Raw genomic sequence first — 122,215 nt, 5'->3', positions numbered from 1 at the left:
TGTTATAATATTCAGTTCTATTTTTATACATTAATTCAACCACTGACCAATATGCACATGTACATTGATCATTATTCTGCATATTGGGGGGTGGGGTGGGGGGTATTTATTTATCTGTTTGTTTGTTTGTTTGTTTGTTTGTTTGTTTGTTTGTTTGTTTGTGTGTGTGTGTGTGTGTGTGTGTGTGTGTGTGTGTGTGTGTGTGTGTGTGTGTGTGTGTGTGAACACACAAAACATCATACCCATGATTATAAAAAGCTAAATGGTCTAAAAAAAAGAGATTTTTTTTAGGGAGTACAATCTACTAGTTTGCCACAATGAAGGAGTCTTTGATAATGTCTTAATATATATCCAAGTAGAAAACTTAATTAAAGTAAGTAATTATGTCTGAAAATACTCTCATGAGCAAATGAAGATACACAGTCCAATTTATATACAGGGCTAACCTCTTGAGACCCTGTGTCCTCAAATGAGGACATTATATTTTAGTGAATTTCTGAGACTATACATGCCACCGTTTTTGCAGAGCACATTCAGGGCTTTTCAGAGATACCAAATGATCGGATGTTTCACCATGACCACTCCCTCTCCTCGGTCTTCAAAAATGTCTGAAATTAATTTAATGCTCTAACTTATGGAAATATGATAATATTTTGTAATTATCATTTAAATCTAACTAATTTTTAATAAATCAAAATATGACTTTCTGTAATGAAACAGGACATTGATTTCATACATGTCTTCATATGAGTATACCGGGACTAAAAACATGTTTATTACACATTTTAGGAGACACAACAAATGAATAGGAAAGAAATTATATTTCAATGTTCCTATGAAATATTATATATTATTATGAAAATCTTGTCAATTATTACTACATTATTACACTTCTTTTTTCATTACATGTTGCCCCAAAAACATGTTGCCCCATATAACAGTTTATAGATACATTGTATATAATGAGAAATCCGTTTATGGCCATTTTACACACATTTTGCATAAAGAAAAATGGTATATCAATTCATTCTGTTATAACATAGTTGACAATGATCTTCATACAAAGTTTGGTAAATAAAAAATAAATAAAAAAATCCTGAAAACTAAAAATGTATTGGTGATTAAAAAAAAAAAAATCAATTGTTTTTGCCTATGCATGTTCATTCATGTCTTTTTATTTATTTAATTTTTAAAAAGAGTCCCGATGACATGACATAACTTATGAATGAAATATCTTTTTATTTTATTTAATTTTTTTTTTTCATTTTTTTAATGCTCTAAACAATGTAATGACATGAAAAAATAATAATTTTTTCCTAAAAAAAATGTCAGGGTCTCAGGAGGCTATACCTGTTCTAGTGGTTATACCATGGTATTGTATATGATTTTCTTAATTTCTCACATCAGATGACACCAATATGCCTTCCAATGCATTAGGAGCATTTAGCTCTGTTTTTAAATTAAACACTGTATTGATTAAAATAATAAATATTTGTTATAATATTTGTATTATTTTGTATCGAAATACAAGATGCATTATTTAGAGGTGAATATTGTATAGTACAATGAAATCCCCTCAAAATACAAAAAAGAATAAATATTACCGAAACACAATAAATTAAGCCTAAATTCACAAAATCTCATATATAATTTTGAAATGCAGATGCACAAAATATAACATTTACTTTGTTAATGCTGCTGTCGAAGATATAACATGTTATTACTTGATTCCACTCTTAAAATTGCAAAGTTTTAACTGAAATTATGAGCCATTTTACTTCATACACGTTTCTAAACCTCAATGCACACATGCGTATTGCGTAAACTCCTCGAACTACAAAAAACTACAAAGCCCACAATGATAAAGAGGAAACGCTCCGTAATAGGATTGGCCGAAGGAGTTGCCACGCCCCACTGCGTTGCGCTGATTGGCCTTTGCCAGGAGTTCATGGCCACTCACGGAATTTCATTGGTCAATGTGAGAGAAGAGGGGCGTGATCACTACGGACAGCGGAGAGCCGTGCTACGGGAGGAGCGAGCAGCGTGTTTCCGGTAAGAGCGACACAACAGTACCATTAGAAACGTTCTGTAAGAAAATTAAAGCAGACTTTAAAAGTCAGTTTTTTTAATGTGATTCGACATCGACTTTATTACTAATTGTATTGTCAGGGGGTCATCTATCGAGTGACGCGGAGCACACGCGGCAATGGAAACCGAGTTTCGGGAAATCGATGAGCTCGGGAACTGGAACGCCGTTTACCAGGTAACGTTAAAGGACTGAATCTGCTCCATACTTGACTATGTTCTAAATATTCATAACGATCCAAAGGAAGTTGTTATTTATTTAATTTATTTTTTTGAGATTTGATGTTTATTTTTTGACAACTCGGATTGCGCTGCTTCTTCTCTAACTCACAGAATAAATGATATAACAAGTTACATAGTGATGACCTGAATTTGTCATTTGAAAACAGTGACCAATATACAGATGAGGGGGATGATTTTTTCTTTTATGAGAGGGAGTCTATTAGTAGTTGGTTTGACACTTTTATCTACTAATCTGGCTCACTTGCAGTTTTTAATGACAGTGATGGCTGAATGGCATCATTAACTGGATGCTGGTGTTCCCCATAACTGTGTGCCATATATTTTCCCCCAGCAAACCATTTGTCTCACATTTGTTTCACTTACAGTAAGAAGCATTTTCATCTCATAGACTTCTGTTTTACTTTAGGAGATTAAGCAGCAGTCCAGTGACCTACCATGCAAGCTCGCCAAACTTCCAGAAAACAGAAGTCGTAATCGCTACAGAGACGTCAGTCCGTGTAAGTGCGCCGCTTCCCCTGTTTGACACAGTCAGTGACACCTACGGAAGGGGCCTGTTATCAGCAAGCTCTTAAAGTCATTTCACACTGAAGATGTCATGTCTTTTTTTCTCTCCCTTTTTTAACTCTTCCGTCACAAAGACTTTAAAGAGCAACGCTGTTGTGGTTTCCTCTCTCTCTGAGTCTTTTTCTTTTTCCACAACAACCTGAAAAGGTCCTCAGCTCACAAAACACCACATTAAATGAATTACGCTGTGTTTTATCTGTTACAATTGAGCGTTTTCATCAGGGAAATGTTTTTCTCTCTTGTGGGGAACTGAGAACAGGACCTGAAAAAAAGTCGTTCCACCACTGAACTTGCAAAGCATCACGGGTGATATGCCTCACAGCTTAATCGCGCTCTCTTTTCACAGTTGACCACAGCCGTATTCGTCTACAGATCGGCGGTAATGACTACATCAATGCCAGCCTGATCTCAGTGGATGAAGCTCAGAGAAACTACATACTAACTCAGGTGACACACTGACACTTAAACCCCACATCTGCATCTTCTGAATTTGATGTTTTATCTGCACCTGCACATCTTCTGACACATCTGAGGATGATACGGACAGAATAAAGGAACTGAAGAGTTCATTGGCATACTAGCAGGAGCATATATCCTGGGAAAAATCTCTTGTTAAGTTTTCATGCAATATTAAAGCCTCTTCACATCAACAAAATGTTTGGTGCGATTTTCACATGTATTCTGTCTGTTCAGATCAAGGCTTAGAAATGGCTGACAAGCTGAATGAAAATGTGAAATCGCTCTCTGACAGTAGGTGGTGCTTTTAGAAAAGAGCTAATCTTGATGGTTGGTTAGTTTTCTTTGCATTGCAGTAGATAAGAGAGATAAGAACTCTTTTCTGTGAGAAAAAAAAAAAAGTCTCTCTCACAAATGGCATGCAAATGTTTGTGTCTGTCTGAACGGATGCATTAACAGATGTCCATTCAAATTAAAATGCATATCATGCTGAATTTTCACAACAAATTTGTCTTATCTAGCCATTTATTTTCATCCGACGTGTCTTAGAACAAAGATTTCAAACCAGGTAAACCTGGACATGGGTAGACTTCTTTATTCACTTCCTTGGGGCCATCACTAAAATTCACAGGGCTTACAACAAAAGTTTTAATTGCTTGGCCACTATTAAATTTTGAAATGTAAAACTTTTCATTTTTTTTTTTATGTCACATCAGCTCTGTTAGCCAATCAAAGTATATCAACAGCAATCAATAACAGATTTTTAAAAAGTGCTTTACAGTTTAAAAGTGGACCATTGCAAAATAAGCCATTTTAATTCTATTAGTGCTAAATTATCCAGTATAATATGAGTTATGAGTTAATATTCCTGGTTTGTTTCTGGCGGGACTTCGGGTATACATAAGACAAAAAGGTTAGCTACACTAAAACAATGCCATGTTAAGCAAGTAATGGGTAAACTTTCCCCATCCTGGTTTTAACATTTGTGTTGACGTTTGTATTACGCATCTATTAGGTTGCCAACACCCCAGCTGACGTCACACACTGTGGTGACGTTCCATTTGCCAAGAGATTTTCCCTCTCCTGTGTCTGGAGAGATCACTGGGAAATGTTGTGAAATCTCAAGTTGCGTCAGCATGACATGTTTCTTTATTGTACAGATGAATTAGCGCACTGATGCTCAGAGACAGAAGCAGACTTGTCTCAACCTGCCGGCCTCGTTCAGTCAGAGCACTGGCAGCTATAGCCACAAACACACAAAACACACACACATTCTCACCCGCACTGTCATGTACCTCACGCCTGCTCAAATGTGTGATTTACTACATGGACTAATGAAAAAGGTCAATAGAGTGCAGGAGTTTCCACTCTTGATTTAATATTCAAAATACCAAATTCATTTAATAGAATTAAAAAAAATATTTTAATAATTTCCTATTGTTTACTATATTTATTTGTTTGGCCAGTGTCGTTGTGGGTTTTTGGTTCTTTTGCTGTTTTAGGCTGTAAGGACCTTTGAAATAACTCAAATCATTTGGCGAAGTGATATGGACATGTAATGCGGTCAAGAGCTGTCTGGAACTACGTTCGCCGTGCGTTTCCCTGATAATAATTGCACACCTTACAACGTTCATCAGCCAATCAGATTCAAACATTAAACGGCCCCGTAGTATAATTGTATATGATTTAATACTTTAAAATTAATGCTTTAATCAGCAAGGATGCATGAAATTGATCAAAATGACAGTAAAGGCTATTACAGTGTTACAAACCTTTTCTATTTCAAATAAATGTTGTTCTTTTGAACGGTCTATTCAAACAATCCTGAAAAAAGTATCATGGTTTCCACAAAAATAAAGCAGCACAACTGTCTATTTATTATTTGATAATAATAAATGTTTCTTGACACTGAAGAATGGAGTAATGGCTGCTGAAAATTCAGCTTTGCCATCAGAAGAATAAATTACATTTTTAAATATACTGAAATAGAAGGCACAATATTTAGTTTTTAACAGTATTTTTGATTAAATAAACGAAAAACAATAAAAAAAAATTACCACAGTATTGAATGGCAGTTAATGGTGCTGCTTACTCTTATAAATCCTGTTGCATGACAGATTCATTTTATGCATGTGTTTAAAAGGTATTATTAATACAATATACTGCATGTGCTTGTTTTAATGGTTGTGTGTTTGTTTAGGGTCCGTTACCAAACACATGTGGTCATTTCTGGGAGATGGTGTGGGAGCAGCGCTGCCGAGGGGTCGTGATGCTGAATCGTGTCATAGAGAAAGGCTCGGTGAGAGAAACACACACAGTACCTGTATCTGCCACATGGATACAGACTCACTTTGAATGTGTGTACATGGGTTGTTTGTGTTGTGTAGTTATAATGAAAAAGTGTGTGTATGTACAGATAAAGTGTGCTCAGTATTGGCCTCAGCGAGAGGAGAGGGAGGCTGTTTTTGAAGACACAAATTTCAGACTTACTCTGATCTCAGAGGATGTGAAATCGTACTACACTGTACGACAGCTGGAGCTGGAAAATCTGTTGGTGAGACACTTGATCTTTCTTTCATCTCATCCAGTCGTGCTTTGAGGTTTTATATAGTCCTCCTTTAGTCACTTTCTTCTATTTAGCTAAAATTCTTGTTTTTCAGCAAAATAGGTTGCATGTTCTTAGTGTTTTGTTTAGAGCTTCTATAGCTGGACAGGTTGTTGACTTCACTCAACAGTTTCAGGATATTGCAGATGCCAGAGGTTTATTTCTGACAAACACATGCTCATGGTGGTTTAATGCTGTTGTCACGTGTGTTTAAAGACACAGGAAACACGGGAGATTCTTCATTTCCACTACACCACATGGCCAGATTTTGGCGTGCCAGAGTCGCCTGCATCTTTTCTCAACTTCCTGTTCAAAGTGCGTGAGTCGGGCTGTCTGAGCCTAGAGCACGGTCCTGTCGTGGTCCACTGCAGCGCTGGTATTGGCCGCTCTGGAACGTTCTGCCTTGTAGACACCTGCCTTCTACTGGTGAGAGGACTGACCGCTTGTATGTAATGCCAGATCTGCTGGACGAAAGTGCTGGTTAATATTTAATCTTTTTAAATAATAGAGCTTGTACAATAGCATATTGGTTTGTATGATTAAATTTCAAGAATCATTGACATTAATGCATTTGGCAGATAAAATTTCATGATTATTGGTACCACAGCACTCCTTTATTTCAAAATGTAAAATATACTCTATTGTTCAAAAGGTTGGGGTCAGTAAGATGGTTTTCTTTAAAATATAAATTAATTATTTTATTCATGAAATATGTGTTCATTTGTTCAAAAGTGATAGATATTTTATGATGTTACAAAAATATGAAAAGCATCACAATTTACACTAAAAAATTAAGAAGCACTAGTGTTTCTAACATTTAATGATATCTAGAATGTGAATTGAGCAGCAAATCAGCATATTAGAATGGTTTCTGAAAGATCATGTGACACTGAAGACTGGAGTAAAGGCTGCTAAAAATTCAGCTTTGGGTCACAGGAATAAACTACATTTTAAAATATATTAAAATAGAAAACAGTTGTAATAATATTTGACAAATAAATGCAGCCTTACCAACCCCAAACGTTTAAATGGTAGTGTAAATGATTTCTAAATATTATAAAAGTATTAATACATTGAGATTCAAATCAATCGAATCAAAGCATCACTGGATGTCTGGATTTCTCATGTGTATTTCACTTGACAGTCACTCTGACCAGCACCGGCAGATTTGGTCTTGCTTTTATTTAGAACTCAGTAAAAAGATTCCAACACCCCCCACATCCTCTAAACAACTGCTATGTGTGTTCTCAGATGTCTCAGAGGAAAGATCCAACATCAGTACGCATCCAGGAAGTCTTGCTGGAAATGCGGCGATACCGCATGGGTTTGATCCAGACAGCTGACCAGCTGCGTTTCTCTTACCTCGCTGTCATAGAGGGTGCCAAGTACATAATGGGAGACACGTCTGTACAGGTAATGAAAGTCATGTTAAAGAACAAATTTTTGGATGTTTTGCTGAGGTATTATAGGATGTAGAGCTGAGCAGAATGTCGGTGTGTATATACCATTAAAACATTTGGGTTGGTGAGATTTTCTTAATATTAAATGTTTCTTAAAAACGCTCACCAGTGCTGCATTTATTTGATCAAATATACTGTAAAACAGTAATATTATGAAATATTTACAATTTAAAATAATTTTCATATTTTTATACATTTTAAAATGTAATTTGTTGCTGTGATGGCAAAGCAACAGCCATTACTCCAGTTTTCAGTGTCACATGATCCTTCAGAAATAATTCTAATATGTTGATCTGGTGCTCAAGAAACATTTATCAATATTAAAAATGGTTGTGCTGAATAAAAAATGTATAGAAACCATGATACTTTTTTCAGAATTCTTTGATGAATAGAACATTTAAAAGAACATTTATTTGAAATATAAATATTTTGTAATCTTTCCTGCCACTTTAAGTACTTTTTAAAATTGAATGCATCCTTTCTGAATAAAAGTATTAATTTCTTTCAGAAAATATATTTTGACCCCAAACATTTGAAGGGTAGTGTATTATGCATGGGTAGCAATATCAACTGGTAGTCATTGCTATATCATTTGAGCATTTTATTTTGTTAAATTTTTTATTTTATTTGAATCAATGTGTTAAAATAATCATACATTTTGGCCATAAAATGCCCCAAAAAACCCTGTCATTTTTAATGCATTTAAATGATTTTATAATTGGAAAAATACTACTACCTCTAAATTGTAATTTAATTTATAAAACATTTAGGTATTGAATGTCCAGCAAAAATATCTTCTCATAATATTCCTTACTGTCATATAAAAAATTGCTGTGATGAATAACATTTTTTGTTCATTCCACCCACCTTTAGTTGGCTGTATCGATCAGTGAAATGTTTGTGTTCATGTGTGAGTAGGAGTCATGGAAGGAGTTATCAAATGAGGAGGATCTCCCCCCTCAATTAACTCCTCCTCCTCCAAGACCACGGCCCCGAATAGACCCACCTAACGGCAAAGGCGACCTGGTGAACTCTGACACCACCACCTTCTTCAGTGAGATAATAAAAAACAGCGCAGAAATCTGTGCAAACAGGTCAGACTCTCAATATCTCTCTCTCTCTGTCTAGTAGGGGTGGGCGATATGAGTTAAAATTCATATCACGATATTTTCCACTGTCCAGACGATATCGATATTATATCGCGATATGAGAAAAAAAATTGGAATCACATTTTAGTAGACCTTAGTTAAATTACAGGTAAAATATACTTTAACCTTACATAACTAGAAAAAAAAGGCAAAAATAGAATGGTCTGACTTTTGATGTGTGAAATTATGCTACATAAGACACCTGTGCAAAAGAAAAACAGAAAATGGACTGAAAGAACATGCAAATTCACTCTCTGACAGCAGATGGCGCTTATGGCCTCAGTTTAGCGTTCCTTTGGAGAGAAAGAAAATGCCTTCTAAAGTTTTCTGAAGAGAGTTCCCTTCAGATACTCTTTCATATTAACCCCCTGCCCCCAATTCATTATTTATATTTTTCTTCCTATATTTCGAGGATTGTGAACAGTGATCTTGCGCTGCCTGCTACAGTATTTTCTCTCTTTGTGTCCGTGTTCTGCGTCTCTGTCCTGTATTAACGGCCGTTTACAGACTTAGTAATATTACCACACAAATTACATTTTGGGAAATTATTGTAATCCAGTTTGTGTGCAGTTCCAAAAAGCTGATCTTGTGTTTGGAGCAAAAACTATCCGGTTCTGATTTATGTCCTATCAAGCGAGGCATCTCCCTCTCTCTGATGACGCAGTAACGACCAGGGTTGCCAGGTTTTCGCAACAAAACCCACCCAATTGCTACTCAAAACTAACCCGATCGCGTTTCGAGGGGGCTTCCTTGATAAAAATCCATATCATGGTACAACTTAATACCGATATAGCGCCCACCCCTACTTTCTAGTAGTACCCATCCAGCAGCCACATACAAACATTTTGTCGTTGTGTATTTACAGTGCGCCCCAGACATTCACAGATGGGTCAGAGCTTCGCAAACGGGCAGTCGGTGAGGTCGGAGCGACGTCGTTGTTAAGCGAACCCGAAGAACCAGTTGTTCCAAGAGAAGCCCCTCCCAAACCTGCACGGTCTCCGCCCAAGACTCCCACGGAGGAGGCGACTCCTGTTGCTGCCAATGAAGCGTGGAGCCCCTTGCTGACCAGTGTGTTTATGTGCACAGTACTGGCTGTAGGTGCTTATGCCTGTTACCGCACCTATTTCCACTGATGCCCTCTTATTCCCATCCGTCTCTTTCTCTATCCCTCCATGTTCTGGCTGTTGGCGGGAAAAGAAAAAGAGAGACACACACAGACACTCACACTTTCTCAGCTGGACCTGTCTCTCTCAGCTGGGCCCGTCTCACTCTCTCCGAATGTCTTTGGGAAAGAGTTTCAGAGACTTTTCTTAGCCAAACTGCTGTCGCCTCCCTCTACACACACATACTCATACACACAATCTAATAAATGTGTGTCCGTTTAAAACCTCAGGGCCTCACAATTCAGGTGTTGCTACCCAAACGTTAAACACAGGTAAGAGAAAATCCAAAAGACTCTGTTGTTGCTGCAGTAAGGGAACTTTTCGTCTGTGTGTATGCATCTCTATCATTTTTTTTTAAGTCTCAGAAGGAGCTACACAGGAGGTGAGCTTCTCTTATACATGCTGAAAACACAAATCTGCTGTACATGATTGAAAATCTGTTTGTATTTGTGCGTTTTGGAGAAAAGGGAGATCATGAGTAGTCTGGGATGTCTAATACCATCAAGTGCTCTGTTAGGCTACTGTCACAGCGGAAAACATCCCAAAAGCTTTTTCTTTTCATTCTTTTTTTTTTTTTTTTTCAGCCTCAGCTTTAGTTCATACTCCAAAGGTGACACTTGTCTGTATGAGGAAAAAAGATCAAGTGACTGATGCACCGGCCTCTCGTTCATTCATTCTTTCCCTTTGTCAAATCAGAACAGTTAAAATGCTGGTGCTGGATGCCACTTTCAGAACAAACCTCAGTTAGATCAGCTGGTTCTCCAGAGGCCCTGCTACAGCCATTTAGTTTATCCAGAACTCGCATTTCATTTTTCATTGAACTGAAATACTAAAATCACTTCAAATCAGGCAAGCATTCTTACTAGGATTTTCATGTCAAAATTTCACTTAATGCCAGCTCTGGAAATCAAGGTAAAGCAAGTTAACCTGACTGATTGATTGTAACAACAAAAATGTGGCAGCAGGTGGCAGTATTAAGTATGAGATTTTTCACTTGTATTCTCCTTTAGAGAATAGTGACTCATGGGACAGGGTTTGAATTTTATATTTACCTTTTTTCCTGCTGCAATACAGATACAGTCATGCTTCTGGCCTAAATGGTGTGCGTTGAGTGCAGGAGGTCAGAATTACCAAAAAACGTAAAAAACAACACCAGCACTGAATGAATGCAAAGAGAGGAACCGACCAGTGACAGTGAGCTGTCTTTGTGTTTTACTGTTTTATTATATTATTGTCATAGTAATTATTATAGAGCGAGATTAAACATTTCCTTCGAATCAAACCATGCTGCAGAACTGTTACTTTTGAACAATGTGTGAACAAGTCTAATGCAGTAACCTCGAAACAAATGAAGCCTCTTCTGTATTGAGGCCTGAAACGCTTTTAATTGTGACATTGTGTGGTGACTCTTTGACTGCTGCTTGACCAGTCCAGAATGGCAATTTTTGGGTTGCTAGGTGGTTTTTCCTGCTTGTAGAAGTTCAATGTTTCACACACTGAAGCTGTTGATGTTTGGTTTGAAGGTTCTGTTGTAACAGAGTACCACCATTCATTGTAGTGACTCTCAGAATCCAGTCCCATTGCTGGACCACAGAATGTAAAGTCTCTCTTCTTGCCGGCTTTATTTACACACATATATAGAGAAATTTATTTGTCTGTGTCATTGTTTGTCTTCTTTCAGTTATCTTTGGGCTGGTAGACATCAGACTTCCTTGGCCTTTGTATAGGAGGCTTAAGAATTTCTTTCTCCCCTCCCAGCATCATGTTGTGTCCTTTTTAATGTTGATTTATCCGTTTTTTTTTTTGTTTTTTTTGTGTGTTGTTGTAAGAAAGGCATATGCTTTGTTGCAGTTGGATGTATTGACATTTGAAATTTTTATTTTTTGGACGGAATACAAAGCAGACGCTGTGGTAATAAACATATAAATCTCTGATTCTACTGTTTTTGAGTTTGTTCTTTCTTCGTTCTTATTCCATCATGTGATGATGAGAGAAGTTTTTCTGAAGTTTTTCTTTTATAAAATCTCATATTGAGAACTTTAATGAAAGCTCTCTGTGAGAGTTATAATTGTAAAGTTAATCTAAATCATAGATTACAGACTAAAAAATCTATGTGATGTACGTGTAGTTTGAGCTTGTTTCATCATACTCTTACTATTTAGTTCAAGCTCTCATTTGATACCACACTTAAATTCTAATAAAATATATGCAGGTCTGGATTATAGACTGGGCCCCAGACAGCCAGGGACCTCGGGTCAGACCTTCCTGAGACCGAAAAAAAAAAAGGTGAACATAGTGTTCTTAGTGTTATAGTGCAAAATTACACTGAGCCCCCAGCTACTATTTTCAGTTGTCTAATGTTAGCCTACCTCTGCAAAAAAACAACAAAAAAAAACTTATGAAATATAATAGCCCTATATATTTATATTTTATATGCAAGGAAGCAGAGATGAACATTAAAAATAATTAGTAAAATCTATAAACATTAAATTGTATTAAAAAAATCATATTAAATATTTATACTTTATTTTTATACGTTTTAACAAAAATATGTTTTTGTCTTTTGTATTCTTTTCACAGTTTTACAAAAACTCCATATAGCACCCCTTTGCTGGCAGTATGTTGGAAATGAAGTTTTTGGTACGTGCCCTTTGACTTGCTCTATGTATTTCACGCAAAAGAATTTAACATGACCAGTAGAGGGCGCTTCAGGATCAGTAACTCACTTCTTGGCTTTAATTTCAACTGGGTTTTTCCCCAATAAGCAAACAAAAAATTTTTTTTTTTTTATATATAACTTGTCTGAACTCGTGTGATTGGAATCTAATATTCAAATAACAGTGATTGTTCAAATACTTGTGCTCTTTTAAAGCAAGCGTGTTCACAGTGCAAAAATGCAGATATAAATCCTTATGCTTTTTGAAAACACACCGGTATCAGTAAGATGCTCTAGTCATGGTCGGAGTTCTGAGCTGTAATGTTTTCTTGTGTACGTGCTTGAGTATGTGTCAGCACATTTCAGCTGGTACCCAGGCATTTCCTGTAGCATTACATTACCAAAATAACAAAACTTCACAGCTTCAAATAAATCATTTGGAGCACATTTCCAGTCTTATGATCTCACACAGACTTTTTCTGTGATAAGAGATTTCTTAAATGTTTTTACAACTCGGATGCCATAAATATGCTTCCATCTGTACTTACTGTATATACAGTATTCGAGACACTGTGCCAGTTTTGATCAGGTTTCAGTTGTACTAATGACGCTTTCTCTGACGCTGCTGGTCTGAGGCGACACATCTGTGGTTGTTTTAACCTGTTTTTACTATACTGGTTTGTGTCGGATTTTACTGGTCTGAGAAGGTCCATAGTCACTTTGTCTCTTCATGTGCCGACACAGACTCTTGGAATGTATCAATTAGAGGTGATTTATGTCACATCTGCCAAGCAGTTCATCCCATTTCTTATGACATAACCTATATGTAACATTATAATATGTCCTTCCCTCCTTCAACTGTTCACTTGTTTTTAGTCTCACTCATTTTTCCCTCTCTGTCTTTCAGGTGATTCAGCACGTTTCGGGGAGCAGTTTATTAACCGTTTTTATTTCCTTGTTGAAAAGAAATACAGATTTGCTCGATTTAAGACTGTGAATGTATTTCGGAAAAACATATTTCATCACACATTTCTAAAAACAGTGCCATTCTTCAACACCCACGCGTAAAAAGTGCTGAAATGAAATGTCATTATAAATCCTGTGATAAGACTGATTCATCTGATGCTGACACACACATGCTTACATTTCCTATGATCAAAATAATGCTGCAAATAAAGTATACACTGACTAGGACTGTATTTAAATAATGAGCTTGGGTGTAAACCAACAGGAAGTTTTATCATTTAGCATAAAGGATTGGACTAGATGAGAAGTGTCATCACAGGAATGATTGGTATTGTTCCAGAAAGTTCAGCAGATGCTAGAGACTGAGGTGTTTGTAAACTTGTCTGACAGTCGAACTGTGTCCGTATGTGTGCAATCACATTCTATTGTCGGTTAAACTTACAGCAGAGGTGAGTGTGTACTCAAGAATGCGTTTGTGTGCACGCATGTAGTTCACACTGTTCAGGAATGAGTGTGTGTATATGTGTGTGAGAGTGAGTCAGGGCACTCCCTAACACTCGTGGTACTTTGACGTAAAACAGACAAGACAGGACAGGCTGATCCAACTACTTGGGAAAAACACTGAGGTGGGCAGGGCTTAGTACAGGAAGTCCACTTAAAAAGACAGCGAACACGAAACTCCTGCTGGGGCTCGGGGTCAGTTATGGGTTCAGGTATTGAGCAGCTGCTTCTTATTACTTCTGGCATTTAAGAGTGCTGACAACAAACATAACATCTATGAAACTCTACTGGGTCTGTATATACACAGTGAATTGATTACTTGGATTGGACAGGGGGAGTTTTGGCAAGTGCATAGCGTGTGTGTTACAACATAAGTGAGGAATGGTATTGGTTTGCTCCTTAACTTGTCTCTCTTTCCTGTATGTACCTCCTTTTGTCCTCTCTCCTCCCATTTCCGTTGCTTTGGGAATATTTCCTGGGAGCAATAGACTTAGGAAACTCCAGAAAGAAAAAAAAAGAGTGACTCATGTTCTGACTCAGTCCTGATCAATGTCAAAGCACAGATGTTTAAGCAAATTCTTAATCAGTAAACTGATTCTTTAAGAATAAGAATAATAATAACCAAAAAATTGGTTATTTTATTAGTATTTTAATGAAATTACAGAGGCTTTGTTCTCAGGCCTAATGAGCATTAATAAAAGTATCAATAAAACTTTTGTGCACTTAAAAACTGACCATTTTCCCTATTATTTGTGTGTGCTATGTATGTTTGTCTTTATTAGAATAGCAATATGTTAGCTTAGCATCAATCATGTTAGAATCAAACTCGATCACAGTGTGCAATGTATTTTTATGCCTAATAGAGCATCAGGCCATTAGCCTTGTAACATACTAATATCTTCTGATACATTATTGTGTCACTGTCTATGTAGAGACTAACATGATGTTTAGGATGCTGCCTTAGGGGCTATTCACACAAACACATTTTTTGGTAAAAACCTGAAATGCAGGCCAGCCCAGCAGAATGGAAAAAACAAAAAAAAAAACATTTTCTAAAATGTTCAATTGTGTGTGTTTATGTGCAAGCGCAACATTCAAACACATCCATCTAACTCTTGTTATTTAGAGAAAAACAACTAAAAAGCAGCACAAGGGAACACAAAAACACGAGACCTGGAGCAGTGGAACTGAAAAAAGAGATTAATTCATTCAAAGTTTAACTAATTTGAACTTGAATGTCACATTTTTAGAATCTTGTGTCATGAGTGAGACGCAGCAAAAGATGTACATGCAACAGACACCTGTGTAGTGTTGTTTACATTAAAAATATAATTACACAAAAACGCATTCCGTGTGAACCGCCCCTTAGGGGCCATTCACAAAATGTGCTTTTGCATTTAAAACTGTAAGACGCAAAGTCTAAAGACGCTTTATGATGACTTTTGATTTGAGCGCTGAATATTTAGAATGACATGTAATGCAGCAAAATACACATGAATGTAATAGTTAAAAATGTCCATATAAAGCATATTTATGCAAAAAAAAAAAAAAAAAAGCATTGTAGTGGAATTCAAAAATGTGTTGTAGATAAAAGCAGTATGTAGTAACCCAGTACTGGTTTGGAACAGAGAACATGAGTTTAAAATATTTCAAATAAGTATTTTTAAAATATTTTCTTTTAAAATAAAAATAAGTATTTTTTTGCTTATTAGAGTATTTTGCAACATACATCTTAGCAGCATCTTAAACTCAACTGAAATCAATTGCAAGTTTAGTTCCTGTAACACTATTTGTGTGTTTGTCTGTGACACTAGTTGACGTCTATGTAGAGCATTTTATGACATTTAGGATGCCGCAGTCGATATTGGCAGTAGACAACAGAAACCACTGAAACTCAGCATGAACTGTGTGACCCTCAGGTTATCCTCAGCATATACGAAACAATCATCAGGTTTTTGCCATTATGACTGGAGTAAACCAGCTTAGCCATCTCTCAGGTTCCATGATTGCACTTGTTTACGCTTAAGTAAATGGAAAAAAAATTCTGCTGGCCATTGTTTGTCTAGGCTCTTGCTGGTCTAAGGGCACCCCTCAACTGCATCTTGTTTTTTTGAGGTTGGTTTCCTCAGCAACGAGCGCGTGCGCTGTAATTTCCTGTTGCTATGTTCACAGTGCGCATGCACTTCATTAGACCTTAAGCAGATCTGCAGAGTTTACGTAAACAGCCAAGCTCGGTGCTTCCCCTTCTTTACGACTAGCGCTTCCTTCCTCCTGCAAGTGCACACGCGCGCACACACACGAGCTCACTGACGTGCACAAAAAGCTCTCGATGTAAACGCTGTACGATGACCTGTTTAAAGAATTTCCACAACAAGTGTCCTATCGTTCACCACCTTTACATCACAGTTGTCATAGCGACACTTCATGTGATTGACTGGGGGGGGGGATGTTTTCATACACAGGACATGAAGCAAAAAAACAGCATGTTCCTAAGCATAGTACTCTGTGTTTTTCACACTACTTAAAACAAAGGCCTGCTGACATCTTGCAGAATTGTGTATGTATTTGCATATGCTTGATTCCAGCTAAACTTGTCTCCCAAATTTGGTGCAATTTAATGTCTTAAGGGTTGCATGAGAGCCCAGGGCCCTCGAACTGCCAGGGAGCTTTTGTACAGATAAATATGGTCAAAGAAACCTAAATACCACAGTACTTAGCACAAATAGTGCAAACTCACCACTAAGACCCCTGGGGCCCTCAGCACATTTAGAAAAAGCTGACAATTGTGGCCCCTGACTTGTATTATTAGTTTTCTAATGTTAGCTTAACCAAAACATGCATTTCCTAGTTTGTTAAGCCAAACTGTCCCTGTCATTTTAACATACACACAAAAAATTGCACAACAGCTTGTCACTGAGGCAGTACCTTTGAAGGGACCCTAAACATGTCTTATATGTACATATTAGTTCTCTAACTGTAAGGTAAAATTTTTGCACATTTTTCTTGACATTGTCAAGTAAGGCACCTGGCAAACAAAACCAACACCAAAGAACTAGTGACAACAAAAGCCGATGTGTTATCACCTGGGCCAAAAAGTTGTACTTGAACACATTGCATTGACTACAGTCAACGGCCAATTAGCATGTGTGCCTGTTTGAGAGGAATAATGCCGATACCAGCAGGTGGCAGTAGTCTGTATGAAGTCGGTATGAAACACACCGCAAAAACTGAGCTGACAGACATTCATCGACGATTTATTTGGTGTGTCACAACCTTAAAGGGGACATCGGATGCCCGTTTTCCATAAGTTGGTATGATTATTTAGGGTCTTCATTAAATGTCTGCAACATACTTTGGTTAAAATTCCTCAATGGTTGTGTTTTACTTTGTCAAAAACAGCTCTGTTCACAGTGACCCATTTCAGTGCATGTCTCTTTAAATGATAATGAGCTACTGCTCACCCCACCCCTCTCTTCCATTTTTTTGTGTATTTGGTGGCGCGTTTCCATCAAAAACAAAACGAATCCACTGTGTCCTCTCACTAATGAAGACTCTTAAGTTCACTTTTACATCCAACTACAAAACAGCTGTATTGTTTATGAGACATTGTTGTCGTTACAGCTGCTCGAGTGCAGAGAAAATGACGGACAGCATACAACTGGCTGTGGAAATATGTTAATTAATACGGGACAGTCCGTCAGCGCTTGTGGGCGGGGCAAACCGGCTTGATAATTGAGACTGTTTAGGTTTTTTGAGGATAAAAAAGTAGTAAATGGATATTTATCATTGTAGGGTGACTGTGTCCACACACTGCTAAAACACATTTATATGCAAACTCCATGTAAAAGTGAGTTTGTCATCCAACGTCCCCTTTAAGGGTCTGCCACTGTGCAAATAACAAAGATATGACTAAGGGCCTTACGGCACCATGATCTGGTGTACCGCATCAGCAACCTGGTCTTTACTGTTATAGCCAAAAAGGTTCTTGGGTCACTTCTCTCTGGGTTTTTTTAGACCACATCTTGTGCGATCACTGTTTTGTGTGTGTGTGTGTGTGTGTGTGTGTGTAACAGTCTGTTAGCTTTCAGTTGACACTGTTACAGTTTCCATTTTGTTTTTTAGCATGACTGTATGACTGAACTTCTTCGAGAAGATGTGACTCAGCAGATATTCACTCAGGTACAGCACAGACCATGACAAGGTCCAACATAAAATCATCTTGTGTTCTGTGGTTTCCTCCTCCTATGTAATTCATTGAGGGATCTTTCCCAGATTGCATCAGGGTCATCTGTGAGCCACATTAAGAGTTCAAATGGAAATAAGCTGATTGTAATTAACTTTTCTGTTTGTCTCCTTAGCTAGTGTTTACTTGAGTTTGGAGCTTCGATATCTGCTAGCATGCTTAATAACAGTTAGTAAACACGAAGGTAAGGTACAGATCAAGCATCCGGAAATAAAAATAAAGATCATTCCAGGATCTTTAATCTTTGTTTTTCATACCGGCCCATGATAAGTTACTCTACTTTAAATGACTACACAAAAATGCTGTAATATTAGCACAGTGTATTGCTCTGTTTGCATAGCAAAGCGGTTTATGTGCAATAGAGTCCTGTCATCTTTGAAGAATATTCTTCTTGCTAATTTCTGAGTCATGTGTCTAGCTGTAAAGGGTGTGTCTGGAGTTTCAGGAGTGTTCAGTAGGGCAGAGACCAGTGTATTTGTGGGATCTTTCATGAAAATGCCTTGATTGAGCTTTGTTGTATTAGTCTTTCCTCCTTACAGACAAAGGGAGATTAAACGTAAGTAATCACAGGGGTTTTGTGCTCACATTTTTAAATGTTACATTTCCTCACAACGCACTACATCATAATACACAATACTGCTAAGCACTGCAGGAAGTTTTAGAGTCTACCCGGGGTCAGAGACAGAGATAACCCAATGTCAAGGCCTGACACTACGTGTGTAATCATTCTTTGGGTTTTAAAAGTTCAAATGCATACATGGGATTGTAAAGAGGGAGGGCTCTTCATTATTCAAGAGCTTAACAAGTCAATATGTCACCAATTGTGTCTTCAGTGGTCTTTATCCAAAGTCCAATCAAATATTTGTGAAGACTCTCATTACTGACCAACATATCAACAACTCTGAGCAGGACTGAGTCCCAGGCCTAAATTAAGATTATTGTATTTGAATTGCATATAAAATTTCCAATCATTTGGATTACACAGTTTTAACCAGCTAAGCTAATGCGACGCATACTTGTTAGTCATACATAAATGTGACCCTGGACCACAAAACCAGTCTTAAGTCGCTGGGGTATATTTGTAGCAATAGCCCAAAATACACTGTATGGGTCAAAATTATAGATTTTTCTTTTATGCCAAAAATCATTAGTATATCAAGTAAAGATCATATTCCATGAAGATATTTTGTAAATTTACTACTGTAAATATATCAAAATGTCGTTTTTGATTAGTAAAATGCTTTGCTAAGAATTCATTTGGACAACTTTAAAGGCAATTTTCTCAATATTTTGATTTTTTTGCACCCTCAGATTCCAGATTTTCAAATAGTTGTTTCTCGGCCAAATATTGTCTTATCCTAACAAACCATACATCAATGGAAAGCTTAGTTATTCAGCTTTCAGATGTTGTATACATCTCAATTTCGAAAAATTGACACTTATGACTGGTTTTGTGGTCCAGGGTCACAAATGATAAAACAGGTGAAATTTCTGTAATAGACAATGTGTTTTAAAAACACAATAACCAGGTTTATATATTCATCATCAATCAAACCAATTTGTTTGAATGTCATATATTTAAATAACTGAATATCACTTGTGTTAAAACTGTACAGATGGACCTTTTATATGAAACTCAAATACATAAATCTTAAATTTAGGTCAAAATATATATTTTTTGATTGTATTTGTTGAAATAAAGAAGTTTAAAAAACATTTACAGTAGCCTATATATATATATATATATTATTTATTTATTTATTTATTTATTTTTTTTGGTGTGGTTTTTGCATCCATAAAACTTCTTGCAGTGTTGCTATGTAGTTGCTAAGCCCACTTCCAAGTCTCTATTCTGGTTGTAAAATATGGATCAGGTCTCTCCTTCATTTTCCCAGCTATTTTATCGTCTGCAGATGAAAACTAAAGTCCCCTTCGAAAAGTTATAGCACTCCTTACTTCAACAAGCTGCACGGTTTTATGTTGTGTGGAACTGAGTTGTACCACAGTGGATTAGTTAGACTTATTGCCCTAAAAATGCGCAAAAATAATAGTGAACATTTTTAATATTGGTGCATTGGTCAATAAATGCACACAGCAACCTTCCCCATGTTATCAAAAGCTTTCGTCAGTTAAATTCTGACTTGCATGTTTTTTTTTTTTTTTCCTGCGCTCTTCCTCTCTGCGTTTTTGTGTTGTCTTGTTCACATTATCTCTGCAGGAAGTAAGAGATCCAATGTAGTGATGTGGGTTGAGTGCCACGGTGTGTTTGTGAGACAGTTAAGATTCCATCACGTGAGTTTAAGAGGGGTTATTCATACGTATGTGCACAGGCGCGACCAATATCAGTACCCTCTGAACCTGACTGTGGCCTATTTTGAGCCGCCTGCACTGATTGCCTATCTCAAGCTTAGAGGTGAGGAGAGCAGATGCAACCTTCACGCTGGAGCCCCTCGCATGCTCTGCGATAGAGAGATGGCAGATGGAAATAAGCGTTTGTGAAGAAGATACAGTGACATCATTAGTGCAAGGAACTGATCTCTTCAAAAACAATGTGTCGTTTTGGGCCACTGGGACAACAGAAAGTCTGAGGCCTCAAGCAAAAAATAGATCAAAGGCATGATGGTCATACGAATGCTTTATGTAATTTAGTCTCAAACTATTTCAAATCATGTGCACAAGTGATTGGATACGATTAAAAAAACATCTCTTGTTAAGGCAAATGTCTCTATAATTGCTCATATTTAGTAGGCTATTAGTCCTGTACCGATTGTGCTATGAACATGAATTCTATCTCAAATCACGTTGCTTACTAGTAGAGGAATGCTATTACTTTTTTAAGAGATCAGATTTACGGACAATGAATTTATTTAATCAAAATTACAGCAATAATGTGAAATATTATTACAATTTAAAACAACTGTTTTGTATTTTAATATTACTGTGATGACAAAGCTGAATTTTCAGCATCATTATTCCAGTCTTCAGTGTCACATGATCCTTCAGAAATCCTTCTAATATGCTGATTTGGTGCTCAAGAAACATTTCTTATTATTATCAGTTAAAAACAGTTGTGCGGCTTGATATTTTTGTTAAAACTATGCATTTTTCAGGAGTCTTTGATGAATAGAAAGTTTGAAAGAACATAATTTATCTAATAGAAATCTTTTCTAACAACGTACTTACTGACCCCAAACTTTTGATCAGTATTGTTCATTGAAGACAACACCCAAGGGACGAGAGTATCACACGGATTTATAGGTGGGCTGTTTCAACTATGCAAACACCTAGCAACCACATAACAATGTACTAAAAACCACCTACAGCACACTGTAATCTTGGTGGTGGGTTTTAAGCTGGCAAGCATCACATCACTCACATTTTTTCAGAATTTTTTTTCTTTCTGAAAATCTAGTTTCATTTGCTGTTGATTTCTATGTATTTTGCCATGTGATTCTCTGAATAAAGAAACCAAAACTATAACTAATCATTTGTGCATTCAAGCTTATATTTCACACTCTGTCACGCTGTCACATTTGCACAAGTGACAGTGGGATGATTTTAATTTCCAAGATTATCTTTGAACAACCAAACATGTAACAAAAGAGTACTGTGCATGATAAATGTAATGATTTAAAAAAAAAAAATGTTATGGTGCTAGTTGCCCTGTCTGGACATTTTACTTAACAGGACAGATGCTTAATGGTATAGTTTACCCAAAAATTAAAAATTCTGTTATCATTTACCCAGATGTCATCATATACTCATGTAGTTTTAAACAAAAGATATTTTGCATATGTTTTGTTGTCCAAAAACTGTAATTAAATAGGGAACAATGTGTTTTGGACCCCATTGACTGCTACCGTATGGACAAAAAACAGTTAAAATATTGTGTTCTAGAGAAGAAAGTAAGTCATATAGGTTTCGATGACATGAGAAAGAGCAGAATTTTTGGATGAACCATCCCTTTAAACGTAAAACAAAAAGCGCCCCAGTTAGTGATAGCATGGTTATGAAAACTTTATAAAGTCTAATTCCACTATTAGTGTACAGGACTAGTTTTATGGCATGTTAAAGATGATTAAAGAGGTTCATTATAACGCCTCAAAATAGCTATAGTGATGTCCAGAGTGGCCTGATCACTGTTCTGTTCTATTCTGTTGTTTTGCAACAACAGGAAGGCTGTCAATTACTCAACCCTGTCCTGCATGATGCGAGCGGTACGACCCAACGTCGTGGTGGCCGTCGTGAGCCACTGCGCAAGCGTCAGAACGCAGAATAGCAGAAGTGCAACAATGTCGAAATCTGGGCCAGTGTCCTGCTGGGTCATGGCTCCACCTCTTACGGCCATTGTGGACGCCTGAGTTCCCGGCAGCCGTGCCGCAAGGACCCCCGGATGTTCACCACCAGCGTCATACACTCGAGCCCAGGAGAAACAGAAGAATGGTGACAAAAAAAGTAAAGAAACAGGGAAGTGGTGGATGAATGAAAGGTTTTGCCATTGGTACATCACAGCACTTTCAAACTGTTGACCTCATCCCCACCCGCAAACCTACTTTGCTACTCCAAGTAGAAGACCACAACAATTCTATATAGTCACCTTGTATTTTTTCTTTTCATAAACACTTTGGTGTAAATGGTACAGTTACTCTTAATAAGCCTCATGCGAATGCAGGTTCCAGTAGGCCACATCTCAGTCCTGTTTCCACTGTCTTCCTATAGCTGTTGCTTCTGCACTATAGTGTGCAGATAAAATAAATTAATAAAAGATTTATATTCCTCTCATCAACAGTGCATTCATATAACATTCTAGATTATATTGCTGTTGACCTGATGTCTTTTGACCATTTTTCAATCTTTTCTAGTTTCACTCATGACAGGCTATGCAACACCATCTTAAAAGCTGACGTTAACCACTTGGGAAGGTGTCAGAAACTCATGGACTATTAATGTGTCTGCCAGGGATTGTTCACCTTTGATATGTTGGCCTTGTTTGTTCCAACAATGGTGTTGTTAATATTTAACCATAGCATTTTTATATCGGGACCGTATCAGCTGGCTTTTTGAGAGGGTGGAGAGCTTTTTAAGGGCCTGAGAAGTTTGTTTTACAGTGAGGACCAACTGAGAGAAATTCTTTTCTTTTAAAATGTGTTTTCAAGGAAAAAGGTCATTTAAGGGAAGTGAGAGGACAACCATATGCTAAAAATATGCAGAGGAAGCTTGAGTGTGTTTTTGATTTAATTGAAAACATTTGATTAGGGTTTCACGGCGGAAGTGTACAGTGATCCTAAAGAAGCAGAAAATAACCAAGACAATAGCTGAAGGCCATATGAGCAGTCTTTAATTGTTTCTAGGTAAAATGCGCGAGCGTGTGGGATGAGGGTTTGACAATCCAGTGTAGGCTGGATCGTATTAGTATCAGCAGGTCCGCGGGCAGCATGACGCAGCGATTCGCTTACGGACAGACGTAACACTATTGACGGTAAAATCCTGCCTTGAAGCAGGCGGGGCATTGCTCTCTAGTAAAAGGGGAAAAGAAACTTGTAATCCTGACGTTGGAAACCCCTGTGTTTGCAATCAACGGTCCTCAGGAGACTAGGACACAAACTAAATAAACAAAGCGAACTGGAACCGAAGCTACACGTCTCTGACCCAGTTTAGAGTTGCCAGATCTAGCAGGAGAAACAAGCGTAAAATACTCGCAAAGTAAGCGAAAACAAGCAAAAAACTTTTTTTTCTGGACAGAATAAGTCAAATAAGCGCAAAATTAGTGACTTGCGTCACCAAAGTTAGCGAAGCCATACAACCCCTTTGTCCTGGACAGAATAAGCAAAGTACAAGTAAAATAACCAAACTTACCTCAGGACAAGGTCACTGAAAATAAGCAAGCCCCTTTTATTTAAATTTTTCTGCACTTAAGGAAAAAAGGACCATGCTCATGGGTCATTTCTGTATGATGACATATAGGCTATGATGTGTACATGAATCACTGTCATAGACACTGTATGATGAAACTGTACTTCACATATGTAGCTAGATTGGAAGTAGTTTTTTTCCTTAAAATTTTACAGCCATTTGCTATGACAGCAGGGCCACTAGGTAATTTCATGTCAAATCTGTGCTTTATTTGTATGAATATTGTTGGGAATAGTATTTAAACAGACCTACAAGTGTTGCTGCTTAAATTTACAGGGCTAGGAAAATGTAGGCTATACTATTCTTATACATTAAAATGTTGATGGCCCTGTCTGTGTGATTTTTGTCTTTTACAGTAGGACTCATTCACATTTATGACATATTTTAAATAGTTTGAAATGCATAATGTAATTCTCAGGCATTAAGTATTATTATTTATTTGCTAACCTTCTGCTTAGTCTGGCATTAAGAAAACTTCTCAAGAAAAGTAAATAAGGCACAAAGAAATCTCATTCAATAGATTCATATAGTCTTTTGTTAGCTCTTGGTTCTTAAAAGTATTCACATGTAGACAGAGTCTGTGTTGGACTAAATCAGTTGTATTAAAGAGAGTATCTAAGGCAGCTGTACGTTACACACACAAGCATGTGCACTTGCAAGCACAGATGGAGAAGGAAGTTGGAAGTGTTGAGCAACTAAGATCCTCCTGCACTAGGACGACGTTGTGAAATACACTGTTCTAAACAACACCCTTTTCCTCCTTTACTGATCAGCTTCTCACTGTTCTACAGGTTCCCTTTCAAACATCAAACTAAATGTCAAACTAAACTTCTTTAGAAAACTGTGAGTGTGGTGCAATCATCATGCAGGCATTTAATTATGAAAGCCAAGTTAAATCACACATAGTAAAAACTGTGTGCAGTCTTTCTCACACAGAAGAGGAGGATTTATTCTATAAGTTTAGATGCTGTTAATTGAATTACCCAGCGATACATTATTTTAAGCCCTCTCTCTCTCACTCTCCCACCTTCTATTGTCATGGAGATGAACTGTTCCTTGTCTACCTGTTACTTACTCTCCTCCCTGACTGACAGGTCCTTCAACCTGTCCGTCAGGTTTCATTTCCTCCCATAGGACTCAAGCAGGAATGGTCACACCTCAACAGTTCAGAGTTTCCGTGTTACCAATGACGAAATCCAACAATAAATATCTCAAAAAAATTGATTTAGCGGGTACTCCGGTGTGGAAAAGTGTAAAATCCAGATTTGTGATGAGTTGACTGATGCAGATATTGTTTAATTGAATCAAAGGCCACCTTGGCTACTTTTAAACTATATTTTTCTCACACACTCTCACTCCCTCTCTCTCTCTCTCTCTCTCATACACACACACACACACACACACACACATTTGTTTCTGTGAATTGTGGGGACTTTTTATAGACTTCTATTACTTTTATACTGACCAAACTATATTTTTTATCCCCTAACCCAACTCTAACCCTAAACCTACCCCTTACAGAAAACCTGTTTGCATTGTTGCACTTTCAGATAAACATCATTTACTATTTATTTTTCCCCCTCGTGGGGACCGTAGGCCCCACAGTGTAGCATAAACAAGTACACACACACACACGCACTTTTATTAATAGAAAAAGTTTTGTGTGATGTAGTGTGTAGTGTATTATTTTATCCCAGATATATTTACATAACTTCATCTGTGGTTTGGACACACCTAAAGACAATATTTTTAATTTATTCTCTTTAATTTATTTAATTTATTCGATTAAAAAGCATTTGTGTCTTTCCTTTAGGCCTTTAGAACAAATGAGTGTGTATTGATTAAACGGACCTCATGCTGATCATTCATCATTTCCCTTATCTAAATCCTCATTTTCACTCAAATCTAACCATATGGGTGTTTGCACGTCCCGTCCGTATTTCATGTCCATGTTTAATATTTGGTTTAATCTCACCGTGACATGCGTTCTGTTGAGTAAACTAAGTGTTTGTGTGTTCTGAGAGGACTAGAAAGTTCAGTGCTTATCTAGCCTTGAACCAGAGTCTTTAACGGACCGCTGAACTCTTTGGATTGTGGACCCTGGCTGTGTATTTTAGATAACTGTACCTCTGTACCGTGGTGACTCATGAACACAGATTTCAAAAGATCTCCAAAATTCCAGTCACGAAACAGGAGATTTCTATCAAGTAACTGTGAATGATTAATATGTCTAGATGTGTATAGAGCTTGACATGTATATGCACTGATGTTTAAAAGAAGCCAGCTAAAGTGAAACCAGGAGTTTTCACTGCATAATGGAAACCTGAATCTCAGGCAGCTGTGGGTAAATGGGTGGGTGTGTGCTAATTTGTTTTTGACAGCAGAAATAAAATGTGGTCAGACACACAGGATTTCAGTACAGTAAAAATCATTTAATTCAATAAAATAGTATATAGCAGTAGACCAGTTGTACCTTTATCATTTTTATAAGACTACTTCACTGCGTTTCCAATACTGTTACAATGAGTTGCATCATTCCTCTGCAGTACAACTCTTCCCATGACAACCACTGCCCCAGATATGGCGAAGGAATTTAAATAACAGAATATTAAACAGTAGATATCTCACTTTAAAACCCGTACAAAAATACTTTACAGACGAAATACATGACAGGGTTTCCAGATTACCAGAGTTATGCCGAGCACACGGTGGGATATTGCGCAATCCAGGCGCACAGTCCACTTTCATGTTTTTTTCTCGGTTGTAAACGCATCGAGCGAGCGATCGCCCGTTTTTAAACGAATCACAGAAAACTTTTGTTGTAAATTCTGCACTCTTGAAAGTCACTGACAGTCACTAAGCACCGCAGGAGTCCCGTCAGCACTGGCCGGTGGCGGAGAGAAGGTTGCGCAGCGTCGCCAGCTCGCGCGACAGCTGCTCCACGCGCTTCTGTAACCGGTCGTTCTCGGCCGCGAGCTCGAGCACTTTGTGCTGCGTCTCCATGTTGCGAATTTTGGCTTTGTCTCTGCTTTTGCGGACGGCGAGATTGTTCCTCTCGCGCCGTTGTCTGTACTCATCGCTGTCCTTGTCCAGCCTCTTCTTCCCTTTGCCGCCAGAGGCCATCTTGCCGCCAGACTGAGGAGATCTTCCCTTACCTGGCGGCGCAGGTGTACCTGGCGGGCTCGAGCAGGAGGAGGACGCGGTGGAAATGTTACCCAGGCTGCCGCTTGGAGCGTTCTGGTACTGCAGATACGAGCGCATGTCAAAGCCCCCGGAACCATCCATTGGCGGCTCTTCGTGTCGCCAGTTAGTTTTGGCAAAGCTGCCCAGAAAGTCCGGGCTGAACACGGCGTCTATGCGCGTCTCTTGGAGCTCCGGATACGCCAGCTGGTTCGAGTCCCGCTCTGTCAGCGAGATGTAGTTCTTGTAGCTCTGTAACGCCGCTCTCTTGCTCTTGTTTTCCTCGGAGAGAAAGTCGCTGTAGATCCCCAGTGCGCGGTGCCGGGCTTCGTCTTGGCTGGCCAGATGCTGGTACTGGGGCGAGTCCAAATAGATGCTGAAGTCTATGGCTTTCTCGTGCTCAGAAATGTCATGAAGCTTCGTCATGGAGCCGTTCGTAGGCTGCTTGCAAATGCCGTCGCTGACCGGACTGCTGCTGGCGTTAGTGCTGTGGAAAGCGAGGTAGTCCCCCTCGTAAAAACCGGCCACTTCCATGGATCTTAACACCCGCCGGATTGCGGCAGGACGGAGATCAGGGTCTCGCCTTCCCCTGATAACTTCGCAAGTGTCACCGACCCGACAGCAGCGCAAAACTCTCGCGAAAATTCGAGTGTCTTCCGTCGGCAGAAATAGCTAGATGACTTTTGTCTAGTTATGTAGTTGATAGGTTGCTTGCCCAGCGCTCGCTGGAGAGCTCGAGTCAGTTCCCATGCCTCGGAAAGGGGTGTTTATAGGGGTGTGAGAGGGGGCGGCGATTCTCTGTTTGGTGTGACGCGTTTTTCTGGTTTTGACCGCAGACACTCAGAACTCAAAAGTGGGGTCTGAACATATGAGTGAATAACAATAGAAAATAAACACGGCATAAACAGACACGAATGTGCTGACTTTAGGCTTTCCGAAGGAACACCTGTTTAACCGTCTACCAAAAGATTTTAAACAAATATCTAGATTCAGAATGAGATTTATTGGCAAGTATATGTTTTCACTTACTATAAGAACTTTGTCAGACATAAGATATGTTGAAATAATTGTATAGTCTATCATTATTTCTTATTTATAAATTATGCAATATTGATTTGATTTATTTTATTAGTTTATTTATGTGCTCCATATCCAGACAGAACTCTACGCAACTTTTTTAGTAAATTAATAAAATAAAGAGGGTACAGCTATAAATGCAGATTTTTCTTCGAAGCAGTCAGTTGCTGTTGCCATGGACAACAGTCATAATTCATCAATATTTGATATTTGACTATAATAATGTTTTTTTGAGAGCTCTGTAGTAATTGAGCAACAAGGCACTAGAGGATGTGCGGTCAGTCATGCCTAAAAGCCGTTGATAGCCATGACTATATTTATAGCACAACCTTGAGAGAGTTGCCTTTTTTTTTGGTAAATGGTTAGCACATAATAAAAATAGGATTTATTTATTTTAAATATTATTAGTAAAACTTTTTTTAAGCAAATTCATTAAATGTCTTTCTTAAAGTTGAATATACAGTCCCTGATATAACAACAAAAATAAGATTTTCTATAGAGTCTGAACATGTCAAAGTTGTTACTATATTACTGAATGAACATGTCTGGAATGCTGTATTAACCAATCAGTTGCTAAGACCGCTGGAAGTGCCCGTTTCATTTAAAGGTCTCTGTGTTTTCCATTGCCTTCTATACAGGCCTGTCATCCTGCAATATGATCCACACTTTATATTCACACATTAAATTTAGCTAATCAGTTTTATGCACATTACTGATTAATATCACATCATATCTTTGTCTAACCTTCAGTACCCTCAGCAGTAATTTCAATTTCAATTTCAATTTGATTATTACAGACATGTTCCAGAGGCAGCAGGCGTTGGCTGCTGCAATAAACTTGATTATGCCTCTTCAGTGATGTGGTTAGTCTGCCATCTGGTGGGTAGGTGAAGGATTGCACTGCAAGAGCTGATTAACTGAATTTCATCATTGTCCTCTAGAAGCTTTACTGTCTCTCTCAATATTTCCTTTTCTTATTCAGTTCCTGAACATCACCCATCATAGTGCAACGTCTCGCAAGTTCTGACTCATTAAGCTGTCAGCACATAGTGAAATTATATACATTTTCATGTCAAATATCTCCAACATTGTGTATTTATTATGATTTTATGTGTAGTTTATTTATTATCATTATATATTATTTATTGTACACATTCCGTTACTTTTTATAAAGCACCAGCGACGCAAATCCTACATCAAATGTTTGTATTGTGATTTTGGACTGTTTACGGTCAGAAATCTAGACTGTATTCAACATTTATGACTAGTGTCAAATGGACTGTTTGGACCAAAATAAGGGCGAATAAATTATAACAAGTTATTATAACAAGAATTATTTTCATTTTGAATGAACTACTTCTTTGTCTTCTAAAGGTGTGTTTTTTGTTACATAGACATTGTATTTCGCATTTACTCCTTTGACATGTGTTGTGTTGTGAAATGACATTATACCGGTACTTGTTTTGCAAACTAAAAATACTGAATTTAATTTGATTTTTAATAACACTATGAAAAAAATATATTTTAGACAAAGCACAGAAAAATACCACGATCCATATACACCACAATTTTACATAAAAATAATTAAAATTAATCACCGTCAGTGTAGCCTGTTTTCTGATTGGTTGCATCCGGGTGGGGTCAGGACATTTTGCTTTCTAATTGGTCGTCATGTTTGTTATGGGAACGTGTTCTAATGTCTGATTGGATGAATGCTGCGGAAAGGCGAGCGCAATTGGTGGAGAGAAGAAACGCGGAACAGGGCTGAAAGAGGCGTGGAGTTCAGGATGCGGAATTAACGCATCCGCTGCGCCCGAACCGGATCGAATATGGCGAGCACCAAAAGCAAAAGCGGGTCTTCGGAAAACTTTCACACACCCGAGCCAAGTGGATCGGACCAGCCGGGCGCGAGATGGGGTCCACAGCACGCAGGTGCTCAAGAGCTCGCGGAGTTATACTCGCCAGGTGAGAATTTAAACCGGTTCTTTACGTTTCCCGTCGGCGCCGGTATCCGCCCGCCTCTGCCCACACGGAGGATTGAGCGGACTGCCAGCCACGAGTTTCCCTCGACAGCCCCGGACAGCACGGTCACAGAGCCGTAGCATTCGCCTCGTAATCTAGAGTAGTGTGTTTTGAAGGTGCACGTAGCAGAGAGCGTACATATTCGGTCTGGGGTCTCTGCGGGGCTAAACACGACGCAGTTACTACTGTACCATATAGGGATGCATTAATTTGTGATGTTTATGTGACAACGAGTTCGAATGAGCTCAGCGCCCCATTAGTGACGACAGTTATCAGATGAGTCGAACACAATTGTCTGTGGCAAATTTAATCTAAATAGGTTATTAATCATGCCTTTTGTGCTCATCTATCTCTTATAGTCCCAAGGGAGTAATTCTGTGCCAGAAATAGTTGTGGTAGCTGTCAGATACTGACAGGAGATCGCTTTGATGTCTTGATTACCACATAGATGCGTTCAGTAATTTCTTTTATAGTTGAAAAAGTTGTACACATAAAACATACTGTATTTTTGAAATATAACATCAAAATGACTTGCAGACTAAAAGCTGTCTTTTCTACAAGGAGCGGATCGTCCCTTCATGGGTGTCGCTACTATTTACATCACATGACTAATTATGCTAAGCAACGGGCTATTTATTGCATACAGCACATTTAGCAAGTGTTTTATGTGATTTACCAAGCATAAACGTAACAGTTCTGGGGAAACCATCCCAACAAGAAATGTAATGGTAACCAAAAAGTTGATGGTAGCCATTGACTTCCATAGAATTTTTATTAATTTTTTCCATATTATTGAAGTCAATGGCTACCGTCAACTAACATTATTCAAGATATCTCCTTTTGCGTTCAAGAGAAGAAAGAAGCTCATACAGCTTTGGAACAACTTGAGGATCAGTAAATGATGACAGAGTTTTGAATGAACTATCCCTTCAATGTAAACAAAACAAGTAAAGCTAATTTTAAAGGTGCATTCAAATTAGCGAAAACGTCTGTTGTCCATTGTCAACAGTATGGCGACATATGAAGCACAGCTAACGCAGAAGTCAGAATAGATTTTTGTTGGTCAACGCAGTGAATCTGTGACCATCTTGAACCCATTGCGAAATCTGCATGGTGACATCTTTCGTCTTCACTCAACATTTCCAATTGTGTGGATTCCTATTAAAACGAAAATGTGATGCTAAATGTGACAGAACCTTAACAGCATTGTCAGAACACACAAAAAGATGACAAACATCTTAGATATGAAGTGGCAGCAGTTAGTAAACAAACTTAATGCATCCAAGCCAATAGGTATCAGTATAAAGTCCGAAACGGGCACTATTGAATATTGAAAAACCTATTGAAAGCACCTATAAGGACGGTGTGGGGTTGACTCTTTGTTTTTATCTTAGTAGCAATGTATTAAAGATGAATAACAACAAAAATGCTATTTTCTAGTATTAGCACAACAGGTTCACACACAACCAAAAGCCTACAATAGATGAATAGATTGTGCTCAGTAAACCCGAGTGTGCCGCGGGAGGAGGAACTCCATCAGTACCAGCAGGGAACAGTGGACATTGTGGACAAATTATGTATACGAACACAAGAACAGAACAGGAACGGAAGCAAAACAAAACGTCACAGTAAGCAGAGCAGTGTGAGGGTGTGGTATCCGTGAAAGGTGTGAGTTTGTTGGAATTGGTGTGGGTTGGGTGCTGCAGTTCAGTGTCAAATGGAGCAGGACTGATGTGGGTTTCTGGGTAGCATTAGATTTAGTGCTTCTCAAAATTCACATCAGTTTCCTCTGATAGTCTTGTTCTGTTTACAGTCACTATGGTGATTTAGGGAGTGTTTTAACTCTCAGTATTTCGGTGTCGGATTAACTCTGAATGAATCGGTCACCTTGGAACAAACACGGTAGTATTTCTAGATTTTGTCAGCTGTGGTGTGAATCATGTTTTTGGTCACTTCAGATATTTTCTGCAAAGTGATTCTGCACTGAATTCAGGGCAAAGGTGAATTCACAGCTACATAATTGTAGCTGTGAAAGGAAACAGTGTGACATTTGAGATCATTGCTTTACAAACTCATAGCGTATCTATCTGTCTCATTCATCTATTCAAATATTATATGCTTTCGCTACAGTATCTATGATAATGAAGCTGTTTTGGAATATTAGCTGCCGGTATAGTTACTTTCTTCATGTGGCTATATTGTTGATTTGTATTTAGCCACTTGTTCTCTTGGAAAACCCAGAGAGATTTAGTTTTCTATAGGAAATGGGGTTTATTTGGTTGATTTTCAGTAGCCTAATGGTTAAGGGTTGAGGCTGCTAACATACTTCAGTAAAGCTACCTCAAGGAGACACTCTGGAAATACATGTATAAAGAATATTTACAGAGTCCAACATTGCCATTTAAGTAAATATATGTACACTCACCAAAACCAGTTTTTGTTCAAATTTTGTGCATTGCTGTTATGTTTTGGACCCTTTTGACTGTAAGGTCTTTGCTCTCTATCTCTTTCTCACAGGAAAAAGATGTCAGGAATGGATCAGTGTGCTTCTTTGCTTTACCCTCATGGCCTTCAACTTCTGTTACCTGGTAACATACTTCCATCTAGGACACGCCTGGCACATCCTCCTGGGCATAGGTTGGTATAACAAACAAACCCACATATACACATCAGTGTTTTATAAAGTAGTGGTAGGCACAACAAAGAAGTTGCAAATTACAACTTGGAAATTCCCAGTATTCAAGAATGCAAGAAGCTGGTAGTGACTTGCAACTACCAAAATCTACTTTTTTATGGGAACTGAAAGACATTTTGCTTTATAATAGGATTTGGAGATTGATTTTATTCTCAGATTCTGCTGTATGTGTGTAGTGGCAGGGATCCTGACAGCAGACTTTGCCTCTGGTTTGGTTCACTGGGGTGCTGACACATGGGGTTCAGTGGATCTGCCCATCGTTGGGAAGGTACAGGAGTGAAACAGTCTTTTTCGTGTTATTAAGTGTTGCCAGCGTTATTTAAGGTAAAACAGTGAATAAAATACTTAGATATTGACTCACTGGATTATGTAGATTTTTAGAACATTTAAGATTTGTGTTTGTTAGTTTATCTTTTCAATTTCTTCTAAACGTCTTTTAAAGAAAATATGAATCAATATTCTTAACTACTAAATTGTACAAGCAAAGTTACTTCTCTTAAAAAATGAACTTTTCCTTCATCCCAGGCTTTCATTCGTCCATTTCGAGAGCACCACATCGATCCAACAGCTATAACGCGCCATGATTTCATTGAGACAAATGGTGATAACTGTATGTTGACTATCTTCCCTCTGGCTAACATGGCTGCAAACTTTTTGATGCTCTCACCAGGTAAGACATCAGATATATTATCTGTCCATTGGAGAGACAAATGATGAACCACATTCATTTCTTATCGTGCTGTTCCCTTTCTCAATCTGTCTTCAGCGGAGATCTATCGGAACTACCCCTTGTACTGCTACGTCTTTGCTTTAGCCATTTTTGTTACATTGACCAATCAGATTCACAAGTGGTCGCACACATATTTTGGGCTCCCACGCTGGGTGACGCTTCTTCAGGATTGTCACATCATTTTACCACGGAAACACCACAGAGTTCACCATGTTTCACCTCATGAAACCTACTTCTGCATTACCACAGGTACATGCACACAAACAATAAGCACTTTTGTGCTCATATCTTCCTTGCTTGATCACACTTTCTGTGGCAGTACATATCAGCGCTTTGTTTATGGTCTGTATTATATACACTATCCTTTAAAAGTTTGGGGTCAGTAAGATTTTTTTGAAAGAAGTCTTATGGTCACCAAGTCTGCATTTACTTGATCAAAAATACAGTAAAAACTGTAATATTGTAAAATCTTATCACAACTATATTTTTACAGCTGTTTTCTTTTATAATATATTTTGAAATGCAATTTATACCTTTGTGATTGCTGAATTTTCAGCTTCATCACTCCAGTTTTCAGTGTCACATGATCCTTCAGCATTCAGACAATTCTAATATGCTGATTTGGTGATCATGAAATGTTTCTTATAATTATCAATGTTATAAAACAGTTATGTTGCAAAAGTTCAAAAGAACAGCGTTTATTTGAGATTAGTTTGTGTAAAAGTTTTTATTTACCACTTTTGATCATTTTTATGCGTCCTTACAAAATGTAAAAAAAAATGTATCCAACAAAAACAAACAAACCCCAAGCCTTTGAAAAGGAGTATATATGGTTCAATGATCTGACATTATTATTATTATTATTATTTAAACTTATCTATTAATTATATACAAATATACAAGTGGTTCATTCAGTGCATGTGGTTTGTTCAAAAATTCAAAAATAAAAGTCATGTGGTGCTGCCAACATGCATAAAAAACACAAAAAAGGAAATTATATCATAAAGAAGACAATTATAGACCCTACTGAGTGTGATACTGCCCAAAAACGCTAAAAGCTAATGATATTTATGAATTTATAATTTGATATTTGTAAAAAAAAAAAAAAAAAAAACCTTGAAAAGAAACTTTTCCAAAAAAAGTAAATAAATAAGGTAACACTTTATTTTGATAGTCCACTTTAGACATTTTTCTAACAGTAAGTGACTTTGCAACTACATGTCGACTAGCAGTCATTAGAGTATTAGTAGAATGTCTGCTTAATATCTTTATTTGATGGGTCCACAACATACAACATACTGACTATGAGAAACTTTGCAAGTATATATCAACTTATTCTACTAATCCTAAACCTACCCTAACAGTCTACTCTGAGAGTTAGTAGACATGTAGTTGCAAATGAATGAGAATTAGTTGACATGTAGTTGCAAAGTTACTTATAGTTAGTAGAATGTCTAAAGTGGACTATCAAAATAAAGTGTAACCATGCATAATAATAATGTTTAAGTGTACACTTTACATGTATTCAGTGTAAGAAAAATGTACATCCTAATACAAATGAAAGTCAGTGATACTGTTACATGTCATTGACCTAAATGTCTTTGTATGTGCAGGCTGGTTGAACTATCCTCTAGAAAAACTGGGATTCTGGAGAAACCTGGAAGACCTGATCCAGAGCCTGACAGGAGAGAAACCCAGATCAGATGACCTCAGGTGGGCCCAGAAAACCAAGTAATCTTCCTCTGCCACCAACCCACCTCCCCTACCTCAGACCTGCTTATAGGAGAACAATCTGTCTCCGTCTAATTGTCCTCCCTCAGACAGATCAAGAGGAACGGCAAGATATCAAAGCCCAAATTAGAAAGCCATCAATTCTTAGCAAAAGTTAAGTGAAAGGGGGTTGACAGAGTGATTGAAAGCAATATCCCACCCAGCTCACTCTAAAGATCCAAACATCTAAATCCTTGTTGAAAACCTTGAGACATTTGTGAAATGCAGAAAACTCTTCAAAGTGCAAAAAACAAGCAAATTTAAAATGCCAATACTTGAACAAAGTGGGCTCTTTTCTGGACACCTTCTCATCCTTCAACTGCTCAAAGCTTTGCTGACTATAGCTTGTTTCTAAGGGACTGGCCTCTGCTCTTGGGTTTGGCCTTTGGGACTGATATCTCTTGCTCTCACCCTTCTCTTGTTTGGGGTTAAAGTGCAGTAAACTCAAGACATTTTGGCTCTTTGACCACAGAGGGCTGAAAACACGTGTCTTCATCTGTTGCTTGTGTCTGAACGGACAGAGCAGCATCATATGCAGTCTTACTTCAGTACGCCTTAAAAGACGAATCACAAGAAACTTGCTTTGCTTGGTCTCATCCTTACGCTTCATTCATCTTTTCATTATTAATGCTTTCTTTTGAAGCACATTTGCAAATTCAGAGGTGCTGGAAGCAGTCAGCTGTTGACCAAGTATATTAGAAGTATCTCCACCTAGGTCAATATTTAGGTCTTTAGTGTTTCGGTGTGAATAAGCCATGAGATCTACATTGGTGTCCTCGCTGCTCAACACTAAGATAACCCATCAGAAAAGGCCTCATCCATTTTTATTTTGTATTAACTTCATCGTAGGGTAGGTTGATGCGAGCTCGACCAGCTGACTGACACAAACTAACACTTTCACTCCGCTGCTTGAGTTTTGGATTTGCATACATTGTTACTTTACAGTTTACTGTTCAATTTAATGCTAGCATGTTAAATCACACAGCTCGTAGCTCTTATTTAATAGTAATATGAGATGTTAAAGGCAGTTACAGCATGATGAAAATGACAAAATCATCAGAACTACTAACTGCTTATTTAATGAGCGTTATACACATTTTCTTTTATAAAGCTGCAATGACAATGGATTAGAAAAAGATTTATTTACTTGACTTTATATTTACACACAGCACTAGTCATATTTTTTAATTAATAGAAATGTTAAGAAATCTTTCATTAATAAAAAAAAAATCTTTGCTTTTGCTTTAAGAAGTGTTGCTATTTAAGCAATGTAGTTTAGGCAGTGTTTATCGTGCGTGGTTACCATTGTAACAGTCGTCTTATAAGAGTGAGGAAATGGAAGAAGAAATGAAAATTAATATTTTATATCAAATGTAACATAATTGTGATCATTTTTGTTGTGCCATTTTTTTTACTTTAATTTTTCTGAATCAGTTTAATTATTTTTCTAACAATAACTGTTACACCCTGTTTGCAAAGATGATTATCAGGCCTTCAAAACTGTAAAGGTCAACCTAATCAAGATACAGCTTTTAAGTTTTATGCTTGTGTTATTCATGCCAAAACCTTGTTACTGTCAGAAGCAATGCGGCAGTTGTTGTGTTTCAGTGGGTCAGTATGGTGATAGTACGTTTAGATAGGTCAGCTCCACAGAAGGTCAGAGAATGTGTTTTAGAGAGCGAATTCATTTGTCCCGAGTTGTAAAACTGTTACAAAGGAGTCAGCCAGAATTGTAAAAAAGGATATATGAGCTGATTCATAATGTTATGTGTTGTGTTACATCTTATTTTCCTCCTTTTCTGAATTCAGGAAGATTTGTTTAGTGGGAAATTGTAGTATTTTTGACAGTCGATTAATATCTTATATATTTCTATGCTTATACAAGATGCCAAACTTATTTTTGCTCAGCTAATAGATCTGTTGTGGTGTGTTTGGTCGGTGTTTATTTGAAGAGGACACTCCAGTGGCGATTTTCACTGAGCTTAAACCAATTACTTTTAGTAAAATGTTACATTTGTCATTGGACTCCACTTAATTTTGTATTGTAAGTTTTTATTATGACATTTTCTCCTACATTCTACATTGCACAGTGTGGACGATCATATCATTTTACATAGCTTTTTTTTTTTTTTTTTTGGAATATACTGATCGTGAAGGACTCCACCAGCTGTAACATTTCTAAACTTATTTCCTATTGATTTAAAACGGTGGAAGAGGTGAGGCGGAGCAGCCTGTGATCGTGATGTGGTAATGCAGTGAAGATTGTGCTTTTGTCTGGTTAAGCTTGTTCTGCAGGGCTAATTATTATATAAACCCACAGAAAGGTAGGATTTTGCTTAAGAAATGTTACTAATTTGGTGTGCAGTGTATTGTAGCAACTGAGTGATTGTATTATCAAACATGCAAGATTAGAGTGTTAAAAACCATGCCTCTGAGGCTCCTTGCTTTCTACGCACAGTGCAGTAGTATGTGGCTGTGAGGAGATTGAACTAATCACATTGTACTTGCTCAAAAATATTGTATTTTCTCTTAGATAATAAAAGCAAAGCCAATTCCTTATTCACAGGGGTCATTTGATCCATGACCTTTGGCATTCACACTTGTTACTGAATGTTTGTTCTTACTGATTTATTGGAGGAAGCCTTTAAAACGCTATCTCGGCTGATTTTGCAATTCACCTCAAAGTCTCACATTCAGTACGTTTTTGTAGGACGGCTACTTGTTGAAAACTGAAAATAATGCCTTAATGCCTTTTTTTTGTTTCCTGTTTTGAAAACTTTTGTGTCATTAAGTTCATATTTATAATGAAATTAATAAAGAACTGGAAAGATATGTTGCCTGATTTGTGTTCTTTGTTCTGTTCGTGTCGGGTCATTAATGATGTTAATTCTTGAGTGAGTGAGTGAGTGAGTGAGTGAGTGAGTGAGGGAGGGGGGAGGGGGTGTGTGTGTGTCATAAAATCCCTTGGGTTCAAGGGATTTATGTTTGCATCCAACAACCCACTCATATTTTGGGTAATAATCATCTTAAATTGACTTATTAGATTGATGCCATTTATTTGGAAAACTGAACTCATGTGACACATTCCTTTTGTTCTTTTTCTTTTACCTTTCACCTTCATTCCAAAGTTCTCTCTCTCTCTCTCTCTCTCTCTCTCTCTCTCTCTCTCTCTCTCTCTCTCTCTCTCTCTCTCTCTCTCTCTCTCTCTCTCTCTCTCTCTCTCTCTCTCTCTCTCTCTCTCTCTCTCTCTCTCTCACACACACACACACACACTTGTTTCACTATCCTTGTGGGGACATTCATAGGCGTAATGGTTTTTATACTGTACTTACTGTATGTTCTATTGCCCTACACCAACCCTACACCTAAACCTACCCTTTACAGGAGACTTTCTGCATTTTTAGATTTTCAAAAAACTTAATTCTGTGTGATTTATTAGCTTTTTTGCCCGTGGGGACCTCAATTTAGGTCCCCACCGTGATACGAGTCCCCATGAGTCTGTGTGTATTCAGGTTTAAGTCCCCACCTGAATAGAAAAACAAGTACACACTCACTTACTCACTCACACCTGTTACAATCCTTGTTATGACTTCACATTGTGACTGAACCCAAATAGAAATAAATAGAGGTGGTTAAAACCAGAATAGATTGCAACACTTCATAATGATACATGAAACATTGTTATCAGATTACTTGTAATACATTTAGATTTATTTAAAATAATATATTTATAGAAACAGAACCACTTTTTGTGAATTTTTGTGTGTGAGTTCAATAACAAATGTTGTATTTTGTATATTTCATAACTAAACAATCTATGCCTATGTGGGGCACTGGGAAGATTTTCACAGTATTAAAAGAAATGATCTGAAAATCCTAAAGATTTATTTAAATTTTTACACAATTTCCAAAGTTCATAAATGTTTTTGGTAACACTTTAGCATAGGGACCAATTCTCACTATTAACTAGGTTCTTATTAGCATGTCTATTATTAACATATTGGCTGTTTATTAGTACTCATAAAGCATTTATTCTACAGCCCTAATCCTACGCAATACCTAAACTTAACAACTATCTTACTAACTATTAAATAAGCAGCAAATTAGGAGTTTATTGAGGCAATAGTGGTAATTAATGTTTTTTTTTTTAATAGTGAGAATTGAACCTTAAAACAAAGTTAGACCACGTTTTTTTAATGATTTTATTCATGTTTTTGAAAAAAGTTGCTTATGTTCACTATGGCTGCATTTATTTGATCAAAACGTTTAGTAAAAACGGTAATATTGTGAAATATTTAAAATAACTGTATTCCTGTGATGGTGATTGGTGCTCGAGGAACATTTCTTATTATTATGGAAAACATTTGCGCTGCTTAATATTTTTGTGGAACATGCTCTCATGGGTCACATCTATACAACTTGATGCCTTTATTTAATGTGTTAATAGTTATAATAATTCTTTCTCTTTTAGGTACAAGTTCAAAGCTTAACAGAAGCTGTTAATCAGTAAAAGAGGTTGTACATGTAGGTCACACCATAGGAAGCTACACTTATACTGTATGCTGTGCCTGAATAAGCTTTAAAGTCACAATGGCTTGTGATGTTTTGATTTGTTAACCTTGATTTTACCTGCTATCAAAATGAATAGAAAAGAAACAGCTATGGCAAGTTTAATGTTCAGTGTCCTATTATGAGTGTTCAAAATTCCATTGAAGACTGTGAAGGACCATAGCTCAAATATTATGTGAATGTGCCCTACATTTTTCGTGTTGAAGACTGATATGATTGTTGAATAGGGTCAAAGTACATGCCACAAAAGAGTGAATGTTCTGTTCACAATTCAATGATCATAATACATCTCAGAGTCACGACAGGCTTACAAGTCAAACACTGTGGATGCACACTTTACATATTGATGTCAATGCTGTAGTACGACAAGAGTTTTGCAGAAAAACTGGACCAGATAAAATGGCTTTTTTGTGCACCATCATGTGACTAGAGAGTAATGCACCTCATTAGAGTGGGATGGCCTTCATGAGAGAGGCAGACCCACCCACACTCATATGCTAAGGTTAAAAATCACATATCATTGTGGACATTTTTAGACAGAGTTGAGAAGTTAACCGGTAACAACGGGACACCAGACAGAGGAATGACAGCCATTTCTATGACTTAGTGCGTAGCACACACTAATGTCTGTTGAGGAGGAAGAGTGTGTTCAGTCTGGCTCACTGCCTCAGCAGTAATGTGAGTATCGTATTTGTTTAATGCTCCTTCAATGAGGTAGCACATAAATCAATGTTTTGTCTCGAATTACTGGCATCAGATTTTTGCTAGAGCTAAAAAATACTGACTGTATATTTTTACTGTTATCATGTTACATTTGTGTAAATCTGGTCATCTTTGACTTTACCCATTGGGCAATTGATGTTGAAAAGACATCAAATTGACATTAAAACTGATGCCAAAAAACAGGTCAAAGATGCAGATCAAACTGATGTCAAAAACTTTAAACTGTAAATTGAACATCAAACATATTGGACCAATTTCAGTGTAAAAAAAATAATAAGACCACAGGGATGCACTGAACAGAAACCCCCCAAAAATTTAACAATTCATATTTAAAGTTAAAATGTTTACAGAATTTAAATATTATTATATAATTATACATTACATTATTATATTATAACTTTTAAATATAAAAAAAAATTCTTTTCAATTAACAAGACATATTAATCCAACAATTCACATTTTACTGTTGTGATACCTGTTCATGATCTTTTTATTGCTATGTTGCACTTGTACTTTGTATTGCATGAAACGTGTTATATAATTAGTTTAATTTAATTTTAAATTTTAACGTTTTTAAATATACTTTTATATTGCAATAATTTCACATTCAATCTTGAAATTAATGTACAAACAACATATTTTTAATATTTGTTTAATGGCATCTTTTTTATGACTGGAGGCCAGTATCACTGAAACCAAGTAATACTGATTTCCCTATAAAAAAATTTCCCCTAATATTTAACTATTGACTATAGCCATTAAACAAATTTTAACGCGTTAAAAAAAAAAATTAATTGCCTGCATTAATGCACTAATTTTGACTGCACTAATACACACACACACACACACACACACACACACACATATATATATATATATATATTCTAAAATATTAATTCACAAGATCCAGCAATGGATCCATCTGTCCTCAGGGATGTCACATCATGTTTTAATTGCTACATAATTACTTGGTCTAGACCTTGAATATTTCTTCTTTACATTTCTCTTTTGTTTCTCACTGAAGGTGATCTCATGTCTTCACAAAGGCAAGAAGAGAAGACATCAAAACATAGCCGAACTGAAGTGGTATCACACCATATACAATACCAAAGTTGAAAGGAGTTGTCTGACATCAGATATTTCTTAAACTACCCATTTCAACCAGCTGTTCAGCATGCCTCTGTACGTCCATGCCTTGGCATGTGCTTTCGGTCTGGGCTCCTGGGTGTCCATTAATGGCTTGTGGGTGGAGCTTCCTCTGATAGTCAATATTCTGCCAGAGGGTTGGGATTTGCCCTCGTACCTCACAGTCATCATTCAGCTTGCCAACTTAGGCCCTCTGCTGGTGACCCTGGCACACAAATTATGTCCCGGACGACTACGTGAACATCTGGTCATCTATGTGGTCCTGTCGATCGGTGTTGTAGCTTGCATCCTACTTGCTGTGTTTTGGAAGAACACCACTGTGATCCTTGGGCAACCGCGTAGCACAGCATTTTTCATTCTCACATTTTTTCTCGCTCTAGTCGACTGCACCTCATCCGTCACCTTCCTGCCATTCATGATGCAACTTCCAGCAAAATACATCACCACATACTTCATTGGAGAAGGTCTGAGCGGTCTGGTTCCAGGCCTGGTGGCGCTTGCACAAGGGGTCGGGATGTCAAAATGTGTCAATGTGTCTCATGTGTCAGATAACCTCACAGAGCCCGGACCTCCAATCTTCATTGTGGAGACACAGTACCTCCCTCCTAATTTCTCCACTGAGATCTTCTTCTCCTTCTTGGCCGTAATGACAGCAATAAGCCTGGGCTCCTTCATCATATTAAACCGCATGCCTCGTACATTTGAACTATCCACTGAAAATCTCGTCCCAGACTCAGATGCTGTTGCAACAGTCTGCAGGGGTTTGGAAGGCCCCGTGGACCCCAATCCAAAGACAAACAATCCAGAGGAAGAGGAAAAGATGAGAAATACAGTGCTGCCTTCTAAACCACTGCACTCCGGCTATCAGCTGGCATTTATCTATCTTATGGTTTTGTGGGTGAACAGTGCAACAAATGGACTGCTGCCCTCAGTGCAGACGTTCTCCTGTATACCATATGGAAATATGGCCTATCACCTGTCAGCTGCTCTGTCGGCGGTAGCCAATCCAGTGGCCTGCATCATTGCCATGTTTTTCCCTAAACGGTATCTCTATTTTACTTTAATTACAATCTAATCATCTTGCATTTATTTACCATTTCATTACCATTTTGCATGCATTCTATTAAGTAAATTAAGTGCTTAAACAGGCTAAATACAACTTAATCAATCAACTTCCATAAAAATGGAATCTCTCAGTGTGTCAAAATACATGAAAAACATGGAATAATATACCAGCAAAGAGTTAGATCACATTATTTTAAAAATATGAACATAACTTGTTTTTTTTTTTTAAATCTTTTAAAATTATATCAAATTGATCAATAAAAATAAACTATTTTATAAATATATTTCATATAAAATATTTTTTTATATACATGAGACATAGACACATATATTATTAAGAATTATGAGATTATATCAGTGCTGTCAAACGATTAATCGCATAAAAAAGAAAGTTTTCATTTTGATAACATTTACATGTATTTACATGTCTATATTTATATTCATATATTTTATTTATAAATAGATATATTTAATATATAAACAACCTATTTTTCTGAAATATATGCATGCATGTGTGTGTATTTATATATACATAACAAATATACACAGCACACATACATATATTATATAAACAAAAACTTTTATTTTGGATGCGATTAATCACGATTAATCGTTTGACAGCACTAGATTATACAACCCGAATTCTGAAAATGTTTTTTAAATCTGAATAAAATGAAAACTAAAAGACTTTCAAATCACATGAGCCAATATTTTATTCACAATAGAACATAGATAACATAACAAATGTTTAAACTGAGAAATTTTTCTATTTTACGCACAAAATGAGCTCATTTCAAATTTGATGCCTGCTACAGGTCTCAAAATAGCTGGGACGGGGGCATGTTTACCATGGTGTAGCATCTCCTCTTCTTTTCAAAACAGTTTGAAGACGTCTGGGCATCAAGGTTTTGAGTTTCAGGAGTTTTGGTGTTGGAATTTGGTCCCATTCTTGCCTGATATAGGTTTCCAGCTGCTGAGGAGTTCGTGGTCATCTTTGACATATTTTTCGTTTAATGATGGGCCAAATGTTCTCTATAGGTGAAAGATTTGGACTGCAGGCAGGCCAATTCAGCACCCGTACTCTTCTACTACGAAGCCATGCTGTTGTAATAGCTGCAGTATGTGGTTTTGCATTGTCCTGCTGAAATACACGTCATCTGGAGGCGAGCATATGTTGCTCTAAAACCTTTATATACCTTTCAGCATTCATAGTGCCTTCCAAAACATGCAAGCTGCCCTTTCCGTATGCACTTATGCACCCCCATACCATCAGAGATGCTGGCTTTTGAACTGAATGCTGATGATACGCTGGAAGGTCTCCCTCCTCTTTAGCCCGGAGGACAAGGAGTCCGTGATTTCCAACAAGAATGTCAAATTTGGACTCGTTTTCCACTTTAAAACAGTCCATTTTAAATGAGCCTTGGCCCACAGGACACGCCGCCGCTTCTGGACCATGTTCACAAATGGTTTCCTTTTTGCATGATGGAGCTTTAGTTGGCATCTGCAGATGGTACGGTGGATTGTGTTTACCGACAGTGGTTTCTGGAAGTATTCCTGGGCCCATAAGTGCCGATAAGTGATGCAGTGTCGTCTGAGGGCTCGAAGACCACGGGCATCCAACAAAGGTCTTCGGCCTTGTCCCTTATGCACAGAGATTTCTCCAGTTTCTGTGAATCTTTTGATGATGTTATGCACTGTAGATGATGAGATTTGCAAAGCCTTTGCAATTTGACATTGAGGAATGTTGTTTTTAAAGTATTCCACAATCTTTTTACACACTCTTTCACAGATTGGAGAGCCTCTGCCCATCTTTACTTCTGAGAGACTCTGCCTCTCTAAGACATCCCTTTTAAAGCTAATCATGTTACAGACCTGATGCCAATTAACTTAATTAGTTGCCAATCTTTTCCAAATTTCTTGCTTTTTCAGCCCTTTGTTGCCCCTGTGTCAACTTTTTTGGGACCTATATCAGGCATCAAATTTGAAATGAGCTCATTTAGTGGATAAAAGTGTAAAATTTCTCCGTTTAAACATTTGTTATGTTCTCTATGTTCTATTGTGAATAAAATATTGGCTCATGTAATTTGAAAATATTTTAGTTTTCTTTTTTAAATTTTATTCACACTTAAAAAAACGTCCCAACATTTCCGGAATTCGGGTTGTATATAAGATATATAAGAATTATGTAGACAATGCATAAGCATAAGTTCTTTTTCATATTCATGTGTTCAGTAAAGTCCAAAAGTTTTAAACCCTCTGTCTATCTTCCTTTCTAAGTGCATTTCATATGTGTTTCATTTCCTTTTGAGGGACGAGTCTACATTAATTTCTGTATTTAACTCACAATATTTCACTTTAATGTTCATAATTGCATTCTGACTAACAGTGAGTATATAATTCTCTTCCAGTTCATTAGTATTTCTGGGCATCTTGTGTCTGCTGGGCTCTGTTTTTGGAGGCTACAATATGGCCATGGCTGCCATGAGTCCCTGCCCATTACTCCAAGATACACCTCTAGGGGACGCTATAATAGTGAGTTACTTTTTAACGTAATCAGCCCATTTCTAGAATATTCTGTTTAAATGTTTTTCTTTAAATGAATCTACTCTTGATTCTATTCAGAATGAAATCTTAAAAGATTAATGTAAATGTTTCACTAAAGCCCCTTTCACACAGAAATTCCGGAAAATACACGGATAATGTGTTCCGTGATTTGTCCCGGGATCACTTGATTTTGGTTCATTCACACTGCCAGTGATTTTCCGGAATATGTGTGCGCGTTCACACACATCCCGTAAAGATCCCGTAAAGACACGTGACATTACGATGTGACGGGTAATGTGACGCGTACAGTAGCTGGCGACGATGTCAGCTTCAGTGCGGATAGTGGGGAGCTCCCTGATCTCTGCTTCATTACAGTTTGCACATATTTTTTCGTCGCGAACGTTGATCTGCCTTCAAAACACCCGGTAAAACAGTCACACGATAACGTGCGTCATCACTACGACACACCCTTTACGGCATTGATCCGGCTTTTGTTCACACAGCGCTCGTTCCGGGACTGAACCCGACAATGTTACTAGGTCCCCAACCCGGGATCGATCCCGGAATCAATCCCGGGACGTGTTTGCTTTCACACAGAAGGCACTCTGGCAATTTTCCGGCAATTTTCCGGGACCAACGTGCAGTGTGAAAGGGGCTTATAAGTTTTGTTCCTCAGGCCACACATAAAACAAATGTAAAATACAGTCATAGTAAATATAGCATAAATGAAGGAAAAATTATGATAATCTCTCATAAAATTCCAGCAAACATATCACCCTGTAGCCCAAGACTGGTTGCCCACTGAAGCTAAGCAGGGTTGAGCCTGGTCAGTACCTGGATGGGAGACCTCCTGGGAAAACTAGGTTGCTGCTGGAAGAGGTGTTAGTGAGACCAGCAGGGGGTGCTCACCCTGTGGTCTGTGTGGGTCCTAACACCCCAGTATGACGGGGACACTATACTGTAAAAAGCACCATCCTTCGGATGAGACGTTAAACCGAGGTCCTGACTCTCTGTGGTCATTAAAAATCCCAGGATGTCCTTCAAAAAAGAGTAAGGGTGTTACCCCGGCATCCTGACCAGATCTGCCCATTGGCCTCTGACCATCATGGCCTCCTAATCATCCCCATACACCAATTGGCTTCATCACTCTGTCTCCTCTCCACCAATAAGCTGGCGTGTGGTGGGCGTTCTGGCGCACTATGGCTGCCGTTGCATCATCCAGGTGGATGCTGCACATTGGTGGTGGTTGAGGAGATTCCCCCCTTCTATGTTAAGCGCTTTGAGTAGAAAAGCGCTATATAAATGTAACAAATTATTATTATTATTAATTAAAATTCCAAATATGAATGAAGCCTAGTGAGCTTCACAAATGATTAGTGCTGGATTTGGTATAATACTGAAAAACTGGAGAAATCCAGACCCATGTACCAAACTCCCAAGTTTCAAACTCAAGTGTTTGCGTCACTATGCTGAGTTGAGTAATTCTGGGCTGAGGTGAGATATACTAGTGCTTTCTCAACACCTCTGCATAATTACCCCAATAACTGACTTCTTCACACAGTATCTACTGTTACAGACATGGCAGTTCCTTTATGTTATTCAACTTCAAATATTTTCTATTAATCTGACCAGCACTGATGACTCATTTGTCTTTTTTGTGTATTTTTAACTCATTTCAGGTTCTGTCATGGGTGTTCTTCACTGGTCTGCTGTCCTATGTGAAGGTGATGGTGGGTGTGATTCTGAGGGACCGGAGTCACAGCGCTCTCGTGTGGTGTGGAGCAGCAGTTCAAGCAGGCTCTTTGCTGGGCTCCGTCATTATGTTTCCCCTGGTTAACATCTATCACCTCTTTCAATCAGGAGATGTTTGCAACACCATATGCCCATTATAATAAGGGTTTAATAAGACTAACTGGGGAAAGAACTACCACTTACTGAGCAAATGATTGTGAAATATTGTTTAACGAACATTTGGCACTTCCTTAAAACTGTTTTGATGCTCTTCTATTTTGTTTTCACATTAACTTAACATTTGTACATTTAAAAATGATTGTGGATTATTATTTATGATGTTGCGAGTTCTTGATACCTAGAAATATCCACAGGCAGTCAAGTGCAAGTGTCACTTAACAGCGTCCATCAGAGCTTTTAGTTCATATTTGGAAAAATACTGATATATTTTTTATAAGTTTACTTGATATTTCTTTACACAGAATCATCATTTCTATTAATTTTCCACTGATTTATGCGATCTGATGAGCATTAACTCAAATTATGGGATTTGCATTTGCAGCGCACACTTCTTATCAGAAAAGGTTCAATAAAGTATTGTTTTTTGTTGTTATGGGCGCGTCTAAAGATTTCTTATGGATCTCAGTACTATGTCGTGTATGAACTAATGTCTGTGTGCATGTGTGTAAAACAACAAACTGACGATTTATATGCTTAATCATATGTAATTGTATATACATTGTTATGAGTAATTGTGGCTGGAATAATAATGTAGCTGTAAAAACAGTTGCCTGCTGAAATTGAAATATATATTACATCTTCATGACTAGATAGACACAGCGAGTTTGTCTTTACTATACACATTAGATGTGAGTCACTCAACCTGAGGTAATCCTGTCAGATCGTCCATCCTTTGAGTGAGTACAGGTCGGCCAATCTGGTTTCGTCCATTAAAGTTAACCTTTTCAAATAACGTGGTCCCGGACAGTGAGTTACCTTACATGTGCAGGTAAAATCTGAATTTCTTCAGTTATTGTTAAAAAAACAAGCTAACAGACTTCATAGCTAACGTTAGTTAAGCAGTCAGGGGGATCTTTCTGCCACCACCGAAGCGCCGCCCACAGAAAAACGTCACAATGTTTACTAATAGGAAATTGGTCTATTGTTCAGCAGAATGTACGTACTGCTGCTACTACTGGGCTACAAATAAATTATTAAAACTATTTTTTTTTTTTAAGTAATGATGACACAACATTTCTTCCATGTTTTAATTTTAATAGTAAATCCCCTTTGTTTGCCCAAATAAATAAATAAATAAAGTTTGATTTTCAATCATTTAAAGATAAATGAAATTAATGTTTTATGCCTTCATTTGATAACCAGATACAGAACACAAAATTTCTGAGGAAAAATAAAACATTTCATAAGACTATTTTAAGAATAAATTTGAATGAACTAAGTTGTTTTTATGCATTAAAATAATTAGACAAGCTACAACACAGAATTTGGTAAAACAATAAAACATATGGTGAAAGAAAATAAAACATCCACTTATGAAATCCACTTATGTCTTTAACAACCTGATGAGAATCTATGGGGTATTGTCAAGAGGAAGATGAAAGACACCAGACCCAACAATGCAGAAGAGCTGAAGGCCACTATCAGAGCAACCTGGGCTCTCATAACACCTGAGCAGTGCCACAGACTGATCGACTCCATGCCACGCCGCATTGCTGCAGTAATTCAGGCAAAAGGAGCCCCAACTAAGTATTGAGTGCTGTACATGCTCATACTTTTCATTTTCATACTTTTCAGTTGGCCAAGATTTCTAAAAATCCTTTCTTTGTATTGGTCTTAAGTAATATTCTAATATTTCTAATATTCATGAGCTGTAAGCTCTAATCATCAAAATTAAAAGAAATAAACATTTGAAATATATCAGTCTGTGTGTAATGAATGAATATAATATACAAGTTTCACTTTTTGAATGGAATTAGTGAAATAAATCAACTTTTTGATGATATTCTAATTATATGACCAGCACCTGTATATATGTAGTTAGGTACATTTTGTGCACATGATCAGAATGGTATCACCTCCGCCTCATTTTGAGCCAGGAAAAAGTGTTCCTGGATCATTTGTGAATTACCGGTATATTTCCTTCCAACATTATAGCAAAATCTAATTGATTACATCATTAAATAATTTTGCATTGTAAATGCTGACTATTAAATGAATGTTTTCTGTTGAATGAATCAGATTCTGTGGTGTGTTGTCAATTACCAAAGATAATAATTTTGGCTCGTTCCTCAATCTGACAATAAAAAAGCTCACAATAGAAGTCTATAGACTCATGTGTATTGTTCTCTATGTAAACAGTCCCTTTCTGTTCCTTGCACGTATTATGTAAAAGCTTCATGGTTTAATGGCTTTGCATGGTCATGGCAGGAGTTTTTTTGATAAAATTAGCATTTTTATCTAATTTAACTTCTTGTTGCTATACTTATTATAATTTTTTTTAAAACATTTATTATAATGCAGTTTCTTGCCCTATAGACTACTACTGTAAGTGCACAGCTGTACACATGATATTTGTTTGTTTTTATAAAGTGAGAGACAAATAATGTTTTGTGATAGTCAACATGTCAACAGTCAAGACACCTATGTCAACACTAGATGGTGCTCATTTGCTGTACAATTTTATGATGGTGCTGCTCTTTTGCAGACAGCCTGTGGTTTACTGCAGCTCCAAAAATTCCATTTAAAATGAATAAATAAGTAAATAAATAAATCAAGCCAAACACTAGCGATGTTACATTTGACACCAAAGCTCTGAAGCGTGTGTTAAAAAAAGAACACATTTCACACAAAAACATTGCATCTGATCTTCATTGTCAAAATCATGTGATCTATGATATCCGAAGCATCATTAATCTGAGAACCACATGATTGCCTTAGTATCTTGTTCAAAAGGAGCAAACCCCAGTGCAGTTTACCTTATTTATTCATTCATTTATTTATGAAGCCAAATGTTCATCTGACTATGAAATAACAATTGAAGCCAGGACTGGGGCATGGTTAAAATAGACAGACTGCAGATTATATTTATGAATTTATTGAATCATTTTAGTGCCAATACACAGACACAAATGAATCACTTTGATGGTGACTTTTATTTCTAAGATAATGCTTCTAGAAGAGTTTACTTCTAAATACATAAAATAACTGAAATATAGAATCAGTTGCAGAACTAAATGTGAAGCAGGTGTAATGGAACACTTCTGTTTGGTAGGTGATATTTCATATTTTGACCACCAGATGGCTACAAGACACATAGTGTTGAAAAGCTTTGAGTAATAAATATTTTTACTACAGTTTTTTTAGGAAGAGAGAAGCCTCAGGTCTTCGCAAACACTTTTTAAATTCGTTACTACCAAATACTTTGCCATTTAGTGGAAACTTTTATTGAGTTTCATCCCAAGCTACTTGCAGATACGTAATAACCTTGGATTCAATGTCTTGCTCAAGGGTACAAATTGTGATTGTGATCTGAATAAATGCTCAGCTCTTGAGTTGCACATTTTGGAATCTAGAGCTAGCAGTCTAGATTTTGAATCCTTAGACGTCCACCACCCACATCCTTTTCTGAGTCAACCGACTGCTATCAATAAGGAGAAATACACAAAGCACTGATGACAGCCTCTAACCCATCTTTTGTTCACTGCAAAAAATATCTTTTTTGTCTTGTTTTTTTCAGTACACATATCTAAACATTCTTAAAGGGATACTCCACCCCAAAATGAAAAACGGAAAAGTATGAAAGACATCGTCAGAACACTCCATATGCCATCAGTGGTTCAACCGTAACGTTATGAAGCAACGAGAAAACTTTTTGTATGTAAATAAAACCAAAATAACGACTTAATTCAACAATTCGGCACTGTAACGTCACCGTAGCGCCATTTTGGAGAGTATCGCTGCACGCAAAATGCGTACGCTCTTCTGTCAGCCGCGACACAATAATACGTTTTCTACGTGGATTTACGCTTTGATTTGAACGCAAACAGCGCATCCCTATGTCGTGGCTGACACAGAAGAGCGTAAGCATTTTGCGTGCAGCGATACTCTCCAAAATGGTGCTACGGTGACGTTATGGTGCCGAATTGTTGAATAAAGTCGTTATTTTTGTTTTATTTCAGTACAAAAAGTATTCTCGTCGCTTCATAACGTTACGGTTGAACCACTGATGGCACACTGTTAGACATTTCAAAGGGTTTTTACAGTAACTCACTTAGTGATGTTTTATAAACAAATTTCGGGAGAAGCACGCGTGGATAATTAACGCGGCCAGCTAATCATTAGCGATTACACTATTATCCAATCAGCACACAAGCAATCTCCTATAAATAACCAAGTACGTCCTACCTTCATTATCTCGACTTTCAGCATCCATCCCTCCACCACCCCGACTCCACACCTTATAGCCCGTTCTACCTTGCACGGGGAGAAGCACTGGGGGGGAGCACTTTTGAAGCCGGGTCGAGCGCCAAACTCGGACCCCTCGCCCCAGACAGGGGGAGAGCCCCGGGCTGGACAGCAAGCCAAATATGCTTAACTTTACTCAGTTGATTATACGTGAGTGCGAACTCGTAAACTGTAATTAAGATTTACAGTAGCAAACTATATTTGATTTACAGTTGCAAACTGTACTGTGTACAGTAAATTACTGTAAAACAAATCCAATTCATCAGTATACTACTGTAATTCATTCATTTTAATATAGATTTCATTAGATTTTATTCTTTTTATATAGAATTCATTTTATTATTACTCTACATAAGTACTACTGGCATTCAATTAAAACAGACACAATAATTACAAAATATCAAATTCTTTATTTAAAACACTGCATGTATAATGCTTAAAAATATAGTCTTCCAATGCTGGAATAGTGCAACTTCACCATTTCTCCTGTCTTAGGACGTTTTGCAGTGCATTATGCTGTGTCCTCTGGATTTATCCTCACAAATAATCTTTAGGCAACAGACACATAATGTGGAAAAAAGACAAATAGCCAAAGACAAACATCTGCAAAACCCAGGTGCTGCTGCAAAACGTGGCCACCACCTTTGCTCACCATCCACTTTGTTAGTGACAGAAATGTCTTCACTGAATGTAGAAATGGCACATTTTTAAAAGGCAAACCCCATATAGAATACACAAACCTCTCAAAACCATAGTTGTTCTCTTACCATGAATTATCAATCTCGAGGTGGCTGGCGCTGCTCCACATGTCTTTCTTGATGCTTCATTGCAGTTGCCTTTAAAACACAAATACAAAAAATGCAGTAAATCTTAAATTCCATTAAAAACTATAACAAACTAATTCTAAAACTAGAAAAGGCCGCTAGCCATAAAACTTGTTTAACTTATCTAACATACGATTTAATTTTCTCAATAGGCAACTGGCCAACATGAACTACTAACACCTGAAAAAAATTTCACATTAGTTAACCTAATGTTAATATAAGATGAGCGTTGCTTGTTAAAAATAATTTTAATTCGTTAACTTAATTCAATAAGCTGACAAATGTCGTTTGAAATGACAGCGCAGTTTACCATAGTAAGTTTGTTACCGCCATGTTGACGAGTAAATGTTACTAACGTTAGGTTAAACTGGTGTGCAAAAATCTGACACAAACACACAGACAAACGTACATATATTTTTACCTTGCTTGCTGGTCTTATTCTGTCGTAAGGTGCATCGACACACAGCGCAGATGTTCTCCGGAGCTCTTCCACTCTCGCGGGTTCATCCCCGGGAAAAATCCGCGGCGCTGCCCCGCTGTTTCCGTGTCTTCCTTGGGAGTCGGGACGCGAGTGGCGCGGCGCGACTCAATAAAATACAATATAGAACCTATTATACTATCTACAATGGATGCGGACAGTAAAGTGATGCCCCAGTATATTTCTGACGTACTTATGTACTCCAAGCGCTGTTTCTGACACGAACGGATTTTCCAATTCATTACAAGCGATGTAACACATCCAGTGTAGTCAGTCCCAAGCTGTTGCGGCGTTATAGACACGGTGCAGAGCAAATCGTGTCAATCCAAATGTAAGAAATGAGGAAAATAAAACAACCTCAATAGAATGGCGCCAAAGAGGCCGTTACAGCAAATACAGTAGTATACAGCAATTTTTTAAAATACAGTAAGTCTTTGTGTGTGGGGTCTGACGTCACAGAAAATTCCCATGATGCAAAGGGTACTACAGTTATTTACTGTAAAGGGAATTTGCAGTATTATACTGGGTAATATACAGTAAATAACTTTAGAAATTACAGAAATGTCTAACAGTGCAGATGGAGTATTCTGACGATGTCTTTCATACTTTTCTGGACCTTGACAGTGTAATTAACTTGGCAGTCAATGGGACAGTCACAAGCCTCCCGGTTTTCATCCAAAATATCTTAAATTGTTCCAAAGACAAATGAAGCTTTTACGGGTTTGGAACGACATGGGGGTAAGTGATTAATGACAAAATTTTCATTTTCGGGTGGAGTATCCCTTTAAATAAAGATTAATTTATAAAATTAGAAGCAAAATGACTTAAGATATTAAGTTTTGTTTTCTGAAAAATATATCAAAATTAAGTGCGTTTGTTTAAAACAAGAAAAATATCTGCCAGTGGGGTAAAAAAGGGAAAACAACATTATTTTTCTTACATTTGGCAGATATTTCTTCTTAATTTGGACTTAATTTTGATTCATTTTTCAGAAAAAAAAAGACTATCTTGTGTCATTTTGCTTAAATGCAGTAAATGCATCTTTTTTAAAAATTTTGTTTTATTTTTAATGTTTATTTGTACTACAAAACAAGACAACAATATTGAGTAGGAAAATAATTTTTTGAGTCAAGCTTTCAAATGCCAAAATGGGTGCTGCACCATTTGTGCCAACCTAAAACCACTTTTGCCAGTGACAATATTTGATTCAACATCCTCACAGAGACAAAAATATGAAATCCAACAATGCAAATCAGCCTGAAATTACACATGCACCCTGAGAAATCAACCAAACCCTGACCTTTGGCTAGGTTATACAGTCAAATCTCCTGCTATGCCAGAGTCCCGACAGGTGATCAGACTGCCAGAAATGGTTAACTAATGAAGAGAAACAAAAAATGAGCAGTATTACAACACTCATCCTGAGGGATTCAAGAGACAGACAAAGAGAGAGACATGGAGAGTAAAGGAGAGAATGGTGTCAGCTGCTGACCCTGATTCTTGGGCACTCAGGAATGCTTGACTGATCCTAACGGGGCGTAAACAGCCTAAATTACCCCCTATACAAAGCCTTAGGGTCAGAGGTCAGGAGATCATGCAGATGCCTTCTTCTCACTGTAATCAGCATCCTGATTTCCATAAAGAAACATCTGAGGATCATATGGGTCTGTCTGTGAGACAGTTCAAATATTGACAATACACAGTATAATAATATGTATATAGAGAAAGAGAGAGGGAGAGAGTATAAAATCAGTGAATCTTTGAATTTCTAATTTTTCAAAAAATCTGGATTGTTTTTCATCTAGGATTTGTGCGTATAAAGGAAAACCACTGATTCACACTGTTCAAACACTCACTGTGAATCACTTTATCAGCTGAAGATGCTTATAAACCACTTTCTGTGCTGGTTTATCCACTTAAGGGCCCAATTGTTAAGCTGTGAAAAATAGGGTAGAAATAGCTGAGTACCAGGATAATTAGCTCAATTTCTTGGATCTATGTCTTTCTGTCTCTCTCTCTGTCCCTTTGTGCTGCTATGGTATTCACATGCAAAGTGTTTGCTGAGGAGAGTGTATGATTCTCTGGCTGAGTGTCAGATGGTCTTTCACTCTCCCAGCTGGTCCAAGAGCGCATAGCCACCTGGTTTCCTTCTTTTCGGTCACGTGAGAGCTGCAGAGGGTTGAGGGCTCTTTAAAAATCACTGCTGCGAGTTCCATCTGCTCTGGACCAAACTTCAACAACATCAACATGCCCTTAAGTCTTCTAGCCCATCAGCCGAGACTCAACTCACTGAACACGCTGCCTGTGAACAGAAAAGTGACATGCTGATGTTCTCCAGCTCAGTCAATGAGATTTTACATGGGATGCAAAGGTGGGAAGACAATGAGAAAGCTTTCTATGCCACTCTTTTGAAGATCCATAAGCTCACACCGACCATGACGGGTTTTGATTTTGTTGAATTAGTACTAATTCAGTATAAAGTGGGAATAAATAGTGGTAGTTTGCTATTTAGTTTAAAGTTTTGCTTCAGGATTTAGGTTTTACCTTATATACCAAGTGGTGATCCAACTCAGTGCCACATGGAAGCCCGTTTCTGCCACTGAATAAAAAATAAAAAAGGTTATTGCGACTTTTTATCTCACAATTCTGACTTTTTTTCTCAGAATTGCGTGATATAAACTCGCAATTGCGAGTTAAAAAGTCAGAATTGCGTGATATAAACTCGCAATTGAGTGTTAAAAAGTCAGAATTGCGTGATATAAACTCGCAATTGAGAGTTAAAAAGTCAGAATTGCGTGATATAAACTCGCAATTGCGAGACATAAAGTCGCAATTCTGAGAAATAAAGTCAGAACTACGAGATATAAACTCACAATTCTCGCAATTCTGACTCCATATTACCTCGCAATTGTGAGTTTATATCTCACAATTCTGTGAAAAAAAGTCAGAATTGTGAGATAAAAAGTCGCAATTACCTTTTTTTATTTTTTATGCAGTGGCGGAAACGGGCTTCCATAGTGCCAAAATGTACTGTTAAAAAAAAAAAAAAAAAAAATTACATGTAGACTGTTGTTCAAAAGTTGTGGTTTCAAAAGTAGGATTTAAGTTTTTGAAAGTTTCTTATGTCTTTCACAGAGGCAGTATTTATTGATCAAAATTATATTACTTAAAAAAACAAATGATAAATATGTTTTAAAAATAATATGTTTTAAAATTTAATTTATTCCTGTGATGGCAAAGCTGAATTTTCAGCAGCCAGAAATCATTCTAATATGTGATTTTGTTCTTAAGAAACATTTCTTATTATTATCAATGTTAACAGTATTGCTTAATATTGATAGTGAGACATTTTATTCTTTGATGAATAGAAAGTTCAAAAGAACAGTATTCATTTGAAATAGAAAACTTTTGTAACACTGTAATGTCTTTATTGTCACTTTTGATCAGTTTAGTGCACCAATGCTGAATAAAAATGAAATAATTTATTTAAAAAATTCTTAACGACAACAAACTTTTGAACAGTATAGTGTATAAAAAACTGAAGTGTGATTTACCATTCTAACACATGGAACAAACACAAATATTGTTTTAATATGGTATTATACACTAATATTAGTTATATTAATATGACTAAACTGTAGTATTCCAAGTGAGAGATGAATTTGCACCAAACTAATGCAGAGTTTAATTAATTATAATTTCAGACCTGCAATGTTTGGGTGGCGACCCACTAGATGAGAAATACTAATTTAGAGTGTATTTTCTGTTCCTGTCAAAGGAGAAGTAATTGTAATAATGCAAACCAATACTTTCCCTGCCATCCAATAATTTAAGATACGTTACAAAATCCATCATTATAAAACACTGGTATATTGTGGCATAATGCTTTTTTAGTGCTTCTGCATCTTTCTCTGCATCCGAATCAGCTTCTGTGCTCAGCTGTTTAAGCGTCACGCTAGCATGAACATTGATGACGTTTTAATAAACTGCGCTCTGTGTCATTCACACTGTCTGGCAGATGTAAATGTTTCCTCCCCTTTATTGTACCAGAGAGGTTCAGCGAGGGTCAACTAAGGCCCCTGGGAACCTTTAGTTGCTGAGGGTGTGTGTTGGGACATATGGGGACCGCTTAGGATGTGAAACCCAGTGAGGAAGTGAGAGGCTGTTAGTCTGTTGTAGTGACTTCATTATTGCTCACTTATGGTTGAAAGTATCTGAGGTCTGTTGCGGTCAGTAAATTTTTAGGTCAGTAAATGTTTGACGTGCATTGTTTGAGGATTCCTTCAACAGACAGGGTTTTCAAGATCATTCATTGTGGAAAATGGAGATTTAAAAAGCTGGCAAAGATAAATACTGCTTGCAGTTCTGTCAGTTCACCTGTTATATTCTTCATCAGTAGCTGTATTTGTCTCTAAGGAGGATCCGAACTAAGAAATTCCCCTCCAGGCTGCCTGAATACTAATTAAAACTGTGTTAGTGGGTGCAGATGACCTTGACGACAGGCACATCTGGAGAATAGCGCGTGAACTGTATTAGCATGAGCGTGGCACATTAATGCAACAGAACTTCAGTCACTTTAGCTGCATTTAGCCATCATCTGATGGAAATGCCTTATGAGGGCATTCTAGAGGTAATACAACATTTCTCAACAATATATATCTGGGTGGGTAATACAAAAATCTTGATAATTTCTCACTCATTTGACCATATTCAATATATATCTTGATTTTTACTGTATGTACTTCAGTTTAGGGAAGCATTTCTGTAACAGCTTGTACAGACATTCACTTACATTCAATATAAAACAACATAGCTTTTGAAAGCGTGCCAACCTAAAGCTAATTTTATATCCATATTTTTAAATTCCGATAATATCTAACCAAATTATGTCGTTTTGAAGTGAAACAAACCAACTAATAGGACAAAACAATTCAGAACTTCTCAGTTCCTTTGATTATGTTTGTGCTGTTGTTTGGGTTTCAGTAATATTTGTAAAAAAATAAATGAATGATTTTATTCACCAAAGATGTATTTAATTGATTAAAAGCCAAGTAAAGACATTTATAACGTTATGAAACATTTATATTTAAAATAAATGCTGTTCTTTTGAACTTTCTATTCACTGGAAAACAGTAAAAGTATTATTAAATAATAATATAATAATTTATATTATTTCCACAAAAATATTAAGTAGCACAACTGTTTTCAACATTGCTAATAATAAACTTACTTAAGCAGCAAATCAGCATATTAGAATGATTTCTGAAGGATTCAGCCTTAACATTACAGGAATCAGTTATATTTTAAATTATATTCAAAATTGTAATAATATTTCACAATATTATGGTTTTTACTATATTTTTGATCAAATAAATGTTGCCTCTGTCAGCATTAGAGACTTCTTTCAAAAGGGTAGTGTTTGATGGGAATATAAAAATGTGCAGTGAAATAAAATGTGAATGATTCAACTTTAACACTGACGTTTACGTCAAACTCATCTAATGATATGGAAGCTTAATGGCTTGATGGAACTGACATTAATTACCTTTTTAATATTTCTAAATCATGAGGCTCATGATAGTGTATCTGAACAGGTAATGAAGCGCAAGTCAAGACCACATTACACACACCTGCACCAAAGAGACAGTTTTCACTGATATTTTTGTAACCTTGCTATTATGCCGGTGAAGGAATCCATTATTATGCACTGTGGTGTTAATACAGCTAATGCACTTTTTCAGGGCAAATAAACAGCTATATACAGGGAGAATGAAGGGAGAAGACTTAACAACTACAGCCCATTGACCCTCAAATACCCCCTAAGACTAGTACAGAGATCTCTCGCATTCACAGGATCAGCACTAGCATTAAAAAAGTTAAGAACTTCTCAGTCTCCGACTATCCTTTCAATCCTGTATATGTCTCTGTCTTCCGCCATCTTATTTTCCAACTTTCATCTCGTTCCTTACATTCCTTCATCTCTTCCTCCATTTTTCTTCTCCTTCCATCTCATCCTGCTGATTTATGATTTTTACCCACGTCTGGAAAGGACACTAGCAGCTTTCACATAATGAAAGAATGGAGAGAGTGTCCATTTGGACCAGAGCCAGCCGAACACTATGAGCTCATCACCATGGTAACCTTCAGAGAGATCCTCACCTTTCACAAGTCACTTCTGCTGTCATTGGGTTTTATGATGTTCATCTCTCTTTCTCTCTCACGCTTTTCTAAATCTGCACTGTCACAGCACAAGGTAATTCGCACGAAATCAACAAGCTGCCATGAAAGCCCTGACCCCTGAACCATAACAAGTAACTGCAGTCCAGGCTGGCTCAGAAAAGTTTATTTCACTTCATTAAAGGTGAAGGGTGTCATTTCTCTGACACTAAAATGACCTAAACACACCCTGTTTTCTTCCATGTATTCAAGCCACACTTAAAAATAAATGAATGCCACTGCATTAAATAACAAAAATTAAACTAAAGGGCATTTATTATTAAAAATAAATAAATAAATAAATAAAATAAATAATATGTGCTGTTAAAAATAAAGAAAAAATTAAACAATTATCTTAAGAACCCACAAGTTCCCAAATCAATTAAGCAATAAATAAATAAATTACTGCATACATGAATGATATATTGCTCAAAATAAAGACATAAGGGATTACAAATTCATATTAAGGATCCTGATACATCTGAACTGAACTCTTAATAAATTATGAGTTATATTATGCATTAAGAGTTAAAAAATAAAATAAGTATTGAACTGAAGATTTAATTGAAGATTGAATTTGATTTATCGCCAATGAATCATGATGATTTACAAACTTGCATATAAAAGTGATAAAATCAAAATTTTAGTCAATATCATCCAATTTCTATGGAGCCCACACATGACATAGAGGAAAAAAATAGTAGGCTAAATCGTGTGCACGATTTACTATTTCGTTCCCTCGATTTATAAACTGTGCACACGATTTACTAATTCGTTCCCTCGATTTGCTAAATCGTGCACACGATTTATAAGTCGAGGGAATGAATTAGTAAATCATGTGCACGATTTATTTTATTTTTCTTGCATGTCATGTGCAGGGCTCTGTAAATTTCAAACATAGGTGAATAAGATATTTAAGTTTACGTAAAACACTATGATCATTTAGTTCAATAGACATATTGTTACGATTAGTTAACGCATTCTTCAAAATATCTTTTGCGTTCAGCAGTGGAAATAAATTCATACAGGTTTGGAACCAATTGAAGGTGAGTAAAATGATGCCAGAATTTTCATTTTTGGCTGAACTATCCCTTTATCACTTTCTGGCTTTCCTTACCATATTTTGTATCGCAAGGTCAATAAAGAAAAAGAAGAGAATGCATACATTTCAGGATACTGACTGACAATAGACAGATTTTGACATTCAGGTCAACATTTGCCTCCTGGCTCGATCTCACTGATCCACTGCTGTTTATTCTACCTCACTGCTCTTTTGTCATGCCATAACACCCAAACTTCTCACCTGGAGCTGAAGGCTGACAGCACATCACGCTCCCCCACGGGCTTGTGCTCACCGTGAGTCTAAACTTTGCTTCGGTCATGTTTCTGCTGCGCTGGCTGCAGCTTTCACATGTTGCACAAGTCCAGCAGTGTTGTGCAACACAGTCAGATCTGACAACAGCTGTCGTACTCCGCAAGGTCACCCTGAGCCCAAACAGACGATATTTCAGCTTATGTGCTGAAAAACAATCCAAATTGTGCAGAAAGATGAACCTTTGAATAAACATGATTAAAAATGCTAAATATTTTTACTCTGACTGCTAGAAGGCAATCATGCTCATACATATTTATAAAGCTACATTTCCATTTTCATTTCAGAGAAAGAAACAGAGTGACCTTAACTAGATAAGGAGGAAAACTGAGCAGAATACACTAAGCTTTTACTAAGAATATGTGTGCGTGTGTGTTTGTGTGAGAGAGAGAGAGAGAGAAAGAGAAAGAGAGAGATCTCTCTCTGATGTAGTAATGTCATTGTGCCATGCAATATTTACAGTGCTTCCAAGGTCAAAATAACAAAAGATAAATGTTATTCAAACTTCATTTTGCTGATATTTTCATTTATATATACACACACACACACACACACACACACACACACACAACCACTGGTTGCATTATATACATACATATGTACATACATATGTACATATATCTATAAACACACACAAACACACACACACACACACACAAACATGGACAAGGCTATTCATTCTGGATTAAGGTTATGAGCCAGCTGGTTTTAAGCGATTGGTCTACTTTTCGCAATCACATACTGCAGCTTTAATGTAATTGCCTAAGGCCTCAAATGCCTCCTTATACAAAGAAATCACACATATGAAAACATTTACAAAGGTTGACCTTAATGTTTCAGAGGCAGGGAGAGAGAAAAAGTGGCTGAGGGATTGAAAAGAGAGGTTTTGAAACTGTATGGATCAGAAATGAGGCACTGACCTTTCTTTCTCCATGCACTCTGGAAGGCTTTTGAATACTTTTTTGACAAATCTGAAATAACGGCTCAATACAGGATGTTATTCCTCCTCTGTCAATGACTTCACATGAAACATGGAAATATAACTAATAAAGTGCTCTAATGTGCTCCTGGGTGGTGCGGTAATTAATCCCATGCCTGGCCAATTCAGTAATGTTTCCAGGGTCATAATCGGGTTCATTTGAGCCTCCACACATGTTCCAGTCCCTCAGTCACACATGTCAGAATTTGGTGAGAATGCTGATGAAAAATGCATAAAAGCACCTGTTATAACCCATAAAATGACTAAAGGAACTTTCATAAATTCCCCAGAGCAGCTAATGGACACGTTTATATTTACTGCAGTGAGGGAAACAGAGCTTCAGGTCCAATAGGAGGTGTCCTTCAAAGACAATATACTGTATGTTTCTCTTCTTTTACAAGTGTTAATGAATGCTCAAGATTATTTACAGCCACAACAACAATATAGCAGACAGCTGAGATCTTTTACATTGCCATCCCTTTAGCACTGGATTAAATTGTTTTAATTTACACACGCACACACACACACACACACACACACACACACAAACACACCAAGCGTTCAACATCAGGCAATCTGTGTGGTGTTTCTCATCCCCTAAACCCCCTGTCTCCCTCTCTTTCCTCCTCCCTTACTACCCTTTGTTAGGTTCCAGCAGATGGATTTGGGAACAAAGAGTCCCCCTCCTTTGCCACCCTACCCCCATCACACACTCAAACACAACACACACTCATCACATATTCTGCAGGATGCTTCAATTCAGACCGATTTACTAGATAACAGCACCACTCTCGTCTGCACTCTCACACACAGTGTGTGTGTGTGTGTGTTTTGGGTAGCAGGTGTATAGATCTCTAGGTTCAGTGGGTCAGTCTCCAATAAAATCAAGAAGATTGAAGTCAATTTCCTCATTGACAAGCTGCAAATCAACACCAGAACAAAACCGAGAGGATCGGAACCAGCCCACCAGGTCTCTAGTCTGATCTCAGTGTTATTTTGGGCACAGATTAATATTCCACATTTCCCTACTTAGTAATTATTAGTTAACACTGTACAGTCTCAAACAATGATACAAAACATGCATATTAAATGCAATTCATTTAAACTGTCACTTTTGATCTGAATAAAAGTATTAACTTATTTAGAAAATCTTGCTGGCCCCCAACTTTTAAATGATAGTGTATATGAATTTTACATAAGTACAATTTAAAAATATGAGGTTCATGTCAAAATCAGTGAACCCAAACATAAGAACAGTTAATCTGAACAGATCATGTGCGTTCAAGTTAATTTGGCTTTTATTAGCTGTGGTGGATTGACATTTTTATTCTATTAGAAAGTTAAAAAAATTCAATAACCTTCCAGACCCTGCGAGAGTTCTAGAATTGGCTGGCTGAGCAGAGAAGAATTTCCAGACTCAGACACTTAATCTAGTGCTTTTGACTGTTCAAAGCTGCATGGAAGAAGTTTGTTATCAAAATTCTGCACTGCTTTTTTAAAAGTGAGATCCTTTAGGTGCTAAAGTTGACACAATGGATAACACCGAAAAACGAAATATTGTGTAAATGCACAGCTATGAAAGCGGAAGGAAATGTGATGAAATGGAGCGTCTAGTGTGTGGGAAGAGTTAGAGTGTCGTTTAAACGGGTTATTCAGGGTTTAGGATTTGAATAGATCGTATTTAACTAAGAGGCCCATTAGACGTGCCATCAAGAGCTTCTGCCTGGTGCTTCTGTGATACATAAAGGCACCTGCGTCCAACACCCCATCATTTAACTCCCTCCCACCCAACTCCAGAGTCCTGTTAAAATATTGAGCAGGTACTTAAGTGTAATTTGGCTGAGTGCAGGCATTGCTGAAGGGTCCTTCATTCTCTGAAGACGTTTTGAGAAGGAACTAACGGCATCAATTATGTATGTAACATCTCAGACCCAACACAAAAAAGAGCAGAATCAGCTACATTTTTGTTGTTTATCAAGATGTCGGAAAATTTGAACAGTAGCTGTTAGCTTACTTTGTGAACTTTGTGTATAAAATACACTGATGTTAGAAATAAAGAAATAATAGCTAAGAATTTGCAAGCCGTTATGCTTTCATTTTAAATTAGTATAGTACATATTTATACAGTTTACAAGCTACAAGAAAAAAAAATACATATCTTGCAATGCAGGGAATATCATTTTTATTCAGTTATTTAAATTGAGTTAAGTCCTCAATTTGCCTTCGAATATTATTTTGACAATTGTTTTTCATTTATTTTGACAAGATTATCTTAAAAATTTCCCTACACCGTTTAAAAAAGTCTAAATAAATTAAAATTTCAGTACAATTCCGACCAATAATATATATATATATATATATACACCAAAGCATCTGAATAATGACCAAAAACCTTTAAAAATGACAGAAAGATGTGTATAGAAAGTCCAAATTCCACCAAAACCTGTTGCTTTGCACTGAAACTCAAGTGTTTGTCAGTTTCGAGCAGTTAGATGAAGGACATGATGCTGTCAAGGAAGTTCAACTCGAAGTGCTCTACAAACAAGAAAAATGAAAATCAATATTGCACGCTTTTGCTGACCAGATGCAGCCTAAGAGCAGAAACTCTGTTAGAACTGACAGAGAATACAGAAGGAGAAATGGAGGACAACGTAGAGAAAAAAAGAGCAACAGAGGTAGAAAGAGGGAACTTGAATCTTGAGAGAGAAAGGAGGGTAATTATGTGGAAATGAGCAGTCTCCCAGCATGCTTCTCTCCCTCAGCGATGCAGACAGGAGCCATTTGTCATCTGGCCCAAAATGGCATCTCTGGAGCCTGTTTTAGAGACTGAGGGATTGAGGGACGCTTTCTTTCTCTAATATCCTGGACTTCTATACTCTCTCTCTCTTTATCTTTAAACCCTTGTGCTTGTATCTCTCAGCCCCAGGGAGGCTCTACTATCCACCACGTCTGAGTGAAACACAGAGGAAGTGATGTGATTAGAGGTAAAGCCCTTCCACAGGTGTCAATTCTTCTTCACCAGTGACCTCTCCTTCACACAAAGATAAATTATTTCTGTCATCCCATTCGATTAGAATAATTCACACTCCTACAACACTTTTGCATTCTGTATTTCAGAATATATTCATTTTCATTCATGTCAAATTAAATATGATTGCTAAAAGTGAACCGTCTCTATTTGGTCAATAATGAGATGCTGAGCAATGAAAAGTTACAATTTGGATCGTGGTGAAGAAGCAGAGAAAGCAGAAGCAAAAACAGAGGCAGTTTTAGGTCAGCATAGCCTGCACTTTACGTTTTATGCTCAAGATGATGAAATACCAAAGAAAGGGTTTTCAAAAAGTCCTGATCTTTTACTGCTCAACAGGGAAAAATGTTGTAATTATGAGTGGAAAAACATCTAAAAAACCTAATCCAGTTTATCACTGAGAAACATTTAAAGGAACCGTGCTGTTTTATGAATTACAAAGTCACAAAACAATGAGAGAACGCAGGATATGAATAATGAACATGAGAGGGAGAGAGACAGTAATGAGAAGGAGAGCATCTCCCACCGTGGGTTTTGTGTTTCTCCTTTGAGCAGGGCAAGAAGAACCTTCCGGATAAATGAAACCACAACGGAGGCAAAGAGAATCAGACACCTGCGATCAGAGAAACAAGGAAGCATTCCAGAAAGAGTGATAGAGGAAGAAACAGGGATAGAGTGATGGAGCAAGAGAGAGAGAGGAAAAAGTAGCCTCATCTGAGGATGAGATAGATGGAGATACTGAGTAAATCCCCCCAAACAATAATCACTGGATGAAACCCAAAGCCTTTCATAGCACGCAGCAGGCAGACCTGATCTGGCCCTCTGGCCCGCAGGCGCTGGGGTGGGGGCAGGGGTGTGGAGGGAACCGCCTGTCCTGGGGCATTGACCAGATGCTCAAATGAAAGATTGGGATTTTTTCTCTTTGTGTGAACAAGGTTGGGGGGTCACACACACAACCTGTAACATTTCACTTGTTGATAATTTCAGTGATTTTGACAGATTATTAAAATTATTGCAACAAATGGATGATTATAAAAATGGAAATATATCTAATACACAGATAAATGTAAATAAATATGCAAATAAATAATTTAATGAGGAAGATTAATAATATCACATATATGTAAATATGCATACATAAATTAACAATTGCATATAACCATTCTGTGTATATGCAAATCATTAATAATATTTATATTAGACAATAATATTACATAAATATTCATAATATTATATAAAATCTGAATTATGCACATAAAGAAAAAAGATTATTAATATACTGCTTTATTTTTATATTATTTAATATTTGTAATATATAGGCTATATAAAGTAATGAACAGCTGCTATAAAGTATGCAGATCTACTTAAATATATGCAAATAAACAAGCCACACACACACACACACACACACACACACATATATATATATATATATATATATATATATATATATATATGAAACATTAATATTAATGTGATATAATAATATGAATATAATGTAACATTTTATAAATATAATTATGAGAGATTTTTATAATAATATAATATTACTTACAAACATAAAAATAACCTGTTTTTATTATAAAATAGTTAAAATTGTTTTTAATCTTATTTTATTTAATATGTATATTTCAATGCATGTGCATATACAAAATATTATAAATGAATATTATAAATAATATTATGACAATCTGAAATAATATAATAAAAACATAAAAATTATCCTAAATATATTGAATATGTGTGTATAATAATTATTTTAGACAACTGCTCAGAGGGAGAGAAAGGGTGCGCGAGAGTGGCGTGTGGTGTATTCAGACACTTCATTAAGTGAATGGGGGGCCGGTTTGAGAGACTCCCACTTGCTTTACATGTGAACACAAAGACATAAAGACCATAAAGGGTGCTGCATGCAGGCAGATGCCGACATCATCCTGTCCTATGAAGCTCCATTCATAGTAACTGTGGACTGCACTTATCATTGTGCACACCGAGAATGTGTGTGTGTGTGTGTGTGTACGACATACTGTACTGGAGATTTTCTTCAAAATTGCATTGATTCATAAAGTCTAACATTTCTCCACATAACAGTTATCATCATTTACTACTGTCCAAGAATCTGCACACAGTTAAAACAGTGTTGTTGTTGTTATTATTAACTAAAACTTTAAAAAATGTTCTGAGGAACTGAAAGCTTAAATAATATAACACATATTAAAAAATGAGACAAAATAACTGAAATGCTGAAGTACTGTAAACTTAAAATGATTCAAACTAAAATTAAAATGAACTAAAGCTATATAGATGAAAAAACTGATAAAAATGACAAAAGCACATAACAAAATTGCTAAAACAATCTAAAATTAAAATGAAAAATAAAAGCTAGCATTAGAGTTAAATATATAATAATTGTATTTGTACAGGCAAGGTCATGGGTTCGAAACCCAGAAAACACAAGTGCATATAAACGTAAACACACAAATTCTAGTTGACACTGCAGATTTACAGAAGAAAAACGAAGCGAGTACAGCTTGCCAGCGTTTGACGTGACTGTCAGCGAGACAGACGGGACAGAAGACACGGAACGGAACCGAACAGAATGTACGCTGGTTGTTGTATCAACTCATTTTAAGACTGTGTGACATTTCAGGCCTTTCCTTCTCTTTTTCCCTTTCTCTTTCTCTCTCTCTCTCTCTCTCTCTCTCTCACAGAATGGGGGTGTTCGGGAAGGGGAGGGAGCGTATCAGAGGGGGGTCTGTCTGTCTGAGTGTGTGAAGGCACAGACGGTTCAGTAGTAATGTGATGTGTGTCCCGAGGGATGTTTGATGGATTAATGCTGAGCAGCTCCATTGCGATGTACCACCTGATCTCACTCCCACCGTCTGCCCCTATAAAACCTGCCTGACTGCTGATCTCAGCTAGTCTCTCAGTCTCTCCTCTCTCTGTCTGTCTGTCTCTCTTTCTTCCTATCTCTCTCTCTCTCTCTCTCTCTCTCTCTTCTCTATCTCTTCCTCCTCTCAGCCGCCTCCGCTGCAGGCCAGGAGCTATCCAGTGCTGAACAAGTGAATTTTTTCTTTTTTTTTTCAGCAGCGTAAGCGGGTGTGTGTGTACAGTAGCAGGCACACACACACACACACACACACACACAGTATTGTACCATCAGACATCTCTCTCTTCTCCTGCGTGCTCTTCATTTTTTTCTTCATCTAGTCACCGGTTTTTTTGTTTGTTTCTGGGACGTGGATCTTTTTTTATACACTGGATTTCATTCGGGACGATTTTCACCAGGGTTTTTTTCTGTCTGCGGCCGATGTGAAGGATTTCTGGTGCGTCTGTGCGACCGTGTGTGAACCATGCCTCGCTCATTCCTGGTGAAGAAAATCAAACTGGATGATTTCTCCTCGTCTCCCGTGTCAGCGTCTAACCATCATCACCATCATCATCTCGATGACTCCTTCACACGCTCTCGCTCCAACCTGGGCGTCCGGCTTTGCGAAAATGGTGAGTGTGATGCCTAAATACATTTTTAAATACAGTTGCTTCACTTGATGTGCTTGATGTTCCCAAATGGTTAGCCTACAAAAAATATCTGTAGTGTGTTTCGAACATTGTGCGTAGAGTCCAACAGATGTTACATAAAGCTTTCCGTTCTGTTGCGAACTAATCCGTAAAACCCTCCATCCTTTCACCCCCAGCCCCGTCCTCCATTGTGCCCCCCATACTTTGTTTGTTTTTGTTTTTTTGACTCATGCCGACACAAATCAGGTCACGCAGCGCAATCAGCTTATGCGAATAAAGGCGTATGAAGCGGGCTTGATACCAGTTTGTTGTGTGTAACAGCTAATGCTAACGCTAACACGCTGCTTTGTGGGGCTGATGTGTTTGTCCTTAGCTGATACTGCCCTTGAGTTTCGGTCCAAACCCTCCCCCCTCCCAACAGCACTCTCTCTTTCTCGCTCTCCTCCCCCATCCTCCTTTTCTGCCTCATCTCACTATTTCTCTTTTTCACTCTCCTGCTTCCGGGTACATGAATCTAAGTGGTGGAGGGGGAGGTAGGGTTTCAGCCATCATTGACGCCAATAGAGACATCCGAGGACTGTACTGTACAGCTTGGAGGAGAACGAGGGAGATGAAAAGAAAGAGAAGCTGGAGGCAGCGCTGACTTTTGTCACATGATGCAGCAGCAGCACGCACACGCACAATAGGGCAAATAGCATCACGCACACAGAGTAAAGCCCAGCGTCCCTGAGCGGACATGATGGGACAGGCTGAGCTAAACTGAGCTATTCTAGAGAGACTAAAGGGAGTCCAGAGAGTTCTGTGTCCTCTGTGTCCACAGATTTCGGCAGCAGATGTGTGGCTCTCTCTGCCCTGCTATGGTGTTTTTCACAGATAAGCGTGATAAGACATGAGGGATATCTTCCCACCTGTTTAAAAAAAACTGTTTATCTGTTTTTGGGTCATTGCAAGATTACATGAACTTTTAAAGCTGTGCTGCTCCTTTTAAAATTACATTTATGCTGCATTTACTGCATTGTATTTTCATAGGCAATAACAAAATAGGAAACACATTCATTCTTTATTTTACGCATATTAATCATTTTCCCTTGATGGTTCTGTAAGACATTTTTTGCTGCATCTTGAAGGTCGAGCATCAGGACTCTTTAAACAAAAGACAAACAACTCCATCCTTCTTGTCAGCCAATAATGTAACCCTAAAAAATTTCACATCAAAATTTCATAGTTCCTACAACTATTGTTGATTCTATTAATATTATTAAATTATGGATAGTTTCTTATATTATCAATTGAATTATATTCACAAAATTATTTAATTCTATCTAGTTAATTGTATTCATTTCTATTATTTCAAACTTGGTCCTGTATAATCATAAAAATAATGATACTGTTATTTTATTACTGAATTGCTTATTTTATATTACTGATTGCATTACTATATTATAGTTATATTCAGAATGTTTATGCTTCTTTCTTTCATTGCTAATACCACAGTTACTTTGGTAACAATACCTATAATCAGATGTTCTGACAGAAAACATGATTATGAAAAACCCCTAAGACAACGTGTAGACAATGTAGTTATATATCCCAAATAACATCCTCTCAGTCTCTCTACTGATCCTGTTGATCTTTCTCCTGGCCAGCTGCATCCTTATTGCTCATTTCTGTCTTCAGTCTCACTGTATAACTAGCTTACACAGATCCTGCACTGCATTAAATGCCTTTTGGGTTTCCCTTTTAGCACACAGATTTAATTATAAACATTTTGCTGAAGACATGGCACCTTGGAAGGTGTATTATGTCGGTGGAATTCCAATGGCAATAAACGCGTCTGAGCCACGGCTGCCAGAAATCCTTTTAGCAGCTCCTGAATGACCCTCACCATGCATTAAGACTCGCTCTTCATGGTCAGAGGGCTCATAATCAGTTTAGAGAAGTTAGGAGGGAGTTTATTTGCTCAAGCAGATAGAAAGGTAATAAGATGTCCTGTATTAGGAAATACATTTATACTTCAATGTTTGGAAGAATTTCAATGTTTTGAAATCTGGGAAAGAGCTTCGGTTCTCTTCCGAGAGAAGTGAAAGTGTTTTGCAAAATCCAGATTTCCTTGAAAGGGTTTAAATCCATTCATAATGTCAACCTCTCTTTACTTCCACTTTTAACAGATTATGCTGTGCATAGTGGACAAATAAACACAAAACTCTAAGGAAGGCCTCAGATAATCGCATCAAAGCAAAAGAGAGTCTGAGTGGCTTCTTCGTCTCAAGGAGAGAAAGAGAGACACTTATGCTTCCTCCACAGTTAACCTGCTTAATTAGCCATTAACCATGTTAAAACCCTTTGGGTCTCAATCTCACAAACACACTTACATGAATGAGCTATGCAGTAGTCCTCAAACAGCCACCAGAAACTATGGAAGACCATTTGCACCTCATAGTAAAAAATAAATAAGTTTCAAATCAGAAATAACATCACAATTGTGAGATATAAAGCCATACCATGAAATATAAACTCTCACCTGAGATACAAAGTCACATTGCAATATGTAAAGTCACAATTGTGAGCTAAGAGAAAACAAATTTGCAATGTTGAGATAAAAAGTATTATGTCAAATTAAGTAATAAATGAATGAATAAATTAATAAAAAGGTTATAAAAAAACAGCACCAAATATAAATATATATATATATATATATATATATATATATATCACTGAAACAGGTATTTCCACTCTTTTAATAAAGGTTCCAAAAGGGGAACATTCACAGCAATGCCACATTATTCTGGCCTCCTTAAAGAACCTTTCAGTGACTGGTGCTTAAAAGAACCTTTTTTTCCTTTGTGTGAAGAGCATTTTAATAATCAAAAGAACCTTTTTTCCTCCTTTTCTGGAATGTTAATATTCCATGGATGTTAAAGGTTCTTCATGGAAACACAGTTGCCAGTAAAGAACCTTTATTTTTAACAGTGTATTTGTCATTGCACTTGTTGTGCTTCTGTTTTGTTGTGTCAGACATTCACATTGTGTCTGTAGTGTACTTCATCTGTGTCTTTAATTGCTTTACACCTGGAGTTCAGTGTAGAAGTGAAAGGTCAACGAGTTAATAACCTATTCATGTTCTCTGCTCTGCTGCAGGCTACATCCAGGATTACATCAGCTCTTCTGAATACACAGAGGAGAAGCAGGCCGATATGAAGCTGAGCTCGGATCCGCTGTACTCCCCAGTCAGCAGTGGAGGAGGGGAGTACTGCCAACCGGACCTGGAGCACCCAGACAGCCCCCAGTCCGGCCTCACGGCCCGCGGATACTTCAGCAGCGAGAGCGAATCTCTCAGCGAGGGCTACACCATGGACGCGTTCTTCATATCTGACGGCCGTTCGAGGAGGAAGGGAGAGGTCGTGGAGGCAAGCAAAGCCACCGATGATGAGAAAGAAGTGGCAGCGGTGAACAACGGAGGTCCCCGACACACCTGCAACGAGTGCGGAAAGACCTACGCCACTTCATCCAACCTGAGCCGACACAAGCAGACCCACCGCAGCCTTGACAGCAAGATGGCACGCAAGTGTCCCACCTGCGACAAGGTTTATGTGTCCATGCCGGCGCTGGCCATGCACATCCTCACTCATGACCTCAAGCACAAATGTCACGTGTGCAGCAAAGCCTTCAGCCGGCCCTGGCTTCTTCAGGGGCACATGCGATCGCATACGGGAGAAAAACCCTTCGCCTGCGCCCACTGCGGGAAAGCCTTCGCCGACCGGTCCAACCTACGAGCGCACATGCAGACGCATTCGGCCTTCAAACACTACAGCTGCAAGCGCTGCAATAAGACCTTCGCGCTGAAGTCCTACCTGAACAAGCACTACGAGTCCGCCTGCTTCAGAGGCTCCGGAGACGAGGACGAGTCTGGCTCCGAGAATTAACAAAAGAGAAAAGATGAAGATGAGTTAACGCTCTAAAAAATCCCCCCACAGACTCCCTTCACAGACCCCACTTTCCCTTTTTTAGAAAGCAATATTTTCACCAAGAAAAAAACCAAACCAACCCAATAATAAGAAGACAATAATGAATAGATGCTGGATTTTTTTCTTTGGTAAAAAAAAAGACCCTCTCATATAGACACGTACAATTATGAGGCCTGGCATGCAAATTTTTATGAACATAATACTATTAATAACGATAGTAATAATATTTAGATTCCTGATGTTTTATAGTAAATCATAAAAAGACATAAAAAAGACAGCAACAGGTTTGTGCTTTTTGAGAAATGAAATCAATTTGTATTTTTATGCTGCTCTTTTATTTTGAATTCTTTTGCAACTGCCAACATGAACTTTTTATGAAAATGTGAATAATGACAGTATTTGCAAAAAAAAAAGAAAAAAAAAAAGATTGTAGACCTCTGAAAAGGTACAAACTTTTGTTACACTTTTGGTATTTTATTTATAATTGTTATTTTTATATTCAAAGTTTCCTGCAGTTTCTTGGTTCCATTATTTATTTGTTTATTTATTTATTGTGCCAATCATGTCCAGTAACTATCCGAGCAGAGCGACCATCACTTTGTGTTTACCATATGAAGAAAACAGCACTCAAGGCTAAACATTTCAATGATCTCCAAACATTCGAAACATTCAAAATACGGACGACAGGGACTTTCAACAACATCTCTGCTCGCTCTGCTGGGCTTCCTCACATTAAAACAGACAGCATGTGCTCCAGATGCCTGGAGCTCCGCCCCTTGTCTTCCTGCTCCATGATTACCTCACCCAGAGGCAGGTATGACCTCTAACCTCTGTTCTGTCCACGCTCTTAAAGCACCCATCACACAAACCTCATTTCTACCATTCCAGTATTGTTGTTGAGTATTTATATATTTATTTGTGCACTATTTTCATTTTCTTATTTATTTCATGTGTATTTATTTATTTATGTACCTATCTATCTATTTATTTATTTATTTGGTTGATTATTCTCTGTGTTATTGGATACTGAACTGCCGTTGACCTTTTAAGATGCTGCTCTTTAATGAAAATCTTTATATGCATGATTCAGCTGTAGAGGGATTTTATTCGTTTTTTTGAGAGGGACGGTATGCAGTGTTTGAAAGCAGATGAATTCAGGTGTGATGCTTTGTTTAATGGGCAATAATTCTTCTTAGGAACAGCAACTTGTATAATCACAGCTGTCCTGTTAGCAGTCAATGTAGGGCAATAAACGAAAACCTCCTTATTATCTCAAAGGTCATTCTCTCCATTTCGTCGTTTCTAGAACTCCATTTCTTTCTAAGACCATCCAGAATGTCTACATATGGCGTGTATGTGTGACTCCACCCACATTTGTGACATCACAGTTCATCTCATTACCAAATGCCAAACAATTTAGTAATCGAGAAATCTCTTTTACATGTGAACACCAACAAAAACATACATTAATATATTAATTCCTGAAAGTGCAAATCGAACTCGACAGATAATAAAAATCTTGTTCTTTTTGTACTTACAAATTTAAACAACATTTTAATAAGAAAATCAGCAGCAATAAGCCTTTTTCTAACAGAATTTTTACTACTATCACAGACTTAATATAACTGTCTTATATCTCAGCAATAGTTTTGAATGCAATTATAAAAAGACTAACCCACAGCATGACATTTTTCATGAATTTGGCTTTAGCTGTCCAAATAAATCCCATCATAAGCTGCGGCCGCCAGACGATGACATGAATATGACAGTTTCAGTGACATGTGAAATAGTAGTCCCAAATCCTACACCCAGAAATAATGACCCCCCTGAATGGCCAATCCGGATGGATTATTCAGTGTTTGGGAGAAAGGAGTGCTGGGTTCAGGACAGAGATGAAACAAAATAGAGGCTTAATGGCAGTATTGATGGAAATAGCTGAGCATATGGTGCCAATGTGCCGCTGCCTGTATAATAAAGATCTGAAAGATGTTTGGAGATGAAAGGATGAGAAGTGCAATCAGAATGCGACTGTGTAAATCAGCTGTCTCCTTGCTGTCTCTCCTGTGAAGCTGAAAAAGTGGAAACCAACTGCTTATTTTATAATTAAAATTAAATTTAGCACCATCACGAGGAATGGAACCTTGCATAGGACAACATGCATCAGCATATATGATGCAGCTCATGTCAAAGTGAATAGAGGCTATGTCCACTCCCCTAAAGGGTTAACAGGTGTTGGTGGACAGACAGTAGTCTGAGAGCATAATTGAGTCTGAATTTGACCTTGTGAGGAAGGTCGAGCAGCACCAGCCAAAGGCTCTGTCAGCGTTTTGCATATTGTAAAAAGGACGGCACAATCTCAGTAATGGGCCAAAACCTGTGGGGAATAGATAATGAGTTTCTCCTCCCACTTTTCTTCTCCTCTTCGCCTCTTTTCCACCCATTCCTGACCTCATACGTTGGCACGCTGTGTCTCAACGTGTCCTAGCAGAGATCTGCATGGTATTTCACGCTCATTGCTAATGGACATCAGTGTCAGAAAAATAATAACAACTATTACAATTAAAAAATGCACCCCCTGGAACAGATTTTCAGGAAATTTTTTGCTTAAAAAAATAATACTTGATCACTGGTAGAATGATTACAATGGTGATCACTATTTAAAATGTTAACATAAAACATTACATGTGTAACATTTTATAAATACATAAGATAACGTGGCATATTTCATAGTACCTTAGAATAGACAGACCAATAGATCACAAAATTATGACATGTACATGATATATATATATATATATATATATATATATATATGTATACACACACAGTATATATATATATATATATATATATATATATGGTATATACACTACCATTCAAAGGTTGAAATTGAACAAAGGTAACAGTAAAGACATTTAGAATTTTACAAAATATTTCTATTTCAAATAAACAATCTTTTTATTCATCAAAGAATCTTGAAAAAATGTATCACGGCTTCCACAAGAATATTAAAAGCAGCAATATAAAGTGTTTTCAACACTGATATTAAAGTGACACTGAAGAATGGAGTAAGGCTGCTGAAAATTCAGCTTGCCATCATTAATTGCATTTGAAAATATATTAAATTGAAAATCGTTCTTTTAAATCATAAAAATACTTCACAATAAAACATTTTTATAGTATTATTGATCAAATAAATGCAGCCTTAAAACACTAAGAGACTTTAAAAACATTTTTAAAAATCTGACTTTTGAACGGTAGCATATATGAAAAATACACAAATGTTATCTAACAGATATATCATGTAGAAATGTGTGACTCATTTGAAATATCTGGAGCACATTTTGTGGTATTCTTGCTCCAAATCCTATTTATTTCTGACCCTAATGGACATTCATCCTGCTTTTTTTCCTAAATCATCCACTCATATTTCTGACACACCCACAGCTGTGAAGAATCAACAGACTATCTGTTATGAATATCCATCTGGATATTTTCCATTGTAATAAGGCTTGAATTCAGAGTCAATTCTAATTATGCAAAGCTTGATGTAATGTAGATGAGCTCTTTTAAATACTATTCCAAAGGACTACCACAATCTCTTTGTTTTAAGAAAAATCATTTTTCCACAAATGTTCAGAAATGTGAGATAACTGAAGAAAAGACTGAGAAAGTGAATGCTTTTTTCCCCGTTTTTCCTGAAGCAAGTGTAAATATGTATGTACATAGATCTCAGCAATAATGAGACACCGCATGCGAGCAGATCCCTTTGCTTTTACCTTTTCTGAGCCGTTTAACCCTGGACAGGCTGAACAGGATCAGGGACTTCATTAGCTCATTACCTGCTGTAGCTACCAGCAATATTAACAACGCTAATCATTCTCTCTCTGTTCACCAGGATCTACACATATTTCTTTGTCTCGGTCCCTCTTTTTCTCTCCTGTTTTTTTTTTTTCTTTTGTGGAAGTGCCCAGCCTGGCTGAACAATAATATGAAGTGCCAAAAAAATAAAGAGTTATTTCCATGACAAAAGCCTTCAGCATATGGTAGGCAACTCACAGCCCTCCATATGGTCCTTGAGAGATTTCAGATTGTCTCTCTTCTTTTCCCTTGCCTTCTCTCTCTATCTTCCTGCCTCCCTGTGTAAAACCGTAAAGATTTTTCCACTTCTGATATTACATTTTGCCTGTTATGAAGGGTAAAGCCAATAGTGATGTTTATGAACAATAAAATCAATAGCACAAGCAGTCTGTTGCCTCTTTTTTTATTTGACTAAATGTTTTACTTTCTCTCAAATGAAAAATATGAAACGTACACTGAAAGTGCTTTTAGATGCTTTTAGAGCTTTTAGATCCCACTCACGAACCCCTGACCCCAGTTTAAAACCCCTGCACTAGTAGAACTGTGCTTGTAGTCTGTACTTTTTACTGTTGGACGGATATAAATTATGATCATAAACACACGACTACAGAGTCACAAATCAGAATGAATGAGCGACTTCTTCCTGTGTTCCTCCCTGACAACGCCTATCTCAGCAATGGTGCTGCTGATCTGGAATCAGCTTTTCCTACAAGCATCCGTGCAGTAACTATCATCGGAGGAACGTTTAAACTGTAATCAAGTCAGCAGCTAAAGTCACTTGGAAACCTGGCGCACATGCATCTGTCCTGGTGCTGTTAAGCCAGTCCAAGTCATTAAATGTTAATGAAACATTGATTTTATGTTACACTCTGGCCTTACCAAGATGCAGCACTCAGAGCTGAATGAGACTGATTACTGATGCTGAGGGAGCGAGACTGTCATCAGGACATAGAGGAGGACTGATGTCCAAGAAACCGGAAACACGAGTTGACCATTATGTCCTTCAGTGTCCTACAGTGTTTTAGCGTGGCTTCGGTTTCTGCCTGACCGATTGATTTATTGGATGACATTGCTATATTCATTTACTGGTGCTTCTAAAAATGTAAATATAGGATATGTTTGGCTCTTGGTTTATTACTTTCATGTACATGCAGAGTCATAAATTCCATAAACATTGATTGAGAAAAGAACCACCCAACGTTCAGAATAGTAGGTGACAAATATGTTATTGGGTGACAATCTCGAATACTTGGTTACAAACTGTTACACTTAGATAATACAAGATGATCAATTCATGATCACATTTAGTAAACATTTACCTTAATATCAACTCATAAATTCAAACCTTGAGCTGCTGCTCAGACCAGTACTGATAACAGTTGTATAATTTTTATAACTGTTTCTTATGTATTGTTGACATTTTATTGGCATAACAAAACCATATATATATATATATTTATTAATTCATTTTGAGTTAGGTTAGGCCATTTCTTTCTCTCTTAAGAAGTCCCCTATATAAACTTACAAGTAAAACCAGTTTTTGTGGGTACTAGAAATGATTTTTTTGTGAGTGATTCCATATAGTAGATTTGAATTGAATTAGACTTAATTATATTTAAATTGTAATGTTATTGTAAAACCTACAAAGTAATTATTTCATTACGTCACATACATTTTACTATATAACATATAGAGACTTGTATGCACATACTTTCCTTATGAAGGAATATAACATTGGCCCAGGTTTAGCAGTGAGTATCACTCTGAATAAAGAGGTCAGTGTAACTGAAGTCTTATTGTGGTGATGCTGCCATTAGATTTCATAAGAATCAATTATTAAACACCATCATCTGCAATATTGAACATGCAACTCTAAACCACTCAACTCTTAGTGAAGAGCCCTGATAACATGCTGTCCTACTGAGCTTTACCCTTTACTGGCACATGACGCTGAGGTTTTATTTGCTATCACTGATCCTAATACAAGAAACGAGAACAATGTCAAATTAGAATTCCACTGTTTGTTGAGTGCCTTGATATGATGAAATCCATGTGGTGTCAATAATATATGCAAATGTATGTGTGCATATGCTCTGGCCATAGATGCATTTGGTAAGCTACAGTAGTTACTGATTACCCTTTAAGAGATAAAAGCATCTAATCCTCCTCTGACTCTCCCTCACTTGTACATGTGGATATTGTCACATGATACTGCTCAGTGTTTCTCAATCCTGCTCCCAGAGGCCTCTCAACACATCACATTTTAGAAGTGTTACTTGAAACAACTCATTAGTAAAGTGCTCCATCAAAGGGTTAGGGGTTTGGCTGGACCTGGTCCCTGGTGGTGAGATACTGTAGCTACACCAGTCTGTTGCCAAAAAGCATCTTTTTTTGTGCCGTTCACATTTTTGGGGGTCAGAAGCAGAGGTCATCATATAGTGGAGAATGGAAACTACAGCATATATATTCTTTCTGTTGTTTTTTGTTAATGGCATCATTTTCTGTGCATGTGCCATATAAATACCATGGCGTAAGACATTACCACAGCATCTGATGCTAACACTGTACCATGGTATCACCACATCTTTTTAGTTAGGGACTGATAATGACATTTTTGCTGCATATTTGGAAGTCGGTACTTACTTGGTATTGTCATTTGCTTGCAAAACTTCATTTATATGCAGTTCTGATGCCTTGATATCAACAGGATTCTGATGTTTGCCCACCATCTGCTGGTTATTATGTTTCACTGCAGTCAGATCACAGTTTGTGTTCCAAATATCCTACAATCGGGAGCAACAATATTAGTGATGGTTCTTGTAAAAATAGAAAAAACAGCTAATGAGATTTATTTGCGATAAGATTTGAAAAATTTGGTAAAGTCGGCATGATATTAATCTATTTTCCAAATGCATGTTATTGATACTGTGATTATTGATCTCATAATTTGTAGTCATAAAAATATCATAACTTGATTATTTAGTCCACTTAAACGCTGCCCATCTGACAATGTACTGCAAGTACACATTCAGATCTGACTCCATCCAATCAGTAAAGCCTGACGCTAGTTGAGGAAAGTCAGAGCCAGTCTGCAGATTACAGTTGACAGATACCACAGAAAATCGGGTAGGATATGATGGTCACAGACTCCAATTTTTTAGCTTCAGGCTTTGATTACACCCAGTCGTCGGATATCAAACATGTTTGATATTTTCAGCTGATTTTAGAACACATACACTCTCAGAAATAAAGGTACAAAAGCTGTCACTGGGGCGGTACCTTTTCAAAAGGTACATGTTTGTACCTAAAGGGTCCATTTTGGTACCTTAAAGGTACATATTAGTACTTAAAGTGTACATATTTGAACCTAATAGGTACAAAAGTGTACCTTTTGAAAAGGTACCGCCCCAGTGACGGCTTTTGTACCTTTATTTCTGAGTGTATAGTTTTCATTTGTCATGCATCTCCTAGCAACAAGGAACACGTTTCTGCGTGAGTTTATTGTGATCGGAACGACTTTAAAATCTGGTAGTGTATGATGCCCAGTTTTCCTTTGTCACTATTTACAAAGTCGGTAAGTGTATGATGCCTAGTGTTTTAAAAATCTGTTCAGATTTTAAAAGTCTTGTAGTGTATTCCAGCCTTAACTGATGAATAAAACTAGGTATCTGCCCAACATATATTTTTCTTTTTCACTAATCTGTTTCATTTGCAATACAGAAGAAAAGATCTGTTGCTTATTCTGTTCAGTGTAATTTTAAGTCTTTTTTATCATTTAAAGGTGCCATAGAATGGAAAACTGTATTTACCTTGGCGTAGTTGAATAATAACAGTTCTGTACAAAAAAATGACATACCGTGAGCCTCAAACACCATTGTTTCCTCCTTCTTATGTAAATCTCGTGAATGCAAATGACCACTGAAAAATAGGCGAATCAGAACATAACACCGAGTCGGGATCACTAATAGTTACGCCCCCAACTTTTACATAACGTATACCAGCCCATGTTCAAGGCCAGCCGCACCATCAGAAGTTCTGCAGGTATTGTGAAGACACAAGCGAGGACACCAGTGAAAATGGCAGATCATGGAAATACATGTTATGTTCCAGGCTGTGCAGGGGGTGTGAAGTGCAGGGATGGGTTGGTGTCTGTATTCAAAAAGGCACAGAAAGCAAATAACGCGTTCTAATAAAATAACGTGAGCCACTAAAGGGACATGGTTAGCTCCTTGCTAGCAGTAGCCTGTTACATTACAGTACATAAGATTTCACTTACCACATAAACAGAGTAAGGAGAGATGACTGAGGATGATGGAGAATAATTTACAGATCCTGAGCACCACTGACAAGCATCTGATCTGTAAAATGTGTGGTAAGTACTGCCGCTCCATAGTATAAACGGAGTACGTGCGATCGCGAATCTTGAAAGTGAAACTAAAAAGCGATTGTGTATTCAAAAGCAGTTTCAATGCCCCACATATTAATTTACATGGACATCTAAAACCGTTTCTGGAGATTTTTTTGCCCTTACCTAAGCCACATACCTTAGATATCAGAGAACAATTTAAAATATTGTATCAATGCATTCTATGGCACCTTTAATTGTTAATTCCTTGAAACCACTATACATTTTCAAAACCTGATGGTGCTCATAGTACAATTAAGATATGACAATTCGCTAAATTTTATTAGTGGACCCACCATATGGCTTTGCAACTACGGAGTTGAACTCTAAACGGAGTGGACAGTTCGTCTTCTCACAGCACAAAGTGAATTATCATCTCCTGCTAGCAGTGCCTCATTATCCAGACTTTCTCCCCTTTGCTGATTCTTCTTCTGTGTGTGCCAGTCTGACTGCTCTTGATGTTTTCTGTTGTTTGTGTGAAAACCCATCTGTCTGTTACAGCCTGCTGGCAGTAGGTCCAAACGTCCCTTCTGCTCCTGTCAGAAGAATCAGTTCACAGCATTTAGAGATCCAAATGTTCATTTTCTTTTCCATTAATGATCTACGGTGAGAGACAGAGTGAGCTGAGCTCCAAAAAAAAAAAAAAGAAAAGAAAAGAAAAAAATATTCTCACCTACTGTAGACAGATCTCATTCCTCATCATGCCAAATGTCCAGTCAGTGTACTGCAGAGATAAATTTGTTGTAGATTTTCTTGGCTTATGGCAACGGTTATGTTGTCAGTCCAGCTTTTAGACAAATGGTTGATCATTTCTGGGAAGACTTTTTTGGACAGATTAGAAATAAAATCAGAAATAGCAGAACAAGGATTCAGACATCAAACATCAGGTGAGAAGTATGACATTTGTTTTGTAAATGATCTCATATTTTACTTAAGATATCTTCACATTGTCGATAAAAATTGTCTGTGTTTGAGGACAGAGCTCATTCTCTAACATTTATTTTTTACCTGTAACGTTATCTATATCACATTACATCAATACTACACTAGCAAGAGTGCTGAGGTAACGTAATCACAGCCGTTTTAGTATTACATTGCGATATTGATTTTACACATCTTCAACAAACAATGCGTTAATATTAAGCAACTTACATTTTAGACACAATATCGGCGGTACTTTGCCCATTTTAGCTGCACCAACGAAAATAATTCAAGCGAAGAAAAGCTAGCCAACCGTTGACCGTTTTTAATCAGCAAATTGAATCAGTGTATTTTGAATTAATAATTATTGTGAATGATTTAGTGACTCAAACTCATGAAGACCGTCGCTTGTTTCTTGACTGATTTAGAGGCTATTTTTTTTTTAATGCAAATGCTTGGAGATTAACATATCAAGACTGAGACACTAAATTTTCATATCACACACTATAAAACATACCACACATAATGAATTTAAGATAAGATAAAATAAGATAAAATGGAATAAAATAAATATTAAAAAAAAAAAAAAAAAACACAATGAAAACGAAAAAGTAGGGCATAGGCTTATAAACATTATAAAAACCAAAATTCACTAAGAATACAATCCTCTAAAGAATATAAATACCTTGCTTTGGGACTTATCTCTCTTAATGTCTCCAAATATTTTACAAATTCTTCTTTGAAAACGTTCTTTAATGAATCAGTGTTTTGAACGAATCGGCTGATGATGACTCACTCATAAAGGCAGTCACTGCAAAAACAGTAAATAACATTGACAGCCTGTCTGGAACAGTAAAAAGGCCTACATTGTACAAAATTTAATAGCACTCTTGGGTATGAACTAACTGTATACTACTAATAATATTTTTTTAATTAACTTTTAATTATGATGCATCGACTATTATTTTGGTCTGCTTATAATAATACGGACGGGAAGAGGAAAAGAAGCCAGGATTACTCGCGCATGCGCAGACACCTACTTCCCTGCTGTCTTTCTTGTGAAACTACTACTAAGCTAGTGATGTTTCAAACTCTGAGCGGTGTTTGCATAAAGCACATCGGTAGCGCAAGAGTGAATCCACTCGGGGTTTTCAGGCGAAACATGGGCAGTTTAAGTAGAGAAAACCGCTCTATCCATTCAGACAACATCCAGGACGTTCATAACATCCCAATGGATGTGATCATACGACCCATTCCGCCTGTCCTGGACGAGCAGAAAGTCCAAAGCCTCATGACCAGCGTACAGGTAACAATTAATTCAGACTATTAACTACATTTAACGTTTAAATGTAATTATTCAGTGTGACATTATATCTGAGCTCACCGCAGGTCGTTTTTAACTCTTGTTTTTTCAGGAGGGCGCAGATATTTCCGTTGTGCCTCCCATAGACGTGCTTTGGATCACAGGAGTAAAAGGAGGCAATTATTACTATTCTTTTGGAGGCTGTCATCGATTTGCTGCCTATCAGAGGTTAAAGATGAAATCCATACCAGCCAAGATCATCAAATCTAATACCTCAGACTTACGCACCTACCTGGGAGCATCTACGCCGAATCTACTGTGATCCAACACACATAATTTTATTTTACATTATAAGAGACGCACCAAGGGGGTAAATGTGCACTGCCAGGCATCTGGATATCCTGTATGACTGTTTCTTATGACACTGATAAAGAACTTTTTTTTATTTTGAAAAAGACACTTTGATCGTCCTGGTTAAGCAAGTATTCACAAGTTGCTTTAATCATTTCGTGTCAGTTTTTCTTTTCTGGTTGTATCTGTAAAGGTGTTTCATTCATATGAATCACTGACATATTTATATTCCTTTTGATCAACATAATTTTTGCTTGGACGCTGTATGTCACGATGACTAAACAGATCTCTCTTCATCTGTCAGTTCTTAGTCTGACCACTAGATGGCAGAAATTCAGCACTGATTGATTAAAATAGGGATTTCCAAACTTTTTTTTGTCAGTGAAACCCTCCAGTCTGATCTAAAATATTAACTTTAAGTAACTTTAAGAGATTATAAGTAGATATTTAATTAATTTAACAACACATTTGCTCTGTTATTGTTTAATATGACGTAGTCAGACAAATAAAATATTTAGTCCTTTTTAGTAAGTGTTTTATTATTATTATTATTATTTATTGCTATTATTTTAAGATTAATTATTGTAATTTAACTTTTTTTTAAAGTTAGTTATTTAGCTTTTCATCAACTCATGGACTCCTGTAGTTCAGTTTTTGGGAAGGCTTTAAGTAGAGTATGAGATTTGGTCAATGGTATTTTTAGGCCAACTTGAAATGCTAAATAATTTCTGTGATTTTATTAGGAAAAAACTAAAACAGAGAGGTTTTGTTTTGTTCTATTTTATAAATGCATTTGTTATCTTAAGAAAAAAAAATGGTGTAATGGTAAAAATAGAAGACCACAGAAAATAAGATGACCACAGGCGTGTGCTGGTCTGGTGACCATTGGACTTGGTTATGCTCTGTGCTCTGAACCACAACTTTGAGATAGAGTCTCTCGGGTGGACTGGCACAGCCAAATTCATAAAGATTTTACTCCTGTATTGTGTCCAGATCTGCTGTGAATATTAAAAGCTGAACATCTTAATTATTGCATTTTAATAATCACTGCAAACAATGTGCTTTGTGTATTTCCAGCTAAATTCACAGCATTTATATAAATGAATTTTTTATGTGCCAGTGGAGGGGCATGAGAATTGTAGGACATTCTCTGAAGCTCATCCATAATGGCAGGACATGTTGGGGGTCATGTGTCATGAGAACTGGCCAGAGATCTCCTCTGCAGGCTGGAGTGAAGGAAAAGAATGAATACAGCAGCTCAGTTTTATTACACAGCTATATATAGATGGATTGAGGCTCACAGTCAGACTGATGTACACGGAAATATAGTGGAACCAATGAATTATCTGACATGAAAACTGCTCTCACAGTCATTTCTACTCTCAGCTGTTGTCTAGAGGAGATCAGAGGATGGACACCTCAGAGATTTCTTCCTTGTGACGGCATTTCACTTCCCTTTGACTTTTGACCTTGGCCTAATATCCATAGCAAAAGGCCTCTCAGACTTTACAACAACAATGACTGGTGCTTTTGAAAACCCAGATTCACAGGTGGCTCAGTCAATAATAATACAATAAAAATGGTGACAAATCTTTTGGATTTGTTGGAATTTTATGAGACTTGTTTGTGTGTTTTTAAACTTTGCAACAGTTTGACTTTATTAGACAAATAAAATCCTTTGCAAATGTCAGCAGCTCCAAAATCTTTGTGACCCTCTCAGAAAAAAGGTACAAAAGCTTGTTGTATTGTATTGTATGTAACAGTTAAAATATTCTTCAAAATATATGTTGTACTCCACGAAAGAAAGTCATACAGGTTTGTGATTTCATTTTTGGGTGAAATGTCCCTTTAAGAGATGTGATCTTTATAGCAACAGAGTTTAGCTGGACACCAGCAGCTGCTGATTGCAGGAATCATGTCTTTACAGCCGTGTCCTTTGATCGTTGAGGAAGGTACAGGCCTGTGATTGCCGATTACTACCTTGTAGATCTCTGCTGGAAGATAACAGAGTTTCTCCATTGGCGATATACGAGTCCCTGGGGTGCTGGCCCTGATCTTGCCCTCCCTTTGGGGCTCCTCAGGAAGTGAAGAGGGGGCCCGGGGCCTCGGCGGAACAAACCTGCCCGACTGTAAATTTCTGGCAAAAGAATGGTCGCGTGTGAGAAGACTTCCTGTGGCTTCCACACGATCTGGAAAAAATGTATCCTTAGACGTCTCCTGACACGCAAAACCCCTGATTGAGGAGACACAAAGAAAGAGAGACAGACACACACCCAATTTGGGAAGTGTGGGCTGCACCTGCTGCTTTTTGGGGAAATAAAGGAAGCTGTAAGATTATCTCCTACATCCCAAAGATTTTTCTTCCTAACTAGGAGAACAGAGACAAAGAATGACAGATGATGGGAGAAGAAACTGATCCAGGTACTTGAGGCAACATTAACACATAAGTATATGTTTGAATATACTTCTTATGAATATTTAAGCTTCTCAAGCACCTGTAATTGTACTGGTGTAATTCTATTCTATACTTTGCTTTTGACAGGCATGAGAAATCATCTCTCTTAGATAAGCCCAGTAAGAGGATGCAGATCTTCCTTTCTCTTGTTGAAAATTATAAATTAGATTTTGTAGAAATTACTATATTTATGCACAACTTAGCATTTATATACAGTATGTTGCTGATGGTGTTATTCACAAACAAACCTTTATAATATTTATCTAATAATTTCTAATAAGTTCTATTCACCAGTTGTTTAGATAGAGGCAGATCTGAATGTGAACTTGCTGTTGATCGTAGGGCAGTCTGTTGTTTCATCAGAAGATCGAGTTATGACATTTTGATTAAAAACTACAAGGTATAAAATCAAATGCATGCATGGATGAATCATTCAGAATAAGTCCAATAACATTAATTGAGAAACTAGAATAATTGTTAACCTTAGTATTAGTGAGAACACGATGATTCAGCGGCAGAATTTCATGATACCAATTTAGTAATTTAACATCCATTATTGAATCACAATCTAGGTATGAAATTTTACTGTTTATTTTTATTTATTTATTTTTTACCTCAAAATGGTGTTTTTTCTCTTCATTTTCCATATCCGTTTTTTTTTGTTTTTTTTTTGGTCCAGTTAATTTTTCATATTTTTCACAGATGATTGAAATCCTGAAATACGAGCAGAATAAATCATTCAGAACCCCATTCTGATGTCAATTTCCCATTGAATTGAATGTAACAATTTATGTAGGAACATTTTTCTAATAATTTATATAAAATAGCATATGACAGTAAAACCTTTCACATCTGTAGATCATTTTTAATTGACAAAACTGCTAAAACTGAGGTCTGTGCAGTTGATCTTGGGTTTCATTTTCCAGAACTAGCTTGATTCAGCATTAACAGAGCTGCAGTTTGTACTGTTTAAAAGAAAATAAAGATTTCACTTGTTTCTGTGTTTGAATACCGTATCATCAGACACCAGATCATTGACGTAGACTTACTGTGTCCTCTGTTTTGAAGTGGCCGTTAAGTGTGTGTGTTGGTGCTCCAGCTCTATGGTCTTGTTTTGTATGTCAGAGTCCAAGAGTTATGGAGCAATAGGACATGAATAGACTTCCTTTTCCTGTACCGCTTTTGGCAGGATCCTACCATTGACCCTTACCTGCAGGGGTCAGTCAACATTTTCCCTGAATAGCGTCTGATTTCACACTGTGGCTCTGTGCACTGTATGAATCCCCTGCTGACGCTGCAGTGCAGGGGGCTTACATGATGACAAAATAATGACATATACTTGCACACTCACACAGGGCAATTTACCAAACCATTTCAGCATACTTGTGAAGTTACATGCAAATGAATAATGGACTTCTCATCCCCTCTGGATGGATGTACATTAGCCTTGCAAATGCTGTGAAGAATTAGCTGTCCTGAAAACATGTTTTCCTGGTCTCTTTCTCACACACACCTCTATCACACGTGGCCGCAATATGCAATATGAGTTATATGAGTCAATACAATATGACCCTATATTCATACGGTTGATGTACTGCACCACAATCCCACATTATATACAGTGATGAACTCATTTTAATGTCTCTTCACTCTTATGTGCTCTACATCCTCAAAACGCATGCAATGAATAATATTTATAGCTTAGAATGAGTCCAAATGTGCATTTCTCTATGACAGCAGTGTATTAAAGGAATATTACGGTTGAGCTCAGTTGACAGCACTTGAGGAATAATGCTGATTACCACAAAAATAGATTCAATCGAATTCTTCTTTAAAAAAAATAAAAATTAGTGAGGCACTTACAACAAGTAAATAGTGCCAATCTATTTACATTAAAATACTCGGTTTCAATAGCATAGCCACCTAAACAATATGCATGTACATGATTTTAATTTTACTTTTTTGGGTAAAGTTATATTCAATACTACGATTCTGTTGCAATGTAACAATTAAACCACTGTAAAGTGATGAGAACAGCTTTATAGGTCAAATTTTACAGACGTTATAACACGTTTTACAAGATTGTTTCTTCATCAGGACAGATTTGAAGAAATTTTGCATTACCAATGGATCCTCTTCAGTGAATGGGTGCCGTCAGAATGAGAGTTCAAACAACTGATAAAAACATCACAATAATCCACAACAAGTAACAACTCCAATACATCAATTAAAAAAAAGTCATCTCATCTGAATCAAGAGAGAAGTATGCATGGATCAAGCACCTTTTCAAGCAAAAACAGCCCAAAACAAACACATATGTTGATGTATTTTAATGTGAGAAGACAACAGGGGATGGACTTTTGGAGGAAGAGTTACTGTTGATTATGGACTGGAATTTTAGTGGTTTTAAAGATAAAAAGCCTTAATGATGGACTACAAACTTTCATTTCACAAGACATTAACTGATGAACTGGAGTTGTGTCGATTACTTACAAAATATTGTTTTTATCAGCTCATTTTGAGCAAGTGATGTAAAGCTACATTTCTCCAAATTGTTCTGATTAAAAAAACACACTCATCTCTTGGATCTCTTGGTACATTTTCAGCAAATTTTCATTTTTTGGTAAATTATTTCTTTAATGTAAGTACTTCTACAAAATTCTAAGCTACAAATTTCTGCTTTTAAATTAGCCACATTTACTTTAATTTATTTATATTAATTGCAGAAAACTATTTTTTTTTGGTAATCACCATTACACCACAAACGCTGTTGATTGAGCTTGAATCACAAATATTCCTTTAACATAATACCATAAATTGTGAGTTGCATTATAGAGGGAAAATTCTTATAGTGTATACCCCCTCTTACCATAACACACACACACACACACACACACCTGCTCTTCTCACTCAAATGTGTGAACCCACAGCCTACAGTCCCTCTCTCCTTCCTCCTAAACAATTCTGTCGATTTCTCTATGACATGATGTTATTGGCCCTGTAAATCTGTGTATTCAGCTGCAGTCTTAGCTCACTGACTCACCCCATCCAACTCATGAGAACATTGAGTCTGTCATTGCATGATAAATACACAATAACTTGCAAAGAATTGGTGACACATTAAATTTGTTCAAATGAATGCAGTTACCTAAAGATTCTAAATAAAATAAAATAAAATAATTTATGAAAACATATTATGAATATATACATTAATAAATGTATAACTGGTGATTGTTTTGAACATTTACATAAGGGATTGTATGGATCAGCATAGCTTGATTGATTATTGCCCACCAGGCTTGTAAAAACAGCATGCAGGTGTTTTGAAAATGTCGTAGGTGTCGTAGATGTTAGGAGGGGGTTGTTGGTGCAGCTGAGGGGACAGAAAGTCCTGGGTTTAAGTGACACAGGCATGTTTGTAAAAGCTGCTCCAAGTGACATATTACGGGCCATGGAAGCACAGAGAAAATAAATGAGACAGAGAAAAAGGGTCTGGAAACCATTTGCCACTGTCTCACTCTCTCTTTCTTAGATCATTCTTAACATCTGCCTCATGTTTATTTACCCAACACCCGCTTCTGGCTATAAACAAACCATCTCTGCGTGAGCTCAGCCCCAGCAGAAGCTCATAGACTCCCGCAGAACCTCTGCCCCTCGGTTTCAAACCAAACAGTTGAGAGATCAACAAACACAATTATATGAATTTAATCTCGTTATCTTACTAATGACATAACCTGTGAGTTAAAGAGACCTGTGCTTTAAGCTGTTGTTATGTGACATGTCAAAACAAGGAGAGTTTCTGACCAAGATTCAGTTGATATGCATGTCAAAATGCCCAGAAATATATTTCCATTAAAAGTCGTTCGTCCAATAAAGCAATTAGCCATGCTTCTTGCAAATGAGCAATAATTAGACCAAATGAGGATGACCACATTGCTTGAGTATATAAGCTGAGGTCAAAGATGAGAGGTCACAGGTTAGTGAGTTTGGTCACATAAGCCCATATGGTTGATTTAAGTTCTTGCATTCCTTCGCATTGAAACAGAAGCTTAGTCAGAGCATGATCATGAAGCAGTGAGACATGTTATTCTTATATGACAAGACCAGTCATGAATTATGACAGGAAGGAAAGTGAAAACTTATATGTGTGAGTGTGAAGCAGAGGAATCAAATAGGAAATATGAATGAAAGTGAACAAATCTGACTGTCTGTATAGGTTATTAAAAACGAATTAAAAAACCGACTGGGTGTATGAGATAAGAAAAGAAGCCAAAAAAAGATGAAGAAACAGAAGGCGAGAAAAAGAAAAGGCTTGAGAGAGACCCCTGCTGTTCTTTATCGTGGCCTCGTGCTCTTTGAGCCACTGAATGAAAACAAACCGCAGCGGGTCTAAAACTCTCACTTAACAAAATCAGTACTGCCCAATGTGACTCTGCGAGTAAAAACTCCGTATTTTAAAGTAATTATACGCTCTATTGCAGATCGTCTTGAAAACCTCGATTCACCAAATGAATATGACATTTGAATTCGTTTTATTTGTTTTTCTAATATTTACTAGGGTCATGACGGAACGTGCTTCTGTAAATAAACATATTTATCTTTGCAGTGCGTTTGCCAGCGTGTTTGTTGCGTGTTCATTATAGGCCCGGTGTTGTTTTAAACGCCTCGCTGTCAAATGGCCGAGCAATAAAAGCAATAAATCCAGAGGATAATCACCGGCCGAGAGATACTTGCAGGTGCAGCTTCTGTTTTTCCCAGTGAAGGGTCGTATTACTCCGCGAGCTCTTTTATTTAAAAAGTCTCTTTCTTTGTTTCCACATTACATAATAATAATAATAATAATAATAATAACAATAAATATGAAGTCTAACAAATGCAATTAATTGTTTAAACATGTAGCCTAATGCAGCAATTAATCTGAGGTTTTCAATTTTAGTGGGTTTAATTTTTACAGTAGCCTATCTGAGAGATGCCAAAATCAAAATAAGTTTTTCAAATTATAAGTGTTAAAACCGCGATCAAAGGGAAACAATCTTGCAACAAGAAACAAACGACATGAAATACAACTGCAATATTTCTTCAACAACGTAATTATAACTAATTATATAAACTAATTCAATTAAATTAATAATATAAGACTTTATAATATTATAAATCATAAATATTACTTAAATATTAGAAATGATACATGTATACATCTATAAATGCATAAAACACTATTGCTGTGGCAGTACCATGATACAGTAATGGTACAGAAGGCAATACCATTGTACTAAAACTCATCTCAATATATTTACACACTCTCAGAAAAAAGGTAGCTTTTCAAAAGGTACACTTTTTACCTTTTAGGTTCTAATATGCACACTTTAGGTACTAATAAAATCGACCCTTTATAAAAAACGACGCAAGTGACAGATTTTATATCTTTTTTCTTTTTCTTTTTTTTTCTGAGAGTGCATGATACCTGTAAAAATGACATACTGCCAAGCCTGTCCAAAAACATACCTTTAGGCACTTTCATGTGAATTCGTAACTTTATTTTTCAGTTTGTTCTTAATGTTTTCTTTGTTCCTTAATGTATTTTAATTTGTTAGCAAAACTATCAAGTATTAAAAATGTGTATTTTGTGCTCAAATATAATTTAGCTCTGTGAGCTTGTAGCTTTGGTTATTTGCATATGAGTGACTGCTCCTCCCTAATCCTATAAGACAGCGCGCACTGCTCCTGCTTTAGCTGCTCGCGCATGGAATGACTGTAAGGACGCGCATCAAGAGGATCTTTAACATGTGATGAGATTGTTCAACTGTTGAAACACACATCAGGGTTTGGCGATGCAGTGTTTGCGTGGCTAGTGCTTGACAACAAGCCATCTTTTCATTTTGGATACTTTGGATACTTCCCTCTCGATTTCATCAAGCTCTTTTCACTCAGATCGGAGTCCAAAGAATTTTTAGTGATGGCATTTGCCATGCTGCGGCCCATGGCAACACATCTAGCTTACCCGGATGTTGCCATGATGTCCGAGGATGAGGAGAACCGCAGCGAGAGCGACGGCAGCTCGGAGCAGAGCTACGGCTGCTGTCCCAGTGCGGAGAAGCGGCGGCGGATGTCGCGCAAGTCCACGGTGGGCAGTGTGGTTATAGTAAAGCAACGGAACGCAGCGAACGCGCGGGAACGCGACAGGACGCAGAGCGTCAACACTGCTTTCACGGCTTTACGGACTCTTATTCCCACCGAGCCGGTGGACAGAAAGCTGTCAAAGATTGAGACTCTGCGCTTAGCCTCCAGTTACATCTCACATCTGGCCAATGTGCTCCTCATAGGGGACGGAGGAGAGGACGCGCAGCCGTGCGTGAGCGCAGTTTACAGCGCGCAGGGGGAAAGCGGAGGAAAGCAGCCGCGCACCATATGTACTTTCTGCCTCAGCAGCCAGAGAAAAGGGGTAAGAGCATTCAAATGGATGGACGACAGAGAATAATGCATTTGGATATAGATAGCCTAGTGTCTACAGAAATAGGCCTAGTAGTCTAATAATAAATCTGTATAATAGTAAACATTTATGAATGGCAAATGGGCAGGATGTGCAGATCCACGCACCTCCGAAAGTGTGAAGGACCCTTGAAATGTAGCTAATAACAAAAGCAATTTTGAGAATAAAGCACAATGTAGGCTACACATAAACAAAAGGAAAACACATTTACGTAACGAAAATGATAGAAGTCCTCATGTTATTAGTTGTAATATATTCTGTGACATAATTTTTAACTTTAACATGCGCTACTGATAATGTAATTACTCACAATAGTTTACTATTTCCCTGTCAAACATTACATGTCTTAATCAAGGCCTAAACTGAGTTCTTTCCCAATGTTCAGAAGGCCTAAAATCTCTAAGCGTCCAATAAAGAAAACATCATATGAAAAGAGAGAATAGGCTAGGCCCTAATCACAGAGAGATAGTCTACATTATATTTTTGTATGACATGAAATTAATAACCTTTTGTTTTGGCTGTGTGTATTTCCGCAGATAAAGGACGGGACTGACTGTGTCCGTATGCGGGGAATCACTTCATTGCGCGTGACACGCCGGTAGCAGCGGCAGCAGCGCGTGAGATAAAGCCGCAACTCAGGGAGCGCGAGAGGTGAGCGAGACTCCTCGCGACGGAGATTTTCGGAAGACTCGCCATTCAAACAAGAGTTCATTTTGAATTTGTTTGTACTTTTTCTTTGTGTGTTTTGTATAGAGATATGACCATTTAAAATGCAGTGCATAAAATATTTTTTCTTTTTCGTTTTCTTTTTTTGTTAAAGAGAATTTATACATTTTATACACAAATTGTGAAAACACCATGGTGAAATAAAATATATTTTTTTCAAATTTCAAATGTCCTCTGTCAGTTATGCGTGGATGGCACATGAAAAAAATATCCAATTTTTTGGGATGTTTTGTGTTGAAAGGCCTTTTCTTTAAAATTAAATGTTTCTGCAATAAATCTGTTAACTAAACGTTTTCATATTTATAATATACAAAATGAATGATGATGTTGAGTTTTCCTTAAACATCCTCAGAAGCAGGCCTTACCATTAATTATTTTTTTTTTAGTACAGTAATCAGTGCTTTGTGGGCTGTCATTATAAAGTTTACACATACAGCAACTTTTAAAATTTTATATTTATTTTAAACTGATTTTCAACTTGTTTTTGAAATCACGTAATTGTATTTATAGAGCATTTACAGTGACTTTTGTTGGCTGATGCTTTTCTGGGTTTGTATCCCTTTCCATGAGGGTTAAAAATCCAAACATAGCCAGGAAAATACAACCAAGAGCTGGAAGAACAGTTCAGGGCTCAGGGGATTTAGGCTTCAAATCAATCATTTATCTGCAAATAAACATGAATTCAAATTCAGATAAAACTCATTGATTATCCCTTCACATAATTCCTCTATTTATCTATGTGTTCCTTTTGTCATTGTTAAATCGGTTTGTAATTTCTTTGAAGGACAGAATCTAAATGCTTTCCTTTGATTTTTGATTTTTTTTATTCTTTTATACACATCTCTCTCAGTCTGTCTGCATGTGTTTTTGAGATCTGGGATGTATTAGTCACGGTAAATACTACCCTTCGGTCAGCGTGGGGACCTGCTGCAGCTGTGCATCTGTGAGCTGCATAAATCACCAGCAGGGTCAACGTGGAAGGTGGGGTGGGGTAATATAGAGCAAGAGAAAGTGTAAGAGGGGGTTTGATAAAGAGAAAGCAAGGTCGAAGGTCTGGGTGAAGATTAAGCATCCAAGCTCTCGGATGCTTGGATGAAGGTCATAGGTTACTGTACATACAAGCTGAGTGGGTGTTTTAAAACTGCAGTCAAAAATGGATCTGTAAAATTGTCAATATCCCAATATATTTATGTAGTTAATAAAAAAAAAAGACTAACCCTGGGTGAACGGTTGAGTAAGGAAAACCTTAACACAGGAGACAGCAAATACGTTGTGTCTGATCTCTCCTCTTTGGTTTTAAAGCGGCTGTTCCATCCCACATGCAGCGATCAGACTGGGGATAGAGACATTCATTCCACCAGAGTTACACAGAATGCATGTTTCTCATATGAAACAGGCCACAACAACCGGTCTCTTCAACAACCGAGAATGGATTTAGAATCTGCTTAAAACATTATGGCTGCTATAGGAGTCAGTCCCGGATTTATCTGAGAAATTATGATGATTAAATTAATGATTGAGATTCAATGTATTAAACGTATTATAAAATATAATGATATAAAAAAGTATCTAAATATATAATGATAAAATGTTTATTATTTAGTCTAATCAAAGTTCCATATTTATCTGAGAAATTAATGTTTAATTAATTTCTTGATGATTGGGATTTGATATATTGAGATTTAATATATTTAAAAATGTATGTGTTATATACATTATAATATATATTATAAAATATTAAAAAACCTGTTGACATTCAATATTTTTGGGTCAATTATGTAATGAAGGTAGATTTTTAGCACAATGAACATAAATTTAAGAGCTTTTTTTTTTTTTATTTTTTTTTTATTAACCATAAGGCTTCACTGTATGTTTTCATGTCAGAATGTGAACGATTTATCCCATTTTGGGGTCCAAGTTGTCACATGTGTTCAAAATACATTTATTTATTTAGTCATTTAGTAATTTAGGTTTGACTGAAAATCCTGTAATAGACACTATTGGGGCATGTTGTCACATGTCTGTTTAATGAAATATAGCCTACTATTTCTCCTGAGCAATACTAGTGGATACAACTTCAGTAACTTTTATAGCCTAAACTTTGAGGTTTGTGCCTATACAAAACTGGAATTAAAAATGTGACATTTAACCGCATACTAATAAATTATGAACGTCTAAAGTAATTTATAATGAAAAGATTTATATTAAATTAGGGACACATTTTCACGAGTGCACTTTTGAACCTCACTGTATGTTTTATAATAATGAATTTGTTCAGCAGTGTGCAGTGATGGTACTTCAGTGTTTTGGCAGCTGGTTGAGTCTGAATTCCCCTCATACAATGCCGATCCGCAGTGTCTAAAGTGTGACTGATGTCTCCCAGCCGTATGAACTGCAGTCTAATCTTACTCTCACTGCTGTGATTTCATCATTTCACAGCAGATTCTATAGGATTAACTATGATATTTGGAGCTTCATAAATTGGGTTTGATTTGGTCTCTTTGGGTTTTTCACTTGGCTTATTAGAAGCATTTCATAACAAAACCCAACAACCTCTTTCCTCTCAGACCCCAAACCTTGACACTCGTTTACTAACGACTAAGTGGTTGCCTAGTGAAACATGTCCCAGAAGGAAACTCCCTCCTTTGAGTTTGGCAGAGTCTACAGCCAGTATATGGATCCAGACACACACACACACACACACACACACACACACACACACACACACACACACGTATACACACAAGTTTTGACAGACTTAGAGCAGACAGGTCAGTAAATGGTTGAGGAAGACCTGAGGAAGACTCCCTGGTGCTTGTGTGTTCATGGAAACTCCATTACCATTTATGAATAGACAAGAACTGTCTTGTTCCGGTGTGTGCATTTCTGGCTCATATGTCCGATGTGAGATGGCTCCCCGAGGTTTTCGTTCTGCAGGAAGTTGTCACGGGCACACAGGAAAGCAAAACATGCATGTCCGACCCCACCGTGACTGTCTCACCGTGCCTCTCTCTCTCTCTTTCTCTCTCTCTCTCTCTCTCTCTCTCTCACACACACACACACACACACCTCACTGCTGTTCAGCTCCACCAGCCCAGCAGATGGATGATTCCCAGACACCATAATTCACTGACAGGACTGTATCCGGCCAGCAAAGAGAACTATGACCTCCATGGCAATTATATTAATATTGAAATAAAAACATTATGTTTCAAACGAATTCTACTTTGGGACCCTTCTAACTGCAACAAGGGTAAAAGACAGTTGCTTTAGAAAAACCATTACACAGACAATGAAAGAATTTCATACAGTGTAAAGTTAGGTCAATTTATGTATGAAATATACTTTTAACATTATTATTTGCACAACAAAGATATTTGAAATGATAAAAGAGAAACATGTTAAAAATAATCTAGCTTTGTACCCCTGAACCATGTAGAAAGTACAAAGACACTGAATAAATTTTATTAGACAATTTCAAACATGTATTTCAAGGTCAAAATTTTTTAATCATAACTATTTGTATTATATTTTATCTTATCAATAAAAAAGGTCAAAATATGTGATTTTAAAATGTTTTGCCTTATTTTTTGTTTTATGGCTTTCTGAAAAAATGGGTATAGAATTTGCACTCTGAAACTGATAGTAAATTCCACAAACAATTACAAAGAAATGGCAAGTAACACATTAAATTAAACATGCAATTTTTAAAAACATATTCCAATAATCTTGGTTTATTTGCAAACTGATTTGGTGGACATAAGTTTCTCAAAAATTAATAATATTTTAAAACACAACCGCTTCACTGCTTATCTTTTTTTTGGATGAGTAATAATAAAAAATTATGCAAATTTATGATTGCCAATGTTTTCCTTTTTTACAATCTCTTGACATATTTTTAAAAACTTTTTAAAACTTATATAAAAATTGATTTTTAATTACAGTTTAAAAAGTGTCTCAATTAAATTTTTATATAAGCTGCATTTTTAAAATCTATTTTTAGAATAATTTACTAGATACAGACATAAACAAATTCCCATCACATAATTGACCTATATATACATGCATGCATATACTTATGAAAAATATGTTACGCTTATATATTAAATATATTTATATATGATATAATTTATATGAATATGAATAAATACATGTAAATATTTTCAAAATATATGCTGTATGTGTGTGTCTTTATATATACATAATAAATATACACAGTACACACAAATATATTATGTAAACAAAAACTTTTATTCTGGATGCGATTAATCTTTTGACAGCACTAATATATATATATATATATATATATATATATATATATATATATATATATATATATATATATATAGGCAATTCAATTGACATTCTGCTAATAGAATATAATGACTTAAACTTGTTCTTTCTCTTTCATTACTTCTCAGGTAAGATTATAAACTCAGCTCACACATTTACAAACCTCTCAAACTTTGAGAAGGAAGGAGGAAGCATCATTAATACACACGCTTGCTGCCTCACATTCTCAGTCTCTCACTCACACACACTTATTGTTTTTGTTCAGTATTCAGGAGTCTGGAAGCGGAATTCCCTGAGTTGGGAATTGCTGGACAATGTAAACGCTCCACAGCTATCAGCGCGGAATGCCGTCGAGCAGAAGATATGACCCTCCCAGACATTAACCGTACTCGGGGTGAGGGGTCAGTTTCGGTATCGTGCTAGCGATGCTTCCGAAAGAAAACAATCAAACAATAAGACACCCACACAGCAGGAGGGGTGCAGAGGGAGACAGGCCATCATAATTACCATCATCACAATCATCAAGCATCATCAAAGTATTTTTAATAAGGACCATAACAAAACTGGGTCAGTGGAAGCAGCTCTTAGCCAAAACACAGCACACACACACACACACACACACACACACAGTATCAATGCCAGAATAACGTCTTTAAACTTTATGTCTTTAAGACTCTCAACATGTAAATCTAATATCAGCAAAATCTATTAATGCAAAATGAAAAAAAATGAAAAATCCCAAATGATTTTGTATTCCAAAATCTTCCTGATTCACATAATATCTATATAATAAAGGAATTTATTATTGTCAAAACAGAACTGAAATATAAACAGTATTATCATTATGTTTATTACGTCACCGGTGTGTGTGTGTGTGTGTGTGTGTGTGTCAGTGTGTACGAGTGCATTTTTGTACTGTGTTTTCGCATGGGAAAATCTCCCAGCTGTGGAGGCTTTGAGAGTCTGCTGTGTATTGATGGAACATTTGGGGCGTTCCTCTATGTGTGTGTGTGTGTGTGTGTGTGTGTGTGTATGTGTGTGTGTAGAGGTAACGATCATCTAGAGGAAATCCTCAATCAGACGCCAGAAAGAGCACTCTGAACAAGCTCACTGACAGAAACATGGGCCTTCACATACACACACACACACAGCTGTGGCTGCTAATAACCTCAGGGACCTGCTGCCGACTGCACAAAACACACACCCACACAGATACATAACTGGATAGTTAAAAGGAATAATATAAGCTAATATCTCCATGACTACCAAAACATTTCTAAGGAACCTGCAAACAAATGTAGTAAACATTAATGTATTTTAGGTTTTTGCAGTTCATTCTTTAATTCATTCTTGTTTAATTCATTCAGTCTCTGTCTTCCCATACATTTACATGTATGCTGTAAATACATATACGGTACTCTCAGAAAAAAAAGATAGCCTACAAAATTGTCCCTGTGGCGACACCCTTTCAAAAGTTACTCGTATAATTAAGGTACTAACACTTACTTTTAAAATACTAATGTGTACTTTAAGGTACTATTATGTACCATTTAGGGGTAAATTTTAGCTTTTGCACCTTAGTTGAACATCTTCAAAATTCAGTAAATAGTCAAAAACAGGATCTTGTAAAACAATAATTTTCTGCAGCGGTGTTGAACTATAGGCCTATAGTCTTGTACTATAGGTTATTATATCATTAATCATGATGGACTCATAAATGGAATCATAATTTGTCACTATATACTAATATATATGGTAATATTGTACATTACAGTAATGAAATTAGGCCTGTATTTTGTTGTAAGTGATCAGAGGGACAGGGTGTTTTCCATGCTGATGTGATGAAGTTTTGTATTAATTATTGTATGTAAATATGCAATATTTTATGTAAAAAGAAATACTTTAAACACTACAAAACAAGTAACCAAATTGTTAACAAAAACAAGAACAGAAATTGCAGAATAATACAACAAAATATTTAAAAAGCAAATTTCTTCATGCAGGCATCATCATTACACTATTGTTTAATAAGTTGAATGAAAGACTGATATTCTTGTTTTTTATGTATGTTGAAATGGTAATTAAACGTAATATTACAACAACCTGGAAATTATGACTGTAGCTTTGTCGTCCAGTAGCCATATCATATCAGACTGATCTGCTTTGATGTTGTAAGGTTCCTATTTAGTATTATATTTTAAGTCACATGAGATTTTTCAAAATAGAAAAGGTAAGTTTAAAGGTCCACCCTTAAACCTGACCGTCAGTGGGGCGCATAAGCAGATCGTATGGAAACGCAGGCTACGATTGAGAGTGTGTTGCATATACTCTGAGAGACAACTGAAGACTTGATAGAGTATGTAAAACTCTCTGCATCTCGATCATAACTGCATATGCACACATATGATGTGTCTGTCACTATTCAGTGTGGAGAAACAGTATGCAGTTGTCATGCAAATCTATGGTTGTGAAAATATGGTAGCCTAGTAGTCAGTAGCACTCTGTCATTTTGCACAAAACTGAACAAGCAGATGCTATTTAACCAATGCTATTTAACATTGGGTTAGAGAGGACAAACTTCAAACTAGAATGTGTAACAATCTTTGTTTAGATTACAGTATGCATAGTTTTCTGCATGAAGCAGAGGCTCTCCTCCTTTCTCACTTCCCCCCTGCTGTCCTCTCATTTATTGTGTCCGTTCTGAAGTAGCCCAGGCATTGTTTAATCCAGATGGCGTAATCACAACCCTCTCTTTGTGTCTTCCTCTTCCTATTCATACAGCCTCCTATTAATATCCTGATCCCTCACTATCCTGTCAGCAAGTAAGTCTCGAGCAAACATGGGACAAATAAGGAGAGGGAGAGAAGGAGGAAGAAAAAGGAAAAAAAGTGGGGGAACCCCAATGTGAAGAACAACAGGATGGAGGAGAGCATGTCATACGGTCAGTTACGGGCAGGAGGATCTCTGCATCCAGAGAGAGAGGAGAGGAGAGGAGAGGGTTGAGTTCCGGACTGAGGAAAAGCAAGTCCACCGTCAACCACTTTCACAGACGCCTTATTTACTGACATGGAAGAGCAGCTTTACGGCTCTGTGATTCAGCCATTTGTGACCGCAAATGGGACTCAAAGGAAAGCAAAGACTTCAAAAGAGCAAGCCAAAGTGAGTGAGAGAGAGAAACAGGAGAAGATAGTTCTGAAACCTTTTGTCAAATATTTGTAACTTCCACAACAGGAGCATGTGTCTGTCATACAGTCTGTATGAGCAAAAATGAACATTACATTACGAATGTGTTTAAGTAATAATTTCAATAATATTATAAAATAATAAAATAAAATAATAACTTCCACAACAGGAGCAGGTGGCTCCTTCGTGACAGTCTGTATGAGCAAAAATTAACATTACATTACGAATGTGTTTAAGTAATAATTTCAAACGACCACAAATAAATTAGCTCAACATAATGATGACTAATGTTCTGTTGCGATAAACCACAAGTGCAGACTCTGCAAAACAGTACACCAATGACTAACACAAATGAGCGTTTTTTTCCAGTCACCTATATTAAACTGTGAAAATATGGTCTCTGAAAAACTATTTTTTTCCACTTTGCTCTTTTGCGTTCAGCACTTTCTAACTGGTCAGTATTTCCATTATATGACGTTATATTTAACAGAAATTAAATGAGTCAAACATGCCAAATCTGCCTATATAATATGATCAATTCAATTTTACTAGTGTGAACACATCTTTTTGAATCTTATGAATGCATTTTCCCTGTGTTTAATAGTCTTTTTTTCATTTCGGCCAATTGTTGTAGGTTTAAAGATGAACTTTCAGTGGCTTACTGCGGTGATGCTAAACGGGTCCAAAACATTAGGACAGAGGCCTAATGTGTTTCTATACATCATTAATACACATAAATAAAAGTAGATAAGTGTTTTAGTTCTGAAAATTAAGCATTATGAACATAACAGACTGCTAAACTTTTATGTGAAGTCAAATTAAATATGTGAAGTAAATCAATGACAGAGAATCCATCTATGCATATATATTTATATGTGTGTAGATATTTATGTTCTTGTATTTATTTGTGTTTTTTAAGTTAATATTGTTAGAAATATTACTGTATAATTCAGACGACTATGTGAAAGCACATTATTTTGATAAGGATTATTACAATACTGTTGCAATTAACAAATTGATAATTAGCCACAATCTGTTTTTAATATAAGGTATTATTTATTTGACTATTAAGTTATTTTTTGTAATACTAATGTCATTCAAATAATAATTTCTCAGATTAAAATTTTATTATAAAAATTCTAGCGTTTTTCCCCCTCTATATATGTTTTTGATTCTGCCACATATTTAAAATATCCATCCTATTTTGGTCCAGTCAAAGTCAGTGAAGAGTCAATGATTAAAAAAAGTATTGGTCAATTATCATCATCTTTTATATTGTGTTTACACTCAGTAGAGGGCGGAATTGAGACATGCCTGAGAGTTTCATGTTTACTCCCAGCAGCACCTTAGACTGATGACACTTTCTGTTTGTAGATAATTTATGAGCAATAAGAAACAGCTGTTAGGCTGTCCATAATCACTGATGGCTGTGTTTTACCCGCTGTAAAGAACTCAGAATGAGAAATATGAAGATTTCAGGTAAGTAAATATCAGACTTTATTTTAGAACAATTGACTTTTAACTCATTAAAGCTTAATGGTCAAGCTTTCCTCTTTCAAACCTAACCACTTTAAAATACTTTAAAATAAACAATTCTGATATTATCATTTAATTTAAGCATTGGGTTCACAGAAATTATGTTTGTGCAGTCATTTTGAGTGCTTCATTTAAGCTGACAAATGGCTAAAAATAGTGAAATAGTGAAAATGATGGCTGAAATAGACACACACATGTGATTTTTTTCACTTCAGTCTTCTGTTTTTGTAACTTCTCTGTTCTGTTAAATAGAGAATTGAGTACTATGATAGGGATGCGAAATTTTACAGAATCATGCAATCATAAGCGAGTGAAGGTGAAGAGGTTTGGCAAACAGTTTTCTTTATTTTAGTTATTAAACAAACAATCAAGCAACAAGTCACTTGACCCTTGTCTTAAATTTAGCTACATATTTTACATTTTAACTTCAAATATATACTGGTAACTATACTTAAAATAAAAATCCATCTTTTTATGAATACTATTGTCTGAATCGCTAGAACACATCTAGAATCGTACATGATCTAGAATCACTTTCTTTTCTTGTTTGACTCAAGCACTGTACCTTAAAACATGTTTTAGGTCATTTATTATATTCATACCTCATTTGACTCCATAGGTAGCCTATACATTTTGTGTATGTTATTTCTAATGACTGTTAAAAAATTAGTTTGAGCTGTGTTAGGTAGTGGTATTAAATATCATCTATATAATAGCATATTGTTTTTGTTGTTCAACACCTGTAATGAGTTTCTTTCTTCTGTTGAACACTTGAATAATGTTGGTGACAACTAAAGTTGCTAGTAGCCATTGACTTCCACAGAGTGTAAAAATATACTGTGAAAGTCAATGGGGTCCATTCAACATTCTAACAGCGAATTATTATTTAAATAGGTGCATGTACTAACATGTAGATTGATGTTTACTTTCCATTCTGTGTTTCTCTTTGCAGAATTGCTGTGGTTTGCAATGGCAGCATTGCACTGTGGGATAACAGAAGACATAAACTTTATTATGGGTAACTGTAATGATACCATCAGACTTCCTTGTACAGCTACTAACCGAACAAAATCTTACCGTTACGTCATGTGGTATAAAACAGATGTGAGTTGCCTTTATATTTTTACTGATTGACCTCATTTGCTTGACATTATTGTAATGGTTGTGCAGTTTCTAAGTTTTTTTTATTCTTTGTATAAAGGATTTTGAAAGTAAAAAAGAAAGGTGCATGATGGTTAGCCAGCAGACAAAGCATTTCCTTTGATGAGTAGCATCCTCTGCACCTCAGTGGCATTTGGCATTTAACCTGTTCGGTCTGTCCAACCAGAAAACACTAAACCACAACAAAATCCCCTAACAAAGCCATGTCTTTCTTTTCTAGAATCTTCCTATCATCAAGAGGAAAAAGACTGAATTTGCATACTATAACTTGACCAATGTTTCTCTGGAACTTGATGAGACCCTGGTGTTAAAAAATGTGCAACCTTCAGACTCTGGACTATATAGATGCTACCTGGCTGCAGAGGTTGGAGGTCGAAATGACGAGTCTTTAATTGGATTGAATATCTCAGGTAATTTAGAGCCCTGTCGGATATTAAACTTCTGTATGTTGGTGTCATCAAAACTGTACTCTAGTGAATGTTTAAACCTCTTATTATATTTATAACTGCATGCATGATCTCATAAAGCTAAGTATCCCATTAAACAAATAATGGTTGTTTTAATTTTCAGAATGTTTGGATGTGAGCACAGGTTATTTCATCGCCACCATGATCCCTACTGATTCCTGTCCTGCTGTAAAAGAATTAACTGTTTCCTGGGCTGTGATTGTCCTTTCTCTTATTAGCGTCAGCAAACTCATTCTTTGCATTGCAACTGTAGGGGTGAGTATATTAGCATTCCAATCAGTCAATCAAAAGACCCACAGAGAATCCAGGAAACATTTTAGATTACTGTTAAGTGTAAGTTAAGTGGGTCGTTCATTTATTTTTATTTAGAAAGGATGCATTAAAGTGATCAAAAGTGACAGTAAAGGCATTTATAATTCTACAAAAAGATTTCTATTTCAAATAAATGCCGTTCTTTCTATTCATCAAAGAATCCTGAAAAGTATGAGTTTCCACAAAGATATTAAGCAGAACAATTGTTTTCATGATTGATAATAATTAAGAAATGTTTCTTGAACATCAAATCAGCATATTACAATGATTTCTAAAGGATCATGTGACACTGAAGACTGGAGTAATGGCTGCTGAAAATGTAGCTTTCCCATCACAGGAATTATTAACATTTTAAAATATAGCTAATAAAATAGAAAACTCCACAGTGTTACTGTTTTACTATATTTTTAATCAAATAAATGCAACCTGGGAGAGCAAAAAAGACTTACAATAAAAGACAATAAAAACGTACTGACCACAATCTTTTAAAGCCTATTTATAATAAAATCAAATTATAAAGCCACACTAGTGAGAAATAAAGTCACATTGTGAGATATAAAGATAAAAATGGAATTATGAGAAAATAAAGTAGCATTTCTATTTCATCCAGTACACTGTAAAAAATGATATGATGAAAAAGTCATGAAAAAGTTTTAATGAAAAAGTTAAAACTTATGTTTTAAAGTTACTTTAACTCATAAAAATAATTTAAGCAATTTCACCTTTTTTTTGTAAGTTATGCTAGATTCAACTTGATTTTTTAAGTCAGTTTAATGTTATTGAAATTCAAGGAGACCAATTTAATTCAGTGAACTTAACATTTTAAGTTCTAACTTACTGGTACACTGTAAAAAAAAAAAAAGTTGAGCCAACTTAAAAGTTTGCTCGACTTATTTTTGTGCACTGTAAAACCCGACAAGTTAGGTTAACTCAAACTTTTTGAGTAAACTTATTGCCTTATTGCCTAAACTAACAATTATGAGTGCTCTGAACTTATTTCAGTTGAGTTCACTAAAATAAGATATACATTGCAATTAAGTGATTAATTGAGTAATAATTGAGCATTAGTGATGAACACTTGCTGTTAACAAACATAATCACTGAAGAAAAAGAAACACAAGAACAACTAACTTTAGTCACAGCCTTAGATGAAATCAACTGAAATAAAATACATTAAATCTCTCAAGACCTGAGTAAACAACCCCACAAACAGCATCACCAGCTCCACTTATTAATAACCAGACTGACTTTATTTCTGTCAGACATCTACAGAAGATCTTATTGAGAATTAACTAAGGTTTAGATGTTGATTTATTGTTTCAATTGAAGTAACCATGTTAGAGATCAGTGTCTGCTTTAGTTGGGCTCTTGACCCTTGACTTCTGTTTTAGTTTTTTTTCCCCCCTCCTCTTTTTCTCTGGTTGTTGTAATCATGTGTTCCTCAAACATATTTGTTACAACTCAAAAGCCCAGAGAAAATGATCAGTAGTTGGTTGTTATATGTTTATAATGACAATCATTTGTTAGCGAACTGATCTCATTGTGTGTCTAATCTCTGATTAAATGGATGTTGTATTGATTATAGTAAGAGTGATTCTAAGAGCCAGTGGTTCTGTGACAGTCAGTTAATATAAAGGACTTTCTAAACAGTTTGTCCACAAAAAGTTTTAATCTATGGAAGCAGCTAGACTCACATAGACATCAAGAATCAGCTTGTGAACCTCAACAATGGTGACCATTAAAAAACAAGAAAAAAAAGAAAATTCATGCTGCAATGCATGCTGGGTACTAGCATAGTACAAAACTCATCCATGGATCCCAGCATGCATTGCAGCATGATTGTTTTTTTTGTTTTTTTTCATATGGTCACCATTGTGAATCACAAGTGATTACTTTTTTTTTTTACTTGACATGATTAGTTGAAACAACTAATACTGAAAAGTCCAATCAGCTTACAGAGAGCAGTTCAGTGCCAGTCAGGATTTTACAAAGTGAGCTGAAATGACTGGTATTTGTAATTTGTTTATACTTAAAAATTTAAGGCAGCCACAAAACTTAAGTTTTTAAGTTGAAATAGGTGGAAATTTTTTACAGTGTACAAATAGTTCATACATGTGTCATATAGATTAAAACAGACATAAGCTGTGTCTCATTTTGAAGTCTGCATCCTCCAGAGGTTGCATTTGTCAGCCATATACGTCATAGAGGATGACTCATTTTATGAAAACAACAATTATAAAATTGTTTGCGTAAATTACTGAAATTTCTTTCTTTACAATGCTATAGTTACTTTCCCGAAATGAGGCTGTTGCACTTTAGAATGAGACACAGCTCATGTCTGTTTTGAGTCTGTCTACACCTACACCAAATTATCATTTACATATTTTAGGCATAAATGGTGTGGTATGCCACAACCATTCAAAGTGTTTTTGACCTGATTCTCAGTTAAATTGCGGTGGTCCTATGCTGACTGCATATTTAAACACACGCCTCACAGACCGACAGTAAATATTTTACTTGTTTTTGCAATGAACTTCTCCAGAAACTGTTGCATAACAGGAAACAGAGACGGTGAGGCCCATAAGCTTTACACGAACCCCCCACACTTACATATGCCCCACCAGCAACGTCTATCACAGGAAATAATGCTTTTTGTTCTTCTGCAGAATCCTGTGATGGGCTTGTAGTAAACACATAATGTTGCAGCTGTGTGTGCACTTCAGCCGTTTAATTTTTTACCATACGACTGTTTTGCTGTAACAACAAACAATCCTTTAGATTTCAGAGATTATTGAAATGACAAACCGCAGGCTCGTTGCTATAAGAGTACGTGGGATACGTTTTTTTTGTGTGTGTTTCAGTGCTTTTGAAACCTGGCTCATATAAATTTTCCTTTCACAGGTGTGTGATCGAGTCATATTTAGAACAGCAAGAAGAAAACAGGAAGTAAGGGAAAGCAAGACTGGAAGGTCAAGCTGGAAAGACTGAGATTCACAAAAAGCTGATGGGGTCATTTTAGTTTTACACATCCATAAACCAAGTTAAAACAGTCCAAGCCTGTAAACATTTACAAGGCTGTTCACACCATTAGTTTGTGTTGATAGGATCCGTTTTATTTCTGTGTGGTTTTGCTATTCTTAGTTACTTTGTATGGGAAGAATGGGCTATAATGGGGGCTGTTATATAGCCGTTGAGGGAGACGAGAGTCATGGAGGGTTGCAATTCATTAGGCCTGGGCTCTGCCACAACTGCACACTGTTGTTTATTTTTACAATTTTTCCCCCATATTTCATAATTATATATCTTCTGTAAATATTTTTTACTGTCTGTAGTAAATGTATATACTTTATGGATCTTTAGGTTTATAGGGCTGCCAGTGATTAATTAATTATTTTTTATAAATTTGACTGTGAAAATACCCTCAAAAGATTATTTACAGCTATTGTTAAATTAGAAAAGTATCAAGTAGACATGACAAAAAGTAGCTTTAGAAATTTTATTTGTTTAAAAAAAAAAAACACGTTTAGCCTAACATCTACTATATAACAGAAGATGATCTGAGAAAAATCTAAGTATTTTTTGTTCATTTGATTCGTTCAGATGGTTCAAAGTTCTGCTGCATGTGGCTTTATAGGTAATATTTTTGTTGCCAAAATTGAGAAAAAAACAGACAATATGTGACCTCGGACCACAAAACCAGTCATAAGTAGCACGGGTATATTAGCAATAGCCAATAATACATTGTATGGGTCAAAATTATTGATTTTTCTTTTATGCCAAAAATCATTGGGATATTAAGTAAAGATCATGTTCCATGAAGATATTTTGTAAATTTCCAACATTAAATATATATAAAAACGTAATTTTTGATTAGTAATATGCATTGCTAAAGACTTAATTTTTACAACTTTAAAAGGCAATTTTCTCATTATTTAGATTTTTTTTTGCACTCTCAGATTCAAGATTTTCAAATAGTTGTATCTTGTCCAAATATTGTCCTATCCTAACGAAAAATTTACCCTTATGACTGGTTTTGTGGTCCAGGGTCACATATTGTGTTTAAAATATAACACAATATTAACTTCTTATTTACTGAACTGTTGTATGAAATTACATTTGCACTGGTACTATTTGGGACAAAAACAGCATTGATGTGATATTGCACTTGCTGCTCATGTGATATCACTTATCATACAACATAAACATGAGGCCTTTTTGCCCCAGTATATTGAATTTTAGGGGCATATAGCTACATTTATGGACTACATCATGCAGTGAGCTTTTGCCCTGCATCATGTTTGTCAACTCAGCAGTCAACTGGTTGAAATGAGGTATAGGTCTGCGTTTGTCTGCTGAGTCTGAGCCGCAGGCGCCGTGGGGCCGCCGAGCTTGGGCTGATTACTACATGCTATCTGGGAAACACAACTATAGCCTGTTATATATCAGTAGTCCATGTTTGAGTAATAAAATGTTTCTGCCTTGTGTGTGCACTCTATGTTATGGGGACCAAATGTCCCCACCAGAAATTTTTTAACTTGTCGGGACATATCTTTTGGTTTGATAATCAAAGGCAATGTCCTCACTAAGATAGCGAACAAAGTGTGTGTGTGTGTGTGTGTGTGTGCGTGTGTGTGTGTGTGTGCGCGCGTTTCTGTGACAAATCAGGACATAGATTTGTATTATGACAAGGGTATGACATAGGTATTACAAGGAGAAGGTGACTTTTCAGGACATTACCCCATGTCCCCACAATGTCACCTCAAAACGCTTATAAATCACACAGAATGGAGTGTATTGAAAATCTGAAATAGCACAAAGTTTCCTGTAAGGGGTAGGTTTAGGTGTAGGATTGGTGTAGGGTAATAGCACATACAGTTTGAACAGTATAAAAACCATTACGCCTATGGGATGTCCCCACTTTTCACAAAAACGTACATGTGTGTGTGTGTGTGTGTGTGTGTGTTTTAAATAACGCAACCTATGTGCTGCACCCTTAGGCCTGTTTGTTTTTAATGTTATATTATCGTAACACCAAAGAGATGTTCATTTACAACACGTCCTTTTGTATATTAAATTGTGTAAGCAATAAAATAAGAACATGTAAAAATTAAAGTGTCGCTGTGTTATTACGAATCGTCCAATGAGATCGCATCTTGGAGTTTCCGGTTCTGTTCTGAAGCGAAAGGAGAACGCGCAAGAAATAAAACATTGATCATGCTGCTCATCTACTTTATAATTTGTGAGTACAAAATGCATTTGTGCATATGCACAACTTAATGTATTGCGTAATTGCAAAAGGTTCAAGAAAGAAAGAAAGAAACGTGTAAATGCTAAAGTGAAACTAACCGTTTGTGTAACCTACATTACTACCTACAAAACTTCCGCGTTCGCGTCTCCAGAACAGAAGAGCTGCAGTAATCATCTCGTTTAAATGCGTTTTCATGCAAGGCACTGGTAGTGAGTGCAACCTTTAATAAATACAATGTTGTTATGATTACCTTCTTTCAGTTCATTTGATTCATCTGTCAGTATCCACAAAGGAGCACCACTGGATTAAAATACCATGCCCAGCTAGCATTGAACAAGGTGTAAAATACAGGAGAATCACCTGGTACAAGGTTGGTGTATGTTCAGTATTTCAAATGCGCAGCCAGCTGTTAAGAGTAGCTAACAATCTGCAACCCCTGCAGATTGGCTTTAGTGATTCATCTGTAAATCATCACATTATCTCAGTCAAAATCAAGAGCTATAAATAACAATATATTGGCTTGGATTTTGGGGAGGAGTGTTTAAAAAAGCAAACTTTTTTTTACAGGTTGAAGAGGGTTCTGATGCGCAGACTGGACTTGTTTTGAAGGATTTGCTAAAAAACATTACAGCCCTCTATAAGTTTGCAAATTATTCCTATGAGGTGGGGGAAGATAACTCTCTTCTGGTCCCTAGTTCTGCTAAAGTAGACTGTGGCATTTACAGATGCACCTTATGGCCTCCACTGGGTCATTACATTCAGGAAGGAAATACTGATTATTATTCAGCAGGTGAGAACTTGTTAAGATGCAAAGTGTAATGCTGTTCCTCCCCTTCACAGATGTGCTTTGCCTTATAAAGTTGTTAAAGACTTGTAGTTTTAAGAGAAGTACAAAGGAGAATTACCATAAAAATAATTTCCTTTATTTATAAACTGTAAACATTCATGTTGACATTTCACTGTAAAAAGTGATAAGTAGACTTAACTTAAAAAAATTGAGGAAACCCGTTGCCTTAAAAATTTTAAGTAAATGATAATTAAAAAAATTAACTTTTTTAAAATTTTTATTATTATGTACTTAATAATTTTAAGGCAACGGGTTTCCTCAATTTTTTAAAATTAAGTCAACTTTTACTTTTTACAGTGTTGTTTCATTTCATCCATTTGTGTTAGGTTTTCAATTTCCCTTAAATGGTATAATGTGATGTGAACTAAAAACTAAAATTTGTGTGTTTGTTTTTGTGCTTAGACTGCATAAAGCCTCAATTACAAGTGGTAAGCTGCAAGAAGCATGACCTGTCTGCCAATCATCGTTTTAAATACATCATAATCCCATGTGTGCTGATGGCTTGTGCTGCTGTTATCATGTTTCTAAACATCAAAATGATTAAGAAAACAAAAGAAAAATATAATATCAAGAAAAAACTTGTGCAAACTGATGAAAGCATATAAGTAACTGTTTTTTTACTGTATATGTAATAATTGTGCATTACCATTTGACATCAACAGTTTCTGCACATCACAAGCAGCACATCGCACTATCAGCTAATGATGTTATTATGTAAAATAAAATAAAATAATACAAATGCAAGTATGATATGTAAATGCACGGCCACATTTTATTTTATTCCAATTTTTGCTATTAGCAAACTGTTAACTATGACTCAATATACTCTTAATTTGCTGCATATTAATAGTTAGTAGTTGTTAAGTTAGTTTTGTTGGGTTGTAGAATATGGTCATGTAGAAAATGTGCTTTATAAGTACTAATAAACGGCCAATTTGATAATAATAGGCATGCTAACTAATAGTGAGAATTGTTCCCTATACTAAAGTGTTAGCAAATAATAAATATTTACATTTTCTTGTTTTTATTAATGTTGTTAACAATTATTACTATCTCTTTTGTAAATAAATTCTCAGTAAACACTGGAAGTGTCGTGCTTTATTTTAACTGCACTGAAAAAAAAGCCTACTAAATTTTTTTAAGGTAAGAGGTTGCAAACAATTTATTTTAGCTATACATTTAATTAAAAAAAGTTGAAAGTTAGTCAACTAAATTAGTTTATTTAAATGTAGCTAAAATAAATTGATTGCAACCACTTACCTCAAAAAAAATGTAGTAAATTCAGTGAATAATTTTTTTTTCAGTGTGAGCTGAATTGATCAACTTACAATAGGCCTACATAATTACCAAAATATCGGAGTGGGTGAGTTGCTTTTTTAGGGTCTGAATTTGCTCATTTAATTTAGTTAATCTTTGCTGATAGTGCACTCAGCTGCCATGGACTATATACAGGGTATGGGTGCTTGAAGTCCTTGAAAATGCTTGAATTTACGTAGTGTTTTGAAGGTTTGAAAAGTGCTTGGATTTTGGATAAAGTGCTTGAAACTTCAGTTGCAGTGGTTTTATAATTTGCTTTATTAGCCTACTGAATAGTTCACTTTTTGGATAAAATGCCTTTTTATTGATGTGCGCTCTCTGATAGAACAGAGCGGGAGATAAAAACATGCCTGGAGGTTGCTGCTTCAGTCAGCATTGTCTCGAAAATAACAAATTATGGTTAAAATAATGTAAAGACTTCTGTAAAGTCTGTTTTTCCCAAGGGAGAGTCTGCATTTTGAAGCCGTGTTATAGGTAAGCAATAATGCCCCTGCTCAGCGAAACGTAATCTTTTAAGACTGTCGTGATTAAAGTAAAACAATAAAATAAACATTTCAAAGTAAAAATGCAGCACGGGTGTTTTTAGATTAAAGCACCTCTGAAGTGAACCGACTGCCTTCAGAATAGTTTCAGTGGCATTTTCATTTAATCTGACCAACGTATAATGTCTAATAAAGTAGCGTTTATGAGAGCAGCACTGCTTTGCGTACAGCCCTTACCGTGGAAACAGCTGTATTTCTAGTGATAGAGGATGAATTTGCATTTTCAATAAGCCCCTCTGCTGTTTTTGTTCAGAACAAAAAGCTAATGTGCCTTAAAAGAATCTAAAAAAATAAATAAGACAGTAGGTCTGTGCTTTAAATTAAAATAATTATTTTTACTTTGGACTCATACCTTTGCTTTATTTTTTTAAAAATAGCCCAAAGTCTGAAATGTAAGATTTGTCACTTTATAAAACTCTATTTGTGAAAATCTGTATTTGAACTACAAATAATGTTTTTTTGCAGTCATTTTATGGTTTAATATGTTACCATAGACATTTCCCTACCCCACTCATATGCGGTAGGGTCACACTTTATATTAGGTGGCCTTAACTACTATGTACTTACATAAAAAAATAAGTAAAATGTACTTATTGTGTTCATATTGTATTGTAAAACACATTTGCTGCTATTGAGGTGGGATATGGGTAAGGTTAGGGACTGGTTTGATGGTACAGGTTTAAGGGTGGGTTAAGGTGTAAGGGATGGGTCAACAGTGTAATTCTAAATGTAATTATAGAAATTAATTACAGATGTAACTACATACATCTGTAAAAATATAAGTACAATGTAAACACATGTATGTACACAATAAGTACATTGTACCAAATTATTAATTTAAATGTAAGTACATAGTAGTTAAGGCCACCGAATATAAAGTGGGACCCACAGTAGGCTATATTTTATTTGTGCAGGTCTTAAAAAGCCTTAAATTTTATTTGAAAAATCCTGCAGATACCCTGTAAATTCTTTCTTTATTATTATTATTATTTTAATTTTATAATTTATATGTATGTTGGCTATTATGAAAGGTTAAATGCAGTCCAGACAGGTGGTTTTTAATAGCACAATAACATCTTATTTAAAGTGAAGATCTCCAGTACGTGTGTAAACGTAATTGACCACAGTTTAAAGTGCTGGAAAAGCTTGAAATGCACCCTGAAACTGTTTAAAAAGTGCTTGAATTTTTATTTGGAAAAGGTCTATGAACCCCATAAAGGGATTAGTGCACTGTAAAAAGTGATAAGTTGACTTAACTTAAAAATTGAGGAAACTCGTTACCTTAAAATTTTTAAAAGTAAATGATAATTTAAAAAAGTAAGTTAAGTGAATTGTCAAGCAGAATTAACTTTTTATTTTTATTTTATTATTATTTACTTAATAATTTTAAGGCAATGGGTTTCCTCAATTTTTTTTTAAGTTAAGTCAACTTATCACTTTTTACAGTGTGAATGAGTCAACTTCGGACACAACTTTCGCAGTTGGTCCATCTTATTTCCACTAGGCTATAATACATCATGGATGCAAAACTGTTATTGGCTAATTTTATATCAATTCTTTTTTTTTTTTTATATATGATCGCATTGACAGGGTAATCAGCCAATCAGTGATGATGAGGACATAATAGGCGGACATAAGTGTAATGACAGGCCAATCATAGCGCGAGTTTTCGCTTGTATCTCTCTCTCTCTTTAGAGATTGGAGTATTTTATGGACAGTGTCACTTAAAGATAAGTGAACCATAGAACTCATAATTCTGTAAATCTGAATTCACCAAAAATCACTTTACAAACAACAGCTTAAGAACTATAAATAATATGCTTCTGTGTTCACTTATAAGGGGGAAATATTCAGCCTTTCTTTTTTTTTTTGGTTTTTTTTTTTTTATCCCAATGATCTTTATGTGTTGCAATTTATCACAACCCTGATCCTGAACATGTGTTAAAGAGCACTGTTCAACCCACATAATATTTCTGAGGAGTTTCCTCAAGTTTGACTCACAAGAACTGTGGGAAGCAGATTACTTGGGAGGAAATGAACATCACGCATTTCACCATTGCGATAATGATTCGCTTGATTGTGTTGGGTGAGTCGGATTTCTCTTTCTTTATTTTACCCGTTATTTTTACTCACTATTTACTTAGGCCTAATTATAAAGGATGTAAAGGGCTTCTCCAGCATGTCGACAGATACTACATTACCTTTAATTGTCTACCCAGTAACCAAAGAAGCTAAGCGTACGTCAGAGGCTTTGTGCTGTTTATTTTTTTTTCCGCAGCAGTGTGTTTTTTTACCTGTGATGTCTGTTTTTAGCGTTGATCCTTAATATAGTTGGCAGCGATGAACTCACCTTCGTCACCGCAAGTTGCAGAGATGACATAACATTGCACTGTACTTTCCATAAAAACTGTCAGAACTACACCTCTGTTACGTGGTACAAGGTGAGCCATGTCCATCTGTCAAATCTCATATGACCACTGCTAGAAACCATATTCTGTTTGTCGTGTTTACGTCATGCTTACTTTCTCAAACATTTGGTGATGTGGATATGTTCAGGTGTCTGATTAGTTTATGGTTTACACAGGAAATCAACACAAAATGCGTTTTACGTTTAAAACACGAGAAAAAAAAGAAAGAAGAAGAAGAAGAAAAAAAAACACTTCGTGCATGCAAAAGACGAGACGCGCGCGTCAAACACGCGTGTGTGGCGCACGTTTACATAGAAAACAATGGAAAAGCAGCGCAGTGGAATTAAAAATGCGTCCTGTGAACGGTCTATAATGTCTGTGGCTTTAAGCAGGAAACATGCTGACACGCATTAATTTCCTTTACACCCATTCCTCTTAATTCTTCATTCAGAGCCGGTTTTACTTGTAGCCTCAGACAGTGACAGTGACAAACATTTCCATATAAAATAATTATTGTGCATTTTCAATTTCTTTGGGCAATAACTTGCATTGTGGTGAAATAAATGAATAACATACCATCAGTATGTTATTTAGTATTAATAAAAAATAAATATATATTTAAAAATGTGTATAGGCCTAACAGGCTATGATATAGGCTAATGATAGTAATAGTAAAAATAATGATAATAATAATAATAATAATCTTATATATATATTTTTGTGTGTGTAACTGTTCTTTGTTCTATGTAACTGACTGCTGAATGAGTAATTCAATATCAAATATATATATATATATATATATATATTTTAATAGTTAATGTGATTATAAAAGAAGCACATTTTGGTAGTATGTGGTAATACAGTATCAAATGAAATTTGAAGAAAAGAAAGTTGAGGTGCAATTAATTTTCATAACCTTTTTAGTGCTGCAAATGCAGAACTATTCAAACACTTATATAAACTCACTCTGTTCTATTTGTTGTTGTTGTTCTTTTTTTTTTTTTTTTAAGTTCTACAATAACAGCAGTGACAGATCTACAACAATGACAATCCTCATAAAGTCAGAAAATGTTATCCAGACTAATAAACTCAACGATTCTGTGTCACTGGATAAAAATGCATCTTTGGTCTTAAGGAAAGTTGCTCCTGCCGATTCTGGGACCTACAAGTGTTTAATTAGAGCCAAAGCTGGAGGAATGAACTGTCAAAATCTGGTTAGACTTAATATCTCAGGTATTTCATATATTAATAACAATTGTGAAAATGAATAATATGTTATACAGAGTATTGCACATTTTGGTTTCGTTTCCAGTGTATATACACATTTCTTTCAGTTTCAAATGCAGACAAACATTATGGCTTTGCATTGTTCTAGTCATTTATGTGCATGATTCACTTGCTAAAGATAATTTTTGGTTAGATAATGTAGCACCATTTGTCTCCCTAGATTGTATGTCAACAGCTTCACCCACCATCTTTGATTTCTCCACCAAGTTTATTAATGAATCATGGGCAAACATTAGCATCCCATTGCCTCGTGTGAATGATGGTTCAGTGCTCTTTGTCCTTTGGGGGTGTGTAGGACTGGCTGTGAGTAAACTTGTCCTCAGTGCCATTTGCATATGGGTAAGTATTTCTAAATGTGGCTAGATGTAGCTAAACACAACAAGGAAGTAACAAGTTTAAATACCAAAACTCTTAAAGAGAACACTGAGGAATAATTGCAAAAATGGACTCTGGAAGTCTAATCGTGAAAACCAATTTCTAAGCTATAAAGGTAATTACATGCTTCTGTTCTCAGGTTTTCAAGGAGCTCAGTAAACTTAAAAGAAGACAAACTGAAGACCAAAAACGGTTTACCTGCCATATGGTTTAGTAATTTATTATCATCATTTTAATAATTCATCTGTGAATTTACCTGTGAATAATACACTTAATGCAACAGTCATGATGAAACCATATTGATACTCGGAGGAACTGATCTTTATATCTGTTATATTTATTTCCACAATACATATCCTTATCAGTGTTATTTTGGAATGATTTATACACTGTAAAAAGTGAAAGTTGACTTAACTTAAAAAAATTGAGGAAACCCGTTGCCTTAAAATTATTAAGTACATAATAATAATAATAATAATAAAAAGTTAAGTGAACTTGACAATTCAATTAACTTATTTTTTAATTTATCATTTACTTTAATTTAAGTTAAGTCTACTTATCACTTTTTATAGTGTATTATATACTATTATAGCATTTTTAACTGAATATTTTTATATTTTCACTTTTCATTTTTATTTTAGTAATTTTGTTATGTGTTTTTGTCATTTTTTCTTTAATAATATTTTTATTTATTTAAATGTATGAAGGCAAATTGTAATAGTTTCAGTTTTAGTTAACAATAACACTGCTTCCTACGATATCTAAATAAATATGCATTTGTATTCATTTTACTGCTTTAAATTGTCCAGTAATAAGGTTAATGACCTAGTTTAAGCTTTTATAAATGTGTTTGTTTCTCTTTGTGTGTGGGTGTTGTGTGTGAAAATTGGTTTGCTCCATGGGTGCAAATGTTTGGAAAAACCTCAAGATATACTGTGCCTTTGCCCATGTAGTATATGGGTTGTGACTAAGATTAGAGATAGTATCCTAATGCAAAAAGGCAGTTTTATGAGACAACCATCATGAAATCGTACTGATACTCTAATTTAGGAACTGGCCTGTGCTTCATATCTGTTATATTGATTTACAATTTGCTCAACCAAACTCCAACCCGTTCTCACTCCCAAGGCATGAAACTGTAAAATTGTAAAAATAGTTTAAGGGGGTTTTACAGCAATACCATAGAAAAACAAAAATTTCGGTTACCCAAAGAAACTTTCAGTGAACACTCATAAGAACTGTTTTTTTTCCCTTAGTGTGAAGAACATTAAAAAAATCTAAAGAATCTTTTTCTGCTATAAAGAACCTTTTGTGCAATGGAAAGTTTCCATGGATGCTAAAGGTTCTTCATGAAATCATAGATGCCTTGTTTTTTAAGAGTGTATAAAGAATCTCCACACAGCTTTGTGATGGACAGATGGAGAATTGTCATCATTTACTCACAAAATTTTTCTCACTGTCATCCCCACAAAAAAAACAACAACAAAAAAACTACATATGGGAACTTAATGCTAAATTCTGAGTGTGTGAGATGGTTTGGACATTGCATGACCATCTCGGCATTACCTGTCTGCACAGCAAAGAAATATGTGGTGCCAAAAACACCTCTGGTAAAGCTTTGTAATCAAATCAGTTTGTCTGGTCCAGCTTGACATCATTTCACACAAGCAGATGCTTTAAGTGGTGTGATGAGAGGATCAGCAGCAGCCAGCTCCCCTCCCTCACAAATCTAGGCTATATTGCTCCAGAAAAGTAAAAAAGTCACGCACGACCACTTTCTGTTCCAGTATCTTCCCTCTCACTGAAGGCCAGTTCGGAGGGCATTAAAACCCAGGACCAATCCCCTAAATCCACCAGCTCATGCCTTTCCCCAGGCCATATCTATTAGAAACAAGGATTTAGCTGCCAAAAACTTTTCTCTAAGACCAACGTTATCTGCAAATCACTCTACTTAAAGTCATGGGTTCAATAAAGCTTTACAAGCATTTGCAACATTAGCTGTATTGTTACATATTAGTGTTCAAATGTGTTTCGCACCAGTTCCTTGTATAGCTCAACCAAATCTAAATTATTAACGGACAATATTTTCAGCTACAGGAAAGATAATAAAGTTGTTGGCTAGTTGATGGCAGTAAATTCGAGGCTGTCTTCATTTCACTCGATTAGTGACTCAGTAGCTCCCTCTTCTGTTGACTGATTTTGGACAATCAAAATGTAGGCTACTTGGCTACTGGACTTACGTTGCTGATCTTATTGTGAGCGATTCATCGGTGGATGTTTCTCCAAAGAAAAACAAAACAATAGCTTTTGTATTCTTTACACAATTTAAAAGAACGTTATATGAAAAGCTTTCCATTTTCTTTTGACATCACCTAAATGGCTAGTAAATAATTTTAACCTTTAGCCATAAGAAGAATGTCCTCTTTTTCCAGAACATGTCCTGGCCATGATTCTAACACACCTACATCACGGAGACGTCTATTTGACGTCCGCATTTACATCTGGAAGATTTTCATACCGCAACTGGTCCACGGTGGAAAAAATGTTGGAGACCCCTGGTCTATAGGACGTTCCTATCAGATGTCAAATAGACGTCTATTATGTCTTTAAGATTTTTATGATTTACAATGTATGTAAAACTGACATCTTAAAGACGTTTGTCAGATGTTTGTACACTGCCGATGCTTTCCAGGTCAAAAATCTTTAACAAATTTGGATTGTAGTTTTTATGTGGGATTATATGTTTTTTTTCTGTTAAATTTTGGGGGGATTTTAATGTAAATGGTATTATATTGATGTTTTTGTCACATTTGTATTTTCCTGCCCAGGGACAGCAGATGAAATTTAGCTCTGTAGCTAATTCTGGGGCAGTTTTTTGACTGTCTATTGTCCCTGTCAAATAATGAATTAAATAAAAAAAATAAAATAAAACTGAAATCCTGCAGACGTAGGCCTACGAGTGCTATCTGGGAAACTGGTTAAAATGTCCTGGTTTTGGCTTCGTTGTCCTATATTGACGTACTCTCTCCTCATACACTATTATTATAGCGGGGTTCAGCTAGTTTTGTTTTTGATATTCCTGACACATTACGGCAAACGGCAATAAACGGCAATAACTCCAAAACGACTTGCCGTAAAAAAAATGTGCATGAAGCAGGGAGAAGCTCGCTCTCTTTCAGTAAGGGACCGTGGTGAAAGTGTAGTTTTTCTTTGTTTTTTTTTTGCTATTGCTCAGTGGGCAGTGTTTTTGTAATAGTTTTTTTGTTAAAGGGCCTATAGATATGAGACCAGTGTCAGTCAATAGAAGGGGACAGTGGACATCTTTCACAACCGCTCTTTTTACCCCTACTGGAAGAAAAGGGAATTGCATGTCCAAAATTAACCTTCATTTTGTAATAACTTTCGTCAGCAGGAAAATAGAGACATGAGACCGGTGTCATTCAATAGAATTGCATGTCCAAAATTACCCTTCTATTTGTAATAGCTTTTTACATCAGGGAGACAGAGACATGAAACCAGTGTCAATCAATAGAGGGGGACAAGGGACATTTTTCACAAACATCCATTTTACCCCTACTGGAAGAAAAGGGAATTGCATGTCCAAAATTAACCTTCATTTTGTAATAACTTTCGTCAGCAGGAAAATAGAGACATGAGACCGGTGTCATTCAATAGAGTGGGACAGTGGACATCTTTCACAACCTTCCATTTTACCCCAAGTGGATGATTAGGGATTTGCATGTCCAAAATTAACTTTCAGAAACTGAATTAGTTCCACAAAGCTCAAACAGATAAAGCAACTAAGAGTTTAACTTGATGGTTTGCTTCCTTCTGAAAAGTAAAAAAGAGATTTCGGATCTCAAAAATTTCAGAAAGCAGAAAAACCAAAGAGGGAGAGAAATGTCAAGTACTGACCTTGAGTGCTTAAAGCGTTATTCCACCCCAAAATGACAATTTTGTCATTAATCACTTACCCCCATGTCGTTCCAAACCCGTAAAAGCTTTGTTCGTTTTCGGAACACAATTTAAGATATTTTGGATGAAAACCGGGAGGCTTGTATTCAACGACTTTATTCAACAATTCTTATCCTCTGCGTCAGTGTAACACCATTTTGGAGAGTATCCACTGGACATAAACAGCCGCACCACATGGATGAGCGGTTTTCATTCAAATCAAAGCGTAAACAAACGTAGAAAGCGTATCAGTGTGGTGTGGCTGACACAGAACAGCATACGCTGTTTGCGTCCAGCGGATACTCTCCAAAATGGCGCTATGCTGATACACAGGAGACGAATTGTTGAATAAAGTTGTTATTTTTGTTTTCTTTGCATACAAAAAGTATTCTCGTACACTGTAAAGAGATTGCTGTAAATTTTACAGTAACTTACTGGCAGCTGGATGCCAGTAAGTTACAGTAAAAATGGTTACAGTATGATTACAGTATTATTACCGTATTGTCATTTACAGTATCAGTACTGTAGAGTTTATTTTCATTTAATTTAAAATAAAAATAAAAATAAAGTAAATAAAATAAAATAATACAGTAAAAATTACTTTGTGTTGTGTTAAATTTCAGTAATTTTGCCAGTCAAAGTTGAAAAGCACTCAGATGAGAAACTGCAGGAGGGGATTCAGGCTGATGTTTTTTCTTTGCACCCTCTTTCCAGAATTCCATCTGATCTGTGACTTTCAGTGCATTTGGTGCCACAAAGGTTGATTGTGTGAATCTGCAAGAACAAGAAAAATAAAAAGCGTGCTTTTTTTCAAAGCAGTGCTTACAGAATTTGCCTCAACTGTCAAACTTGGTGCTGTATGCACTTTGACATTAATAAAAATGTTACATACTACATCTGAACGCACCTACAAGGAAGGCACATTGATAATCCATCACATTCAAATTATTAAAGCTCCATTTTTTTACAATGTATTCTCAATCAGTAGAGCAAAGTGCTAGAATACCAAACTAATGGGTTTGATTCCAGGGGCAGTGCTAGAGTGAATGGATATCTGGGGTTTAGCCCAGAGATACACCGGATACACTTCAAATAACTATAGACTATGCTGAAAAGTTTCATTGGCTAAGTGGCTTAATTTTTATAATTTTATAATTTTATAAGTATAATTAATTATAATTTGCACTCACATAACACCTACATACTTACATTAATGTTTTAAATATAAAATTTAGAACACAGAAATATGAAATGACAAAAAAAAAAAAAAATAGAATGATACTTTTAAAAATTATAATAAAATTACCAGTAGGTGGCAACAAACCACTACCTTAATGACTGAGTCTTAATTTATTCAGTCAATTCGTTCAAAACTGCCGTTTTATTCAGGAAGGAAGGAAGAAACTGTTTTTATAGTCAGTGAATCGCTGATTCAAGGTGTTCATTCATTCAGTAATGAAACACTGCTGAGTGCAGAGATGCACAACATGGCTTTGTTTAGAACTGTTTTCACGGAATAGAGCAAAAAGAAAATATTTTCTCTACGATTTAAATCACTTAATATTATCTTCTTGTTAACTGAATTTTGGTGCCCTGACACTAAGTAAAGTTTGCCATAGACCATGCTAAATGCTAACCAATCTGTTCATATATTCGTATGGAAATGGGAAATGCATGAATGTAAATGCAGTGTAAAACAAAATGTATTTTAGGTTACCTAATTCTACATTTCTGTAAAATGGACAGCTGGCTGTATGATGATTCTGCCCCTCATAGTCAGCATCCTGTTTTTGATTGGAGAAATCTCCTGTAACAGACAGTCACAACAGCCTTTTTGTGTTATTATAGATTATGATCAGAAAAAAACTACCGTACAATAATACAGTACAATACAAATTTATTTCTATAGCACATTTAAAACAACTGCTGTTGACCAAAGTGCTTTCCAGTATCATTACAAACAGTCATACAAACAAAATAAAACATTAAAAATTTCAAACCTAATCACTCTAATCAATAAAATAATAGAATTTACATTTTTAATAAACACATAATATTTATTAGCAAAACTTGCTATATTAATATATTGCTAGCCCGTTCCTCTCTTTAAAAAGTCAACCCTTTCTGTGAGTTAGTGGAGCTAATTTGGCTAATTTAGTAACATTTGTTAAGTTGATGGAAGCTCACCTGCTGTTAGCACCGCTACGAAGGCAATCACAAGAAAAGACTTCAAAACACCTCCAATGCATACGACATGACCACAAGACCACAAACTTGAAAATAAAATACAAAAGATGTTCTTAACAGTGGTGTTCTTCACTCAGTATTTCATGTTAGCTGTCAGTGAATTTAGGGACCGTCTCTAAAGTTACATAGGACATTGGTGTACACATTTCTAACTTAAATAGCATTTGAAGAGAATTACCTTACTTGCAATAAAGAGGCAGTGTAGAAATGTTATTATGCTTCCCTGTGTTCAACTAAGTTAGTTAACTTCGGCTAACTGACATTATCTTACCAGTTGATGTTATCATCGACACAATGGCATTCACAAGAAGAGGATCCAAAATACACCTCTGACGTTGCAGACAACATCCAGACTAGAAACGTGAAAATAACAAACAAAAGAAGTACTTGAAAATACTGTTTAAA

General features: G+C 36.4%; 8 protein-coding genes and 2 long non-coding RNA genes across 16 annotated transcripts; 8 read left to right on the top strand and 2 right to left on the bottom strand.

The window, feature by feature from the left end:
• The first annotated feature begins 1,987 nt into the window (after nucleotides 1-1,987).
• Nucleotides 1,988-11,664, top strand: ptpn1 (protein tyrosine phosphatase non-receptor type 1). 2 transcript variants are annotated; one of them, XM_058785695.1, is made up of 10 exons: nucleotides 1,988-2,052; nucleotides 2,170-2,263; nucleotides 2,735-2,825; nucleotides 3,239-3,339; nucleotides 5,549-5,647; nucleotides 5,765-5,902; nucleotides 6,170-6,379; nucleotides 7,205-7,366; nucleotides 8,332-8,507; nucleotides 9,427-11,664. In XM_058785695.1, the coding sequence occupies exons 2-10, from the start codon at nucleotides 2,207-2,209 to the stop codon at nucleotides 9,692-9,694; spliced, it is 1,302 nt and encodes a 433-aa protein (XP_058641678.1). In that variant the 5' UTR covers nucleotides 1,988-2,052; nucleotides 2,170-2,206; the 3' UTR covers nucleotides 9,695-11,664. The 2 variants fall into 2 exon arrangements, with proteins under 2 accessions (XP_058641678.1, XP_058641679.1); XM_058785696.1 differs by having other exon boundaries at nucleotides 2,034-2,088.
• A 14,750-nt stretch (nucleotides 11,665-26,414) lies between these two features.
• Nucleotides 26,415-27,943, bottom strand: cebpb (CCAAT enhancer binding protein beta). Its single transcript, XM_058785698.1, has one exon. The coding sequence runs from the start codon at nucleotides 27,715-27,717 to the stop codon at nucleotides 26,881-26,883; it is 837 nt and encodes a 278-aa protein (XP_058641681.1). The 5' UTR covers nucleotides 27,718-27,943; the 3' UTR covers nucleotides 26,415-26,880.
• A 124-nt stretch (nucleotides 27,944-28,067) lies between these two features.
• Nucleotides 28,068-38,309, top strand: peds1 (plasmanylethanolamine desaturase 1). 2 transcript variants are annotated; one of them, XM_058785700.1, is made up of 7 exons: nucleotides 28,068-29,143; nucleotides 29,243-30,225; nucleotides 32,800-32,919; nucleotides 33,154-33,245; nucleotides 33,503-33,647; nucleotides 33,744-33,956; nucleotides 35,321-38,309. In XM_058785700.1, exons 2-7 carry the CDS (start codon nucleotides 30,090-30,092, stop codon nucleotides 35,440-35,442), a joined length of 828 nt encoding a protein of 275 aa, XP_058641683.1. In that variant the 5' UTR covers nucleotides 28,068-29,143; nucleotides 29,243-30,089; the 3' UTR covers nucleotides 35,443-38,309. The 2 variants fall into 2 exon arrangements, with proteins under 2 accessions (XP_058641683.1, XP_058641682.1); XM_058785699.1 differs by having other exon boundaries at nucleotides 28,068-30,225.
• A 1,567-nt stretch (nucleotides 38,310-39,876) lies between these two features.
• slc52a3 (solute carrier family 52 member 3) lies at nucleotides 39,877-48,086 on the top strand. The gene is made up of 4 exons (XM_058785694.1): nucleotides 39,877-40,724; nucleotides 41,794-42,959; nucleotides 45,389-45,512; nucleotides 47,204-48,086. Exons 2-4 carry the CDS (start codon nucleotides 41,944-41,946, stop codon nucleotides 47,414-47,416), a joined length of 1,353 nt encoding a protein of 450 aa, XP_058641677.1. The 5' UTR covers nucleotides 39,877-40,724; nucleotides 41,794-41,943; the 3' UTR covers nucleotides 47,417-48,086.
• A 7,104-nt stretch (nucleotides 48,087-55,190) lies between these two features.
• On the bottom strand, nucleotides 55,191-82,160 carry LOC131546256 (uncharacterized). 3 transcript variants are annotated; one of them, XR_009272633.1, is made up of 5 exons: nucleotides 81,540-81,923; nucleotides 81,061-81,208; nucleotides 80,684-80,923; nucleotides 78,626-78,765; nucleotides 55,191-55,344 (listed from the first exon to the last, which is right to left on the bottom strand). It is a non-coding gene; the product is annotated as an uncharacterized LOC131546256 (long non-coding RNA). The 3 variants fall into 3 exon arrangements; XR_009272634.1 differs by lacking the exons at nucleotides 55,191-55,344; nucleotides 81,540-81,923 and adding an exon at nucleotides 81,994-82,160 and having other exon boundaries at nucleotides 77,499-78,765; XR_009272632.1 differs by lacking the exon at nucleotides 55,191-55,344 and having other exon boundaries at nucleotides 77,499-78,765; nucleotides 81,540-81,919.
• scrt2 (scratch family zinc finger 2) lies at nucleotides 67,587-72,812 on the top strand. 2 transcript variants are annotated; one of them, XR_009272631.1, is made up of 3 exons: nucleotides 67,587-68,138; nucleotides 71,295-72,566; nucleotides 72,692-72,812. XR_009272631.1 is itself a non-coding variant. In XM_058785697.1 (2 exons), exons 1-2 carry the CDS (start codon nucleotides 67,991-67,993, stop codon nucleotides 72,077-72,079), a joined length of 933 nt encoding a protein of 310 aa, XP_058641680.1. In that variant the 5' UTR covers nucleotides 67,587-67,990; the 3' UTR covers nucleotides 72,080-72,812. The 2 variants fall into 2 exon arrangements, 1 of the variants encoding a protein (XP_058641680.1); XM_058785697.1 differs by having other exon boundaries at nucleotides 71,295-72,812.
• A 141-nt stretch (nucleotides 82,161-82,301) lies between the features above and the next one.
• Nucleotides 82,302-84,779, top strand: srxn1 (sulfiredoxin 1 homolog (S. cerevisiae)). The gene is made up of 2 exons (XM_058785701.1): nucleotides 82,302-82,614; nucleotides 82,724-84,779. Exons 1-2 carry the CDS (start codon nucleotides 82,333-82,335, stop codon nucleotides 82,931-82,933), a joined length of 492 nt encoding a protein of 163 aa, XP_058641684.1. The 5' UTR covers nucleotides 82,302-82,332; the 3' UTR covers nucleotides 82,934-84,779.
• A 5,245-nt stretch (nucleotides 84,780-90,024) lies between these two features.
• On the top strand, nucleotides 90,025-92,765 carry tcf15 (transcription factor 15). Its single transcript, XM_058785806.1, has 2 exons — nucleotides 90,025-91,859; nucleotides 92,444-92,765. The coding sequence occupies exons 1-2, from the start codon at nucleotides 91,374-91,376 to the stop codon at nucleotides 92,507-92,509; spliced, it is 552 nt and encodes a 183-aa protein (XP_058641789.1). The 5' UTR covers nucleotides 90,025-91,373; the 3' UTR covers nucleotides 92,510-92,765.
• Nucleotides 92,766-100,066: 7,301 nt separating this feature from the next.
• LOC131546308 (uncharacterized) lies at nucleotides 100,067-110,768 on the top strand. 2 transcript variants are annotated; one of them, XR_009272645.1, is made up of 9 exons: nucleotides 100,067-100,085; nucleotides 101,484-101,588; nucleotides 102,598-102,749; nucleotides 103,027-103,216; nucleotides 103,377-103,528; nucleotides 106,487-108,824; nucleotides 109,094-109,203; nucleotides 109,401-109,623; nucleotides 110,083-110,768. It is a non-coding gene; the product is annotated as an uncharacterized LOC131546308 (long non-coding RNA). The 2 variants fall into 2 exon arrangements; XR_009272644.1 differs by lacking the exon at nucleotides 100,067-100,085 and having other exon boundaries at nucleotides 101,420-101,588.
• A 2,494-nt stretch (nucleotides 110,769-113,262) lies between these two features.
• LOC131545839 (uncharacterized) lies at nucleotides 113,263-116,093 on the top strand. Its single transcript, XM_058785027.1, has 5 exons — nucleotides 113,263-113,625; nucleotides 113,853-113,980; nucleotides 114,958-115,180; nucleotides 115,395-115,573; nucleotides 115,749-116,093. The coding sequence occupies exons 1-5, from the start codon at nucleotides 113,574-113,576 to the stop codon at nucleotides 115,821-115,823; spliced, it is 657 nt and encodes a 218-aa protein (XP_058641010.1). The 5' UTR covers nucleotides 113,263-113,573; the 3' UTR covers nucleotides 115,824-116,093.
• The last annotated feature ends 6,122 nt before the right edge of the window (nucleotides 116,094-122,215 follow it).

Source organism: Onychostoma macrolepis, chromosome 08 (assembly GCF_012432095.1).
Source record: "Onychostoma macrolepis isolate SWU-2019 chromosome 08, ASM1243209v1, whole genome shotgun sequence".
In the NCBI taxonomy this organism is placed as follows: domain Eukaryota; kingdom Metazoa; phylum Chordata; class Actinopteri; order Cypriniformes; family Cyprinidae; genus Onychostoma; species Onychostoma macrolepis.
This window is presented reverse-complemented; position numbering and strand designations above follow the sequence as displayed.

Bases quoted from the DNA above. Each gene is read 5' to 3' on its own strand.
- scrt2 (XM_058785697.1), top strand. From the start codon at position 67,991: ATGCCTCGCTCATTCCTGGTGAAGAAAATCAAACTGGATGATTTCTCC. The intron at 68,139-71,294 runs GTGAGTGTGATG...GCTCTGCTGCAG, and splicing joins CGTCCGGCTTTGCGAAAATG to GCTACATCCAGGATTACATC.
- srxn1 (XM_058785701.1), top strand. From the start codon at position 82,333: ATGCGCAGACACCTACTTCCCTGCTGTCTTTCTTGTGAAACTACTACT. The intron at 82,615-82,723 runs GTAACAATTAAT...TTGTTTTTTCAG, and splicing joins GCCTCATGACCAGCGTACAG to GAGGGCGCAGATATTTCCGT.
- LOC131545839 (XM_058785027.1), top strand. From the start codon at position 113,574: ATGAACATCACGCATTTCACCATTGCGATAATGATTCGCTTGATTGTG. The intron at 113,626-113,852 runs GTGAGTCGGATT...GTCTGTTTTTAG, and splicing joins GATTCGCTTGATTGTGTTGG to CGTTGATCCTTAATATAGTT. The intron at 113,981-114,957 runs GTGAGCCATGTC...TTTTTTTTTAAG, and splicing joins CCTCTGTTACGTGGTACAAG to TTCTACAATAACAGCAGTGA.
- ptpn1 (XM_058785695.1), top strand. From the start codon at position 2,207: ATGGAAACCGAGTTTCGGGAAATCGATGAGCTCGGGAACTGGAACGCC. The intron at 2,826-3,238 runs GTAAGTGCGCCG...CTCTTTTCACAG, and splicing joins CTACAGAGACGTCAGTCCGT to TTGACCACAGCCGTATTCGT. The intron at 7,367-8,331 runs GTAATGAAAGTC...ATGTGTGAGTAG, and splicing joins TGGGAGACACGTCTGTACAG to GAGTCATGGAAGGAGTTATC.
- cebpb (XM_058785698.1), bottom strand. From the start codon at position 27,717: ATGGAAGTGGCCGGTTTTTACGAGGGGGACTACCTCGCTTTCCACAGC.
- slc52a3 (XM_058785694.1), top strand. From the start codon at position 41,944: ATGCCTCTGTACGTCCATGCCTTGGCATGTGCTTTCGGTCTGGGCTCC. The intron at 42,960-45,388 runs GTATCTCTATTT...ATTCTCTTCCAG, and splicing joins GCCATGTTTTTCCCTAAACG to TTCATTAGTATTTCTGGGCA. The intron at 45,513-47,203 runs GTGAGTTACTTT...AACTCATTTCAG, and splicing joins CTCTAGGGGACGCTATAATA to GTTCTGTCATGGGTGTTCTT.
- tcf15 (XM_058785806.1), top strand. From the start codon at position 91,374: ATGGCATTTGCCATGCTGCGGCCCATGGCAACACATCTAGCTTACCCG. The intron at 91,860-92,443 runs GTAAGAGCATTC...GTATTTCCGCAG, and splicing joins TCAGCAGCCAGAGAAAAGGG to ATAAAGGACGGGACTGACTG.
- peds1 (XM_058785700.1), top strand. From the start codon at position 30,090: ATGGCGAGCACCAAAAGCAAAAGCGGGTCTTCGGAAAACTTTCACACA. The intron at 30,226-32,799 runs GTGAGAATTTAA...TCTTTCTCACAG, and splicing joins CGCGGAGTTATACTCGCCAG to GAAAAAGATGTCAGGAATGG. The intron at 32,920-33,153 runs GTTGGTATAACA...GTATGTGTGTAG, and splicing joins GCACATCCTCCTGGGCATAG to TGGCAGGGATCCTGACAGCA.